Genomic DNA, 127,943 nt, shown 5'->3' on the forward strand with positions numbered 1-127,943 from the left:
CACCTTGGCAACCTTTCAAACCCCTTTCTCTGTCCACACCTTAGGGCAGGGTGGAAGTTCTCCTGCACTGGCAATGACCCTCAATGGTCCACTAAAAGGTAAAGGTAAAGGACTCCTGACAGTTAAGTCCAGTAAAAGGCAACTATGGGGTTGCGGCGCTCATCTCAATTTCAGGCCGAGGGAGCTGGCATTTGTCCACAGGCAGCTTTCCAGGTCATGTGGCCAGCATGACTAAACCGCTACTGGCACAACGGAACACCGTGATAGAAACCAGAGTGCACGGAAACACCATTTACCTACCCGCCACAGCAGTACCTATTTGTCTACTTGCACTGACATGCTTTCAAACTGCTAGGTTGGCAGGCACTGGGACAGAGCAATAGGAGCTCACCCCGTTGCACAGATTCGAACCACCAACCTTCTGATCAGCAAGCCCAAGAGGCTCAGTGGTTTAGACCACAGCACCACCCGTGTCCTCTATTGTTCCCTTAATGGCCCTGGCTTGGCCAGGCTGGTTTGCATAAGACAGCCCAGGAATTCCCTGTCTGGCACAGTTCTGCACTTGAATCCATATGCCAATTAATGATCAAAACCCTGGCATTTATTAATTTCTAGGGTTTACCCAAATCTATAACAATATTCATTCAAGGTTCCAAAGGGTCTTCTCAGTGGCAGTGCCCAATTTGTAGACCACAAATATAAAGTGTAGAATACAAATTGGTATTCTACAATGGAAAGACTTACTTAGTGCCGCGACTTTCCCATGCCCTCCAACATTTTTTCGTTGCATTTCTATGATTTTATGTCCCGCCCACAATCCCATCCCATTTCAGCTGTTTGAATGGTGTGCATCTTTGCCAGTGTTCTGCCAGTGGAGCGGCACAGTGCCAGTGGCTTGCCTTGAGATTTAGCAGTTCTGCCATATCCTGTAGCTCCTTGACTGGTAGGGTTTTAAGCGCTGGATCGCTCCCTCAATATCATTTCTATGCCAATATTAGAACATTTGTATTGCATTCACGAGACTCCCTCTGGTGGCTAATTGAACGTTCCAGAACACAAGGCAAGAGTTCCTGGAGGGTTGGCATTGTTTTGTTTTTGGCAGTCTGCGTAGTTTACTGGATGTTGTAAAAGACTATTCCAAAATATAATTGAAAAAATATATAAACTGGTTAAGAAGCAGAGATGTGCTATCTCCACTTTTTGGCAAGGTCCATGAAAATAAAAAAGGAATCCAACATTATAGGAGAGCTTTCAACAACCTTGTATCCTCCTATAATGTCGTTGGACACTTGACCCTTGGATGGGAATTGTAGTTCACAACATCTGGAGGGTGCCATATTGGTGAAGGCTGTTCTAAGGAACTCCATCGATACACTAGAGATGGAAAGCTGAAGAATATGTCTCTAAAGCAGGGGTCAGCAAACTTTTTCAGCAGGGGCTGGTCCACTGTCCCTCAGACCTTGTGGGGGTCCGAACTATATTTTGAAGGGGGGGGAATGAACAAATTCCTATGCCCCACAAATAACCCAGAGATACATTTTAAATAAAAGGACACATTCTACTCATGTAAAAACACACTAATTCCACGGGCTGGATTTAGAAGGCAATTGGGCCGGATCCGGCAATTGGGCCGGCAATTGGTCAATGTTTCCCTTTTTTAAAGGGAAATTCCCTTATTCCGTATAGGATTCCTCGCAAGAAAAGGGAAAAGTTGACAGCTATGAGATTCCAGCTTCCGGGCCTTAGTTTGCCTTCCCATGCTCTAAAACCTCTTACCAATATCCAAAATGGATGACTTTTCCAAATGTGGCATTCCACTCTGCATTCTGATTTAATCTTCCATCTCATTTCAGCAACAAAATTAACAGTCTCTGGGTTGGTTCTTTATACTAGGTCCCAGCTGGGAATCTGCAGGGTAGCTATTTAAAATTAAAACCTCTTTGTCAGCACCGGTCCTATCAGGCAGATCTCGCGAAACTTCAGCAAGATCTTGTGAGATCCCACCAAAAGTCAGTGCCGCCGCTGTTTCTTTGTAGGGCAGCCGTGCAACACAGGTGAGAGAAGTTCTTCGCAGTTGGGGGCACATACCTGTTTTGTGTCAAGTGGCGAAACAGGATGTGTTGCCCCTGTCTTTCCCAATACATTTTTTTCAAAGCGTTCCTTGTCCATCTCTTTCCCTGCAAAGAATCAGAGGTGTTATCAGTATGCATCTACTATCGGATGCTTTTCTGTATGTGGACACAGCAATTTTCTTCTCTGTTCAATTTCTGTGTGATTTAATGTAATCTCCACTTTGGTGATGCACTGAAAAACCTATACAGAAACACATTTCCTTTGAAGTTCAGCTTTTGCCGGGTGTTTGGCAAGACAAGTATTCTTACGTGCCACCATAATAGCTGCTTTTGAGAAGGGCATCTTAAACTTTGTGATGGCAGCAAACTATCTTGGCCACTGTTAATATAGCTCTGCTTAACACATCAAGACACTGCTTGCCAGGTTCTCTTGTCACTAAGAGATAATGAATAGCAGGTCCTATAGACATCCACTCAACTGCATGTAGTGTATACATGTTTTCACATCCCAAAAGGTTTTTTTGCAAACACACCAAACTGCCTTTAGAAAGGAATTTGAGCAGACTTTAAAAAAAGAAAAAGAAAAAAAGAAATAGTGGCAAGGCTCCCTTAACACATTAATTTATTTTCTCATTTTTATCCCACCTTTCCTCAGAACAGTGTACACATGGTTATCCCCTCTCCTGTTATTCCCTCTTTACAACAACCTTTCAAGGTAGCTTAGGCATAGAGAGTGACTGGGCGAAGGTCAAGTGACCTTGTGGTTGAATGGGTCTCTCTGGTCCCAGTCTATTACCCAAAGAACATCTGGAAAGCCACAGGTTCCCCACCCTGGCATCACACCAAGGGGTGTAGCATGGGTTGCTGACACCCGGGTCGGGGCAAGTGCTGATGGAGTGGGCAGCTAGGGTGGGGCACACACGAGAGGTGCACGCATGGAGGGTGAAGGAACCCCGACTCCAACAGGCTCCTCAGGATGGCTACAGGCAGATTCTGATACCAGGTGCGCATCCTGTCACTTTAGAAGCCCATGACAAAACACCCACCAGTTTTAAAGGAACAGTCATGTTTTTCCTCTGCTCAGTGATGCCTACAAATATATATATATATATATGCTGGCATGTTAACTCCTTTATATCTGTAACCAGAGACAGGCAGCAAACATGCATTTTAAACCCTGCAGTGGCCATGTATGTGTATGTGTATGTGTATGTGTTTGTGCAGACACTTGTGGGGCAATCTGGAGTGTTGAAACAAGGCAGGGAAAGGGTTAATCACACCCTTTCCCATCCCTCCCTCCCCCCATACAGGCAAACTTTTGGCATGCCAGATGTTGCTGAACTACAACGCCTATCATCCCTGGTCATTAAGCCATGCTTGCTGGGGCTGATGGGAATTGCAGTTCAGCAACATCTGGAGGACCGAAGGATCCCCACACCTGGCCGCCCTGATCTCTATTAACAACCTGCCATCTAAACACTCAGTGTTGCTTTATGTGACTCCTTGCTAGAAATAGTCGGAAGGGGAGAGCACCCGTTTCTTTACGTCAGTGTACAAAAACCATCATCATTACTCCAGTTTCCAGTATTGGTTTTCATAAGTGTGTCCTATTTAATTAGCCATGTGCATTTTGAGTTCCTACACAGGAAGCCGTCCAAGAGCGTCTAATTTTAGCATGATCTGATTTTTCTCTGGTTGCCGTTCCAAACACCTGGGGCCAGCCACATGAGTAAATTAGATTGTACTAAAATGTGTAGTAATGAGGCTCAAGCAATGGCTCCCCAAAGGGGAAGCAGAACTATATTTAGCTTTCTTCCCCTCCCCCTCTTGCAGCTAATGCTTTATTCTAATGTACAGAAATGTATGGGAGGGATGCTGTGCAGAACTCTGAAAGAAAACCACAGACAGCTGTTTAAAGGCAGAAGGTTTACTTCTGGGTAGCAAGTGCATGCCTGGTATCAGCCACTACTTTTTGGGTGGGTCACCTATCAAACTGAAATGCCTGGAAGCATCTCTACAAAGGGCCTCTTCTGAGATAACCTTTCGTGGAACTTGAGAAGATGCCTTAAACCGGGTCAGAGGACAGGTCCATTTCACCCAGCAAAATATACATCAGGAGGCTTCGTTTGCAGACCCTGTCCTTATTTTCCAGAAACAGTCCCACATTTACAGAAGCTGTCCCAGTTTCTGATTTGATCCCAGAATGTCCCACTTTTCCTTATTATTTTCATCTGAGTTATGTGACACCCTTGAGCCAAGGAGATAAGTAGCTATAAAACCAGTGCTTTTTTTCTGGGGGGTACACAGGGGTACACGTACCCCTATACATTTTGTGAATCAAATTTGGCCTCATTGAGGGGCAGTATTTCAATATAAGTAGGAAAATGAGAGTACCCCTAAACATTATTTTTTTTAGAAAAAAAAGCACTGTATACAGGTACAACATTTAAAAGACACCTGAAGGCAGCCCTGTATAAACAAGTTTTTGAATGTTGATTGTTTTATTATGTTTTTATATATCTCAGAAGCCACCAGAGTAGCTGGGCCAACCCAGTCAGATAGGCAAGGTATAAATAATAAAATTATTATTAATAATCATATGGAATAGGCTGTCCCTATTTTCACTGGAGAAATGTTGGAGGGTATGAGTTTGATCAGAATTGAGTATACACTTCCAGAGTTAATGCTAAATACTTTACTTCTGGTAAATGAGCCACCATAGCTGCTAGAGGGCCATGAAAATGTGTGTCCTGGGCTTTTTAGACTTGTCTACCCATGTACTACCTGAAACCAAAGGGACGCACTGGTTGCCAGATGTGATTTTTTTTTTCTAGCTCTCCTACCCCACTTCCAGGATGAGCTGCTGCTCTCTGTCAAGCATGCAAGTAGTTGCAAACCCACTTACACCAGGTGGGAAATGACCCGAAGGTACTGTTTGCAAAAAACAATAAGAAGAGCTTTAAATGGCATAGAGTCACGCGCCACCTTAAAAACTAACAAATATGGTGTAAGCCGCTTTTATGATAAGCTTTCAAGGATTCAAGCCTATTTCGTGAGATGCAGGAAGTGAAATCGTAGCTGGCAGGTATTTTAATGAGAAAACTTTAAAGCACGAGTTGAATGGCAAGAAGATGCAAAAAAATTAGAGCATAAATGTATGTTAAATAGGCACACAGTAGCAGATTCAAGGTGCCAAGTCCCTAGAGCCCTGGGTGCCTGAGAACCCACAAAATTTCCCATGAAGGGGCTGGGCACCCACAAATTTGGGTACCAGGGCCATGCACGCTGCATGGCACCCACGGCCCCGGGCTCCCAGGGTCATTGGCCAAGCTGGCACTCCTGAGCAGATCGGTGATATGCATTGTGGAGATGATTGCATCAACCTCTGTAGTGGAGCCAGGAACTATTCGCAAGAAACAAGTCACAGATAGCACAGATACCCTGGCATTGCTCAGTTGACTAACACACACAAGGTGATTAAAAAACAAACAAACCTTTGTCTTGATTTAGCCCACAAACGATAACACCGTATTTATTGAGAAATTGCAATCCATGATGCACTTTTCCTTTGCTCCAAAATGCCTGCCTTAAAGTCCGCCACAGAGGGTTCTGGGAAGTTAAATTGTTCTCCCATTGTTTTATGAATATTTGCATTGACTTTTTTATTTTATTTTTTGCATAAAGAAAATCAGCTAAATTCATACTGCTGGACTCTCCAACAGTAGATGCAGGGATCGTTTACAAAGGTCTCCCATCAGAAGCCGTGTAGGACATGGAACTCTAATGAGCTTTTATTTTTCGCATTCCTTTTTGTGCGAGTAACCTCAAAGATACTGGAAATAGAGCTGATATTTAAGTATGCAGAAGAACTGCTCTTTTTTCTTCAGTGCTTTAAGAAGCCCTGAGGAGAGAAGCAAATTAATCAGAAATAGAGGATGATGAGAATAGGTAACAAGGGACTGCCTCTTCATTTCTGTGTGCAGAAGCAATTAATGTGCACAGAATGCCTATTAATTGGAGCAGATTTTTATTGCTACTGGAGCACAGCTATATACACCAACCTGACTTCCCTGCCAAGTTGCTATTATTATTGTACGGCGCAATAAAAATGGCATAATATTATATAGGATACAAATTTAACAGCATGGGAAAAGAAGAGTGCCAGTCATCTATCGCACTAATAAATACTGCATCTTAGAAGAAAGAAATGTGACTGCAGCAACTCTGCAGTCAGATGTGGGAAAAGACACATTTTAAAAGATTTATATCCCACTTAAAAAAAACAATGGGAGAATGTGATGTTAACATTTGTCCCGACTGTCTAGTGTTCCTATTGCTGTCTTTTAAGAGGCCTATAAGGCTGCAATCTTGTGTACACTTACTTGGGAATAATTCTCTCCCCCCCATTGAACTCTATGGACTTACTTCTGAGTAAACATGCATAAGAACGGGTGGCATCGCTAAACTGCAGAAAAGACAAATCGTCCACATCTTTGACAATGCTGCTGTTGATATAACAAGCTGTAATCCAAATTAGATTGTGTACCGTAGTTTATGTTACACCAGTTAGAAATCCTGTTGACTTGCTAAATGTTTTTGTATATTTCTTACATTACTAACCTTCTGAACCAGTTTTAAGAGTGCATTTTAACTGGCTAACAGTGCAGTCAGACTACTCAAACTTACACCTGTCTGCTCAGAAGAAAGTCTCACTGAGTTCAATGGTACTTACTTCCAGGTAAGTGCAATAGGATTACAGCTTCAATCTACTTCTTCTTTGAAGCGATCCCAGCATTCATTGGTGTGATATGTGAAATGCACGGGGTGTGGAGTTTGAGAGCAGAATTATGACTAAACAGCAAATGATTGAAATTCATTGGTTCATTAACTTTCACAAGACTGCCAGCAATTAGTCAGACTGCGTTTTCGTGAATATGTCAATTATACAACATTGCTGCAGAATGTTACTATGATTAATAACCAGCAGAAATGTTCAAAAGGCTGTACAAATTAAAATAAATGTATACCACAGCTATGAGTATCATGTCAATTTTCAGTCCCTGCTCATTGAGGGCAGGAGGGGCAAGATGTCGTGAGAATGATCAGAGTCTATGTAAGGGTTTGTATACAAAGGGTAAACCAGGAATCCCTTGATGTGGCCGCCATATGCAAAATGACAGATATGGGCTGCAATGTTTAGTTCAACGATCACTTCGATTAAAAACATTGTGCTTGCTTAAAAGGGTAACCCCCTGATGAAACTGGCAGCAGATATTTCACACCAGAGAGAGTGGCTTCTTTTAAGATGAGTCACCCACATACATCACCTAATAACAAAGGAAGAGTGCTTTGGACTTAACAATTCTTGTTATCCATATGCAATTGTATGCAGATTATACGGTTAAATTAACCAATAAAACTCATAAATTGGTCAACGTGTTTAATTCAATGCCCAACCGAAATAATCCAACCAAACTTTCAGCACAATCCTATGCTTGTCTAAGTGAGTAAGTCTCATGGAATTCAACAGAAGTTACTCTCGTGGAAACATGTACAGAATTGCAGCCTTAAACATGGCTAAAGGGCCTCTTAGCTGTGACACTGAGACTGTGAAACTCCTGCCGCATCAAGGTTTGATCCTTTTCATCTTTATTGGCCTTTTGGTTCCAGGCAAAGGCAGTTTTATTCTAGAGACCATTTGAGATTATTTGTATTTTCTGCCATTTAATTACCTATGCTTGCTACAACTGTTTGTCCTGTTTAATTGTCTGATGGGTGCTTTCATGTATATTGTGGCTTGTCCATATATACACACACACACACACACACACACACACACAGAGAGAGAGAGAGAGAGAGAGAGAGAGAGAGAATGTGTATATATATATATATATATATATATATATATATATATGCATGCCACCTTAGGAATTTCTTTATCAAAAGACTGTAATAGAGACATTCTATTATATAAATTTGTCTGTTTCTTCCATTGAGAGAATTAACCATGTGCTTAATTTTCTCCCATTGAAATCAATGGCCACCTCCTCCTGGGTAAGTACATGTAGGAATGCATCATACATATCTGCTCAAAAGTACACACTCTCTAATTCAAGGAGACTTACTCCCAGGTAAGCATATATAAAACTGCATCTTACATCTGGCACTGAGCCCTAATTTCTAATCTGATGCACATTGTCTCATGCCTTCTTTTCCCTCAAGCGCCAATAATGGTCCACACATTGCCAATGCTTCTTTTACTTTATCCTCTGTGCTGTAATTCATCTTCCCCCTCAGCTATTACAGTTTATTTGGGAAGGTTTTTTATACTGTACAGTACATTGCACATAAGTCAAAACAATTTTCAATTTAATTTGCAGTCCCCATAGGACACTACAAGCATTTGCTTATTGCAGTCTATACAGTATAAACGAAGAGATAAAGTATACACTGAGGCTATACAGTTAGGCTGCTCAGTTGGTTTTATAAGATTATTTATAGAGCATTTTTCACTGTACATAGTGCAATATATAAAAAGTGGCTTGGATAATGTATTGTCTAATACAGATTGAATCACTGTTTCACAGCAATGAAGTTTTGGACATGCTGCCTCAAAAGAGATAAACAATCGAGCAATTCACAGGGTAGTATATAAAGGCAGATTGAAACTGCTTTGCTTCTTAAAGAAAGAAATCTTGGAATATTTCCCCCTAGTCCAGGAACCACAAGTGCATTTGGAATTTTGAGGTGGTGCTGTGGGTGCCGGCCACAAAATGGGTGCAGGGTATTTGTGACATACCACAAAATGGCTGTGACAGGGCAGCTGCATATCACAAAATGCCTGTTGGAAAAGAGAAAGGGATGCACAATGGTGCAGATGTGCCGGCCCATCCATAGGGGGGAAACACACCTATGTCAATCACTGCTACACTTGCTCCCAGAGAGAAGCTCTTTGCACCTCTCCTCTGTTCAGAATGAAACAGTTGTTCGCCAATCCTGGTGTCCAGTGAAATGTGGGTATATTTAAGGGGATATGTTCAATGTAGGAGAAGCCAAGCCAGTGCAAAAAGGAACTGAGCATGAACCAGAGACTAATTTCTTGTGCTTTATTTTTGAGGGAGTCTTTCTGAGGGAATACTTTTGAGGGAATATTTACTGAGACCCACAGACTCTGAACTGGTGTTGACTGCCCTAGTCTTCCTATTTTAGTCAACCATGCGTATATTATTTCAATGAGAATATAATCCAATGGCATATTTTTCCACTGAACAAATGGGAGCTCTTCAAAGAAATGATAAGTTTGTCGGCAGCTCCACAAGTTCCTATGGGTGATGAGGCCACCATATGTTTGACCACCATCTTCAACTGCTGATTCCAGAGCTGTTCTGCAGCAAACAACAGAACCAAATGCAGGCAGCTCTTTCCGTGTACAAGCTGCTCTAAAATAAACTTTGCCACAAAGCATCTGTCACCCCACAATAAACTCTTTATCACATGGAATGGGTTGCCTTTGCCCCTGCTACTGGAACTTTTGTTTTACAATGTTTGCAGCGGTGTACTAAAAAGCACGCAACTCACACAATAAACACAGACTCACCCACACTATTTACAAAGCGACACCACCTGTTACACAGAGCAATTTAAAAGAGCCTCCACGTAGAGGCCCACAATAATAATAAATAATAATAAATTTTTATTTATACACCGCCCTTCCTGGTTCAAAAACCAGGCTCAGGGCGGCTAACAACAAATCTGAAACACTTAATTGTAAAAGCAGCATAAAATACAGTATGAAAACATGAATAACAATAAAATTCAAAGTTCAGAAATCAACTTAGGGGAAATCCATCTAATAAGCGTTAGATAATCACCAGGGCTAGCTGGCTGAATTAGTCCTACTTGGGCCAGCGAGGAGGCCAGGGGAGAATTAGCTGTGGGGTCTCAGAGCGGGTAATCTTCATAAAAGTTAACAAGTTGGGAACAGGTACCAGAATCAGTTATGTATAAACTACAACCAGAATAAAGAACTGCCCTTGCAGACAGAACTGACTGGAATTAAAGATCTATACAGTAATGGGCACAAGTTCAATAAAAATGTATAGATCAGGGATCAGCAAACTTTTTCAGCAGGGGGCTGGTCAACTGTCTCTCAGACCTTGTGGGGGGCCGGACTATGGGGGGGGATGAATGAATTCCTATTCCCCACAAATAACCCAGAGATGCATTTTAAATAAAAGCACACATTCTACTCATGTAAAAAGACCCGGCAGGCCCCTATAATTTTCTGGGGAGAGTCAGTAGACAGGCTCCCTCCCAAACACATACTATAATTTCATCCATTCAGTCTCATCAGTCATGAAAGAGAAGTTTCTACTTCAAATCTGAAACTGTATCATGACCCACAGTGGGGACTTTCTATTACAGATAAAACTGAGGGTGGGTTTAATTTTATAACTAAACAGAGTGTGGCGGGGAGAACAAAACCCATCCTTTCCCCCCTCTTACTTTCCCAGGTTCTACTGCTTCACTTACTCTGCTTTCCTGTATCACATAACCTCCTCCAGAATGCAGCATTGCACACCTAAATACTAAACGGACAAGCATCTTAAGAAGATATTTGCACCTATCACAAAATGTAGACCAGCTACAGTGGTGTTTACTTTTTGAGGGAGAAGTTAAGCTGCTCAAGTCCATCTACAATAATGCATAAAAACATTTTTCTGTGGCTAGGGGTGTGTAGCACAGAGCCACCTCAAGACATTTTGCTGCCTGAGGCAAAGGACAAGACGGCGTCCCTCACCCAATGCCAGGTAAAGAGGCCAACTGGACTGAGAATTGAATCTTACCTCAGTACTGATGACAGGGCATCCTCCACCATACCTGAGGGCAACTGGCTAGCCCAGAGGGTGTATATGAAGGTGCTCCTTCATGTGTACATCGAGATGTGCATCTAATTTACACCCCACAGTTCCTAAACCAATACGTGATACAGATGCAGAAGACCAGTTTACACAATAGAGATCACCTGCACTAATTTGGGCTGAGCACCTTTACACCTTCTCCGTCTATCCATTTTTCTATTATATATACAAGCAGGAATTGTAATCATACACTTTCAATTGGGAAATTCAGGCTTGCAAGAGAAACTGCTCCCTGAAAGTTTCATTTGAGCGCTGCAGATGGTGCATACTTGCTATATTGCATTTTGCTTATAAAGGATAATTTGGAATATTTAAAAAAAAAGTAAGAATGACAATTAACACGACCTGCAGGCATGGATAAAAAGCACAGGAATGGTTCAAGTAACATAATTTGGTACTCCCGCTTCCTCACTTAAATGACTCCTTTCTTTTCAAATGCTCTTATACCTGAAGGGAATGAGTATCAAAAAATGACATCAGCTACAAAACCAGCTGCGAGACCAACTGGATTTCCTTCCCCAGGGTAAGTATTGCGACAAAATAGCTAGGCTTAGCTCTAAAGATATATTTTTATTTCCTTATAGGCATATGCAGCTTGCATTTGCAAAAGCACTTACTCTGAAAATTGCTTTTATTTCTAACAAAGCAAAATGCAAAATGCATTGCTAAAAGTATGGCTTGCAAATGGTAATGCCTCACAACAAGAGCCTTTTAGTCCCTTCCAATTTTAGGGGTCTTACACTGTGATGTTGTAATTTCTTTCTCTTGATACAATGCAAATAACACAACTATTGGGTGCTGTCTGTACACAGGAATGGCAGGACTTTATGACTATTTTGGCCCCAGGATCTATATCATCCAAAACCACAGAAAGAATCAGTTTCATCAAGGGTGACAGAATGGAAGTCCTATCTGTACTACAGATATATATCATTTTATACCAGTTTCGCTGCTTAAGAAATAACCCTCTGGTTTTACCTGTTGCCATGCTTTTACATTGTGACTATCATTTTTATATTTTTGTTGAATTGTGGACTGTTTTTTGCTGTTAGCCACCTTGATTACTTTAAAGGGTGAGATAGAAAAGGTGTTTTTAAGTCATTTTAAAGGAACAGAGGTAAAATAGCTCCTCTGCAAGACAACAATGGTTCAGAGACCATTTCCAAGGTAAATGTTGCCAGATTTTAAAAGACAGGATTTATCTCCAGAGCCTTTCTTCTCTGATTTATCTGCAGACAATTTAAGTCTTCAATTAGCTCCAGACTTTACTGGAGCAACATGCTAGCTCTTGGAATCCTGGAGCCATTAAATTCTGTCCCAGTGTGATTTGGAGCTGTCCGTGGTCTGTTTTGCCCTCTCAGTATGGTTCCAGAAGACCTGTTTACTGAGCATTCATCCTGATTTGTTTGTAGGAAGATTAGATGGCACGGGCTATTTAAGGAGCATTCACTCTGATTTGTTTGTGGAAAGGGTAGACCCACACCATATATTTACAGCGCCTATACTTATATACTTATATATTTACAGCGCCTATACAGCGCCTTAAGACTTATGGCTCCCCCCCAAAGAACCCTGGGAATGGAAGCTTGTTAAATGTGTTGATAGTTCTTAGGAGACCCCTGTTCTCCTCACTGAATTACAATTAGGTCCTTATGGCACAAAGAGCTGAACTAGCCTTATTTTCAGCACAGCCACGTGAAATGGAGCATGACATATGAATCTCTAAACTGGAAAAACATTTGCAAATAGCCTTCCCTGCCCAAAATATTCCTTATATTGATTGTATTTTTGGTTTCGGAACTGTACCAGAATTAAGTCAAAAGTTGTGTGCATATAGCAATAGCACCGCAATTAACTTTGTAATAGATCTTAAACCGTTGAGCTGTGAAAACTGCTCATATTTAGCATGGATCAGCAGTCACTGTCATAGATTGTGGACACTCATCTCTGGGGCCTAGTACATGTATGTGGATTCAGCAACAGCAAGCATCTTAAGAGCCAAGATTACATACATCTTAAAACATCTGCAAATGGCCTGCTGGCTTGACTCACCAGAAAAGCCAGCAAGGCTGGAGCCCTGAGCAATCCTAGAACCACACAAGTACATAAATGGCCAATAAGGTAACTTGCAAGGATTTCAGAACAGAATGCAAGATTACTACAGATTTCTAGGCACCAAACTGAAATGAATAGAGTAGTTCAATGAATGAATCAATAATACAAGACTGCTTCCTCCAGACAGTTCCAGTGACATCACCAGAGTGAGTATAGAGTGCAGAGGTTACAGACTCCGCTAACCCAGAAATAGTACCTCGGGTTAAGAACTTTGCTTCAGGATGAGAACAGAAATCGTGCTCCGGCAGCATGGCGGCAGCAGGAGGCCCCATTAGCTAAAGTGGTGCTTCAGGTTAAGAACAGTTTCAGGTTAAGAACGGACCTCCAGAATGAATTAAGTACTTAACCTGAGGTACCACTGTACACAGTTTGAACCAGTGAAGGGACAACAGAATAAAGAATTGCACAGACAACCAATCTGGGGAACAAAGGGAGCGCCTTCAGCTCAGCAGCCGAGAAACCGTGATGCTAGTTCAACTCTGACGATAGCGTGACCACTCTTCCAGCTTAGCATAAAGAATGGATCCTTCTGCAATGAAAGCAGTCTTGCAAACCAAGTGGAAAGCTGCTCGCTTTTTAAAAAAGACAGTAGCTGTGTTCACTAGTGCTACAGGGAGAAAAGTGCAAGCCCTTTGGGAGAAAACACATTAAAAATATAATGGCAGAATGACTGTAATGACTATAATCATTATCAACACCATCATTATCCGGTAGGTTAAAGAAGGCACAATATTTTTAAGAGCAGTCATGAGGTTCTTCACCCATAGCATTAACTTGCTTTTGCCTTGCATTACAGATCGACATTCCAGCAAGTCAAGTGCTGAATCGGCCCTCAATTCTACACCTCAATGCATCTTCAGAGCTGACAGATAGCTCTCAGCAATCTCCATGTGTTTCACTCTGCCTTGCTTTTCCAAACCGCAGGTTTCTCTACACATACCTATCGTAACCTCTTCCCTTTCACTGGGATGGCCTGGGGAGGAGAAAATGAATTCTTTCGTATCACATGGCACCCCCAAAATGGCACTTGTAGGTGCTTTGATACCTTCAGACACCTACCCCTTGGTGCCCCACAAAGCCCCTGCCCTTCCCTGTTGGTTCTGAGTAACACCAGTTTTTCCTTCTTTAAAGTGGGTATTTTGTGATGTCCACAACAGTTTTTTAGAGTTACCAATAGTGCCCCCCTGGGGTCCAAAAATGTTGGGGGTCCTGCCGTAGCCTCTGCTTACATCCCAAGGATTCCAGATATGATCTCTGTACATTTGCCGGCCATTAAAGGTAAAGGTAAAGGGACCCCTGACCATTAGGTCCAGTCGTGACCGACTCTGGGGTTGCAGCGCTCATCTTGCTTTATTGGCCGAGGGAGCTGGCAGGCAGCTTCTGGGTCATGTGGCCAGCATGACTAAGCTGCTTCTGGTGAACCAGAGCAGCGCACGAAAACGCCATTTACCTTCCCGCTGGAGCGGTACCTATTTATCTACTTGCACTTTGATGTGCTTTCGAACTGCTAGGTTGCCATTAGCTCCCATTAAAAAAAAACCTACTAGCTATTCTGGGCCATTGGCTAGCAACCTGCTTAACAAAAGAGACAAACAGTCCAATGGTCAGAACAATAAGTGTTATGTTACATTACTAAATTTCTCTCTCTGTCTGTCTCCTACTCCACCCTAACTTTTTTATATATTCTCTTAACATCTGCTACTTCATACTAAGACTGCAGTCCTAATCATACTTACCTGGGAGTAAGCCCCACAAAATATAATGGGACTTAATTCTGAGTAGATATGGTTAGGGTTGTGCTGAAAAGAATGTCTTAAAGGTACACAGTTGGGAAAAATATATATACAAGCTTAATTTAGTACTAATTAGTATTACACGAGTTCTTTGGATGCTGTTTCGGTAGCCTCTGTTTTCTTGGGTCTTGCCCTGGCTTCAGTAGACACAAATATTCCAGTTTTTAAATATTTATGATATCGCCAGCCTCTTTAGATTAGCCCAACTAACATCTCCTCCTCTGTCCTGTCATTTCCTGACATCAGTGTACTGTCCTCAGCACACTGCACATGAACTGACTAGTAAGCAAGATTATACATAGCAAGTGCTGACAAAATCATGAATCCATGCAAAAGACACAGGCCATTCTGAGTGACATCAAGACAGGAGAGCCTGTTGGACTGGCTGGCTGTTTTGACAACATTTGCTAAAGAAGAAAAGAAAGAAAGAAACTCGTGTGCCAACAAAAAGGTTGACACAAAAGAAGCAGCTTGAAAATCAGTAATAGCTCATGGTAGACAGGAACTGTAAGAAGAAAGGGAAGGGGGGAAATAGTCAACAGGACACAGGGGTCATTGCTGAGGGCTGGATAAGTCCTGCTAAACACTTAGCAAATGCTTAGATTATTATCCCATGGAGGCAATTCAGAAGCCTACTACACTGGTGTATTCATACTGACTGCAATAGGGGGTGTAAACATATACACTCAGAGAATCTAGCTATTGCTGTGAATGACTCAACAAAAGATTTCAACAGGGAGGCTTGCTAAAATAAATGAAGACATGATATGAGCAGGGACACTGTATATAAAATCCTTCAGATCCATTTGTGAGCATGAAGTGGGGGGAATTAAATATATGAATCCATGTGTGGGTAAACAACAAAAAGAAACGGCTGGGTGCCTGAATTCAAAACATGGGGCTAGCACACAGAGATCTCCAGCTGCAGGGTATTAAATTCACAAAATAAACAGCACAGTGAAGCATCAGGAATATAGGCTGTTAAACCTTTTTATCCAGCTTCAGCTACACACAGCAGCTAACCTCTTTCTACCCTCTCTTGCAACGAGCAGACCACACACTGTTAAGTAAGTTTAAAATGCTATACTTACAGATTCAAGGACTCAGTCATGCATTGTTCCATGCAACAGCAAGGATAAAACAATCAAAATGCTCTTCAAGATAGCTTCAGACATGTGCTCTAAGTTCTGAACTAGCTTATACACATCCGTCTTTGTTGGCTACATAATGCAGAGAGGGAGAGAGAGGAAGGAAGAGGAAAGAAACTTCACTTCCTCTCTGGAGGAGAGAGGGTGTGACTTAACTATCTAGCAATATGGGAAGCTTTTAGCATTATTTAATGATCAGCATACCAGAAAAGGCCCCACATTTCTGTACAGCAGAATGCTGTGGAAGGAACAGAATAGAGACAAGGTGCAGAGAGCATGGGATGGATGGGGGATAATCTAATAGTAATGGCGTTATTCTTTCCTTGAGCCACCTATTCTACCAACATGTCATATATGAATGAATATAACAAAGATTAAGGTAAAAAAAAAGAAAAGTGCACATTTAGATTCTGCAGTATTCTTAGCAGATCATTTTCAGGTCCACCCCACCATCTAATTGTCTGGCTATCAGATATCTGGCCAGCCCACCAATTGGGTAAAGGGATTATTTGGCACAGGTGTCATGTTTGAGAGGATTGCTGTAAGTGTATAGGGTACCTAGGGGCTTGAGTACAGCGGCTGTGCTACACACATCAAGAAAGCACACTTCAGGCCCTTCTAGCCTTACCTTGTTTAACATAATGATAAGGGGAAACAATGCATCAGGCGAGAGCAGCAGGAGTAAGTATGAATGCATTTTCTTTTTACTCACTTTTGGGCCTGCTTTGAGTTTTCTTGTGTGGCTTACAGTAATCAGTCACACAAATTGACAGAAATCAGGATTAAAATGTGGAACCTGAATCACAAATGAAAATTGTACTTAAAAACCTGGGTGCATAAAATGGGTTTTGCCCCATGCTGAAAAAGCAGAAGAACAGGTTGTGGGTCTGTGGCCTGGGGGGGGGGGGACCCTAGTCCTTGTCCACTTGCCTGTTAGTAGGTGAGTCACAAAGGGCCTCTGAAGAGGATGTACCTCATTGTTAAGGGAGGTTTATATGGGGAGGGGTGCTTTAAATAAGAGGAAAGGATGAGAACCAAAACACATAGGCCTTATATTCGGTTCCTTAGTGCTGAACACAGTAGTAAGGAAAAAGCTCACTTACTGTGCGTGTCTTCTCTGTTAGAATTCCTGCTCTGTGATCGCAGTCATGGGATTGTTGTCTATCACATGATGGTGTATGTTTTGACTCCACAGAGTGGGAAGTGTTGGAGACAGGATATTTGTGTTACTGTGTTCTGTGAAGTGGGACTATTGTCCTTTGTTCTTTCTCTTTGCTGTCTGATGCTAGAGAGAGGGGGAGCCATCTTGCAGTGTTCCATGTGTGTTTATATGTAAATAAAGTAGATTAGCCAAAATGCTGAGTTGCTGAGGTCTGTTATGCAAGCTGCGAAGACTCTGTGGATCCCTAAGTGTGCCGGTGTCTGTTGCCATCGGTCAATGTGATGTTCAGGCTGAAGAAAGCTTTTGAAGCTCCCGAAGGAACGACCAGGAGGGAGAGAACATTCCAGTCAAGCATGTGTCTCTACCAGGGTCCTACTCAACTGGCTGGGGATTCTTACCTTCTTATTCTATGCATTGTGTTTCTCAGGACTGTTTCTCTTGCCTTTTATCTTGTTTGTTGTTAGCTGCTTTGGCACCATTGTGTGGAAAGGTCGCTTATTGTTCTTGATAGCACAGAGTTGTTGATAATCCTGAACGGGCATCTATCTAGGTGTGCAAGTGCCTAGGTGTGATTTTGTTAGCGTCCTTCCTTATCCAGTACAATATACCCTCCAGATAGGCCTGGTTTTGAAAGAGTAACCTGACGTTTGTCTCCTAGAAATCATCCAAGCGTCTTGTATATTATATTTTAACATGTCCTCATGTTCCTGTTGTGCTTAGTATATCATTTTAGCATGATGGAGAATATTAAGAAGTACTTACAGCTCCCTACAGCTTTAAGAACAGATGTTTGAAACATAATTTCTGTGGTGCACCCAGCCTTTGGATTGAATCAAGACAAAGGCTGCAATCCTAGGCATGTTCACCTGTAAGTAGCTCCATTTAACTGAGTGGGATTTGTCTCCGAGTAAATGTGCAGAGGATTGGATTGCACTGTTACACAGGGCCCATTTTTAAAAAACTTGAAAAAGTTAGTGATGACTTGGGTCTCATTTATTTCGCTGGGAACTAAATGCAACTTACAGTGCAATTCTTTGTCTGTTCAGGAGTAACTTGTTGGGTTTAATCAAAATTACTTCCTCGTAAGCATACCTAGGATGGAAGACTTAGTCTGGCTCCCACCTGTTTGCTTAAAATTAATAATGCTTGGGTTGCGTTAGACATGCCAAAAGAACATAGGTGAAATCATAGAATTGTGCAGTTGGAAGGCACCTCATCTAGTCCGACCCCCTTGGAATAAGGAATAAATACAAGAAGTTACCTTTGATAACTTCAAAATATGCAATTGAAAGTGGCTCTGAATGCAGATCCTTATAAATGTACATATACACATACTGTACGTGTGTGTGTGTGTGTGTGTGCATGTGTGTCTGCTTCTGTATATTGCTTATGTTAACCAAAACTACCACCAAGAAATAATGACCTTTTAAACTTTTGTCAGCTCTCTTGACAGAAAAGGGATAATAACCCTAGATAAGTAGAAGGTTGGGGTGGTTGGAACCTAGGGTTAAGTAATTTTCAAATAGCCACTGCAGCTGTTCCTTTAAGAATACCCTGATGTGCAGACATTAGCAGGCTATAATGTTTATCAAAGTGGCCTGGCTTCATCTGCTGATGTTTGTACATCAAGCTGCTCTTAAAGTCATAGGAGCAGGCCAGCCCGGTTATCTTTCTGATTATGTAGCAACTCTTCAAGTTCAGAATAAAATATGAGACTTCTTTTATATTTGAACTGTAGTTTCAATTTTTCACTGTGACCCTATATCACAATTCTGTTTATGACATTTTAGTATTGGTTTCCCATCCTATGAACAACATGGCCTTTGTTTTGCAACTTTTCAAACTTTTCTATGTAGTTTCTCTCATTAAAAAAAGCTACATGCTTGAAGTTAAATATGAAATAGTATGGTACCGGTTAAAGATAGACAGGTAGAAGGAATTTGGCACGAGAGGTTGATTTGATGCATGCACTGCAAGATATGAATAGGAGTTGAACACTTAGTAATGCAGGGCTCAGCAAACTTTTTCAGCAGGGGGCCGGTCCACTGTCCCTCAGACCTTGTGGGGAGCCGGACTATATTTTGAAGGGGAAAAATGAACAAATTCCTATGCCCAACAAATAACCAAGATGCATTTTAAATAAAAGGGCACATTCTACTCATGTAAAAACATGCTGATTCCTGGACCGTCCTTGGGCCGGATTGAGAAGGCGATTGGGCCGGATCCGGCCCCTGGGCCTTAGTTTGCCTACCCATGCTCTAGACGAATGCCCAAATTCAGAGGTTGGCAGGGGTTGAAATTGGCATTTAGGAAATGTGGACAGGTTGAATAACACTATAAACGAGTGCGGAAAAGTTCAGGCTCCTTCAAATGATTAAAAAAATTGACTAACCTGTACAAAATCAAGAGCAAACGAATGACTGGCAAGAGAGAAAGCAGAAAGGATAAAAATGAAGCCAATGGATTTGTCCTTGAGGTGAACTGGGGGACACAGCAGGATAATCCCAAACCTTGCCAATCTCCCTTGTCCCTGGATTGAGTGGTTTTGTTAGGTTTTTTTTTACAAGTTTGTTTTTAATGTATTTTTAAACAAATGTATTACATTACTAGTGTTGACCAAACCAAGCCCTACAAGCATCTCATATTACAAAGAAGAGGGGGGGGGGCAGGGGTAGCAACGTGAATAAAATATTGGGTGGGAGGGCAAGTAAGCCCCGCTTTGCATAACTGATCACATGATGCAGTGCAGAGACAGTATTTGAATGACAATGCCCATCAACTTGGAGTTTGTGTGGTCCCCTCAAATATTTTATGAGTGGGCGGGGTATAAAGAATAAATTGTTGTTGTTGTTAGGCAAAGCCCCCGTGGCCCCTAGGAGTTGGCTCCTAGGAGTGGGGGGTGTAAAAACTGGACAATTTGTCTTCCTTGCATCATGTTACGAGCAGGAGGTGGATCTTCATGTCACTTGGACCGTATGGGTGGTTTATAATGCACGGTTCTGAGAACCTGCCTCCCCTTTACGCTTAGGCGTCGCCGCTGGTGCATATGCTTGCTTCCTAGAGCTGCCCGTGGCAGCAGAAGCGCTAGCAACATTCCAAAGGCCTAAGGACTACATTTCCCATCAAGCCACGGGGAGCGGGGTGGTGGTTGGGAAAAACAACAACGAAGCATCCGGAAACGGGCAGCGCTTCCGGCGGCTGCGCCTGAGAGGAAAGAAAGGCGCGAGACTACACTTCCCAGCAAGCCACGGGAGACGAGCCGGGCCACGTGACCTTCGCCAGACTTTTAATTCTGCCTGCCTGGCTTGCCGTGAGGCGCAGAAGAGTCTGGCGACGGCCGCCGCCCCCTTTTCCGCGGAGGGAGCGAGGCGGAGCGCAGGCGCCCTGCTGCCGCTACCACAGCTATGGAGCCGGAGCTGGAGCCCCCCTCGGGCGCCTCCGCCTCCTTCCCGTGCCCCCCGCCGCCGCCGCCCCGGGAGCAAGAGCGGAAGCTGCAGCAGGAGAAGCTCTCCGGGGTAGTGAAGAGCGTCCACCGGCGGCTGCGCAAGAAGTACCGCGAAGGTAAGGCGGGAGAAGCCCCGCCGCGCCTCTGCCCCTCTTCCCGGGGAGCCAAGGGACCGGGCGGAGGAAGCGGGGGGTCCCACCCGCACGGGGGTCCCTCTGTCGCCCGGGGGAAGCGAGGCCTTGGCCCGAGGCCTGGCAGGGAAGCTGAGCCCGGGCCCCACCCCCTTTCCCCGCCTGCCCTGTAGGCCTCTGGACCCGCCGGGCGAGGAGCAAGGCAGGAGGGCGGCTGTGGGGGGCTGGGGTCTCGGGCCTCTGAGGGGAGAGGGCGGCCGCCTTGGGGCTTCCTTTCATTCAAGAAACGGTTGTTGTTCCATCTTCATCGTTGTGCCAAAATGGGATCCGATGGCTTCTTTCTTTCTTTCTTTCTTTCTTCTCTCTCTTTCTCTTCCCCCCCCCACGCCCCCCAAAATATCAAGAGCCAGAAAAGTGGCCACAGGAACGATGTTAAGCGGTGGCTCGCAAAGGTTTAAGAGGGCGTGACATAAACCCCCAAAACACAATATCCTTTATAATTCAGAATATTATTGGCCATGAATCCAGAGTTTCAATCCTCTTTATTTCAGCTACTTGCTGGGAAGCACCGTGGCAGAGATTGGTTGGGAGGCCACGAAGCGATGTGTTCTTCTGTGATCATGGTCCCAGTGCTTCGCAGTGTTTCCACAGCCCCTGTTTTGAATGCTGCCATTTTGTTCCAGAATGTTATGAAGCTGTACAGCATAATGGGTGTTGCTTTTACTTGGGGGTGTTCCAGCCTTGCTGCTCCAGATTATTTTCCTGATTTCGCCTGGCAAGTCCAGGAATGATGTGAAAGAGTTGTGAAAGGCAGATGGGGAAAATGCTACCATATTCCTTTCCTGGCTTTGTGGGCAGTGAAAAGGATGTGGGCCTTTCCTGGACTCTCAGGGGTGGCTCATGGGCCGGTAAAATTGTCTTCGTGGGCCGCATCCAGCCCATGGGCCACACGTTGCCAACCCCTGGTCTTGGGGCTCTTATCTAAGGGCAACTGAATAAATCTCATCAAGGGGTCAGCTAAAACAATCTTGCATGTTATCGAATAGGTTTAACAAACTTGCAAAACAAGCTGTCTGATAAGGATATTGGATAACATGCAAGATTGTTTTAGCCCATCCTCTTGATGAGATTTATTCAGCTGCCCTTTGAAAGTCTTTGCAACTCAAACCTTTGTTGTTTCTAGCATACCTTGAGTTATCTTCTTTCATTGTCTTGTATTCTAATTTGTCTGGCATGTTTTAGGTGATTAGGGATAATATGTGTGTGGGGGGGGTTTGTTTTGTTTTGTTTTGTTTTTTGCATTTTGGTGGAATCTGTAACATAATCTGTAAGCCATGGGTAGGCAAACTAAGACCTGGGGGCCAGATCCCGCCCAATCGCCTTTTAAATCCGGCCCGCAGACAGTCTGGGAATCAGCGTGTTTTTACATGAATAGAATGTGTCCTTTTATTTGTGGGGCATAGGAATTTGTTCACCCCCCCAAAAAAAAATATAGTATGCCCCCCCCACAAGGTCTGAGGGACAGTGGACTGGCCCCCTGCTGTAAGTAAACAGGAGCCCTTAATATATTTAGTATGATTAATATGTCTTAAGCACAAGTGCAACCTAACTTGTCAGCCAAAATTCATGCATCTGTTATATGCTTTGTACTATAGCTATATTTATAGCATAGGTTTTCTTATCCTAGTAAGACACGTTTTAGTAAGATGTATCTGTACCACATTTGTAGAAAAGACATGTATTTATACTATGAGAAACCCTGCTGATAGAAAAAGGATTATAAGGCAGCCTTGGTCTTGAAATGACCTTAACCACTCCGCTAGTATCATTGTTTGTTTGTTTGTTTGCTTGTTTGCTTGTTTGTTTAGATTTATATACCACCCTTCATCAAAAGATTTCGGGTGGGTTCACAAGATCCCATTGTGTATGGGATCTAATATAATAATGAAATGGCATCCTGGTGCATTTCGTTGCCTCTTTGGTAGATTTAGTCCTGTAATTTTACTGCTGACCCTTAAATAAAAGTATTGTTTGAATGTGGTACAGATATCCCAAGTCCTCTTTGCATGTCAAAGAGGTGGAAATGTAAATTTCATACTGAGTAGCTAGTTTGACTAAAATGTTCATAACCATTTTCTGTGATGCAGAACAACTCTGGTAATTAAGCTTTTTGTGTCTCCTCATTTACAACTGAAGGAAGCAAATCTACGTGTAACTGCACTTTCTTGTAACCATGCACTGTGACCCTTGCCCTTCTGGATTGTATCTTCCTACTGCCCATCTAAAAATTTAGGCAGGGAACCTATCTCAGTTGCCATGTATAACACGATGGTACCATGTATATTGATGCTACACAACAATAATTTTACTTGTATATTATCATCAGCTATTTAAATAAGGTATGAGCCATTTCCTTAATGGCAATTACTTCCTCCCAGAGGTTGCAAGATTATCCTGTGGACTTGGCTTGATTACCTTAATAACTGCTGTGGATGAAGGAAATGCCATTCCTGATATGGTAGTTTCTACATATGTTGTGGCATGTTCCTGTCATCCTTGCTTCTAGATTGTCTATGACCTCTTCTAGCTGAAATCTTGGCACACAAGGAGCAAAGTGGGTGTACGGTAGCATTTCCAGTTAAACCATTTCACCTATTTTGAATGAAATAAATGCAATCTTGTGGTATTTCAGGGTTTTCTTGCAGAAGATCAAAGAAAGCAAGTACTTGAAATCAGTCCATCGCTGCTAGTATATCTCTTAAGTATATCCACTCTTCTTTAGAGCTCCAGGATCAGCAGTTGCTAATGGTCTCCCATATGCTTCATCATAGAAAAGTGGTGGGAGAACCTATATCTAAGAGATTCCATGGTTGCATATGCTGACCGGGCTCGACTCTCCTAGCCTGAGGCAGAACCAAAAAATGGAAATTTTCAGCCCATAGTTGCTGAAGGTAGGACCTTCTTGTAATGGAAAGATTTAAGGAGTAAAACTACAGATCTGCCTTTAATTTACTTGTTTGCGTAATAGGTGCAAAAAAGCAATAGACAAAGTACATTTACTGTTACCTCCTTGGAGTAAAAATGCACACATCAGAAGAAAACAGGCACTTTATATACACATAAAACCCATCAGTTGTCTCCCATTTGTTAAATGGGATGAGTATATAGTTTTCACAGAGGCTTAAGTTTCAATTTTCCATCGTGTCAGCTGTGTCTTGAAGTTAATAAGCTGATGTAGGTTTTCCAAAGAATGTACTGTGAAGAAGCCATTTTAATGGATGTGCTCCTTCTGTCACTTTGAAAGACGGTAGTGAAAGGAAATGTTGGTGATCCAACTTTGAACCCTAATCCTTAGTATATGTGGCATACTTGCTGGAATTATCGCAATTACGTTAGTGTTGTGGCAGTGTTACATGTTGTGGTATTTTCCAGGCATACTGTTGGAAAGTTCCCCCCACCCTCATAAAAGCATTACCACTGTTGAATCTTGAATGAACAAACTTTGATTCTTGTAGAAGACATTCTTTTCTTGAAATGTGCAGTGCTTGTAGCCCTGATTTGTGGATAAGATATAGTTTTCAAACACAGGCACGAATGAGAGCCAATATAGTTGTGCTGGGGTATGCACATTTTAGCATGATTTCGTCACCAACTAGTTTCACTTGCCATGCCAGCACTCTTCCTCCCCAAGTGCTCTGTTATGAGGACTTAGGGGGTGAGAAGGATCTTGGTATCTTAGTTTAGCCATTGGAACTTATAAATATTCCCACAGCTTTGTCCTTTCTCCAAACGTTGAGAGGTGAAGGGCTCCTCCCAATATTTCTGCATCAGAATTTAGGGAACTGGGATCTCAGTATTAACTTGTAAGGGGAGATGTGATTACTAGGCGAGGGGGTGGTTGCCCTTTGTAGTCACTCCTAATGATTGGCTTTATGGACCTTTTAGGTTGACAACTTACTTAAAATGCAAGTTACAAGTTCAACACTTAACAAAGCTGAGTTCTGCACAAGTCTTTCTCCATAGTTTTGTCTTATTTTATCAGTTCACATCTACATTGAATTGGATGTGCTTCAGCTGTGTAGTAAGGTTGTTATGGACTGTTAATATGTGACCCACACTTAAAACATATTCAACCAAATATTGAAGTAAAAATAGCTGAACAGTTTATCTAGTAGTTAGTTGAACTGAAATATTTGTTTTGGAGGTTAAATATGTAATAAGGTGCACAGTTTAATTGGAATGTGAGATGCAAAGCTTTCTAGTTGGAATCTTTTATGTATCTTTAGATGTGATGATTCGATGACGTATGGTTCCTTGAGTTACTTATATTGTAAGGGGGGGAAATGAATGTACTGTATGCAGGTGGGGGGAGGGAAAGGAGTATGAATGTCCAGTCACTGCTTTTCAACTGTGCCACTGTTCTCTACCAATATACAAATGTGATTCAAGTAATAAACATCTGTATATTGGTAGAGAACACCTTGCTGTATTTTTATGAAATGCAATCTATACATACTCCAATAAACAAAAATACATGAATATGGTTCCAAGCTAACTAATGTATTTGCCTGATACCCATTGAACACATGTTTGGGACACCAGATCTGAGCCTAACCTGGTCCCTAGGCTTGCTGTGAGGCTTTCCTGTGGTGGGGGGGGCAGGACTTGATTGGACAATCTTTCACTTATTCACACAGTATCAGATTCCTCTCCACAGAATACCCCAACACTCAAGGGTGTCTGCATGCACAGAAGTCTTTGACCCTTTGCATCCTTTCATTATGTTGAAGCTTTTTCCTGACATATTCATTATACTTATGAAAATATGAATAACTTTATAATTCAAAGCAATCTAAGCTACCTGTCAGCTCAGCTCTCCTTTAACCATTATGTCATCCTGATACCCAGTATGTGTACAGTACATGATTTATTAACTATATTAAGGTGGGGGCACAGATATAAAGCATGAATCGCTGCACAGATTATGAGAGATTTAATCTTACATCACAGAGGTGATGGTGTGGCCTTGCAGTTGGTTACAGCTACTGAGGCATTTGTGTATAACTAGATACATGTGTATTATTTATTTCTATTATTTACTAAATTTGTATAGCACCCCTTCATCCATAGATCTCAGGGTGATCCACAACATAAAAATACGAGATAAAAACACACAAAATACATAATAAAAACAAGAACAAAAACAAACCAATAGCCAACCCACCCCGGTTCACAGTAATACCATGATGAGATTGCAGCTGCATGCCAATCCCAGGTTGTTTACATGAAGGAAGGTATAATTTGAAGCATCCAAGTGGTGAATAACAGCTGTTTAAAATAATTATTAGGAAGTTGTATGCAACGTTGCTTCCTAGTCTTTTCTTAAGTGTTTTGTAAAATATTTTGGAATTCAAATTTTGCTTTTGAAAGAGCATAGTGAGCGAGAGGGTAAAATCTGTTAGCACCCATTTTATTTTGATTTATGGCATGCTGCTAATTTTCAGTTATCTACAAACGAGCCTTTTGGGTGTGTACAAGGAAATGCAAGAATCAAGCATGTCAATGCCTTTCATTCCAAGTTCTAACAACAACAACCACCTGATAGTAGCTTTTTGAGCATTCAGTCTAATTACCTTTTGACCACTTGGCTTACAGAGGATAACATTTTACTTGAGTACAGTGATACCTTGGGTTAAGAAATTAGTTCGTTCTGGAGGTCTGTTCTTAACCTGAAACTGTTCTTAACCTGAAGCACCACTTTCGCTAATGGGGCCTCCCGCTGCCGCCGTGCTGCCAGAGCACGATTTCTATTCTCATCCTGAAGCAAAGCTCTTAACCCGAGGTACTATTTCTGGGTTAGCGGAGTCTCTAACCTGAAGCGTATGTAACCTGAGGTACCACTGTATTTTGGCATTGTCTGGGTCAACTTTTCAAATAACCTACCCTGGTGTCCCTGAAGGGTGAACAAAATGATGCTGTACCTACTGTGATGAACAGGTTAAGGGAGTACAAGCAAAAAAACATTGGGTAATAGCTGAGAGTTGGGAATATATTTAAAATGGTGACTTTAATACAAGCTGAAAGTCTCCTAGAATCTAATGTCTCTTTGTAACATAAAAATAGGCTTTCCCTGCCAATATACTACAGAGTGGTAGCTTTCCATTTGGTGCAACACTGAATTGGTTACTAGTTGTGAACTGAACAGAGAACATCAGTCAGTTATTTAGAAGAGATTATACAGCTTTCCAGTGTCGGTTACATCAGCATAGTTTAGAAGGTTCAGGAAATGGTGGTTAGAGTAAATTCAATCTTGGATGGTAAACAGTTTGTCTTATTAGTAATCTGATATTGTAGTTTGTCTGCTGAGCCAGAAAAACAAGCAAAATTTTCCATTAGGGTAGTGAAGGCCCTTCATGGGACCTGGAAGAGAGGGGAGGGAAAGGAGGAATGACTTTTCTCCCTAGATCTCTTCGCTGCAGCACAATCAATGTTTGTGTGGCTTCTCCAATATGAGCTTGAAAGGGAAGTAGGATAGCAAAGGATAGGTTACTGTGCAGAGTAAACAAGGGAGAAAACCTGAAGTGTTGTAATCTAGTCATATGAGTAACTTCCTTAACGAAGTCAAACTAAATATGCCAGGTATATATTTTCAACAAAACAGCTTCAAAAACATTGTAGGCAAGGCTCTTGAGCTACTTTTGAAAATATCTTTTGCATTGGCGTGGTAATTGTAATCCAATTTTCTGTTCTGAATAATGAGTAATCCTTTCTGTGGGTAGTTGGGAGATGGGGCAATAGAATATCTCTTTTGCTCCATAGGGCTGTTTCCTTTCCAATTCAACAAACTTGATGCAATCCTCAAATGGGTTTGAGGGAAATATTTCATACCTTTTTTTCTATATGACTGAAGTGCCAAACTGTATTTTTATACCCAAACAGAAAACGAAGTTGCTAGTTGGTTTCTGCTATTTCTGTTTATTAAGTTTGCACAATTAGGTTTCTCTCTTCCCCTCATTGCAATGTTTCCACAATAAGCCGGACTCTGGGTTTGATGAACACTCGTCCATTATTCTCACCGGTCTCTTTTTGTGTGTGTTTTTAGTGGGGGACTTTGATAAAATCTGGCGTGAACATTGTGAAGATGAAGAAACACTCTGTGAATACGCTGAGGCAATGAAAAATCTGGCAGATAACCATTGGACTAAAACCTGTGAAGGAGAGGGCCGCATTGAATGGTGTTGCAGGTAAGTGGTCTAATGCAAACTATTGAGAAAGTTGTTTTTGGTCATAAGCTTGCAGGATTTCTACAGGAGAACAGATTGCAAAAATATGTTTCTGTATATAATTGCTTTCAGGGTTCTGTTTTTGTTTTCTTTATATTTGTAGCAGTCTTTGTATTTAACAAATAATGAATGGAAAACATCTTTCTATCAAATGTATACAAATGGAGACCTTTCCCAAACCCAATGTTTCATGATGTTTTCTGCTGCCAAGCTTTGTTTTCAAACCACATGCCTAGTGCTAAATTGATAGATTAAGACTGCATCACTAGACAGGTGGAGATTAAAAGGGATTTTAGTTGTTCGTTCCAGTTTCTAGAATAGATTTACCCAGTATTACTGGAATGTGAAGACCCACCTGTAGTGTAGAAATGGCAGTTCCTTGGACTCTACCCATGTAGTCAAATGAAAGCGCTTAGTTTTCAGATTAACAGTTTTAGTTGCTTGTTCTGGTTGAAATGGGGTGTGGGATACAGCTGAAGGGAAGCCCTGTAGATATATAAACACCAGCTTGGTGTGGAAAACACTTCTAATAAGACAAAAGATTCAGAAGAAGAAAGAAGGAAAGAAACTTTAATTGCTTGTGATCCTGAATAAACTGCATGGTCTTGAACAGATAGTTTGGGATACTATATCACATTACTTTAATTAACATTTGGTGCAAACCCATTTGTTTAATTTTATGTGTACAATCACTTCAAATCATTCTACCTAGATAAGGAATAATTATATTCTGTTCTTTGAAATATATAGATAAGAAAGTGCCTTTAGAAAATGATAGTGAAAACTATTTTGAATTGCCTTTCCCCCTCTTTTTTTTCTCCCCAAGTGTGTCACGGGAATATTTTCAAAATGGTGGAAAACGAAAAGCACTGGAAAAAGATGAGAAAAGAGCAGTTCTTGCTACTCAAAGTATTCAAACCATGAGTATTCACCCAGCTTCCAAAATAGAGGATTCTTCTGAAAATTCAAATCACAGTGCTATAATGGATGAGTAAGTGTTATCAGAGGGCAGATGTGGTGGTGGTGGAAGTTCATTTGTGTGTGTTTTGTGAATTAAGCATGCTAGACTAAGTAGGCATTTTAGAGTCCTATTTATTTTACTGAAGGGGGTTATGTATGTGATCTAATGTTTCTGTTAAGATCAGTGGGACTTAACAGAAGCTTACATTTGGCCTAATCATGCCAAACAAGAACTGTATTGCCGAAGAACACCAGAGGAACCCTGAAATGTATTGTCTAAACAATAGAAACTTAATTTCTTTACAAAAAAAAAACTGTAAGAGATGTGCAATTACTAAACTTATTGTGTGTTATAAGCAAAGTTCAGCAGAAGCAGGAAACCTCTATTTCCCCAAGAGACAACAGGACCCATTTATCTTTCACTAAATAAATTTATTATTATGTTGCTTTTTGGACCCATATGAAGTCTCCTTCCCTCCCTCCAAAAGAGGGTTCAGAACAAGGACCTCCTTTCCTCTCTCAGTAGCTGAAGTACAGTTTGGAGGGGACTAGGAAGAGGATTAGGAATTGCATATGTGGGGAGTTGTGGGCTTATGGAGACAGACAAGGTTTCTTGGGAAATGCCTTGGCTTATTTCCAACCAAGTATGACCAGGACATGTCACCATTCGCCAGTTATATAACTGCAGCTGTATGTTTCCTGTTCTAAAAGATTGCAATGCAATTTCTAAAAGATTCAGATTTTATTTCTTTAAAGGTTATTTCACAATTTGAATCCCCTTCTATTTAGATTGCTACATCCTTCAGGAAAGATCAGATTACTTGATGTTGGCAGCTGTTTTAATCCATTTTTGAAGTTTGAAGAATTTTTGACGGTTGGCATTGACATTGTCCCAGCTGTTGAGGTATGAAACATTTGTCAGTACAGATAATCAAGAGAAGATTATTAAATCCTTAACATGCAAAAAATTCAGTTGGATACTAGCAGCATGCACTTGGCTTGTATCCAGCTAAGCCACACTCAAAGCAGACCCATTGACTAAAGTCCATTGATTTTAGTGGCTCTAATCGTGACTTTCGTCAGATACAGTCATATATGTTTGGGTTTGTTTAAGCATTCTATCCACAAATCAGTGTGTCATAAAAAGTAAAACTTGTAATGGAACAAGTGCAATGGTCGTTGGATTTTTCACTAAGAACATGATCTATCCAAAGTTGAGCACTGCTGAACCCCTTGATTACATGCTGTAAAATTCAGGTAAAAATCAGTGGGGGAAATGTCAAAACATATTTTACTTCCTGAATTGTTTTAAAACCAATGTTTTGTATGAAAGACAGCTGCCAGGGTGTTCTTTATTTTTATGTGTACTTATTCATGCATTGAATAATCACTATGAATTTTGCAATATTCCCTTAAATTCCACAGTTCAGTGTTACATCAAAAGTATAATTCAATTCCTTTGTGCTTCAGAATCAGGACTGTAGTGGTTAGACTACTTAATTGGGGGGGGGAGAGCGCCTCCAATCATCCAACAGATTTCTTGTTAAAAATAATTAGCAATATTTAGTATTGGTGCAAATGCCTAGAAAAACAGCAGATGGCAAGCACCGTCTTATGTCATTTCCACTTTCTCTCTTCCATAGAAGGGAGTGATACCCTCTATGGAACAAGTACATTATCTAAGAACAAACTATGCTGTTTGCTTTTTTTTTTAATGCTTTACACATATGCCTGTTTAATTTATCAGTTAATTGACTTCTGTAACGCCCTATAAAGGGGGCGTTGTGATTGTGATTACGGCAGAATACTACTGCTAGAGTGTTATCACTTTTGGCATGTGGTCTCATGAGACTTCTGTCTTGGAGGATGGGCAGTGGCTGCCTATATGTTACTGGGCCCAATTTAAGGTGCTCTTGTTGACATAGAAAGCCATGAACAACTTGGTGGCTAGGTATTTGAGAGAACACTTTTGTTGATACCAACCTACCTCTGCCTTGATATCAGTGGAGGAAGTTCTGCTTGTTGTGTCTGCCCTCTGGTGAGTGTTGCTTAACTGTGGGGTATGTGAGATAGAGCTTTCTTGTAATGATCAAACTATCTTTCTCTAGTAGGGCAGACAGTTACACCTTTGAAACTTCATCACCAGCTACAATACTTTTTTATTCACCCAAGATGATGGTGGAGGCGGCTAACTGCTGTGATCTGCGGGATTGTTTTTATAGATATATATAGATATGCCGTCCAACTCAGTGTGCTTTGTGATGTTTGGCTGCTACGGAATTGTTTTATTATATCTATTTCAATTTCTTGCATTCTGTTTTTGTTTTGGAAAATGCTCTGTTTTTGTTTTGGAAAATGTTTAGATTAAAATACTGAAGCTCAAAAGATTTATCTGTTCATGGTGTAGCCATGCTTCAAATGCATAGTTTTAATGCACCTGGTTTGCACCATCCAAGTATATTGCTGCATCTGTGTTTCTTTCCGCAGAGCGTCTATAAATGTGACTTCTTGAACCTTCAGATTCAGCAACCTCTTCAGCTTGCACAAGATGCCATAGATGCTTTTTTGAAACAGCTAAAAAATCCTATTGATTCCCTGCCTGGAGAATTGTTCCACATTGTGGTCTTCTCCCTCCTCCTATCTTACTTCCCTTCCCCTTATCAACGATGGATATGTTGCAAAAAGGCCCACGAACTTCTTGTATTGAACGGATTGCTGCTTATTATCACTCCTGACTCTTCCCATCAGAATCGCCATGCTATGATGATGAAAAGCTGGAAAATTGCTATAGAATCCTTGGGCTTTAAACGTTTCAAGTACTCAAAATTTTCTCATATGCACCTGATGGCATTTAGGAAGATCTCACTTAAAACAACAAGTGACTTGGTGAGTAGGAACTACCCAGGGATGTTATACATCCCCCAGGATTTCAATAGTATAGAAGAAGAGGAATTTTCTAATAACTCCTGCTACATCCGATCTGATGCAGAAGATGAACAACTGGCATACAGCTTCATGGAGCTTCCAGACGCTCCTTATGACTCTGACTCTGGGGAAAGCCAGACCAGCTCCATTCCTTTTTATGAGCTAGAAGATCCTATATTGCTTCTAAGTTAATGTAACAATTAAAGTATGCGATGAAGTTCAAACTCCCTTTACTGTAAAACTAATTTTGCTATACTGACATCTGCTCTGCACATGAAAGCATTTACAAAAAGGAAATTCGAAAGGTTTTTGGGAGCCATCACTTTTTTCTACTTACGAATTTTAAAATTTATTCTTGTATTGAAAAGTTGAAGTGCATGTTTTATGCAGAATGGCTCATGTCCATAGCATAAACAGGGTTTACTTTAATATTTGTATCGGTAAAATACTCCGGAAAGGTACAATTTCCCCTCCGCCCTCCAGTGCTGTGAACTGTGATTTTGCAAATATGCTAATGTTTCTTGGTGTGATATTTTTAAATCTCAAGATAGGATTTTTGAGGTTCATGCTAGCATTTCTTAAGAGGTTTGGCGCAGAACATTTATAGTATGCACTGTTAGTGTTTGACTTGAACAAAAAACGGACCTAGAACAAAGTTTGGGTTGAGTCAATCTTGATAGGGTAAAATGAAAATCTCTGCAGATTGGTTTTACTTGTCTTTAATACTGCAATTAGAACATTTCAGCAAGAGATTAGATTCTCTTGCCCCTGATGCTGTTGGAATGATATATAACACATACATATATAATGGTAGATTTAAAATATGGGATTATTATTATTATTTGTTAACTTCCAAGGTACAATATCCTTGCCATTTTTTAATTACACTAACATCATTGCCCACACTACAGTTTTTCTTTGTATTTTGTGTTACAAAGTATTTTGCATTGAAGTAGTTCAGTACAAAGCTGCATAACAGTCCCTTCCAGAAGTCTCTGATGCATGAAATCAGCAAAGTATTGAATTGAGCCTCATTATAATCCTACATATTTTTATTAATGTAATTTGTAAGTTTTTTCCCACAGCTATGAATGAAAACAAATAAAGGCACTCTAGTGTTTTGGAGGGCTGGATAACTAATCTGCATAATAAATCTTTTTTTAAAATTCTGAAGTTCACAAGCTAAGAAACTGGTTTCTTTGGTGTCAGATAGAAAAATGAAGTATAACTTGTTTTCACAAATCTAATCCTGGGTGGAACTGTTTCCTTTTAAACAAAATCTGTTTTATTAACTGCACCGACATTTTTTAAACTGCACCAGAATTTTTGGACTCCTATATCTAGCTTCCATATCAGATTAAAGGCATTTGTATTCACATGTCCGAATGTGGGTTCAAGCTGATACAAGTTGAAATATATAAACCAGCAGCCAAAAGACCCAGTAGTTTCTGTAGTTTCATAAAATAAAAATCAATAAAATATATTTAAAAATAAATAAAATGGCAGTTTTAATAAATGTTGGCCTGGTGTTAAGCAATCAGCTGCCATTTTAGAAGTGCCACTACACAGCTTGAAAGGGATTTCTGTGTGTTTAAAAATGTGTACAAGTTTTACACTCCCACCAAAATGTCACACTAATGTTTCACAAAACGGACATCTCAACTTGCTTTTTGCATACTGTTATGCAGTTTTTATACACAACTTTCATACAGTGTGGTGTTGCTTTGTAAACATGTTTTTGTTTTTTTTACCTCTTGCATGTAAAATTTTTTAGAAAACAACTATGAATGTTCAGATTTGACTGCAAGTAACCATAGGGAATTTATGTTTAAAAGAAAACCTGATACCTTCTGAAAAGGGCATTGTGATCTCTCTGAAGGCTTTGTGGCACAGCCTCAGGCCCAGATTTGGCCGGCCATCACTTAATCCCACAGGCAAAAGTAGGGGATGGATGGGCTGCATCTGTGACAACAGGGTGATTGCCTGTCATCCTGCTTGTCATAACTGCTATCTTGTAGAGTGGCAGTTGGCACTCAGAAGCATCATGCCCCCGTTAGTTTGATTATCCATTGAACCAAGAACAGTTGCTGCATAGGCAGGTAGAGGTCTCCTACATCTAATGCTAAATGTTCCTTTTCATTTATTTAAAAGCTTCCTAGGGTGTTTTTGTGTGTGTTGGGAGTAGGTAAAGCTGCCATGCTGGTGCTACCTTTTCTCTCATTCCAAATATATACTTCTCAAATGTGCAAGTTGTGCAGTTTAATATTAGCAGACGGTCCCTAGGACTTCCTAAGCATAGGTGCATTTCTGTTATATAGTGCATGTTAATGTTTTCTCATTCATTCAGATCCTGAAATTCAAGTCATGATGTATGTAAGTGAAATGGTTTAAAACTTTTAATGGTAGAAGTTGGCCAGTAATATCTGATGGCTTGGTGAATGTGTTGTGGATCCTTCAGTAGAGGAATCACTTTATTATTTTCCCAATTGCCCTAATGTGAACAAATCTTTTGGAGCAATTAACCACCCCCAAGTAATATTTGCAGGCACATTTTATTTTAAATGGACTTGTTACTGGAATCTCACTAGAAAGATTCACAGAGAAAGCTGTGTAAATCTGGGGAGTTTTAGGGTTAACAATAATAAAGGAATCCAGGTCAACGCAAGGAAGAATGTGTAGCACAAAAAAATTGCATTTGTGTTTTCATTTCATTTAAGTTTTTTTGTGAACACATTAAAAGAAGGTACGCAAACAGCTTTTGAGTATTGCTTGGTGTGTGCTATATTGCCCAGTTTGCTCTTGGTGGTACAGTGGTGCCTCGCAAGACGAAATTAATCCGTTCCGCGAGTCTCTTCGTTTAGCGGTTTTTTCGTCTTGCGAAGCAACCCTATTAGCGGCTTAGCAGATAAGCTCTATTAGCTGTTTAGCGGCTATTAAAGGATTAGCGGCTAAAAGGCTATTAGCGGCTTAGCAGCTTAGAAAAAGGGGGGAGCGGGGAAAAATCGGAACACTCGCAAGACGTTTTCGTCTTGCAAAGCAAGCCCATAGGGAAAATCGTCTTGCAAAGCAGCTCAAAAACGGAAAACCCTTTCGTCTAGCGGGTTTTCCGTCTTGCGAGGCATTCGTCTTGCAGGGCACCACTGTATGAGGACACTACTGCAATGATTAACTTGTTGCAAAGTATACAGTGTGAGTGCAGCATTTTATCACAAACCATAATAATCCGTATATTTATACCAGATTTTATACATAATCTTCAGAAATGTTTTAGAGGTATTCAGAACTGGGGAAAAGGGCCTACTTCATCAATCCAATAATGCCTTGCTCTGGTCACACCAATTTATTTTTAATATACCTGATTTAAATAATGTTTAAACATCAACTGTAGGAAATTTTATAATTTTTAGTTTAGAATTAAAATAACATGTATATTACCCATATCAATCATTACACACTCACTTAGAGATTAAGGCTTATCCACTTGTAATATATTTTGGTTCATATATAGCAGATAAAAATATTTAGCACTCTTTGTGCATTCATTTATTTCCAAAAAAAAGTAGTAGAACATATGAATTCATCACTGACGCTTACCACTGAGTTTGCATTCCTATTTACAATGAATTGTTTAGAATGAAATATTTTGGGAATTGTTTTAACTTGCCACTTTCACAATCTTAATCATTTCCCCTTTTTAAAGCTCGCAATTACTAGCCTGTAACTTGTGCAACTTAAATAGCAACAACAGATATCAAACAACAAAGCAACTTCCGGCACCAATTTAACTAAGGCCCTTTGGTCTTTGATGCACCAAATTAAGGCCGCTACCACTTTGCAAAGGTATAGAATTAAACAGAGGTGTTCCTTCAGATATCTCACCTATAAATACTGTTCGCACCCAATGTAAATAAATCATCTTTTCCAAAATTAGTTGAGTTTTTAAGCATTTATACTGCCTATGCCCAGCATTGGCCATTGTTATGACAGCAGCAAACTTGTTCTCAAGGGAGACCTGTTAAGATAGAATGTGTGTACATGTGATAATACCGTTTTGGTTGGCTGGAACATGCCATAGATTATTTCGTTTGGATTGTGTGAGAGGTGGCCTCTTTTCCACCAGGGTGTGCAGACCAAGTGGCCCAAGGCTCTTGGTGCTCAGTTAAGTTAGATTCAAGCAATATCCACCCTTGGCTTCAAAATGTCTTGGGCCAGCCTGCCCACCTATATAGATCACGGTTTCCCAGACTCGGATCTCCAGCTGCTTCCGGACTACAATTCTCACCATCCCTATCCAGCAGGACCAGTGGTCATGGATGATGGGAACTGTAGTACGAAATCAGCTGGAGATCCCAGTTTGGGAAACCCTTCTCCAGATGAACTGGGGTGTACCTGCCTTGAGAAGCCCTTCTCTTCCTTTGACGGCAACCTTCTGAGCTTTGCAGCACCTCAGCAAGTTGGAGGCCACTCTGCCCATGCCCAGAGGCCAACGACGTCTTACCGAAAGCCCCTTTTTGACCAGGCTGGGGACCCTGCTGGGGGAGCCACTCCGCCCGCTGCCAGCCCAGGACAACGACGCCTCCCTTTGCAGCGGGAGAAGCCTGTGAAAAAGCAAACACAGCCAGGGCGTGTGTCCCCCCCCCAAAATGCAATCTTCTCGAGGGCTTGTAAGCGACGTCTGGAAAAGGGGCCCGCAGAGGCGAACTCCTCCGTTGGCTGCGGGTGGGGAAGCGACGCCGCTCAGCTCAGAAGCTACTCTGGCGTCCGGGATTCCTTCTCTGCCAGCAGCAGCCTCGCCCGCCCGAACGCCCTCCGGACGCGTCGCCTTTTTGAGCCCTCGCGCTCCCCGTACCCGCGGCAGCCAGGGGAGGAAGCGTCAAAATGGCGGCGGGAGGAGAACTTTTCGGAGTGAGCGGCGGCGGCGGCTGGTGAGTTAAGCTGTGAAGGGGCAGCCGGGGAGGGGTGGGGGGCACCCGGTTGTAGGAGGCGAGGCGGAGTAGGGTGTCATGGGCAAAGACAAAAGGTTTCGGCCTCCCCTCCCTCACACTTGGGTGGGGAGGGGGGGGCGTCCCCTCAGAAGTGAGCGGCGCCTTTGCCAGCCTCGGCTACAAGTGGCGGTTGGGCAGGTGGGGGGGCGGTTCTTCTCTCTCCCCCCCCCCTCGGCCGTTTGCTGAAAGGAAGGCGCTCCTCTTGTCTGTCTGTCTGTCTGTCTATCTATCCAGTCCGGGCCTTGTGATAGGCTTCTCCCCCCCAAGGTCCGCCCCCCGCCCCACAAGCGGTTCCTGAACTAGCGCAGACTTTTGGAAAGAGGCCTGCAAGGCATGGAAGGGAAAGAAAGTTGGGTGAATAGGGAGGAACTCGCCTTGCTCCTCCGGGGCAGCCAGGGAGCCAATCAGGCGCCGCGTAGCCGCGAACCAGGTTGCCGAGCATCCCAGCGCACCTGGCGCGACGTCACTAAAAGAAAAAAAAGAAAAAACCTCAGGAAGGAAGTATTCCCCTCTTCTTTTCAGGTTTGAAACGGGGGCTCTTCCCCAGGTCTTTCAGAACTCAGGAAGCAACAATAGCGAAGCTCCCTCTAGAAAATTTCCAAAAATGGAGCTGTCGAAGTCTTCGGAATTCTTTCTCAGGTTCGGTGTTCAACGAAGAAAGAGGAATTGGGGGGGGGGCGTGTTTGGCATGATATCAAAACTCCAAGGCAGGCATAGGCAAACTTCGGCCCTCCGGATGTTTTGGACTACAGTTCCCATCATAGAATCATAGAGTTGGAAGAGACCACAAGGGCCATCGAGTCCAACCCCCTGCCAAGCAGGAAACACCATCAGAGCACTCCTGACATGTGGTTGTCAAGCCTCTGCTTAAAGACCTCCAAAGACCACTGGTCCTGTTAGCGAGGGGTGATGGGAGTTGTAAGCGAAAACATCTGGAGAACCGAAGTTTGCCCCATGCCTGCCAAGGTGTGCACTTTTAACAGTAAAGGGGGAGTTACGCAGATTTACCTTATTTACCTTTTTAAAAAAAAAATCTGCCGCCCAGTTGAGCTCTTGAGTGATCCATGCATTTAAAAATTCAAAGGCAAACAAAAGGAGGGGAAATCAATATAAATCTCACCACAAAGGTGAGTCTAGCATCTTCATGATACTGCTTTCACTGCATGCTGGAGATTCACCTCTTTGAAGTTGACATATATTGTATGGTGGAACCACCTCTTTTGCTGAAAGCATATGCTTTCAGCAAAAGAGGTGTTTCCACCATACTGTATATCTTAACTTCAAAGAGTTCATTTGGAATGGTTTTACTTATTTTTATTGTGATGGTTTTGTTCATTTTTATAATAAATGTATATTGTATATTGTTGTAACTTGCCCTAGGATCTTATGGTGAAATCTGATAAATAAAACAAACACATAAACCTAATAGCAGGAAGGGGGGGTGTGGGTGTGGGTGTGGGTGCGCGCGCGCGCGTTGCACTCAACATTAAAATTAGGTGTAAAACATTAAAAGCCCATCCGACTGAAAGAGGCTTCAGTTTCTGGCAAAAGACACATTGGTTCATTCAGACCAACTGGGCTGTTCAACTTTATATTCCTGTAATGTTTAAAACATGGAATTTTGTATATTCAGAATCTAAAGCAGGTGCCACTTGTGAGCACATATTTTTAAACAAGATTTACATATGATCTGCGCTACTGTTAATGTATCATACCGAAATTAGAATATTAAGTACCAGTATTTGAATGCTGATAATAACTATATAAACATGCCTATTTGCTTTATCTGTAAACTTGTTTAAAATGTTAACTTGAAGTTAATGTGGTTTTTTTCTTTTTCTTTCAGTATGTCAGTAATCCCTGGCAATTATTGATGAAGCAACGCTACAGGAGGCTGCTTTTGCTTCACGGTTATTGGAGGAAATTCAAACAGTTATTTCCTGTGAACTGGATGCAATCACTACGAGTCAGCTTACATGTGTAGATCATTGCGTTACTGTGTTAGCCACTGTCTCTATGCAGCAATGACAAGACTAGATGAGGCGAACCGAGAAGTGAACATGCACTCATCTGTCCGGTATCTGGGCTATTTAGCCAGAATTAATTTATTGGTTGCAATATGTATGGGCCTTTATGTCAGGTGGGAGCAGACAGCAGATGCATTAATACTTGTAATTTTTATCCTGGGACTTTTTGTTCTTGGAATTGCCAGTATACTTTATTACTATTTTTCAATGGAAGCAGCAAGTTTAAGTCTCTCTAATCTTTGGTTTGGATTTTTACTTGGCCTTCTCTGTTTTCTTGATAATGATTCTTTTAAAAATGATGTGAAAGAAGCGGCAACCAAATATTTGCTGCTGTCTTCCATAATCATAAGAATATTGTTTGCTTTCGTGCAGAGGATATGTGGCTGTATTCATCATCGACCAACTTTGCTGACAACAGTTGAATTTCTTGAGCTGGTTGGATTTGCAATTGCCAGCACAACCATGCTGGTCAAAAAATCCATGAGTATTATCTTGTTGGTGGTGGCTTTGGCAATGCTGATTATTGACTTACGGATGAAGTCTTTCCTGGCAATTCCAAATTTGGTAATCTTTGGAGTCCTTTCCTCTTGGTTATTTTTTCCATCCCTACTCATACCAACGAACCCATTCGCCTTGGGATGCTTTTTCAGCTGTCTCATAACGGATCCTCTTCTTGACATTTACTTCAGTGGACTTTCAGTTACAGAACGTTGGAAACCCTATTTGTATCGTGGTAGAGTATGCCGGAGATTTTCAGTCATTTTTGTTGGCCTTATCGAACTTATTTATTTCATTCTTTCAGCCCTGAAACTAGGCGATTTGGATGTCTGGTATTTTGTGATACCTGGCTTTTCCATTTTTGGAATTTTCTGGATGGTCTGCCACATCATATTTCTTATAACTCTCTGGGGATTTCATACAAAATTAAATGACTGCCACAAAATATATTATACACACAGGACAGAGAACAACAGCCTTGACAGAGTTATGGCATCAAAAGGAATGCGTCATTTTTGTTTAATTTCAGAGCAACTTGTATTTTTTAGCCTTCTTTCAACAGCAGTTTTGGGTACTGTATGTTGGCAGGTATGTTATAATGGTTTTACATCCTCTTCTGTTGCTCTTAGAATGGGGGGATTTTGTATCAAAATTCATGACATGTAGCAAGTTGCTGCATCTGATGTGTAGTAGAGTCCCTGAACATACCAAACAAGCAACTCAATCAGATGGGTGGCATATAAATAACACAATTACTATTATTATTATTATCATCATCATTATTTTGTTCCACAGTGGCTTAGATTAACTGCAAAATATGGCCAGTTTACAGCAATGGAATGAAGACACCAGATGATGTTACTTTATGCTCAACATAAAATAAATGACAATTTGTATGATAGTTTGGAAGCTAGTTTTATTTTAGAGTGCATACACAAGAGCCCTTCATTTCTCCATATAGAAATTAATTGCAGCCTTGGTGGGGGAAGTTAAATATGTTCATTCTTAACTATCCCACAATAAGTTTGCAATGCTACCTTTTTTGCTACCATGAATATTTCATTTTAGACCTGGAAAGGTAGCATGTAAGTTTTCTAATAAGCAACAATAAATCAATATATTTTGCTATTTTCAAGGCTGTTTTCATGTTGCCTCATGCAATCCATTATATACTTCCACACATTAATCTTGTTAGCACTACAGTTTATATACTGAACTATTTACAGTAGGGTTGCTGAGGAAAATTTGTGAATTACAGATTTTTCATTTGTATGTGCTAATTGCTATAATATAGCTAATGATTGCATTTGCTTTTATTTTAGAAATTCAATGGAATCTTCATGAGTGTGTTTCTGATTGTCTTGCCACTAGAATCCATGGCTCATGGACTATTTCATGAACTGGGCAACTGTTTGGGAGGAACATGTGTTGGCTATGCAGTTGTGATTCCTACCAATTTCTGCAGGTATTATGCCTTACAAGTCAACAGTTAATGCAGGCATCTTATTAGGTGAAGTTATTAGACCAACTTCAGTCTCTCCCTCACCAACTAAATACAGTGGTACCTCGGGTTACATACACTTCAGGTTACATATGCTTCAGGTTACAGACTCCGCCAACCCAGAAATAGTACCTCGGGTTAATAACTTTGCTTCAGGATGAGAACAGAAATCGCACGGCGGTGGCGCAGTGGGAGGCCCCATTAGCTAAAGTGGTGCTTCAGGTTAAGAACAGTTTCAGGTTAAGAACGGACCTCCAGAACGAATTAAGTATGTAACCAGAGGTGCCACTGTACTAAATACTAATTTGTTGACTTAAATTTGGATTAACTTCACACACACACACCCGTCTTTTGTCCTAATGGTACTCTGAAAAGTTAAATATTTTGACTTGGCTCCTCATGTGCCCTCTGTGAAAAGAAGGGATTTAAATCCACTGGAGGGTCCACTGGCGGAAGGAATTTTTTGCAAGTACCCCCATCATGTTCTGGAAGTTCACCCAACCCTCTGGAGCAAATTTTCAGAGTGCATAGGAGCAGATTTCCAGAGGGCATGGGGAAACATAGGGTTCCTCATGCTTGCTGGCAGGAGTATAGTTAGGAGCCAAGCCACTATGTGTGTGGATGTAATGATTTGTCTGCCTTTCCTCCTTAACATTTGTTAATAAGAAAATACACTAAACATAATGAGAACAAAGAGAGAGGGTTTTTTGTAGGGCAGGGAGAAGAATAAATGGTGTAACGCCCCCGGGCAAATGACGAGGCCATGCTCTGTCCTGGAGACCCTGCTGAGGGACTTCAGTTCTGCATTTGTAGGGGAGACAGAAGGATAAAGCTGCATCCATCTGTGTGCGCTGTGCTGTGCAACCTCATCTTTGTGGAATGGGGGTTGCTGTTGGAGTGAACATGTGGAAGAAGAGGATGGGTAAAGCTCATCATGGTTGTGGAACACTGGGTGGGTGATCACCTCCCAAACTCTGTTTATAAGACCAGTTAAGCTAGTTAAGAATGTAACAGACAGCTAATTAAATTGGTAGGTGGTAATAGAGGATTATTTACCACCTAAACAAGAAGTGTTTAAGTACAGTGGTGCCTCGCAAGACGAAAATAATTCGTTCCGCGAGTCTTTTCGTCTTGCGATGTTTTTCGTCTTGCGAAGCACAGTCCGTCGCAACTGCGCCTCTTCAAGCGGCTTTAAGAAAAAAGCGCAAGACGTTTTCGTCTTGCGAAGCAAGCCCATAGGGAAATTCGTCTAGCGAAGCAACGCAAAACCGAAAAACCCTTTCATCTAGCGAGTTTTTCGTCTTGCGAGGCACTACTGTAGTACAGATCTTCTCAGTGATTTAGAGACCTGTTTTAAGACACTTGTAACTGAACATTCTAAATTAAACTAAGTAAGTCCGCACAGTGATGAAGTGGTTCAAAGCTCAGCTGTGGGTAGTGAACAACATAACACAGGAGTAACTTCCATTATTGCAACATAAGGACTACCTCCATTAATGACAAAAGCTAATTTCTCCCTTTTCCTTCTTCTCTCCCCTCTGTTTCTTCTAGTCCTGATGGCCAAGCAACACTGCTTCCACCTGAGCATGTACAAGAGCTAAATTTGAGATCCACTGGCATGCTTAATGCCATCCAAAGGTTCTTTGCATATCATATGATAGAGACTTACGGCTGTGATTATTCAACAAGTGGAATTTCTTTTGACACCCTTCATTCTAAGTTAAAATCTTTTCTTGAACTTCGGACCCCTGATGGACCCAGACATGATACCTATGTGTTATATTACAGTGGCCATTCTCACAGCACTGGAGAATGGGCGCTTGCAGGTATTCTACGTTTGAAGCTTTTCATAATTCTGATTTCTTTGTCTTTGAGAATATTTAAGTCTTAAGATTAGATAACCTGATATTTATGAAATTAATAATCCATTTGAATCATAAATACTATGAGTAGGTCAAAGGGAGAGGGAGTAGAAAAGGGTTTTAAAATCTCATTTGTGCATTTGATTTATAAAGTGTTAGAAATTTTCATATGCAATCTTATCTAATTATTACACCTTTTCAAAAGTTGCTGTGGAAGGTGCATATTCATTCAAAACACTACAATATTTTGAATTTTGCCCTTATTAGTTTCTTAGAAGAGTTTCCAGACTACAAAACCAGCACAAACAGCTTGGAGTGAGATGTTATTTGCTCTTCTTTCATGTTGTATTATTTCTGGGTTTTCCCCAATTTTATACTATTCCACCTTTGCAGATGCATTAATGGAAATGGGACTGCAGTAGTATAACTGAAGAATCTAAGCTAGTGTCTGTTATACAGTAGTCAAAACTGGAAATTGCAAAGGAGTGCAAGATTATTGTAGCTGACTAAAAGCACTCCATGCTGCTGCTGTTATCTAAAGAGGCTTAACACAAAGTTGGGAGCAGTTATAAACAAAATGTCAAGAGAAAGTGGTAACGGAGGAACAGGAAGAAGTTCCTTGACAGTCATATGTGAAGCTTGTATGTAGGCACTTCACAAAATTTGCATTAAAGAAAATATGGCATAATCAGAAGGAGGAAAGGGGCACTAGTGACAGATTGATTTTGATCAGTTTACTTAGCTCTCACAGTGAAAACCACAGCATACAGCCTATCCCTGCTTTTTGAATACAACCAGAATTCAGAACTGAAGTGTGGCTGATATTGTGTGCCACTTTTATCAGTCCTTGATATCCTGTGCTAGGTAGAACATGCAGTCATTAATGGCATGTATCCTGCAGGAGAGGGGAGGTAAGAGAATTTCAGCTCATGCCCAGTTCTTTGGATTCAAGACAGTGTATCGAGTCTCCTACCTCTGGAGAAGATTAAAAAAATTTGGTGAGAATGAAAATCTAAACATCCAGTTAGTAGTCAAATATGAACAGGATCCTCTGAGGAATAACTCTGTGTAGCAGAGCAGCATAGACTTAGGACTCTAATGACATCTTTAAGGAAGGTTTACTGTATTGGGCTTGTCTAATGATGTTATTTCATTGTTGGAGGCTTGGTAGTTTAACAGTGGTGTGTAAAATAAACTGCTAAGTAGTCATAAATAAACCATGAGCAGCAAAACAGCTTGGAAAGTTGAGTTCACTGACTGAACGCAGTGTCAAGGTTTGGGCAGTAAAGCTTTGTCTGTATTACTGGAACTGCCTGCTTAACTGCCACCTCTTCAAATGTGCATGTATTCTGCTTAGAATTACAGCATTTGTATGGAGCAAATAGAGAAAGCAGGAAGTAGCTATATTGTGTTAAGAGAAGTATGTGGACAGTTTGTTTTATTTAAAGATTCTGATCACAGCACGTGATTTTAGGGGGGGACATACGTGCTTTTCAAGTAGTGTTTCTTTACTTAGGCCCAGAAACTCTACTGAATATAATCAGCAGTGTTCTTTCTGGATTTTGAAACTATTATTGGAGAGACCCCAGAACATCTCTATTTTAGCAATATTACTCGATAGCATTCAGTCAGTTCCCGAAATGCACAAACAAAGGGAGATTTGCCATTTATTTTGTTCATTACAAATGAATTACTGGAATCCTTTTTTTAAAAAAATTAATTTTTATTACATATTTTCTTGGTTTACAAAAGTACATGCATTGTTTCTTAAACAATGTGGTAGCACTTTGTGAATTAATTAAATAAGAAAATGATACTGGAAGCTGACCATTTTTCTAGACTAGTGCAACCGAGGAGTTCAGAGTTTTGTTTTGTTTTTCTTCTTTTATCACCGTTCCTAAAAGAACTGATGAAAGTCCTAGGGCAACATCTCTCCTAATTAAAAGTCAGCTGCTCCCACGAGTGGCACTTCTGCTACTTAAGAGTTAGGGTGGCTGCTCCAGTTACTTCTGGTTATATATCATGCTTCTGCTTTTAGGATCAAAATGGAAATTCCTAGCAAGAGCATGGAAACCTGGTCATGCCGAAGGCATCTTGCTCATTTTAGATGCATGGACTTTTAGTGAAGGGTCACAGTTTTTAGACATTTGCAAGGGATTAAAAAGCTAAGCAGAAGTGAGTTTTTAAGTGGTTCCTGAATGCCTTTACTAAGTTAGTGCCAAAAGCATGAATTTCTCAGCTATGATCAGAATTAACCATAGGTGCAAGGATTGGAGGGATATTTTCAGTTTCTGGGCCCAAACAGGTAATTAATCTTTTAATTATTATTTTTGTCACAGTTGATAACTTGGGTCCTCTATTCACTAGCATTCACAGCTTCAATCCAGTGTGCACAGCACCCTTTTCATATGCAATCAGTCTAGAAATTGATCTGAATAGGAGAACATTGTGGAAATGTGTTCCGCAAGTATTTTACATCCCAACCTGCTGTGTTAGAAGCTAAGCTGCCATGTGAATGTTTCATTTTCAGTAACAATTAGATTTCTGGTTTCCCCACAGGTGGTGATGCATTACGGCTCGACACACTTATAGAATGGTGGCGAGAAAAGAATGGCTCTTTTTGTTCGCGGCTTATTATACTGTTGGACTGTGAGAACTCTCAGCCGTGGGTTAAAGAAGTAAGAAAAGTCAGCGACCAGTATGTTGCAGTTCAAGGAGCAGAACTGGCCAAAGTGGTAGACACAGAAGAGTCAGACCTCCCGCACCTTGGTGATTTTACTAGAGAATGGGTTGAATACAACTGTAATCCTGACAGCGACATCAGCTGGTTTGAAAAAGGGCGTACTGTGAAAGCCATGTATGGCGTGTCAAAGCGGTGGAGTGACTACACATTGCACTTGCCAAGTGAAAGTGATGTTGCCAAACACTGGATGATATATTTCCCACGCATCACTTACCCACTGATTCATCTGGCAAACTGGTTCTGTGGTCTTAATATCTTTTGGGTTTGCAAAGCTTGCTTTAGGTGTTTGAAAAGATTTAAGATGAATTGGTTTCTTCCCACAGTTTTGGACACAGGACAAGGCTTCAAACTCGTCAGATCTTAATTTAAGAACCAAAGATGATAAGAACTGGGAACTCATAGAAAATATGACTGATTTTTATTTTTAACAGTTTACTGTTTGAAGAAACTTTGCTACTTTTGTAGCTGTATTCCCTTTGCTCATTGTCACGAGCAACTAAAGTATTTGCAAAGGGTTTAGAAACCTCATTAGAAAACAAAAAGCAGCAAAAATGTTAGTTGTTATTGAGCTGAATCTGAATTCCATGAAAGTTATGAAACATGACCATGTCCTTGAGAGACTGGTTTGTCTGCACACTTGCACAAATTGATTTAAATTGGCACAGTTTCCATGCTTTTTACTGTTAAATTCCTGATGTGTTCTCAGCACACCACTTGGCACTCATATATAAAAGGAAGTAATTATGATCATACGTTGCTTTGATAAATTCCAGGCTTCCAGAAATAACAATGAACTGAAATTAAAACAAAGCAAAGAACTATGTCAGGAAGCTAGTAGCAGTCCAGGAATGCTTAAGTGAATGTAAGTTTGATAGCCTTTTTTATTGGAATTCCATGTACTTAGAACAGCAACCTTACAAGATGCATATATGGAAACAACTTTCATTGATGTCAGCAGTATTCTTCGATGGCAAGGCATGAGGTTGAACCCAAATCTTAGCCATCCATAAGCAGAAAGACTCCTTCCATCAGTGGAAGGCTTTTGATCCAGTTCAGAAGCTGTTCTCTCCAATAGATCATGGTATTACAGATTTAGAACTCCTTCCAATGCTCTGGCACAGGTTTTTTGAGGATGCAAAGGGCTACAGGAAAAGGAAGCTCAGCAAAAATATTCCCCACTTTCTACCAGTGGAACACCCCCTGTAGAACTCCACTTCCGCAGTAACAAAATCTGGATCCAAGCCATCATGTTTCATCTTGGATATCATAGTTAATATCTTCATCAGAGTTTGTAATGGCCTCACTTAAAAATGATACAAAGATAGGCAGGGCCTTGAATTCACTATTGTTGAATTCAACAAAGTTGGCTTGGTATCAGACCAGCTTTGTTGTCTTCACTTATATTAATCAGGTGGTAATGATCTCCTGAAATATATTTCTCTCCTCAGACTGAAGCACATTATCTTTCTTTATGTAAGGGAACACAAAAGGCTGTTTGTGGAAAAGAATATATGTTCTTGCCTCTTTGGGGCTTCAAAATCTGGCCTTAATCATTTTAAATTGCAAAACTGGAAGGGGTTGAAAAAGGTGCTCATATGAGAGAGATGATATGAGTACTGTAACTGCCTTTTGAATATTTCCAGCTGTTGGATTTTGGCTCATTCTATTCATTTAAATAAAAGCTATCATCCACAAATAATTTTATCACTTCGCTAGAACTGCCAGCTCTTAAAACTAAAATCCCTGTAAACTAGTATCACACCCCCACACGTTTACTTTCCATGTGGAAGTTCAAGTGTCAGGTTTCTCTGTCATCTATCAAATTATATCAAAACTCTGCTTCATGAAAGAACACATACTGAGACACACGGTGCCTTGAAAGCACATTTGAAACACATGTTCCACTTCAAAGAATTATAGGCCGCCATAGTTTAGTTCTCACAGAGTTACAATTTCAAGCAACCATTAACAAACTACAGTGCCTAGAATCTTTGAGGGGGGAAATGTGCTTCAAATGTGCTTTAAAGGTATAGCGTATATGCAGCCCAAGGCAAGGATGGTAGTGGGTATGTATAAACGTGACTACACATCCAAATTCTTACATTAACTTTTTAAAGGGAAAGTTATATTATTTTTAGCTACCTGTCAAGCACTGCAAAACAAGTATTCACTATTTAATGCATTAAGAGCAATTCACATATCCAGGCAATTTGCCATAGAACATTTGCTGAAAACAGCCATTTAATAATATTTCTGCACTAAACAAACCTTTCTCTCACATAGATCATGGTATTACAGATTCCTGAATTTATTGGTAGCAATTTCTTCTCTTGCATAGCCTATCCCAATGGCAGTAATAACCTGCAGATACCTGTGTTCCTAAACTGGATGTTTGCACAGAGAGATAATGAAGAGATGCTGGTGAGATCAACTGTAGGTTTGTTCGGCACAAATAGTAACAAATATCAGGGCCCCCTTCTCCCACGACTATTATTCTGGGATGGAAGTATGATCAAAAGTCAGGGAGTGCTGTTTATTCCAAAATGAAATGAAACGTGTGCACAGTTAACTGAGGGATGTCAGAATTTGAGGCAAAGGAAGACATTGAACAAGTTGAATGACTTGTCACCAATATATGACGTTTATTAGACATGTAAGCAGGCCCAGATGAATTCAAGGAGAATATTCCTACCCTGACAAAGTGTTACTGGGTTTCTATTTTCAAGTGCAGGTTCAGCTGAAATGTCATATTTGATTCCAGATTAATAGTTTCCAGCAACCTACATCACATTATGCTGAATGGAGTGAACAAACTAGAAAGTAAATGATTTACTGACACCCAACATTTTGTGTGATTCTTTTGATATTGTTTGAGAATGACATGGTTCTGTGCAGAGATTAGCTCGGCTCTTTACATTTCATTTTGCTTCCTTTTTATACTTCACATTTCCTAGAACGTGTAAATGTTCATGTCTCCAAATAGTTTTCATCTAATTGAAAAGCAGATAAATGATCTTGGCAAAAGGAGGAAGCCATTTCCTTTCTCATACAATTGCACTTTCATCTGTTCTAATTTCTTTAGCAGTGCTTTGAAACTTTCTCAGCATTGAAAATGAAACATTTCTGTTGGATACATTGTGCTTCCTTTGGATTAATCTCACTAACATTGAGCTAAACCAGAGTGCTAAAGGAGTTTATTGGCAGCAAATGGATAACATTACTCTTATTTTTTCCCCATTGTTACCACTCAGTTTTTTTTTTATTGAATTTGTTCTATAAAGGGATCGTTTAAATATATGTGGCTTTTTTGTATGCTTCTTTTTAAATTTTGATTTCTCAAGTTCTACGTTCAGTTACCTTTTCAGGTATTCAGTTTCATGGTCTTTTTGTTTGTTTTATTATTTTCTTATATTCAAAATAAAAACCACAATAAGATTGACTGAAAGTAACATTCATGAATGACCTTACCTTTATTTTCTACCTGGGAATGAGACAGCTAGAAAAAAGGCTGGTTTGCACTTACTGCTAAAACCATGGTTTTGCATTATGTGCACGACTGATCTGCTAGCTAGGGATGATGGGATTTGTAATCCAAAAACAGCTGGAGACCCAAGTTTAGGAAACCCTGCCTAGCTCATGGACTTTGCTAGCATTTAGTTTCACTTTCAATGAATCCTTGTTTGTAAACTGGTTTAAAATAAGCACCGGCTAATTAAACAAGCTAGCTTTGTTTGAAGTCGGTTTGCCTAGAAACTGACCAGAGCTAAGTTTTAAATCACACAATCCCTGGTTTGTATATGACAAACCAGGATCCTTTGAAAATGAAACTAAATCCTAGTACACAGAAGGGGGGGACCTCATGTGAATCTCATTTCAGCAGGTGCAGGTGAAAATGTTGATATACCACCCTTCATGATTAAATTCCACGGCAGCTTACAAAAATGTCAAAATACTATATTCAAATCATAAATGTGGAAATCCACAATAGAAAAAGTATCAAATCAGTGTATCACTAAAACCAAGGTATTAAGATCAGCAGAAGCATACTTAAATCATTAAGTATTTAACAGATGCCAAAACAGGTTTCTGCCTCTCATACCTGATCTTTAGTGCATTAGGCGCTCAGCTCTTCAGATGTCACACCTTAAGATCTATTGTTCTTTCATATTATTAGCATGTTTTCATAGAAAGGAAACCCATGTGACCAGTTAGAAGGAGTGCTTAAAAGATTGCTTCCTTCTATTTCAAGCAACATCTTTCAGCAGATAAAGCTATGCATGCAGCCCATAATGCAGCTTTGCATCGTACACTGCAATGCTGTGGCAGCCATGCATGCAACACTCTTGCACCAAACCTTAAAGGAGTAGCTGCCGTTCTGTCTGGTTCCGCAACACGGTGTTATACTAGCTGCACCTTGCAGCAAGGACATTTTGTTTTTTTTAAAGATATTGAGTTTTCACAAATTATAAAATACAAACAAACACACACAAAGACAAACAAGTATAATTTCAAGTCCTTATTCTCTTAAACCTTACTTCACCGACCTCCTCATACCTCCCTTTTCTGCATTCCAATTTCAAATATTTAGTTCAGCAAATCCTCACCCTTAATCTAATTGTAATCCTTTCTTTTCTTTTAACCGCAGCAAGGACATTCTGTAAGCTGGGGGCAATTGACCATCGTCTATGAAAATAATACTCTGCTTAAGATCATGGGTAGGCAAACTAAGGCCCGGGGGTCAAATCTGGCCCAATCACCTTCTAAATCCAGCCTGCGGATGGTCCGAAAATCAGCGTGTTTTTACATGAGTAGAATGTGTGCTTTTATTTAAAATGCATCTCTGGGTTATTTGTGGGCCATAGGAATTCGTTCATTTTCTTTTCCAAAATATAGTCCGGCCCCCCACAAGGTCTGAGGGACAGTGGACCGGCCCCCTGCTGAAAAAGTTTGCTGACCCCGGCTTAAGATCCATCAGCTTAGTTTACTCAAGTTTAGTGAAATAAGCTGCATTTGCTTCCAGTACCATTGTCTTTCCTCTGCAAATGTTTGATAGCCTAATAATAAATACGGATTCTGTATGATTTGTCTTAAGTGGATATTAAGACAGAGCAGCATTTAAGAAATGCTGCACTACTTGGGCTACTCAAGTTTTTTTGTTCTGTGTGGGAATAGCAACCTGCTTGCATTACAATCACCAGATGCAAAGGCTGCTTGAAAGCTTCTGTACAGTATTCCGGTCAAGCTATATTGACTGCACAGGGTAAAGGGATCTTTGCTTAGAAGTCTATCATTTGATAGTTACTAGTTTTCCGAGACATCTAAAACCTCTGCACCTTCAGTATTCATTTATTAGGGGACCAAAGCACATGTTACGTTAAAGGTATATTTACATATTTTAAGGGGCAGGGGCTTGCCAGAATTAGGGCAGCACCTTGTTTGCAGGGGTATTTAACCTTTTTCTCCACTTGGCAGTCCTGATAAAAATTGCCCCATACCCACACTATTGACTTTAGTATGTATGTATGTATGTAGTCATAGATAGATAGATAGATAGATAGATAGATAGATAGATAGATAGATAGATAGATACTCTGCCCATCTGGCTGGGTTTCCCTAGCCACTCTGGGCAGTTCCCAACAAAATATTAAAAACACAATAAAAGATCAAACGTTAAAAACTTCCCTAAACAGGGCTGCTCTCAGGTGTCTTCTAAAAATCAGATTGTTGTTTTTCCGTGACATCTGATGGGAGGGCGTTCCACAAGAAGGCCCTCAGAGCTGGACTTCAGTGTCCAGGCTAAATGATGGGGGTGCAGACACTCCTCCAGGTATACTGGACCGAGGCCCAGTAATGCCCCTAAGGCAAGGGTGGGGGAACCTTTTCTTTTTTTCCTTTGTTAAGACCCTTTTCCCCTAGGGGGCTGCATGCCAGGAGTGGGCAGGCCAGAGCAGAAAGTGGACAATGCATCCTTTTCTTTCAGCCACCCCTCACCCTCCCACATTATATTAGGCCAAGGGCTACATCAGACATAGGCAAACTCGGCCCTCCAGATGTTTTGGGACTACAACTCCCATCATCCCTGACCACTGGTCCTGTTAGCTAGGGATGATGGGAGTTGTAGTACCAAAACATCTGGAGGACCGAGTTTGCCTATGCCTGGGCTACATGTTGCCCTCCCCTGCCTTAGTGAAGGGAAGCCTGCTTGCGGCATGTGATTAACTTGTTCTAGTGTTCAACACTGTGCATTTTATGGTGCTCCTCTTAGCAGGCCATCAGATTGCATTGTTAGCCACTTTTCTTAAATGGGATGCCTCATTCATATTTAAGGTGTTGGGAGGCTCTGATCTAAACAGGAAAAAGCAGGTCTGTGCTGTTGCAGGTGCCTCCTTCCATTTGGATATTATGTGGACATAAATATTGCTCTGTGTTAATACATATATGCAGTTAGCACATTTCTATTTAAACATTTGAGGTGAAGAAGAATAGGTTTATGGTAGGAAATAGTTAATGTAAGCCATTTCTTGTGGCATAGTCCTAAAGCAGCCTGTCATCTCTCAGTGTTTCATATGCACATCTTTTGCATAATGCCTTGTGAAAAGTACCACAGCATAAACAGCATGCTAATGTGCCAAGAAATGTCTTCTGAAAGAATTTAATTGGAAAAATGTTTCTACTAGAAGCAATAAGCCAGCTGTTGATTAGGAACCAAATTCTCTTGGCAACATTAGTGGGATTTTGCAACACAAACTTTATTCAGCCATGATCATATTCACTAAGTGCACAATGAACAGAATTAAACCTGCATATTTGGCATATTATGTTCCCATGAATAGTCCAACATAAACAACTTGGGAAGTTAAATAATTTCAATGAACACATCTTTGTTCAACACATTCAATCATCTTCGACAACCCCCCTCCCCAAAACTGAAAATAAAACACTAGAATGCAGTGTGTTGAACAGTAACAACAAAAAAACAACAGTGTGAAGGCTCAAGAGAGCGCCAACTGAAAATGCAATAAATTATTTGTAATGTGGAGAGTTTCTGAATTTCTGATGCAAATATTCAGACAAGTGAAACTTGTGGCTACTATGGTTTGCACTCTTAGGACCTATTGTGAGCCACTCCTTTATTTAAAAATTCTAAAGAGATTTAGGCGAGGTTGAAAGCCAAATCTTCTTAGGTCTGAACAGGGAATATTGGTAGTAAAAGAAGAAAAAACACTGAGTTTTGTTTTGAGTATACAAGAACAGGAATTTAGGTACTGCAGCGTGTGGCAGCTGTGGAGGAGGGGGACAAAGAAACCCACTGCGGTGCATAAAAACATGCATTTCCCAGGTCTTTAAGACAAGGATAGAGAAAATGTTTCCCTGAATTTACTTGCAGATGGGCTAAAAATGAATATGATGAAATGGCTGGGAATGATGAGTAAAAGGCCATTGTTAAAATTCTACTAAGTTACTAGTGTTGACTCATTCAAATCTCCCCTTAGTGTGGTTTTTTTTATTCAGCAAACTTTTATTCAGTCGCGCCGGGCTCCGAAGGCTTGCGGATAGCTTCCTGAAGCCTGCATTCGCCCCATAGGACACACACACATTTCCCCTTCATTTTTGGAGGGGGGAAAGTGCATCCTATAGGGCGAAAAATAAGGTAACTCCCTTTCAGTGATGAGCCTAACACTGATCAGTGTCCCCAAATACTGTCACTAGATGATCATTTATCAGACACAAAATAGAGCATTCCTAGATTGTGCCTACCATGGTTATACAGTTTTTAAAAAATAAAGTTGCATAGTGTCATGAAGTGTCTTTTCTTTTAGAAGAATACCCTTATGCTGGAATTGCTATGTGGATAATAAATGGCAGCTCTTTTGAGCAGAATAGCTTCTGCAGAGGCTTCTGTTTTCTGCACCCCTTAAATTTGATGCTGGTAATTTCAAGTGACTGGCTCTCACCCCTTGCACCATCTACCGCCTATGCATTTAAACTGCACACATTACTGTTTTGTGTCTGACAACTCATAGAGCATCTCGGCTGTGCACTGAAAGGAGAGGAAACGTCTTTTAGATCAAGGATTCTGGGGCAGCCATGTGGCTTGTCATTTGATACTCAAAATATAATATAATATATAAATATAATATGGCTGAGTGAAGCCCCATAGTTTTATTGGGGTGCTTAACTCTTTTGCTGCAGTTACAGATAGGTAGCCGTGTTGGTCTGCCATAGTCAAAATAAAAAATTCCTTCCAGTAGCACCTTAAAGACCAACTAAGTTAGTTCTTGGTATGAGCTTTCGTGTGCATGCACACGAAAGCTCATACCAAGAACTAACTTAGTTGGTCTTTAAGGTGCTACTGGAAGGAATTTTTTTCTTTTGCTGCAATCAGTGGAACTTCCAACTTTAGTTTTGGCTACCTCATGCCCAATAACTTTACTTTAAAATATCGCCATGGGGCTAAACAGGCAATAAATGAATGGATAAGCTACAGGTTGGTTTGGCTGACCTTGAGTGATCTGGGGCTTTCAAGCCATCAGCAGGAAGAAAAGGCAGGCATCACGAAAGGAAAACCCATGAATAGGCCAAGACCTACTGGAATGCTGGCTGCAGCTTCCCAGGAGATGACTGGTGATCCAGACACCATCTGACTCTTCTTTGTGCCTGAAGCCTCCCACCCAGCATTGCTGCCTTCACTCCACAGCTGTTGCATGAAGTAATGGACCCTGCAGATGCTGCTTCATAAGTGGCTTTCCTGTAGTTACAATATAAGTATTTTCAAAATGCAGAGGTTTCATTTAGAAAGTCTGGTAAGCACGTATGCACCGGATGAATCTGTAATGCGGGATTAAACCAGTGCATAGGGGGTTATTTAACTACATTTTTACATCTACCTGCACATTATGATTACCTGGAACCTGGATTACCTGAAGGAGCGTATCCACGCCCATCGTTCTACCCAGACACTGAGGTCCAGCGCCGAGGGCCTTCTGGCGGTTCCCTCGCTGTGAGAAGCCAAGTTACAGGGAAACAGGCAGAGGGCCTTCTCGGTTGTGGCGCCCTCCCTGTGGAACGCCCTCCCACCAGATGTAAAAGAGAACAACAACTACCAGACTTTTAGAAGACATCTGAAGGCAGCCCTGTTTAGGGAAGCTTTTAAAGTTTGATGCATTACTGTATTTTAATATTTTATTGGAAGCCGCCCAGAGTGGCTGGGGAAGCCCAGCCAGATGTATAATAATAAATTATATAATAAATAAATAATAAATTATTATTATATTATTACTGGAACCTGGTGTCACCAGCACTTCTTTATTCGCCCCAGAATGCCTCTGGGTCCTGTGTAAAGCAGAGAGGCATTTTTACGAAATGAACACAGTGGCTGGCTGGAGCGTCACCTGGTAAATTGGAGGGGTGATGGAGGACATCAGGGAGTAATGGGGCGCTGGGGGGTGGGAGAGTGGGTGGAGAAGAGCAGGAGGAGGGCAGGGAAGTGAAATGGGATGTATGCGTGAGGGTCTTTTGAGAGAAAAGGCATGCATAGGTGTGTGGCTGGTGACTCACTGCTGAATTACTTCCGCTCTTTAGAATTTCAGGACTTCAACAATTTCAGGAACATCTGCCTTCGAAGAAATCAAGGCAAGGGATGTGGCACAGATACACTGATGGAAGCCCCCCGTCCCCGGAAATATTCGTGCCAACAATCTTAAAAATGGGTCACAGATTCCCTTGACATGATGCAAAGTAAATGCAGCTAACCGTAATAAAATGTTGCATCAGCAAGGCTGCTTAATTTTAAGGGAATGGAAGCGTCCCAGCTTTTGCATCCATAATTTAATGTAGCTTCTTCCTATTCTGCTACTAGAAGCACGCATGACTCCATGGCACCTCTAAATCGGTACGACTGGTCTTTTTCAGAATGCCAACCCCAAAGCCCCCTCTTTCCCCGCTGCTATTAAGATGCAGCACAACATACCTTTAGAGGGCAGACCTACATACAATCACCTTGAATTCCACAAGGCTTGCTTCTGGTAAATAGGTAAAAATAGGATTGTGCTGCTGGTGGGACTGCCTTGTTGGTGCTATCCTGTGACAGGGCCTTTTCAGTGGTTGCCCCCCATCTGTGGAATGCCTTCCCTAATGAGGTGCATGTGTCTCCATCCTTCTTAACTTTCAGGAGGAATTCAAGAATGCACCTGTTTGCCCAGGCATTTGGTGGATGAAGAATAAATTTCCTGGCAACTCTGACATCACAGGCTGAAATATATTGGTCCCATAGTAATTGCTTTTAGAATGTTTTTAACTGTAACTTTTTAATGTGGCTATGTTTGCGCGTGCACACCCACCCACACGCCCTGGGGCTATGCAGGATGGAAATTCAATCAATCAACGACATTCCTTAAGTTGTTGCAAGTATTTTGCTAAGACCAACTGTGAAGGCCTAATGTCATGAACTGCTACATTTGGCTTGCATTGAAATACCTATCTTTCTAGGCTTTGTTTAGATGGGCTGTTTGCATGGACTTGTGCATGTTATATGGGATCATAGCTGTGAACGTTTCCCTTTTTTAAAGGGAAATTCCCTTATTCCGAATAGGATTCCTCGCAAGAAAAGCGAAAAGTTGACAGTTATGTATGGGATGCATAGTTTCACCTGTTTATCCATCGGGGGTTATGGGTTTAACTCACTATACCCTGAGGCTCAGATATCATGATAGTAAAATTCCTTTGTATAGGTGTAGAATGACACATTCCTTATCTGAGGGCGGAGAAGTTAAAAGTTCCCAGTTACCTTGAACCTGTAACATGAGGAGAGGAGCTTATGATTAACAGCAGAGACCACATCAAGAAGTAGCCATTCTCCCAAGATTCTTTGGGGGAAGCCACACTGTTTAAGGTGCCATGCCACTGCTTTGAACGTATAGTGCAGATGGAGCCTGAGATTGTAAGACCACTAGCCCAACCTTTCTATTAATTAGCACCAGTAAATAGCTTCATGTACACCTGAATTAGGGACGCGGGTGGCACTGTGGGTTAAACCACAGAGCCTAGGGCTTGCTGATCAGAAGGTCAGCGGTTTGAATCCCCATGACGGGGTGAGCTCCCGTTGCTCGGTCCCTGCTCCTGCCAGCCTAGCAGTTTGAAAGCACGTCAAAGTGCAAGTAGATAAATAGGTACCGCTCCGGAGGGAAGGTAAACGGCGTTTCTGTGCGCTGCTCTGTTTTCTCCAGAAGTGGCTTAGTCATGCTGGCCACATGACCTGGAAGCTGTACGCCAGCTCCCTCGGCCAATAAAGCGAGATGAGTGCTGCAACCCCAGAGTCGGCCACGACTGGACCTAATGGTCAGGGGTCCCTTTACCTTTTACACCTGAATTAGCCCTTATCAGTGCATGGAAAGGGGATTCATGTATTTAAGCAGCACTGGAAATATTACCTTTACACATCAGCTCAGTGACAGCTACAAAACAAAACGTGTTACAATGTATTAATATTCTTAAAATACACATTGGTGGCTTGGCTTTGACTCTAACCTCCTTATGAAAGTAGTATTTGTCAGTGCCACACAAAAAGACAAGGGAACACTGTATTTTAAGGACAGGAAGCAGTACATTTCTGCCAGCAGATGGCAAGGAACATACAGTACACACCATATAGTAGCATTTAAGATTCTCAGCTGAAACGTATAAGGGCAGATAAAATTCACATTTCAATCCTTTTAATAAATCCAAGTATTCATACTTCTGCTTTGCTTCACACCTGACTTCTTGAAACATGTTTTCCCCCATTTTAGTGAATTAATCTTCCAAAATGTTTTCTAAAATTCACATTATGATACATCTGTTCTGCCTCCTAAAAGATAATTTAGTTTCCTGAGTGCGGTAGGGAAAAGAAAATAATGAAATCTCGGTCATTATTAACTTTGCCTTTTGCTTATGAGTCCTTCAGATCACTGATCAAGATGAACTTGCTGTATTAAGATTGGAGCATGACTACATAAGGGTTCAGCACCAGGAAACAAACTGAATTACAAAGGCACACACTGGCATATATTAGCAGTAAAGCTGAAAGCTACTTATCTTGCACATCACTTTCTTTTTCTTCGATAAAATGTTTCAAAAATGTTTCAAAAATGTTTTCAGTAAACTCTGAGCTGATACTCAAAAGCAACTACAGAAGGAAGGGCCAGATTAAGGGATCAATTATAAATTAAACTTGAAAATACTGTTTATTAATGTTCTAGCTCAAAATGAGCATGTACAAATGGAAGTTGCACCCAGACCCACATAAATTATGAGCCAGACAGCAGTATTTGGGCTAAAGATGGGCAACAATTATTTTAAATAACAATTAGGATCTGGGAAGGGTAAAAGCATTCATTAATTAATGTGCAGAGTCCTATGAATCTGAAACATATGATAATCAAACCCCACCCATAGGTGCTAACTCCCTGGGGCCCTGGGTGCCTGAGCACCCACAAATTTCAGTGCCAGGGCCATGCATGCTGCGTGGCACCCATGGCCCCAGCCACCCACAGTCGCAGGGCCAAGTTGGCAGTCCTGACCACATCTCTATTTTTTGAGTGAGCTCACAGCCCCAGAGTAGTTAACTTTTCATTCCTAGTCCTTCTGGCTTGCACAATAAGTGTGCTAAATGTGGAGTGCTGACAGGGTCCTATATTCTTTGTTCTGCATTACTGGTATATTTTCCTTTTACTAGGAGGATCCTAAGCTTGGTCTCATATTTGTTCCTGTGTAAGTGTATATAAGGGAGGCGGGTGGCGCTGTGGGTTAAACCACAGAGCCTAGGACTTGCCGATCAGAAGGTCGGTGGTTCGAATCCCCGCGACGGGGTGAGCTCCCGTTGCTCGGTCCCTGCTCCTGCCAACCTAGCAGTTCGAAAACACGTCAAAGTGCAAGTAAATAAATAGGTACCGCTCCGGTGGGAAGGTAAACGGCCTTTCTGTGTGCTACTCTGGTTTGCCAGAAGCGGCTTAGTCATGCTGGCCACATGACCCGGAGGCTGTACACCAGTTCCTTCGGCCAATAAAGCGAGATGAGCGCCACAACCCCAGAGTTGGTCACGACTGGACCTAATGGTCAGGGGTCCCTTTACCTTTACCTTTAAGTGTATATAAATATTGGTGCGTGTCCAAATATTCAGGAATGAACCCTATATTGTCTGAGTGACAGCTTAGAAATCATTAAGTGTCATGCAAACTGCACAGCACAGGTCTCTCTAGATATAGGGGCATGTTTTAGGGGCACGTTTCGCAAAGAGGACACTAGTGGACGGATTTAATCCCTTTCACAGTCAGTGAAGCTTTGTAATACACACAGGCATGCCCAATGCCTGAAAAAGCACTGCTGCACTTGCACTGGCCAACTGAGTAGTTTACATGGGCATTAACTACTAAATTATCCCCATTCACGTTCAAATTACCTTTTACAGCCCAATCTTATGTACGTTCACATATAAATAAGTCCTATTGTTGAGGGTTACTCCCAAACCAAATGTCTGTATGACTGCAGCCTTGTTCATGTCTGAACAGGTCATAGTGGGGCACAATAGTTAGAGAAAAAACATGAACATGGTGAGCTGCCTTAGACTGAGTCAGACCACTGTTTCATGAACAGTTTTGTACTGTCCACACGGACAGGCAGGGCTCTCTCCCGGTCCTACCTGAAGACGCCAAGGATTGAACCTAGGACCTTCTGCAGGCAAATCAGAAGCTCTTCTACTGAGCAGGCCTGTTATTGCTTTGGAAGCCTCACGGATTGTCGCCAATCCAAACGGCTATTGCTTAAAGTAGCTCGTTGGCTGAGCAGATCTGCCAGGAGCATGTCGTCCCTGAGATGTCATCGTGAGATGTCAAAAGCATTGGTGCTGATCTGCGCTAACTAGAAGACCGTATGAAAGGGATGTCATCTATTCAAGGAACAAGATGTAGTTAAACAGCAAAACAACAATAATTGCCCCTAATTTCCCAAGCAAGAAAGAAACAAGCCTGCAAATATCAGAAGAGTCTCAGCCCTGCGTTTCCATGCGATGCTTTATTTCAGTTCATGAATAATGGATACCATTCTTTCTGTGTCTCGTTGCTTCGCACAACGTAAAAAGGTGTGCATTATGCAAATATAATGTCTTAAAATGGTCTCCTGTCAAATACATATTGTTTTCTGTTTCTGTTTTTAATGTAATTGACAAAACACTTGATAGTACTGATTATGCCTCCCCCTGTAAACAAGTTGTTTTATGGGTAGCAGCAGCTGTGCTTATGCCTCTATGAATTTCTGACTTCCATATGAAGTTGTCATTGCACTGTGAAAGAGCACTGCACAAAATCCTAAGCGTGCTACACACCAGCTGGCAAATAAATAAACAAATCAATCCTTTCAGTAATAAAGACAGGTAAAACAGTATTGGTATACTCCAAAGCAGCATCAAAAAGTTTTATTGGATTTGCTCTTTTAGATTTTATGTACATGTTTGTACTTTAACTAGGAATACCAAGGAATGTAGAAAAAAACCTAGATGTTCATGCGAAATTTATGGCATGATTCAATCACCTTGGCTAAAGCAGAGCAAGGCATACTCACATTAGCAAAATCCCAGAGGTGTATTCAAGACTAGAACTACACTACTATTCTTGGTAATAAACAGAAAGACCGAGAAACAGTTATTATGCTCATAGGCATAATAACCCAACCCAGAAAGTTTCCAAGCCTGAGAAAACTTTGCTCCACTTGCTTTCATGTTATGCTATTTAGACAGAATATTGTTTTGAAACTTTTGTTAGATGCCTTTTGGGCACGTCAAGGGGACAAAAAGCGAGGTGTGCGTGGTAACACTAAGAGTACAGGTATTTCCCTTCCTCTTCAGAAACAATTTTATACACAGTGTTCTGAATTGATATAAATGAGTAATGTTCTAGCACTGCATAATGTGGTCAATGGGCAAGTTAAAGTCACTCACGTTTATTTTGAAAAATCTTATGGGCCCTCTCCAGTTATAATATCAAGCTGTGTTTTATCTTTATGACTTGTGTAAATGCACAATGCAAATAGATTTGGGGCCGGTGTAGGTTTTGGCATGCCACCCACAAACAACTGAGGATCCTGAGAGCGTCACCAAGGAGGTACAATACAAACACACTCAATATATGCATATATTAATAAAGCCCTTTACTAAGGAACGGAATACATTTTAAAGAATGCCAGTTTTAAAATATAGCATATTTTAAGCTCCATTGTCAAAAACATCACTTGATACCTTGCTATGTACCAGGCCACAATGATCCTGCTGAAAGCTGATTTCTTCATGCATTCCAGCCTGTAAATGAACTTGATCTTTTTGCCACAGTTTTCTTTAAATTTTCACTGCCTAAGGAACAGGGAGGGGAGGGTTACTGTATTCTCTCATCTATATTTTTGCATTAGTGTAACCATCACCAATTTTCAAATGGACTCCAGCCTAATTCATATAATATTTCTTACAAACAAAAAGCCATTGTTTAGGGAAAGTTAGACTACAGCAGCGTCCTTAACTAAGAAACTGCCATGGTAAATTGTGCAGCGGAAACATGCAAACCACTCTCAATGATCTGGTTGTTCCCCTATTGTGTGTGTGAGCTAGTCTGATTCACTCCTTGCTTACTAGAAGAGTACTTCACAGTAGCCATGGTGAATCTGTCAAGTTTATCTGTTTCTGATTTTTCAATCTTAAGTTCAGTTCTCCACAACAATTTTGGGTTGTTGTTGTTTTTACAAATCCTCATGAAAATTCATAAGCGCTTTAGTGTGAATTTCTCTTTATACAAACTTTTGTATGAAATTTTGCCTAATACACATGCTTTTTCTAAAACACATTTCCTTATTATAATGCGTTTTTGTAGGTTATTTGCACCTATAGGTGTGTTTCAATGCAAACTTGACCCTAGTATATGCATTTTCATACACAGTATCAAATTTTATTTCTGTCACAAACCAGCATAAGATGAAACATACGGATAAACTGAACGCATAAGACTTAAACAGGTAGGGGGATACACATTATTTGGCACTACAAAATTCAGAAAGGTGCAATTTTTTAAGGAAATGTTTCAGTCTGCATATTGCTTGGGAAAGTGCAAACTATGCAGGTTCACCTTTAAATGCAAACTGAATTGAATTTCTCCCCCATACCTAAATCATGGTAAGTCCAACTTTAAGTTGTCAGTCAATAGGGTTGCAGAATAGAGAGCAAAGGCATTGAAAAGAGCAATATCTCTAGAACATGGTGGGAGGAAAAAGCTTTATAGTACTCATTGCACGAGCCATTGCAGGATTCTTAAGAAGCAAACGTAATGATCTTTGAATGTCACATGAAGGTGGAGGGTGGACCTCCTGACTATCTTATGGAAGGTTACTGGTGAAGATTACTGGCCCAAGGAAGCTGCTCCATGCAGAGAAAGGGCTCCTATACCATTGCTGGGGAGGCAGTGAGCCTGGGCATAATAATCTAGGCAAGACACTCCGTAGCCCCTCTACTGTTCATGCTTCTAGGAAGTCATACTTGTGCACTATGAGAAATACTCCCAGGCAGATTAGGATTCTGGGGCCAAGAGTGCATCTAATCTTGACCCAAGGGTGCTCAGCAAACAGCCTTGTGTCATTCCTTATCGCTAGGTGAAGGTGGAGTTTATCTAGATTTGTAGAATTTATTTTTCTGCGCTACCAATGCAGGGTGCAACTGCAGCCTCTGTATGGTGGTGGACTTGAGAGTTACCTGTCTCTAGGTATTCCTTCTGAGGAAAAATCCAGGCCCAGTAAACCATAGAAAACTAAGCTGCCTTATTCATTGAAATGGCCAGGGCCTAGAGAAGCTAAGAAGACAGCAGGGGGTTTCAAGTTTCCAAGAATTGCTGGCCATATGGCACTGCATCTCACAGGTAGTACTCTGGCTAATGGCAGGCATGCCGCATTGGGGGGTGGGAAGAGATGGTTCAGTTGCTTGGCAAAAGGATTCCTGCCATGTGCTGAGGTTGCACTGCGTTCCCCGCAATGTACAAAGTGCATCATATTCTCAGGTTTCCTTTCTGCAGCTTCTGTTGAACGTTTTAACACCTTCAAATGCAACCTTTTTGAGATGGAAAGCAATGATCATGGTAAGAAAAACTAATTGCCAGATTCCTGTGTAGCTGGCAAATGTGAGTCTTTCTTCAATAAGAACACCAATTCAGTAGTCAGGCACAGTTTAAAAGGAAGGGGGGGCGCAAATGATAAAATTTATTAGGAGAACAATAGTAAATATAACAAGATAAGGCATTATATAAATCCAGTGTAGTCTTCGGGACTCTGCAGACATCATTTTTATTGTGCATTCCTGATGATTTGTGCTTATGCTGCTATCGGGGAAGTCACATGTGATTCTGCTTTATTTTTTTTTTATAATAATTTTTATTGCATTTTTTCCAAATTACAGAAAGAACAAAAGGATAGGCAGAATAGAAGAAAAAAAGAAAAAAGAACAGAAAATCACAAACCATTTCAGCAACTTATTTCCAATTTCCATTGGACTTCCCCACATCTCCCCCATGATGCATTCTTGATAATAAAGTTATCAGCAAATTATACCCTTATTTCGTGTGTTTCTTTATATTTTCAATTGCAATTTAAGTTTAAATCTCTTATTCTCTGTTTACTCTAAAGATATAACATAATGTCATTTTTACCCATTTAAACTTTGATTCTTTCATAAATGTTATCAATTTCATAGGTAATTAAATTTCATTGCTGGGGCTAACGTTCCAAATCATACGGCATCTTATGTTTCATACAACTTATAATACTTTTGCAAATAGTCTTTAAATTTTTTCCAGTCCTCCTCCATTGCCTCTTCTCCCAAGTCTCGGATCCTTGCAGTCATCTCGGCCAGTTCCATGTAGTTCATCAATTGCGTCTGCCAGTCCTCCAGTGTGGGCAAATCTTGGGTCTTCCAATGCTTAGCGATAAGGATTCTTGCTGCTGTTGTAGCATACATAAAAAAAGTTCTATCCTTTTTTAACACCTTCTGGCCGACAATGCCCAGAAGGAAGGCCTCTGGTTTCTTGGGGAAGGTGTACTTGAACACCTTTTTTAACTCGTTATAGATCATTTCCCAAAAGGCCTTCAATCTTGGACAAGTCCACCAGAGGTGAAAGAATGTCCCTTCAGCCTCCTTGCATTTCCAACATTTATTGTCAGACAAATGGTATATCTTAGCGAGCTTGACTGGGGTCATGTACCACCTGTATACCATTTTCATAATGTTTTCTTTCAAGGCATTACATGCCGTAAATTTCATACCGGTGGTCCATAACCTTTCCCAGTCCTCAGACATAATATTGTAACCAATGTCTTGAGCCCATTTTATCATGGCTGATTTAACTGTCTCATCCTGAGTATTCCATTTAAGCAGCAAGTTGTACATTCTCGATAATACCTTGGTCTTTGGTTCTAACAACTCTGTCTCAAGTTTCGATTTTTCCACCTGGAATCCTATTTTTTTATCTAGCTTAAAAACCTCATTAATTTGGGCATAGTGTAGCCAATTTTGCACCTTATCCTTTAATTTTTCAAAGCTCTGCAACCTCCAATTGCCTCCAATGTTTTCTATTATTTCCCAATATTTCGGCCAATATGCCTCCATATTGGATGTTTTCCGAGCTTTGGCCTCTATTGGTGAAATCCACCTCGGAGTTTTACTTTCCAATAAGTCTTTGTATTTTTTCCAGACCATATATATTGCTTTTCTGACAATATGGTTTTTGAACATTCCATGTGTTTTCCCCTTGTCATACCACAAATACGCATGCCAACCTAACGAATTATTGAAGCCTTCCAGATCAAGGACATCAGTGTTTTCCAATAAGATCCAATCTTTCATCCAGCAGAAGGCCGCAGCTTCATAATATAACCTTAAGTCCGGCAGGGCAAACCCCCCTCTCTCCTTTGCATCAGTTAATATTTTAAACTTTATTCGGGGCTTTTTGCCCTGCCAGACAAACCTAGAAATATCCCTCTGCCACTTTCCAAAACATTCCACTCTGTCCACGACCTGCAAGGCTTGAAACAAAAACAACATCTTTGGCAAAACGTTCATTTTTATAGCTGCAATTCGGCCTAACAAGGATAATTTCAATCTTGACCAAATTTCTAGATCTTTTTTGACTTCTGACCAACATTTTTCATAGTTATCTTTAAACAGATTCAAATTCTTAGAAGACAAGTTGACCCCCAGGTATTTCACTTTTTTAACAATGTTTAGTTCTGTTTCCTTCTGAAACCCCTCTGTTTCAGTAACCGTCAAGTTTTTCCCTAGCACCTTAGTTTTTTGTTTGTTCAGCTTAAAACCCGCCACCCGACCAAATTTCTGAATCAATTCCAAAACTCTTTTTGTACTAGGTTCTGGCTCCTGTAATGTTAAAACCAAGTCATCTGCAAATGCTTTCAGTTTATATTGTTTCGCTCCGACCCGTATTCCTTGTACCTGCCGATCCTCCCTTATCATATTCAGCAAAACCTCCAGGACTGAAATAAACAACAGAGGGGATAGGGGGCACCCCTGGCGTGTTCCTTTTTCAATATGAAGTTCTTCTGTCACCACATTGTTCACTATCAACTTAGCTTTTTGTTCTGAATAGATTGCCTCTATTCCATTCTCAAACCCCCTTCCCACTCCCATCCCTTCCAAGTTTTTCTTCATAAATTTCCAAGAAATGTTGTCAAAGGCCTTCTCCGCATCAATAAAAATTAACACTGCTTTGGTGTTAATATTTGTTTGTAAAAGTTCCAGAATATCGATAATATTCCTGGTGTTATCAAACAAGTGTCTACCTGGGAGAAAGCCTGCTTGGTCCTTATGAATTACTTCATTTAATACTTTTTTAAATCTGTTAGCCAACACATCCGCAAATATTTTGTAATCCACGTTTAGGAGTGAGATGGGGCGGTAGTTCTTAAGTTGAGTCTTTTCAGTTTCCACTTTAGGTATCAGTGTGATGAATGCTTCTTTCCACGTATCTGGTGCCCTCCCTCCCCCCATAATCTGGTTACAAACCTCCATTAATGGTTGTATCAAATAGTCTTTTAACATCCTGTAGTACTTGGAGGTGAGTCCATCAGGGCCTGGAGATTTGCCTAGTTGCATATTCTGAATGGCATCCTCGATTTCCTGTTTTGTTATTTTACAATTCAAGATTGATCTCTTCTCTTGAGATAATTTTGGTAGGCCGTTGTCTTTCAAAAATTGTTCTATCTCAGTTGCTTCCTCGGATTCTTGTGTGTACAATTTTTTAAAGTATTTCTGGAAACACTTTCTAATTTCTCCCGGTTTCTGAATGTTTTTCCCTTCAACTTCTAAGTTGGTGACATAATTTAATTTTTGTCTCTTTTTCAACTGCCAAGCTAGCAGTTTCCCACATTTGTTCGCAGATTCAAAAGATCTTTGTTTCATTTGTTTGATTTTCCATTCCACTTCTTGGTTAATCAATTTCGCATATTGTGACTGGTGAAATTTGATTTCTCTTAAAGTCTCTTTTGATTTTGGATTCACTCTTAATTTTTTCTCTCCATCTCTTATCTTCTCCAATATCTTGTCTTTTTTACCATTCCAAAGTTTTTTCTTGATCGTATTCTGTTGTATCAGAAACCCTCTCATAACAGCTTTGCTTGCGTCCCAGATTATTCTTTTTTCCACCGAGGTATTCAAGTTAATTTCAAAATAATCCTTTAAAGCTTTTTGGGCCTTCTTTACAATCTCTTGATCTCTTAGCAGGTTGTCATTCATTTTCCATCTGAAGGAGTCGGCAGTAGTAAATCTCATTTCCATTTTCAAAGCGTTATGGTCGGAGCAAGTCTTTGGGCAGATTTCTATTTTTGTAGTCTTAGGTGCCAGCCCTCTAGTTGCCCAGATTTGGTCGATTCTTGTCCATGACAGGTGGGCCTCAGAAAAGAAAGTTCCTTCTTTACCTAGGGGGTTTCTCGTCCTCCATAAATCAATTAGGTCCATATTGTCAGTTAGTTCAAAGAAAGTTTTTGGTAGTCTTCCATCTTTAGTCAGATTCTGATTCTGTGACTTATCCATAAAAGTAGAGACGACCCCATTCATATCTCCCATCATAATGATGTTGGAATAGTCCAGATAGTCCAGTAGTGTGTCATGCAGCTTCTTATAAAATTCTGATTTCCCCTCATTTGGTGCATATATTCCTAATATCAAAACTTTCTCTCCTTGAGTCGAAATTTCAATAGCCAGGATTCTTCCTTGTTCATCTTTAAACAAAAATTTTGGTGATAAATTCTCCTTGGCGTAGATCACCACGCCTCTCTTCTTAACTCTATCTGATGAAATAAATTCTTGGCCTAATCTTTTATTTATTAACACCTTCCTGTGTAACCTGGTCACGTGGGTTTCTTGCAAACAAATTATGTCCAAATTCTCTTTCTTTAGAATATGGAAGATCCTTTTGCGTTTTTCTGGGGAATTCGCGCCATTAATGTTCCAACTATACAGCTGCAGAGACATCCTGTAACAATCTGTTGTTACTCTTGTTAGGCGTCTTCTTTTTTGTCCAAATCCGAGGGTGGTAACTCTTTTCCAGACTCTGGTGGTGGCCAAATAGCTGCCACTCCTTTCTGCAAGTCTTCTCCGTGGTCGTGTAGGAACTTCTGGCTGTCCTCTTTCGTTTTGATTTTTGTCTTCTTTCCTTTGTATTTGAATGAGAGGCCTTGTGGGAACTCCCACCTGTATGGTATTCCGTTACCTCTCAAAAGTCCAGCTAGGTCAGTGTAGTTAGATCTGAGATCCAGTAATTGTTTAGGAATATCCTTGTAGATTTGTGCTCTTCTGTCCTGGATCTCAAGTGCTTTGTTAAAATGTAGGTCGAGTAGTGTCAGGGGTTCAGGAGCAGAGACGCAGAGAAGGGAGGAAGCAGAGAGCGAGGGGGAGGAATCCGAAGGGAAAATGAGTGATGATGACGACCCGAGATCTCCAAGCCTAAGCAGTGAGTCAGAGGACTCCCAAAAGGGAGCCCCAGTGAGCAGAGCAAGGGGGGGATCCGGGGGGACACCCCAGGAGGAAGGGAACAGAGGAGATTCAGAGAGCAGCAGCTGGAAGTCGGGACCCACGCTCATAACTGAGAGCGGCAGCAGCTGGAAGTCGGGACCCACGCTCAAGACTGAGAGCAGCAGGGAGGAAGGTAGCCAGGCATCGGGTTCCGGAGGCTGTCAGCAGGAGGGAGGGCACGAGTCAGGGGTGGTCACGCCCTCCTCAGAGAGCGAGGCAACGGTTAAGAGGAAGGCAGGGAGTTGGGCGCGCGCGCCAAGTTCAAATGCAGCGGAAGCTGGAGCAGTAAGCAGCCCGGAGAGTGAGCCAGGTCCTAAAGCCCGCCGCAAGGAGGCAGAAGGATCAGGGGGGTCAGCGTCAGAGGAGAGTAGAAGGGAGGAGGCCCAGGGGGGCAGAAGGACCCAGAGACGTAGGGAGAGGCGAAGGAGGTGGAGCAAGGCTAGGGTATTAAGCTGGTGTGCAAGAGGCGGGGACTCAGACGGGTCTTCGCCGACCTAGGGCAAAAGGTGTAGAGCTGCACGCTGCAGTTCGGAAATGAAACCTGTAACTTAATAAAGACTCTTATAAAGTGAACGCTGGCGGACTTGGTCCTATGTGAGCTGGGACTGGGTGGCAGCCCTGACAGTAAGACCCGTCTCTCAAAAGCTTCGGACACCTGATATCTCGCAGCGGAGAGAGAGGCAGCTGGAGGAGGGGATCGGTGTTTGGGAGCAAGCTCACGACGGTTAGCAGAGATGACGGAAGCAGAGACAGTTGCAGCGCTGCAACAGGCAGTTACCCAATTGAACGCGGAGGTACTGGCATCCAAGAAGAGGGAGGAGGATGCGGCAGCCGCCTACAGAGATCTCCACGCCAGGTTTGAAGCATGGGTTAAACACGGGCAGCCAGGACCCAGACCGGAGGGGGTTGGGTTGGCACGGAGAGCAGGAGGGCTTGTGGCTCACTTCGATGGGAATTTACAACAGTACCCCAATTTTCGAGCAGACGTAATGTGCGCACTGCAACTGCTGGCAAAAGACTTTAGAGATGAGGAAGAGAAAGTGGGGTTCATACTATCCCATTTGCATGGGGATGCTAAAGCGTGGCTACGCAATTTGTGGAGGGATAAAGATCCGGCGCTTCAGAATGCAGATGCCTTTATCAAAGCGATGGATGCGTGTTTTTTGTCTACTATTGATGTGGATCTTGCCCGACGGGAGATTCATGGACTAAAACAAGGGAGGGCAAGCGTCCGGCAGTACCACGCCCGCTTTTTTGCGCTGGTCAGTGCCTTAGAGTGGGACCGGGATTCGCCCCCTGTCAGAGACCTGTTCTGGGAGGGTCTAAGCTCTGCGGTCAAGGATGAAATTGCAAGGGGCGAGAGGCCCCGAAGCACGCAGGAGGTGGTCCAAAGGGCGCTGACTGTGGGGGTGAGGCTGGAAGAACGTCCATGGTGCAGAGATGAAGGACGTGGAGGGCGCGAAGCAGCGAGAAGTTTCTCTTTCGTTCCAAGAGAAGCAGCGCGTGCGCAATCCACACCTCCGCCTGGAGGGGGAGGGGAACCGATGGAGGTTGGAGGTGCAAGGGCTCAGTCAGCAGCCAGAGCCCAAGCACCGACAGCAGTGAAAGCGAAGCCTCCTAGAGGGAACAGGAAGTGTTACATCTGCGAGGATCCAGGCCATTTGGCGAAAGAGTGTCCCCGGAGGCTCCACAAGCACACTGCAGCCTCAGCAATGGTGACTGCAGCAACGCAGCAAGGAGAACCACAGCAGGGAAACGACGATGTCTGGCTGGAGACAGAGGCACTGGGGCCCAGCCAGACGCATCAGTGAAGCAGTCCCCAGCGATCTTGCAACCCACGGACCCCCTCCCACCCAAACCAGTAGTGCAGCTCACAGCATCTCTCCAGCTACCCGATGGCGTCACTATCGAAGTGCCGCTTTCTGTGGATTCTGGAAGCAACGCAGACTTTATAGCGCAGGATTTTGTGGAGCAGCACGCTATACAGCTACTGCCTGCCACTCTGCCCCTGCAAGTCGTCACAGTGGATGGCAGAGAGTTGCTAGGGGGGCAGGTGGTGAAGCAAACGCCACCGATGGTGATGCGCCTTGGCAACCACAGGGAAGTCATCAGTTTTAATGTCACCCGACTGTCGGACACGCCCATTGTGTTGGGCATGAGTTGGCTGGACAGGCACAGTCCGACACTGGCTTGGTACCAGAGACAGCTGATCTTCGGCTCCTCTTATTGCGCAGAACACTGCATCCTGCCCAGACAGGAGGGAGAGGAGGAGGAATCACAACTGCAGTTGGGAACGTTGCAAGCAGTCCCCCACAAATACGCAGACTTTCTGGAGGTCTTCTGCGAGAAAGAGGCTGACAAGCTACCACCGCACAGGCAATATGACTGCAAGATTGACCTCCTACCAGGGGCGACGCTGCCGAAAGGGAAGCTGTATTCCATGTCTGAGGACGAATTACAGGAACTCAAACAGTTCATAGATCACAATTTGCAGCGCGGTTTCATCCGGGAGTCCAGGGCAGTAGGGGGCAGTCCTGTTTTCTTCGTGAAGAAGAAAGACACGCCCCAAAAAAGACTGGTGGTGGATTTTCGCCTCTTAAACAAGATGACCAAGCCTTCTGATTTCCCCATGCCCAGGATTGACGACCTACTAGCGACGGTGCGCAAGGGACGCGTGTTCACCAAGTTGGACCTGCGAGGTGCGTACAATCTCATCCGCATGAGGGAGGGCGATGAGTGGAAGACAGCCATGTTCACGCCTCTGGGCACCTACGAATACAGAGTGATGCCGTTTGGATTGCAAAACGGTTCTCACTGTTTCCAAGCTTTCATGCATCATGTGTTGGCGGGACTCCTTTACAAGAAGTGCGTCTGCTTTCTGGATGACATCCTGATATTCTCCGAATCGCAGCAAGCCCATGACCAAGATGTTCGGGAGGTGCTGGAGAGGCTGCAGCAGCATAGACTGTACGCCAAACTGGAGAAGTGCCAGTTCGACACGACGGAGGTGGATTTCTTGGGTTACAAGTTGTCGGACAAGGGGCTAGCCATGGACAGCGCCAAGGTTCGTGCGGTGTTGGATTGGAAGAGCCCGCGCAACCGGAAGGAGGTCCAGCAGTTTGTCGGCTTCGCCAACTTCTATCGCAAGTTTATCAAGGGGTTCGCGATGCAGACGGCGGCCATTACGGACACGCTAAGCTCCAAGAAAAAGAAATTCATCTGGACGGAGCAGGCGGAGCAGTCCTTTCAGGCACTCAAGCGTCTCTTCGCGTCGGAAGAGCAACTGCTGCATATCGACCCCAGCAGGCCGATGCGGGTAGAGACAGACGCGTCCGATAGAGCAGTGGGAGCTGTCCTGCTGCAAAGGGACCCACAGGGGGTCTGGAGGCCGGGAGCGTTCTACTCCAGAAAGCTCAGCAAGTCGGAGCAGAACTACACCATCTGGGACAGGGAGTTGCTGGCCATTCATGCAGCTTTCAAGGCGTGGAGGCACTTCCTGATCGGCGCCAAGCACACGGTGCAGGTCTGCACGGATCACAAGAATCTGGAGCACTGGCGCACGGCTCAGTTCCTGAACCAGAGGCAGATACGTTGGGCGGAGTTCTTTGCTGACTTCAATTTCCGAATAGAGTACGTCCCAGGCGACACCAACGTCATGGCGGATGCACTGTCCCGCAAACCGCAATACCTCGAAGAGGCGACGCCAGCGGCAGCCATGCACATCTTCGCGCCAACAGCGTGGGCGTGCGCTTCAGCCACAGTAGACCTGGATGCGGTGCGGCGGGCGTTGCAGGACGACTCCTTCGCGCAGGCGAAGATGGCAGAGGTGCACAAGGGCACGGCGAAGGGCGACGAGTTCCAGATACGAGACGGCTTGCTCTTACGTAAAGGGGCCATCTACGTGCCGGGAGACGAACTTCGCGCCAGGGTACTGCAGCAGCTGCACGACGCACCCACGGCCGGGCACTTTGGCACGGAAAAAACGGTGGAATTAGTCGCAAGGGACTTTTGGTGGCCCAGACTGAGAGGGGAAGTCGCGGACTACGTTGCGAGGTGCGACACCTGCCAGAGGGCCAAACCGGTGCACAAACCACCGGCGGGACTGCTGGAACCGCTGCAAACGCCGTTTGAACCGTGGGAGAGAGTGGCCCTGGACTTTGTTACGGATCTACCCAGCTCGAGAGGCAAGACAGCTGTACTAGTGGTGGTGGACTTGTTCACCAAGATGGCACATTTCATTCCGTGTGCGAAGGTGGCCACGGCGGAACAAACCGCCAAACTGTTCATAGATCACGTGTTCAAAGTGCATGGTCTGCCGCGGTCTATCCTGTCCGACCGCGGGCGCCAGTTCGTCTCGAATTTCTGGCAGAAGCTGATGAGTTTTCTAAATGTCAAGGTCGATCTGGCATCAGCAAGACACCCGCAGACCAACGGGCAAGCAGAGAGGGTCAATGCCATCATGCAGCAGTACCTGAGATGCTATGCCAATCAACAACCTGCGACCTGGGTGGATTACCTGCCGCTCGCCGAGTTCGCTTACAACAACACGAAGCACGTGTCCACAGGGGTGACGCCGTTCTTCGCCAACAATGGGAGGAATCCCAGAACCTTCCCGGGACGGGAGAGAGTGGGGGACGGAGAACCACAGACGGCGGACGCGTTCGCGTCAGAGTTGCAGGCGGTACACGATCAACTCAGACGGCAGCTGGAGCTAGCTAAGCACGCCTACAAGGTGCAAGCTGACAAGCACAGGCGGGTTGGCGAAGAGATCCAAGTGGGAGACTGGGTCTGGTTGGCAGCCCACGCAGTGCCGACCAGGTCACTAGCCAAGAAGAAGTTGGGGCACAAGCAAATTGGTCCGTACCAAGTCGAAGCACAGATCAACCCGGTAGCCTTCCGACTGGCGCTGCCGGAGGGTTCCAGAATGCATCCGGTGTTCCACAGGTCGGTGCTCACTCCCTACAAGGCACCTCACAGATTCCAGGAGCCAGGGACGGCACCGAGTCCGTTCCGGGAGCGGACGGAGACGCGAGGGGTGACGCAGCAAGACCCCATCAACGAGGTCACGGAGATTTTGGACTCCAGATGGGGGGAAGAGGGAGTCGAATACCTCCTAGCCAGAGAGGGCACCCGGGCCAGCGCCAATAGCTGGGTGCCAGACTACGCTTTGGAGGAACCCCTGCTCAAGGACGAGTTTCATGCCCTTTTCCCACACAGACCCATGCCAGCGAGCTTCTTCGACGACTGGCTGTTCACGCCCACACTTTCTTCCAGCACGTTCCATGGATTCGACTCGGACGGGGAACCCGCACTGAGCACCCGTTCCCCAGAAGGATCGCCGGCGGGTTCGGCGTCAGACACCTCGTATTGGTGGGACGATCGACCGGAGGAGCAATGGCGCCGGAAGTGGCTGGAGATGCCAGGTCGAGCGACCGACGCAGAGACTGACATGGACGTGTTCGGGGAGGACCTTGGGTTCGAGCACGGCGGTACAGAGATGGAAGCGGAACAGGTCAACGTCGGCGACCGCGAGGAGGAAGACTCGGAGGTCTTCAGTTGGCGGCCAACCACGGGGAGCGAACTGTATCCGGCATTCCCTCCCGTGATGATGGAGCACCCAGCACCCACACCTGAAAGCGGGGAGGGGGGAAAGGGGGGCTTCGAGGGGGGGATGGATGTCAGGGGTTCAGGAGCAGAGACGCAGAGAAGGGAGGAAGCAGAGAGCGAGGGGGAGGAATCCGAAGGGAAAATGAGTGATGATGACGACCCGAGATCTCCAAGCCTAAGCAGTGAGTCAGAGGACTCCCAAAAGGGAGCCCCAGTGAGCAGAGCAAGGGGGGGATCCGGGGGGACACCCCAGGAGGAAGGGAACAGAGGAGATTCAGAGAGCAGCAGCTGGAAGTCGGGACCCACGCTCATAACTGAGAGCGGCAGCAGCTGGAAGTCGGGACCCACGCTCAAGACTGAGAGCAGCAGGGAGGAAGGTAGCCAGGCATCGGGTTCCGGAGGCTGTCAGCAGGAGGGAGGGCACGAGTCAGGGGTGGTCACGCCCTCCTCAGAGAGCGAGGCAACGGTTAAGAGGAAGGCAGGGAGTTGGGCGCGCGCGCCAAGTTCAAATGCAGCGGAAGCTGGAGCAGTAAGCAGCCCGGAGAGTGAGCCAGGTCCTAAAGCCCGCCGCAAGGAGGCAGAAGGATCAGGGGGGTCAGCGTCAGAGGAGAGTAGAAGGGAGGAGGCCCAGGGGGGCAGAAGGACCCAGAGACGTAGGGAGAGGCGAAGGAGGTGGAGCAAGGCTAGGGTATTAAGCTGGTGTGCAAGAGGCGGGGACTCAGACGGGTCTTCGCCGACCTAGGGCAAAAGGTGTAGAGCTGCACGCTGCAGTTCGGAAATGAAACCTGTAACTTAGTAAAGACTCTTATAAAGTGAACGCTGGCGGACTTGGTCCTATGTGAGCTGGGACTGGGTGGCAGCCCTGACAAGTAGCTTGTCTCTCTCCTGCTTAGTCCTTAAGATAATCAAACAGTCTCTAGGTCTGTCCTTCCCAGCAGCTCTTCCCAATCTGAATGCAGTTGTTATTTTAAAGTCTGTATCTTCGTTTATACCCCAGAATTTAGAAAATTCTGTTGTTAAAAAGCCAATCAAGTCCTCTTTCTCAATCTCTGGGATAGAGCGTAATCTCAAATTATTTTCCCTGTTTCGCAGTTCCACCAAAGACAGATAGGCCTGTTGGTCAGTAATATATTTATGGAGCGGCCTTACCTCTCCTTTCAATTCCTCCACTTCTTTAGTTGCTGCTTCTGCTTTTTCATTCGCAGCCTCGGCCAATTTTCGATTTTCATATACAACGTCCTTTAGATTTCCAATATCTTGTGAATGCTTAGCCACCTGTTCAGAGAGTTTGGTAATTGAAGATGTGGCTAAGTCAATTTTTGCAGTTTGATCATCCACTTTTTTGTTCAAAATTGCAAATTGTTGTAACATTTCCTCTAGGAGAATGTTAGATCCCCCAGCTGCCATATCTTCACTTGTTAACTGTTCAGGTTCTTCAGCTGGGGTTGTTGGTGATGGTACAGCCTGTAGAACCGCAGGGACTGAAGATCTGCGAGCCTGGGAAACCAGAGTTGATTGTACCAATTTGCCTTTGCCTGCTTTCGACGCAGCTCTTGTTTTTACTCGGTTGCTCATTCCACACCTGTCTTTGGATTCAAGGTCAAGCTGTCAAAAGTTCCATGGGAAAGACAGGCCTCAGAGTGAATAACCAGACCACAGAGAGACAAAACAAAGTTGGTTCTCAGGAAATTGTAAATCCCAAACTCCACTAGAGGGAGTATTGTTCAGTTCATGAAAGAAGAAACAAAGTTTCAGTCGCCATTAAAGTTCCTACAGTTAAATAAGTAAGCCATAGTCTTTAGAGAAGACCTTTTCCCTCTGGCAGAGCCCTCTCAATTTTGCCACAATAGTTTCTTAAAAGGTGCAAAATACAGTTGCTTAATTGTATCCACCAGTAATGCCTCTAAGTATCAGTTTCAGCTTTGTAAGTGTATCCGCAAAACAGCCTTTTGCCCACTGCAAGTCCGGGACTAGGGGTTTTCAAGTCTTTAAAGTTTTTAAAAAGTCTAGCAGAGGAGAAGAACCCCAAACAGAATAAACACAGTAGCAGGAAAAAAAAGATAACTTGCCTTTCCCTTCGGTTTCCAACTTCTCCAGACGTGTGCTGTCTCTCATTTAAAAACTCTTTTGTACTGCTTCCAGCTTGTCAGTTCCTTTGCCTTTGATCACTAAGCACCACCGGGAGACGGACTTCCTTTTTCTCGTCTCCCGCTTTCAGCCGAATTCACGAATTTATAATCCAATCTCAGATAAGTCTTACTCACGAGTAGTTAATTTGTAATCCAATGTAAAGGAAGAAAGGTCGGCGCTCATCCGTAACAGCCGCGCGGCTTCACTCCCGCAGAAAGAGCGATGAATCCACAGCACCGCTTCCCCTCCGCGCTTCCGGAGCCCCTTACGGGGTCCCTTCTTCGTTTTGGGGGTCGCTCTGGGTGCCCGCCGGATCCCACGGCCACGAGCTCACTCTGCTCGTGGTTTAACTTAATGGGTCGTCGCTTTGCCGTAGCGAACGACCCTTTCCTGCGGAGCCCCTCTTCGCTGCGCAAAGAGGACCGCCATTACTCGTTTCGCGCCGCCTCCGGAAGTCCATGTGATTCTGCTTTAAATACTGTTTGCACCTGCAAAGGCTGTGGGCTTTTACACAGCTTCATTTCTAATCAGCTTCCTGCCTGAAATCCTGTAATATTTTATACCACCAGTCTGCAGAAGCCGGTTGATTTATTTTGTGGCAGGTTGATTATATTACTACAGACTGATCTAAGAGAAAGGTAGAGTATGGCAGCAGGGGAAACCACACAACTCACAAGCCAATATGGCTTTAAATATATGTGGCTCCAGCTGCTTGGAACATAGATTCCTGCCAGGGGATAAGATGGATTACATTGCCTGTATTATAATATACAAAGTAGATCATGTTTTCAAGTTTTCTTTCTGAAGCTTCTGTTGAAGCTTCCAGGGCTTGATGAGCACTTTAATATTTCGAAAGTGTTTATATAAAAACAATTCTGGTACAAATTCTAACAATATGAAAAAAATAAAATGATTACCAGATGCTGATGATAAACTGGAGCGATTCTTCCCTGAGAGCACCAATCCAGTATTCAAGCATAATAATAATATAGAAAAGCAAATGTTAGGATGTATTTAAAAAGCAACTGCACACACCTAACAGCAAATATAATATTATCAATGTGTTTTATAAATCTGCAGTGTAGTATTTGGTTGATTTTGTGACTATTTAAGGAAATTACTGCGGACTTCTCTTTTCACAGGTTTTAATATACGGAGCCTAGGGCTTGCCAATCAGAAGGTCGGCGGTTCGAATCCCTGCGACGGGGTGAGCTCCCATTGCTCGGTCGCTGCTCCTGCCAAGCTAGCAGTTCGAAAGCACGTCAAAGTGCAAGTAGATAAATAGGTACCGCTGTGTGCGGGAAGGTAAACAGCGTTTCCGTGCACTGCTCTGGTTCGCCAGAAGCAGCTTAGTCATGCTGGCCACATGACCTAGAAGCTGTACGCCAGCTCCCTTGGCCTGTAAAGCAAGATGAGCGCCGCAACCCCAGAGACATCTGTGACTGGACCTTATGGTCAGGGGGTACCTTTACCTATATTGTTTTAAGGACTTTATTCCTATTCTTCAACTTCCTTGAACCACCCTCACATAGCAGAAGGGCTGTTTATAAGGGTGGAAGGGGGAATATGCAACACTGTTTCTTGAGCACAGAATCATATGAGTTGGAAGGGAGTATGCAGCTGCCCTTACGGGGATCGAACCTGCAGCCTTGGCGTTATGAGCGCCACGCTCTAAACCAGGCTTCCTCAACCTCGGCCCTCCAGATGTTTTGAGACTACAATTCCCATCATCCTTGACCACTGGTCCTGCTAGCTAGGGATTATGAGAGTTGTAGGCCAAAAACATCTGGAGGGGCGAGGTTGAGGAAGGCTGCTTTAAACCAACTGAGCTATTCTGTTCTGCCCCAGTTTATCCTCCACCCAAAACACTGTCTTGCTGCCTGCTGTGATAAAATTATATAATTTACACCGTTTACAAAATCAATAATGTGAATTATGTGGCCATTGCCTTATTCCACCCCATTCATTTTGATGCAAATGTGGGGGGGGGGGAGAGAGAAACCTAATCAATTACGTATCAATCCTGGACTCAAAGCAATAACAGTGAATAGCAATTATATTCACTGGACTGATAAGCAAACACCAGCAATTTCTACTCGTGTTTTCATCAAAATACTCAGACATCCCTAGGTACATGCATATGTTTGTGTGTGCAAGATTCAGTCTGTGCAAATGCAAGCACCTTAACAATCATAACTACATTTCCAAGCTTGAAGCAAGAAAGCGTCCTATTATTTTTTATGTTTAAGTATCTTTTAAGTATCTATTTAATTATTACCATTAATTCCTGTGACTGATGCCATGCTTTGCCGTGAGTACATCTTTCGCCTTAATAAGGAAATGTTGTTGGAATACGTTGTCAGAGAGCCACATTTAAATGGTCTCCGGAGGTTTTGTTCTTTGTTTTTGCTAATGGCTAATTCAAAAACATGAGAAATTATGTTATGCAAGATATATATATATATTTATAAGAAAAAGTATTTCTGAATTAAAGGATTAAAACAAACTCTAAAGCAAAAGCAGCCATGAAATATTTAGCCAAGGCAGAACAGAAATCAGAATGTAAGTAAACAAGTATCATATGTACAGCTTTCACTTCTAGAATAGCAGTCGCTTTAAAAATTCTGCTGACTTGAGGCGGCATATTTTTCTACATAACCCAATTTAAGGCACACGTAGCACAGTCGTGTGTCGTATCCAACACTGCTGTTCCACTTGTCCAACAGATTTCTTCTTATGCAGTGGAACTACTCCTTCCTTTCGCCTGCAGTCCCACACCCTCCAAATCTGCTGATGAAGGCTAGAGGACCCTCGAGAGCAATTTCAGGGGCATGAAGGGAGAAGAGAAGAAGAAGTCCTGTTGCTCAAGTGGAATGCTGCTTGCACAGCACCGAAGACAACCTTTAGTCTTTCCAGTAAAACATAGGGAGCACTCAGGAACAAAAAAATGAAAAAACTGGCATAAGGGTTCATCTTTCCCATAAAACCTGCTTTAAAATTTTCTTCCCCTAGGATCTGCTTGAGATGGGTTGAAAATTACTGAGGCTCACTGGTCACAAAATGGTGGTGCAGTGGCAGAGCCTGCCACAAAATGGTGGCAGATAAAGGCAGCAGACATCATGTTCTGTTGCTATCACTGCATTCTTTGCCATGGTGTTTTCCTTGTGGCGGGGACTTGCATTGCTCAGCTTTCCGGAAGCTAAAAACAGATGTTTGTTCTAATAGACTGCATTTCAACCTCCCAATTTTAAGGAGAATTTACTGATCTAGAGGCTCTAGATACACTTTTAAAAACGTATATTTTCCTTCCAACCAAAGCATGACTCTCAAAGTATTTTTAATAATCTCCTGTAATTTCTTCTCCAATCCTATTTTCACAATCAACTTGTATTTATTTATATTTATCACATTTTTATCTATCTATCTATCTATCTATCTATCTATCTATCTATCTATCACATTTATATGCCAACATGGTTCTCCTCCTCCCCATTTCATCCTCACAACATACCTGTGAGGTGAAGAAATGTTGACTGGCCCAAGGTCACCCAGTGAGCTTCACAGCTGAGTGGGGATTCAAACCCTGCTCTCCCAAGTCCTAGTCCAACACTCTAACCATTACGCCACACTGGCTTGTACCTTTTTCTCCCCTCCAAACTCCCAGTTTCTTTCATCCCTGTTTCCTGGTCATTCTACGTTCACTTTTCCTGCAACCTCTTTTCCCTCTCACCCCCTTCTTTTCTACTCCCAGTTTAATTATTATTAATAATAAAATTTTAACCCTTCATCTCGCTTTCCAATTCCCTTCAACATCTCTTTTGGCCCTTTCCCCTCAGAGGAGGGAGACCTTCCTTCCTTCCTTCCCTCCCTCCAAACACCCACCAAACATCTGTCTCCCACCCACTCCTGCTCAGAATGCAAGGACCTTCTGCTGACAGCACAATCGAAAGGCTATGGCAGGGCCAGATGACAGGGCAAGCAAATGATGAGAGACAGGACAGGTTGTGGCACTGAGGCCCACCTCCGCTGTTCGAGAATCAGTGCCATGAAACACTGTGTTGAATAACAGACACACTATGCAAGACTCTTAACTGAGTAGCTTGGCCCTTGAGTGCATTTTCTTGAACGGGACCTTTGTGCAAGATTTTCTGAAAGCTTAGTAGGCAAAGGAGACAGGTATTTGACAGGCTTCTTAAATACCACACAGAGAAATACAAAAATAGACCCCCAACGCTTTGCAGGTGAAAGCCAGATGTGAGAGGATTCTGTAGGTTTATAGCCCAAGGGCAGGAAGTGTTCTGGGGAGGGGGAGCATGGAGGAAAGTGCCTTTTTACTTGGAATTTTCTGCAGAATGACAACTGGAGAGGAAAGAAGCATTCCTTAGAACAATGCAAAGCAGACTGTGTGGCTTGCACAGGCTCTCCAGCCATGCTAATAAGCACTGAATGGATTCTCCACTCGTCTCTGCTCAAGGAATAAGTTAACTATGAAATTCCCATAAAGTACTGTTTAGTTAATGTATCTTAGTCTACAGTTGTTGGTGCTGCTGCTGCTGCTGCTGCTGGATTTATGGTCACATAGAATCATAGAATTGTAGAGTGTAAGGGATGACAATGATCACCGTCCTAGTCCAATTCCCTGCAATGCAGAAATCTTTCACCCAGCGTAGAGCTCGAACCCACAACCTAGAGATTAAGAGTCTCATGCTCTACCGACTGATCTAAGGGTGAATACACTTTACAAATTAGCAGCCTGTCACCATCTGCCTTTTTTTTGGGGGGGGAGAACCAAAATGTTTAAGTTACTCTAGAGTTCTGATGTATGGGGTAAACAAAAACAAAAAAATTAAGTATCCTGAACAATCTACTTGCACAGATTCCAGACAACCAGATTCCTGCCACGCAGCAGGACAGAGCATCTTTCAGGCAGCACCAGAAAAGATGAAGGCAGGAACTGGGAGCCTGAATGGTGCTGCAAGGCTTTTAACCTATTGGCCCTAGCAGGGTGACATTGGGGCTCTGCTTCAAGCATCTTGCACCAGCACTTCAGAGAGCATTCCATCAAGCATGAAAATTGGTGGCAGCTGAAGAAGAGGCTGTGTTTTCTGCTGGACAATATAGTGCAGGCATAGACAAACTCCAGCCCTCCAGAGGTTTGGGACTACAACTCCCATCATCCCTGACCACTGGTCCTGTTAGCTAGGGATGATGGGAACTGTAGTCCCAAACATCTGGAGGGCCGGAGTTTGCCTATGCCTGATATAGTGAATTGGGCTCGTATGCAACTAAGTCCATGGAAATTAATGAACCTAAATGAGCTGTGTCCATTAACGTCAATGGATCTGCGTCTGCGGGTTATTAAATGAGTTTCCTAATATATCTAAGCCTACAGGCAGCAACAGCCTCCCGGCAGAAGCATCGCTGCTGTGTACACGGAAGGGGAGGGGAAAGGTGGCAGGTGAGGTTGGGGATCCTTGACGCACCAGTGGAGCTATTCTGGCATCTCCACCAGAGCAGCCATGCAGCCATGGCCTTGCCCTCTCCCTCTTAGTAAAGTAGCAGTGACACTGCTGCCAGGAGGACATAGCTGAGGGTCACCCCACTGAGGGAGGTGCTCATGTAGGTCTGTAACCAAAGGACATTTTCGAGGAATCCAACTAACTGAAAGGCAAGGCAAAGCAGGCATTTGTAGCATAATCATTTCAAGTACATTTACTGGCTCTTACAGTTGGAGAGGAATCTAGCTCCATCAAACAGGTCTATTTCAGTCACGGTATGAAAAACATTTAGAGACCAGAGGTATCTATAAATAAAAAAATCATCAGAAGATAAGGAACTTGGTTTTATTAACATTTATGCATTGTAATATATTTATGCACTATTGCCTTCATTTCATGGTTTATTCAACATCACAAAACGTGAGAACAAAGGAAACTGCTTTTTACTGAGACAGGCCATTGGCTGGCCGGGATTAATACAGTCTACAATGGCTGAATGAAGCTCTCTGAGGTTTCATGCATGAGTATACTTCCCTCATGCTGTAATCCTGTGCCTGATTTACCTGGGAGTAAAGTCCCATTGAGCTCCTTCAGACTTACTTCTGAATAGACATGTCTAAGATCGCTCTGCTAATATATAATTTTAGAAGCCTTTCTGCCCAGATGCAGATTTTTTTTAAAAAAAAATCAAGGTATGTCTAGGATGGATTGATTTAAATCATCAAGAAAGGAATCTGAAATCATTAATCAAATTATTTAAAGATCTAGTTACTTATTTAAATATTTCCTAAAATGAAGTGCACGCTAATTGCTTAAGGTAACCACATTGTTTGATACCTGGAGTACTAACTGAGCAAATTGCAGCGATCAGTTAATTTCCGGGCGGCATCAAATAGGATTCCAATGTCAATAAGATAGATTGGAGGATAACACCTGTGGTGATGTGCCCCACAATTCTTTCTTGAAAACAGCATTTCAAAAGACGGCTATTCATTCATTTTTATGAAGGTTATATATAAAAGGTCAGATTTAATTTTCAAACATGCTTTTTTAAAAAAAGAAAAAAGAATATTATAGCAGGAATTTTAAAAATCCAAATTACATGTTAATAAATGATGATGATGATGATGATGTGTCTGTGTATTATTTATTCCCTAAGAACACAGGTGGCACTGTGGTCTAAACCACTGAGCCTAGGGCTTGTCGATTGGAAGGTCGCAGTTTGAATCCCCGCGACGGAGTGAGCTCCCGTTGCTTGGTCCTAGCTCCTGCCCACCTAGCAGTTCGAAAGCACATCAAAGTGCAAGTAGATAAATGGGTACCACTCTGGCGGGAAGGTAAACGGCGTTTCCGTGCGCTGCTCTGGTTTCGCCAGAAGCGGCTTAGTCATGCTGGCCACATGACCCGGAAAATCTGTCTGCGGACAAACGTCGGCTCCCTCAGCCAGTAAAGCAAGATGCGCACCACAACCCCAGAGCTGTTCGTGACTGGACTTAACTGTCCCTTTACCTTTACCTTTAATCAACTGTATATGTTATTTAAAAGTACATTCATTCTGTGCATTTCTGGTAGTGAAGGAATGATTCTGCAGTTGGTTCATTCTGACCCTATATCACTGTGGATGCACACACTTAATGCACTTCACATGAGTATGTTGTGAAATCCTGGAACTGCTCTTAATACACAAACACACACCAATCATCCTTTGTGTATAGCAAGAAAAGCCACTTCAGGAGAGGGCAAATGGGAACCCGTTGTTATTTCCTCACTCCAAATTATCTCCCAAATTATTTGAAAATCCCATGTCAGTGGGGATGAATGTTGCCAGCAAAGGGATTTGGAATGAAGAATGGTTAAATATATCCCAGCAACACTTCAAGTCACCCATTCCCCAAATGGCTTTTCCTGGTTGTTGTTGTTTTTAATTGCCCTGAAGGAGAAATCCAGCTTCTCAGTGAAGTACAGTGCTGCTGCAACTACAGTGGAAGATACAAACTGAAATCGAATAAGTGCAAAGAGATTACTTCGCTACTTCAAGCCCTTTTCAAAAGCACAGCGTCCCCTCCAATGGTTTGCATTTGCTATCATGCAATTTTATACTGCACTCAGCAGCTGCTTGCATTCCTACTCACTTATCATAGAATGAAGGAATTTTTGGACTATAAAAATCTTCCACATCAAAGAAATTCCTGCTTTCCCAGGAAATATCAGATGCCTATTGGGAAACAAAAACAATTAAATAATCTTCAGAGACAGGTACCGGTGTGTTCAGAAAAATCAGTACTACTAGACATTTAAATATAAGGGTTGATTAAGAGCACGTGAAGGATTTCTAAATTGACTTATTTATTTGGAATCTGGATAACTCAGAATTTGATACTGGAGCAGAGGATCTTGGTTTTCGTTTTCATTGTGAGGGATGAAAATAAGTGGAAAGACTATTTTAGGCTGTGCCTATAGCAGATGATTTGGTCCTTTTTAGTATTGCAATGCCAGCGCTACTAGCCATTCTACAGTTGGGCAGTTGGGCAAACACAATGGAGGCTTTCCTTCAAGGATGTAACATATACTGTAGACATATAGAGTCATTTAAAAGTGGGGATGTATCTATTGTAGTGCTAGATATAGAGGATAATGCTTTTGTAAAGAATACTGTATAAAAATGCTGTTCAAATCATGTCATCGTGGGGAAAAGTCTGCATTCGACTTTCCTATGTCAGAGGATAACATTGGACTTAATTAAAAAGCATGCAAGTGGGTGGGTGATGTCACACTTCCTTAAGAATTTCAGAGTTAACCAGAACAGAAACACTAGAAATGTAATAATATCTGTAGAAGTCAAGAGATGGCTTCTTCAACGATCGTGTGAACCACTGAAATCCTGAAAAGAAACATGAGTGGGTTCCAGTAATAATGCATAGATTTCACAGCCACTGTCTTATTAATATTACACACAGAGAGAAAAGATTTTCAATATCTGACAAGGAAACAGAACCAGGCTACATAACATTCTATCCACAGTAAATACAGTTATCACATGATAACCTGAATGTATTAAATTGCTACTGCTGGCTATAGCCTTACTAGTCTGCCATGTCACAGTAATCATACACAATCACAAATAGTGCTTGTTTCTTCACCATCAATGAGGAGCTGTGTGGTGAAGAACATGAAATTGATAGGGATGGAAACAAGAGGTGTGCGCCGAGCACGAGATTTGGTTCCGACTCCCACTCAACATTCTGAAAAAAAAACAGCCTGAGACAGTAGAAACCAATTTTTGAGTCCCCAATTTGGCTCAGGGTCACAAAACAAATCCCAATTCAGAAAAACAAAGCTTTGTGGCCCTCCAATTCACTATTATCATTATTATAATTATTATTTTAATAGGACTATAACTTCCCCAGCTTACTGACAGTAATGAGTGAGATCTATAGCTGAATAGACCCTAGCAAGTAACTAAAGCCTGTCAAATTACATACTAATAGGTCCAGTGGTTTGTTTTTTGTGCAAGACCTTTTTTCAGAATTGGATAAAATCTGGTAGCCCCTTCGGAGGCAATTATGAGGCAAACCAATGAAAACCATAAGTTCCAGGAGAATGCCATTTACCTTTTCATGATCTTTATTTTTCTTCGGAGGAGGCAGTTTCCCAAGGGAGTTTAAAATTGCTCCCCTTAAGATCATAGTGCAAATATGAGATGAATTCAGCTTGAAACTAAAGTTCAAATCAGTAAGGGCTCTCATTTTTTCTTTTGCTGAGCTCCATGCAAGAGCTCTGATACAGTACACATCCTAGGAAATAAAAAGTGTAGCAGTCAGCAAAAACTGGAAAAAGGTGTTTTGCCTAAATCACAGCTTAAATCCACAGGAAGCTTAAACTACCAGGTTCAAATCCCCACTCAGGGATGGAGCTCACCTTAGGAAAGTCAACACAGGAAGCTGTCTTATAATCAGTCAGATCATTGGTCTGTCTAGCTGTCTAGCTCAGTATTGAGTATCTAGGTTTTCAGGGGGAATGCCCAGCTCTACCTGGGATTCAACCTGGGATCTTCAGCATATTACTACTGCCCCTCACCAGAAGTCACTACTTTTCAGCTCCTAACTTACTTCACAGGCCTCCCACAAAGATGAAATGGCTAAGAGAACTGCGTAGATCACAGACAGGCTACAAGGGCAGCATTACTCCAAACTGTACAGTTCGAAACAGCTTACAATAAAACAATTATTTATATATAAGTTCTACAAACACAAATCACACAATGATTAAGATAAGAAATAAACAGAGAAAACAGCTGAACTGGTCTACTTTAAAGGAACACTTCAATGAAAGGCACAAGAGAACAGCAGCCTTCCTTCTACCAGCACCCATCACAGTAGGAAGACATACCTAGAGAAGATCTTCTCCAGGCATCCCATGGCCACAGAAATGGTCCTCTATGCTTCTCTACATTCCTCACCTCCAAATAGAGGAGGAAACAGAGAAGAGCCTCTGCCACTGATTTAAGGGGATGAGCAGGTCCAATATTTTTGATAGCTAAGACGCAGCCAACTGAAGAGTGTTAGAGGTTAAAACTAGCACTTTGGAATGTACCCAGAAACTAACTGAGAGCCAGTGTGGATGCAAACTGTGGTGAGATTATGACTGAAGCCACACCACTGCATTTTAAACCTTTCTCAAACTGTGGTCTGTGAGCTCCAGATGATCCACGTTAAGGCTGCATAACTACCAAGAATATCAAGACTTCATCCTGGCATGGACCAATTGCAATGATAGCGATAGAGAGTGCTTTGACAAGGGGCAAATCATCACATAGGGCAAAGACGCCCCAGTCTTTATTGATTTCTGTAATATGGTGCTGGTACAGACTGCTACTTTTTCCTTTAAAAAATCACCAGTTGAAAGGGCGCTTCTCAGCAGCTTGGCCTCAGGTCTATGGCGATGCCAGCATGGGGGGATTATTCATCCATTGCACTAAAAAGGCAAGCGGTTATTAAAATATGAATTATGTATGTGCTTTGATAAGTAGAACACCAAAAAAATTATTAAGAGGTTCACCCAGAGCCTCAGGAATTTCCAAGTGGTCTGCAGGGGGGCGAGGAGTTTGGGAACCACATATTTAGGAAGTATTATTAATCCAGTGTAAGCTCTGCATATGGTTTTACATTGTTATACATCTTGCTGTTAGATTTCTGAGAACAGGGCAATCCATGTGGATTAAGGCAACTCCGCGCCAGAATCCTGAAGGTAATAAAGGAGTGTTAACAGTCAAGAATGATGTATTGTAGGCCTCTGTGTGAAAAGAAACAAAAGAAGCTTCAGATTTGACTAAGACAGACAGAGAAACATACACAGAGAAAGAGGAGTTTGTAATTCCTTTATAAGCTAACAGCATCAGGAGATTCAGAGCTGCTTCTCTCTGGAGATCAGATGAAGGGTGGTAGATTTGGTTGGCTGATAGGAATGTTAAAGATGTACCTCCTCCTATACCCAACCTGTATATCTGTAAATAAACTAAAACATTACAAAACACTGTAAGCATCCAGTGTCCTTCTTCCAAAGGAAACCAAATTCAGCTACGTGCTGAGCCCTGGAATTTTTCATCACTCAAGATAAACAGGGAAAGTGCAACTATATGTTTGTGCTTAAGTAACAGCAAGTTCTACTAGATTCAGCTTGTGTTTATATACTCAGTTTTATGGTGCAGCAGCCTAATTTTTATCAAATCATGAAATGGCTTTGTGCAACTGAGCCCTTGGACATGGATGCTTGCTTCAACTCTTCATGAGTCTGCAAAGAAATTCGTGTATTTATTTGGGCTTACCTCTTAGTGCCAAATCTAGAAAATATGGCACAATTTTCCCGACCAAAAATCTTAAAATTCTACAAGAGTATAAAGTGTACATACAGTGAATCCTATAGTTACTTGAACCACATTACTACTCACAGGATTCATGGGGTCTAAATCCACAGCTCTTGTAGCATCACATATTGCTTTTTTGATTTTGCCTAGGAACAGAGCAGAGAGAGTTTCTTCTATGACTAGCAACCACCACAAAATATTATATCAGGCTTCCTCAACCTCGGCCCTCCAGATGTTTTTGGCCTACAACTCCCATGATCCCTAGCTAGCAGGACCAGTGGTCAGGGATGATGAGAATTGTAGTCTCAAAACATCTGGAGGGCCAAGGTTGAGGAAGCCTGTATCAACTTGCTGCTTTTCATTAGCGCACATACAGGCCTGGTTTCTACATCACATTTAATTATAATTAAAAACAAGCTATAATTTAGTATGAATGAACTATGTACTTGGGCATGCTAGTGAAAAGTTCTTGCTTTTTTCTTCCTCTGCTCCTGCTAAACTGCCACATCTGAACCTGGTTCAAGGTTTGTTTCTTTCCAAACAAACCATAAGCAGTAAGCCAAGAACCAACCTGAGTTACCACTAGTAGTTTGTTTGGAAAGAAACAAACCATGAACGAGGAGCAGAGTGCGAACTTTTCGGCAGCATGCACAAGAATCCTGAACATTTGCATTAAATTATGGTTTGTTTTTAACTACTGTTTAATGTGGCATGTGAAACGGGCCACAGCCTTACTAATATAACTCAGCATGAAGGCCAACTGATAACTTTAGCAAGCAACCAATCTCTATCATTGCAAACTACATTTTGTTACTAAACCCAAAGACAAGGCTACCTGTAGGGCCAGAAAATGTTGAGTTGCCATCCACCTGGTTGGCATGTACTGTAATGCTAAAATCAATGGTTTAGTGTTATGTAAACAAGCTGGAACAAGCCCAACAAAACCTGTCTCACCTACCTATCTTCCTCCTGCTCAGAGAATGACTTCATTATTTAATTATTATTAATTATTATTAATTATTATTAATTATTATTAATTATTATTAATTATTATTAATTATTATATTTGTATACCACTTTTCTGAGCCATAATTCAGCATCTTTTGCAAAACACAAAAAAGGCTTCCCACTTACTTGTAAATGTACCTGCGTAAATCTAGCAAAATGCTGGTAATGCAGTTACTTGATCCATTTAAGAATGCACATGTGTAAATCTGCCTCTGTTGTCTGTCTCCATGTAAACCATTCCAATGCAAATTCTATCAACGCTGCTAGATGTTTTGGTTCTTTCAGCTCATTGGGTTGTTTGAAGCAAGCAAAAAATGCAGAAAACCTGCCATCTTGCTTTGTTGCTGCTCAGGTAAACTATCAATTACATGCCTAAATGGGCACATAATTGGATTTCCATGCACAGTAATCTAGTCAACAGGCGGTGCTGAAGGAAAGATTTTCAACTTATTTTCCTAAATAAATACAAACACGTCTTAGTTTTGGATTTGATATCCCGCTTTATCACTAACCGATGGAGTCTCAAAGCGGCTAACATTCTCCTTTCCCTTCCTCCCCCACAACAAACACTCTGTGAGGTGAGTGGGGCTGAGGGACTTCAGAGAAGTGTGACTAGCAACAAGGTCACCCAGCAGCTGCATGTGGAGGAACGGGGAATCGAACCTGGTTCACCAGATTACGAGTCCAGTGCTCTTAACCGCTACACCACACTGGCCTACAGGCATTTGCTTTAACTTAAACAGGCAAGAATGTTTTTCTCTATGACTAGGTTGAACTGGGCACAGTTTAACTTAAGCTTGGCATAAGGGTGAAAGTGAAGCCTCATTTTTAAGGGAATCCAAGATCTGCAAAATATGGCATCTTAACAGAGCTGGATTGGTTTCGGACTAATTGCAAAGCAAGCTTCAACTCTGAAGTAAGTGGTTGAAATAGCCAGGTAGAGGGTTTTTTAGAGAGAGAGGGATCCCACCTCCTTAATGATTCTGAACTTACATTACAAAAATATCAGCCGGTTGCGGTAAGTTGGCAATTGAAAAAAAGAGGATTGATTTGAATTGATTGATTTCAGATTGATTGATTGATTGATTGATTTCAGAAACAAAACCCAAAGTATCTGCCCAGGATTCAGTGCGCAGATGTCAAATCCCAGAGACACTAGGAACACTGATGATTCACAACAGAACACAGGATGCATCATAGCAAGATACAGAACATGTATGCAACTCTGTGAAGACCTTCAGATGAATGTATACAGCCTTGGGGAGGTAGGGTCACAGATGGTGTGATCCCAATCCGCACACTACCTGTTGATTTTCACTGAATTTAGAAGAACATCTGCCTTTGGCATGTAAGAGAGACTCTTAACACTGAAGAATCTAAACTCAGATCTTATCACGCTGTTCCATAGTGATGCCAAGGCGGGTAGAATATATTTCAATTTGACTTATTACTTTTCCTACACAAGCATGTTTATTGAGCTTGGCTACAGAAGCAATATGTCTTACCGCATTTTACATATGCATAAGCTCTCCTCGCAAACGCAGGTGTCTGGTAGTAAGATCCAGAAACACAGCCAACATGACAGACACTCTGGAGAAAAGAGGATACTCTTGTGAGCTGCAATATTATTATATTTAATACAGCCCTGCAATGTGATCTACACAGCTATGCCACATAAACACTGCCATTGTGAATCTAATGGAATTCTTGAGCCATTCACATTAGCTCCATTGCTCTTTTATTTATTTCAAATTACTGGTCTTATTTACCTCAGCAGGGTTCTATGAGATTACTCCCCAGACTGTTCAGACTCCTATGGGGATGATTTATGTCATCATTCCAGTGCAGTGTTTCCCATAATTGTACTGAGTTTAAAAAACATTAGAACCCAAGGGGCTAGACAAGGAACTATAACATTAGCAGCATGCTCATATAAATCAATTTATTCCCTTGCAGAGAAAAAGGAACGGAGACAGAATTTAATGAGATTGTATGGGAACTACAAAGGCACCAACAACACTTATAATAACTTATGTTTAATCTGAAGTATAAATAGATCACAGAAATAAAATTTGAAGGCAAAACAATACACACTCTCATTTTTCCATAACTAAAAGTGCAATGCTAGATGCAGAAGCATGTCTGAGAGTATATTAAGTTCAACAGTAGTTACCTGGGTGTTCCGCTTAATGCAATGGGACTTACCTCCAGATAAGTATGAACAGGACTACAGTGGTATCTCGGGTTACAAACACCTCAGGTTACAAACACTTCGGGTTACAACCTCCGCTAACCCGGAAGTAGTACCTCGGGTTAAGAACTTTATCTCAGGATGAGAACAGAAATCGCACGGCAGACCCCATTAGCTAAAGTGGTACCTCAGGTTAAGAACGGTTTCAGGTTAAGAACGGATCTCCGGAGCGAATTAAGTTTGTAACCGGCAGTACCACTGTACAGCCTTTGGACAACAAGAGAGTTAAAGGGGTGCTAAAGGAGGAAAATGAGATTGCAGAGAAGCTGAATTAATTATTTGCATTTGTCTTGACTAAAGAAGACGTACAGAAGATCCCTGAGCAAGTCTGAAGAACTGAAGCAAATAGTGGTGAAAAAATAAAGTTTTAGGTATCACTGACAAATTCAATATAAACAAATGATCACGTTCCGCTGTTATCCATCCAAGAGTTCTTAAAGAACTCACATGTGAAACTGCTGATCTTCTAACAAAATCTGTAATTCATTCTGATTACTTCCCTTTGTACCTGAGAACTGGAGAGTGGCCAATGTAGCACATTTTTTTTAAAAAAGGATCTTGTGGGGGAATAGCTGCCATTTGTCAGGAAGCTTCCCCTATCACTGCATCTCTAGAAAAAGATTACCTTGTTGAGTTTCCACCATACAGCTGTTAAAGTCACAATAAAAAAAATTCCCACAATGCCATCTCTAAACCAAAGCCTAGGCTGCTATCATGCATCCGATTATTTGGGAGCGAAGCCCCATTAAACACAAAGAGACTTACTTCTAAGTGGGCATGTATATACCATTGTACTGTGAGTTAATTATGAAATGAATTCTTAATGAAAGCCTGGTCTTTGGCACAGCAGGAAACATGCCTAAGCTCTTTGCAAAGTTTGCACATTTTCCTTTTTGAAGGAAGAGGATTTCTAAACATCCACCCACACTTTCTGTGTAATATCTGCAGAAGATAACTTCTATGGACCACCTGATCTCAGATTAAGATGCATTTTGGTTGCTAGAGGGACAGGGAAGGCAAACTATCATGGCCTGGAAAATAAGACAGAAGTAGGAGAAGGGCACTAAAGGGGAGGAGAAAACAATAAGGATTTCTATTGCCTGGTGTTCACTTATCAATCACAGCTCTCACATCACTCATTGGCTAGAAACACTGACAGGTGGGAGTAGCCAGAATGGCTCATTTCACAGAAATTGCTTAGAAGGGTATCTGCACATTTTGCTGCATAACTTTCTTTCTAGGACAGCTAGACATTTACTTTAAAAAACCAAAAAAAAACTAAAGCCCCAATGCCTACATAATGTCTAATCAACATACTAAATAACATTATCAACACTATTTAAGTGACTCTACAGCAGTGGTTCTCAAACTTTTTTTCTCTGTACCATGCTTTCAAAATAAAAATGTGCTCACACAATGGTGTTATATTGTGCTTTGTTGCATTACAATTTGTATTCTATGGAATTCAAATTGAAATATGATAAAATATATACTAAATAAAAGAAGCAATAAAGATACAATTACAATTCATATAGTTTCTAGCATAGCACATTACAATTGGTACAACAAGCAGATAAAATTGAGCAATTTGCCAAAACTCTGAGCAATTTTTGATTTGTCAGTGGGGGGGGGGGTGAGTTTGGGAATAACTACGGCATAAAATATCCAAATATTTTGAGAAATTAGTTCTTGCTAAGAGTCACCAATGCCAAAATACTCATTTAGGTGTTAGTTCTCATGTGATGTACAGTAATTGTTAAATGTTACCACAACAGTAGCTTGTTAACCTAATTCCTCCTAATCATGGGGTGAATAGTATGCTATTTAAAAATTAAGTATGTGAACAATACATCTAAAAATGCATTCCTTTGATTCCTTTAAACTTCTCAAAAGGTAACAATTAAATGAAAACAATATGTTTCTCTCCCTACAATACAGAACCGCTGTACAAATTGTACACATAATACAAATGTTACGGAAGTTCCATACCTTGGGGACATTTGCAGCTTCTATTGCATTAGTAAATGCTTCCACAGCATCACGGTGCAAATCTAATTTTTGGAGAGCAACACCTAGATGATAATATGTTTCAAACACCTAAAATAAAAGAACCAGGATAGCACATTATTTATAATACCCACTATAAGAAGATTTTGTGCTATGAAATAAGAATGCAACCAGGACTATTGGGACTAATAATCAAGAATGACTATTCCCCCAATGTTTAAAAGACAATTTAAATAGATTACAGGCACACACACCCATTTACACGGGGGTTACATTTCAAGGTGGTGAACGTTTCATGTTGGTGAAATCACGTATAATGGAAACCCATTGAAAAAGCCTGCAAACACCGTTCTGCTTCACCCCGTTCCATACGTTTAGTGATGTTTCAGTGACATCCTTATGACGTTTCTGGGTCACTTCCAGGTTCATCACAATGCACATATACACGGTCGCTCACATATTGAACACATGTAAGCTGGGGGCTGCCTGGATACCATAAAGACAAAACAACCGCCAGAACAGCCATAGGAAGCTTTGGTACCATACTAATTATAAAAATATCAGTCAATCAAAAACCAACCCATGCTTTACAGCCAAACCCACAAGTGTGTGCTTAACAGTGTGTGCTTTGGTCCTATTTTCTTTTAAATGCTAAACTGAAATTACCAGCCGTATACAGCTATGACCAGGAACATATTCTGCAGGAAACTTCATCTTGTTCAAGGAAGATAGCAGCTTTCTATAGTATTCAATTGCCTGAAAACAAAAGAAAAATAGCATAAGGACCTCAAGCTGGGGTGAAAACGCCCAAGCTTCTGCAAGTAACAAAATTTCTGTTTCAAAAACAAAAAGCAGGTCAGAGCAGTTGCTCCTTTTTGTTGTTGCAAGATTCATACGGATGAAATATAATTGTGTGTATATTTGTGTATATGTATGCATATGTATCCCCTTCATGGATCACTGCCTTGCCGTGGCGAAGGGGCTTGAAGAACTCAGAGAAGCTATGAACTATGCCGAGCAGGGCACCCAAGATGAACAGGTCATAGTGGAGAGTTTTGACCAAACGTGATCCACCTGGAGTAGGAATCGGCAAGCCACTCCAGTATCCCTGCCAAGAAAACTCCATGGACAAAGACAACAGGCATATAAAAGTTATGACGCTGGAAGATGAGCCCCTCAGGTCGGAAGGTGTCCAACATGCTACTGGGGAAGAGCGGAGGACAAGTACAAGTAGATCCAGAGCTGATGAAGCGGCTGGGCCAAAGCCGAAAGGACGCTCAGTTGCGGATATGCCTGGTAGCGAAAGGAAAGTCCAATGCTGTAAAGAAAAATATTGCATAGGAACCTGGAATGTATGAACCATGAACCTGGGTAAGTTGGATGTGGTCAAAAATGAGATGGCAAGAATAAATATTGACATCCTGGGCATCAGTGAGCTAAAATGGACGGGAATGGGCGAATTCAGTTCGGATGACTATCATATCTACTACTGTGGGCAAGAAACCCGTAAAAGAAATGGAGTGGCCCTCATAGTCAACAAAAGAGTGGCGAAAGCTGTACTGGGATGCAGTCTCAAAAATGATAGAATGATCTCGATACGAATCCAAGGCAGACCTTTTAACATCACAGTAATCCAAGTTTATGCACCAACTACTGGTGCTGAAGAAACTGAAATTGACCAATTCTATGAAGACTTACAAGACCTTATAGAAGTGACACCAAAGAAGGATGTTCTGCTCATTATAGGGGATTGGAATGCTAAAGTAGGGAGTCAAGAGATAAAAGGAACAACTGGCAAGTTTGGCCTTGGAGATCAAAACGAAGCAGGGCAAAGGCTAATAGAGTTCTGCCAAGAGAACAAGCTGGTCATCACAAACACGCTTTTCCAACAACACAAGAGACGACTCTACACATGGACATCCCCAGATGGGCAACATCGAAATCAGATTGATTATATTCTCTGCAGCCAAAGATGGAGAAGCTCTATACAGTCAGCAAAAACAGGACCTGGAGCTGACTGTGGCTCAGATCATCAGCTTCTTATAGCAAAATTCAAGCTTAAACTGAAGAAAGTAGGAAAAACCACTGGACAGGTAAGATACAATCTAAACCAAATCCCTTATGAATACACAGTGGAAGTGAGGAACAGGTTTAAGGATTTAGATTTGCTGGACAGAGTGCCTGAAGAACTATGAGTGGAGGCTCACAACATTATACAGGAGGCAGCAACAAAAACCTTCCCAATGAAAAAGAAATGCAAGAAAGCAAAGTGGCTGTCCAACGAGGCCTTACAAATAGCGGGGGAGAGAAGGCAAGCAAAATGCGAGGGAGATAATGAAAGATACAAGAAATTGAATGCAGACTTCCAAAGAATAGCAAGGAGAGACAAGAAGGCCTTCTTAAACGAGCAATGCAAAGAAATAGAGGAAAGCAACAGAATGGGAAGAACCAGAGATCTGTTCAAGAAAATCGGAAATATGAAAGGAACATTTCGTACAAAGATTACCATAATAAAGGACAAAAGTGGTAAAGACCTAACTGACGCAGAAGACATCAAGAAGAGGTGGCAAGAATACACAGAGGAATTATACCAGAAAGATATGGATGTCTCATACACCCCAGGTAGTGTGGTTGCTGACCTTGAGCCAGACATCCTGGAGAGTGAAGTCAAATGGGCCTTAGAAAGCACTGCAAATAACAAGGCCAGTGGAAGTGATGGTATTCCAGCTGAACTGTTTAAAATTTTAAAAGATGATGCTGTTAAGGTGCTACACTCAATATGCCAGCAAGTTTGGAAAACTCAGCAGTGGCCAGAGGATTGGAGAAGATCAGTCTACATCCCAATCCCAAAGAAAGGCAGTGCCAAAGAATGCTCCAACTACCGCACAATTGCACTCATTTCACACGCTAGCAAGGTTATGCTTAAAATTCTACAAGGAAGGCTCAAGCAGTATGTGGACCGAGAACTCCCAGAAGTGCAAGCTGGATTTAGAAGAGGCAGAGGAACCAGAGACCAAATTGCAAACATGCACTGGATAATGGAGAAAGCTAGAGAGTTCCAGAAAGACATCTACTTCTGCTTCATTGACTATGCAAAAGCCTTTGACTGTGTTGACCACAGCAAACTATGGCAAGTTCTTAAAGAAATGGGAGTGCCTGATCACCTCATCTGTCTCCTGAGAAATCTCTATGTGGGACAAGAAGCTACAGTTAGAACTGGATATGGAACAACTGATTGGTTCCAAATTGGGAAAGGAGTACGGCAAGGCTGTATATTGTCTCCCTGCTTATTTAACTTATATGCAGAATTCATCATGCGAAAGGCTGGGCTGGATGAATCCCAAGCCGGAATTAAGATTGCCGGAAGAAATATCAACAACCTCAGATATGCAGATGACACAACCTTGATGGCAGAAAGTGAAGAGGAATTAAAGAACCTTTTAATGAGGGTGAAAGAGGAGAGCGCAAAATATGGTCTGAAGCTCAACATCAAAAAACGAAGATCATGGCCACTGGGCCCATCACCTCCTGGCAAATAGAAGGGGAAGAAATGGAGGCAGTGAGAGATTTTACTTTCTTGGGCTCCATGATCAGTGCAGATGGTGACAGCAGTCACGAAATTAAAAGACGCCTGCTCCTTGGGAGAAAGGCGATGGCAAACCTAGACAACATCTTAAAAAGCAGAGACATCATCTTGCCAACAAAGGTCCGTATAGTAAAAGCCATGGTTTTCCCAGTAGTGATGTATGGAAGTGAGAGCTGGACCATAAAGAAGGCTGATCACCGAAGAATTGATGCTTTTGAATTATGGTGCTGGAGGAGACTTCCGGGGTTGACGCGATCTGGGAATGGCGGATTCCCTCCGAGCTCCGGAGGGAATCGGCTCAGCAGGGGACGGGTCTTTGCCGTGCCGGCGACACGGGGACCCTTAAAACCGCAGGCGCGGAATGCCTGCGGACTGAAGACTCGGCGGGTGCCTTAAGTGCCCCCCCTGATTCGCGAAGAGCCTTTTTAAAGGCTGCGGAGGGGATACGGGGGGTGGCGCGGCACTGAGAGTCCATCGCTACCTCTGCTGAGCGAAGCCGCGAGCCATGACCGGAGAGCGCTGACTTCCTTCCTTGAAATTCGGCTGAAAAAACAACCCGTGAGTAATTTGGACTTGGCTTTTAAGAAATTTATCCACTGAATTTGAGACGATCGGGGGATGTGCTAAAAGGAAGTCCGCACCCCCTACCTTGCAGACGATCTAGAGCAACGAAAAAAGAACTAAGCTGGAGTGCCTACCCTGTAAAGGGTGAGTTTTAAAAAAAGACAGTAACTTCCAAGATTTGGAAATTTTGAGCAGGAGAGAGGAGTGTTGGATGTTTTATGTTCTGCTGTAAACAACCCCCCTCCCGGGCCCGGGAGCGTCCTGCTTTGGAGCTGGTTTAAGAAGCGCAGAGTTTGACAGCTGTCAAAGCTGTCAAACGGACTGTTAATAGTGGAAAATTGTTACCTAAGTTACCTCTGGATTAAAAAGAGTTACAATTGATCTAAAATTGTTGGAAATAAAGAAACAATAACAAGACAGAGGACTGTTGGGGAAAAGAATACTAAGTAACCAGATTCCCTCTAGAGGGAATTCTGTGGAATTACAATGGCTGTGGATGGAAAGATACTGGGAGAAATCGAAAGGATGTTTTATTTGGTTGGAATCTTACAAGAGCAGACTACGGCTATGAGTGAACAATTGATGACCTTGACTTCTGAAACAAGTAGTCCTGCTGAATTTAAAGAGGACCTCAATGAGAAAGAATCCACAGCTGAACCAGAAATGATAATAAAAGCAGAGGAGAAGACAAAACAAGAAAAAGAAGAAGTGACGTGGGAAAATACTGAGCAGAAGCTGACGCCTGTGGAATACAAACAAGGAGACTATTGGAGTAAATCTACTATAAATCCACGAAAGATGCAGAAGACGAAAGTGGAGGCCCTGGGAGTTTATGAAATTAAGGAATTTAAAATAAAGAAATATAATTGGGGCCTCCACATAGACTCTGACTTTGATTACCTTCAAGATTCATGCCTTGTGGAAACTCTTCAGCAGCTGTTTGCAAATATGGGAAGAGACTTTGGACTGATGGTGAAAGAACTCTTTCGAGATGTGACGACTGGCATAAAGGGTTACCAACAAGACCGGCGGAGAGGGACTGAAAGAGACTGGAGGGCCTCGGACGTGAGGAACCCGGGCTAAGAACTGTTATTTTGGACATGCTTTGGGAAGGGACGCAAACCGGGGATGGGAGGGAGGGAAAAATTAAGTTCTAACAACACTCATGATTATGGGATTTGGTTAAAAAGATCATTATTCAAGACAAAATGGGAAATCGTTGGAAGGGAATTGAGGTCCAACTTAGAAAAAATTAATTTTGTTTGTTTTTATAAAAGGACTAATATTAGGACAGGGAAATGCCAATTTGCTGACATAAATTTGGAAATGGGGATGCAAGGGAGGGGGTAGGGGGAAGTCAATGACCAGGGTTAGGAAATAATATTTTCGGGAAAGTATATATGTTTGTTGTTGTTTTCTTTTATTTTTTTTTCTTTCTTTGTTTATGTGTTTATTTGTTTCTTGTGTTTTTGTTTTTGTCTATATAAAATGTGAAAACCCAATAAAAATTTTATAAAAAAAAAAAAATGAATTATGGTGCTGGAGGAGACTCTTGAGAGTCCCATGGACTGCAAGAAGATCAAACCTCTCCATTCTGAAGGAAATCAGCCCTGAGCGCTCACTGGAAGGACAGATCGTGAAGCTGAGGCTCCAATACTTTGGCCACCTCATGAGAAGAGAAGACTCCCTGGAAAAGACCCTGATGTTGGGAAAGATGGAGGGCACAAGGAGAAGGGGACAACAGAGAATGAGATGGTTGGATGGTGTTCTTGAAGCTACCAGCATGAGTTTGATCAAACTGCGGGAGGCAGTGGAGGACAGAAGTGCCTGGCGTGCTCTGGTCCATGGGGTCACGAAGAGTCGACTAAACAACAACAACAACAATGCATACGTATACACACAACAGTGTGTATTTGTATCCAATATGACTCATGTATTTAAAAAGAGTACTATTAGAAAAGAAAAGGAAAATCACAATAGGCATCCGATTTCTCTCAAGCTCTGCCACACGCATTGGCGGAGGAACAGGGGTGCGGAGAGAGCCATCACAGCGGCCCCACCAGACACGCGCTGTGCACTACCCCCCCCCCCGGGCGCTGGGCGCCACGCCCCCAGAACTCACACCACGCCCGTGGGTGTGCCACGCCCCCGTGGGTGGCGTGCCCCCCCGGGATGCATGCCATGCTCCCGGGGGGCGACAGCCGCACCCCCGCCTGCTCTCTGCCCCTGGTAGCTGAGCATGCAGCTTCGCCACTGGCCATACCATTGTGTCAAAGGAAGAAAACAAATGACTGTAATTCTAAAAGGAATGCAAAAGTTTAGTGCAGTGTTTCCCAACCGGTGTTCCGCGGCACACTAGTGTGCCGTGAGACACCGGCTGGTGTGCCGTGGGAGGGAGGCGGGCGAGTCGGGCGGCGAGAGGCGGCGGCGGCGAGGATCCGCGTCGAGCCGGGGGCGGCTCCGCGGTGGTGGTGCCGAGCGGCGGGGCAGCGCGCGCAAAAGGGAGGAGCGCGAGACAGCGGAGGAGGAGGAGGCCGGCATGTCCGGGCAGCAGCAGCAACAGCAGCAGCAGCAACTCCCGGCGACGGCTCCTCCTCCGCCCGCTATCGCCGCCACCACCACAACAGCCGCCGCCGCCTCAGCTGCCGCCGTCCCTCAGTCCCTCGCTCTGCTGCCTCCTCCCACCCCGGCAAGGGGAAGGGAAAAAACGTTCACTTTTGTGCGTCCCTCCCGGCGTGACGCTGCGCGCTGACGTCACGGGGCGGGGCTTTAATGGTGGTGTGCCGCGAGATTTTTTTCCGGTAAACAGGTGTGCCGTTGCCCAAAAACGTTTGGGAAACACTGGTTTAGTGTCTCAGAATGGTGTGGTGGTTAGTGTTGAACTAGGACCTGGGAGACCAGGGTTCAAATCCCTGCTCAGCCATGAAGCTCACTGGTGGTGACCTTGGGCCAGTCACAATCTCTCAGCCTAACCAACCTCATAGGGCTGTTGTTGTCCGTTTTCATCAGATTTAGGAGTTGTGCGACCCCAGAGCCATCTGAAGACTGCCATCTACAGGGAATTTTTTTTTTTAATGTTTAACATTTTATTATGGTTTTTTTAAAAATATATATATGTTGGAAGCTGCCCAGAGTGGCCAGGCAACCCAGTCAGATGTGTGAGGTAGTAGTAGTAATAATAATAATAATAATAATAATAATAATAATAATAATAATAGATTAAATGGGACGCGGGTGGCGCTGTGGGTAAAACCTCAGCACCTAGGACTTGCCGATTGCATGGTCCATGGTTCGAATCCCCGCGGCGGGGTGAGCTCCCGTCGTTCGGTCCCAGCTCCTGCCCACCTAGCAGTTCGAAAGCACCCCTAAGTGCAAGTAGATAAATAGATACCGCTTTATAGCGGGAAGGTAAACGGCGTTTCCGTGTGCTGCGCTGGTGCTGGCTCGCCAGAGCAGCTTCGTCACGCTGGCCACGTGACCTGGAAGTGTCTCCGGACAGCGCTGGCTCCCGGCCTCTTAAGTGAGATGGGCACACAACCCTAGAGTCGGACACGACTGGCCAGTACGGGCAGGGGTACCTTTACCTTTAATAGATTAAAAGCGGTTCACAACAGAAAAAGGTAAAAACATGCAGTAAAAACGTACTAAAAAGTTCAAAATAGGCATCAGTTAACCAGTGTGGAAAGATGTATTCTTACTTATGCTCTTTTAAAATGTGGGGTGTGGGGTTTATTTTTTGGGGGGGAGAGGGGGTCTTCGTGTTGTTTTTACTTTGGTTATGTATTTTGTGGTTTTATATTTTGGTTTTATTCTGCAAGCCGCCCTGACACCTCCGGGTATAGGGCAGCATATAAATTCAATAAGTGATCAAGATTAGGACGTCCCTCTTTAAAATGGAGAAATGACGTTGCAACCCTACGTCACACACAAACGAACGTGCAGCCCATCCAGCATGGAAACTAAGGTGAAACTTCTTCGAGGGGGTCAAGCCAGATGATTATATCCGGAACATAAATCCCCCCCCCCCAGGTTTCCACAGCCACATTCCAGCGGTGGAGCCCGAAGGGTTCACCACGCGCAGCTTTGAGAGGCGCGCCATTACGCGCAGCTTTGAGAGGCACGCGCGCTCTCGCGCCCCCCTAGCGAGCGGGGAGGAGGCAGAGGCGCCCGTTACCTCCCGCCAGCGCCTGGCCCGCTCGCAGCCTATGGCCGAGTGCAGATACGTGCGCGCCTCCGCCTGGACGCGCCCCACTCTGCAGACGAGCTTGGAGACGGCGGCTTCGAGGTCGGCCTCGGCCACGTCCTCCGCCCCGGCGCTCTTGGCGAAGGCGGCGGGCTTCGTGCCGGCCGAGGGAGGCGCCGGGCTCCCGCTTTGCCGCCGGCTTTGCCGAGAGAGGCGCCCTTGCTCCATTGCGGTGGGCGAGGCGCGCGAAACAGGCGAGCCCGGCGCGGCGCGGTCGCCATGGCAGCCTCCCCCCACGCGCTTCGGAGCCGCAGCCATGGAAACGGGCCGGAGTAACGCACGACACCCCAGCCCACTTTCTGGGGTTCATGTTTGATGGGGGGGGGTGTCTTCGTTTTGCACCGTCAGGAATTGAAAGAACCCTGTAAAAATCCTCATGGCGTCTCCGCCAGACGCCTGCATTCAGTAGGGAGAGTTTGGCCCGCTTAGCAGGCAATGCAATTTTAAAAAAAAATTAAAACAATGGGAATACTTTTGCCTTTGCTGCAACGCAGATGGACGTGTTTTGCACGTGGGGGAATGTCTTGCAACTGCCTGTGTTATGTACTGAGTTGAATAGGATCCAAAAGGCAGCAGTCTGATTGGTCTTAGAACAATAGGATTCAGAATGCAGCAGTATGATTGGTCCTAGAACAATAGGATTCAGAATGCAGCAGTATGATTAGTCCTAGAACAATAGGGCCCAGAATGCAGCAGTCTGATTGGTCCTAGAACAATAGGGCCCAGAATGCAGCAGTCTGATTTGTCCTAGAACAATAGGACCCAGAATGCAGCAGTCTGATTTGTCCTAGAACAATAGGATTCAGAATGCAGCAGTATGATTGGTCCTAGAACAATAGGATTCAGAATGCAGCAGTCTGATTGGTCCTAGAACAATAGGGTCCAGAATGCAGCAGTCTGATTGCTCCTAGAACAATAGGATTCAGAATGCAGCAGTCTGATTTGTCCTAGAACAATAGGATTCAGAATGCAGCAGTATGATTGGTCCTAGAACAATAGGATTCAGAATGCAGCAGTATGATTGGTCCTAGAACAATAGGATTCAGAATGCAGCAGTATGATTGGTCCTAGAACAATAGGGTCCAGAATGCAGCAGTCTGATTTGTCCTAGAACAATAGGATTCAGAATGCAGCAGTCTGATTAGTCCTAGAACAATAGGATTCAGAATGCAGCAGTCTGATTAGTCCTAGAACAATAGAATTCAGAATGCAGCAGTCTGATTTGTCCTAGAACAATAGGGTCCAGAATGCAGCAGTCTGATTGGTCCTAGAACAATAGGATTCAGAATGCAGCAGTCTGATTGGTCCACAGGAGACACCCAATCCAGCTCCAGGTGGAAGTGAATCCACAACCTGATTGGCCTACAGGAGAATCCCAGAATTAGCCAATCACATGGGGCCCATTGTGTAAATAATGTATATAAAGCAGACTTAATGGGGGAACTTCCATTCCTCACTACTATGAGCTGAATAAAGAACATGAAATCCACTCGACTCCGAGAATGTTTCAGCCTGCTTCTGACGTCCCTGTTGCCGCTGTTGGGGCAGGCGACTTGGGCGCAGCTACGCCTCTATGGGAGGGGGAAACACGCAGATGTAACACATTAATATTCTTTTAATTTCTGCCGCCCATCTGACTGCATGTCTTACAACTTTTGCGTGCCTTATTTCTGAGTAAATGCGCCCAAGGCCACGCTGCTCCTCGGTGGATGATAATTCCATGTATGGCTATGTTGTCTCTCGTGGACCGCAACTGCAGAGTTACCAATGAAGAGGCCGGGGGAATTCATTTAATTCAAATTATCCTTTTCTGAAACAATGAGAAACCTTTTAAGTGACTTTTTGCCTTTGCATCGCAAGGCAGGCTTAGGAATAATTCACTCTGACGTTCTCTCTTGCAATAAAGTAACTGATTTTAATCAATACATACTAAGTTGTTATTCCAACTATATTTATTCAGACTGCCCTTTGTAATAAAAGTGATCCCCCCCCCGCCCCATTTCTCTGCTGATGGCAGATTTCTGCCACCTAGTGGGTGAACTGTATGCTCTCCACTGGAATTCCGTGCAAACACTGGGTTTTCTGCAGACCTGTTTGTTCAGCATTCATTCTGATTTATGCAGCGGTTGACTGTTTACATATCACTCTGCAGCCATTGCGCTTTCGCCACTGGGTTTTGAAGCTGTGCATGCACAATATTAGCCACAAGCCACAGCTAGCCTGTGATTTCTGGAGAAATACTGCTGCTAGATAAGTTTCCCCAATAATCAGCCTCTAAATAAATAACTTAAGTCACATTCACTTCACAGTCAAGTTGAGGTTCATACATTTGAAACAGGTGTTGTGCATTATATGCAGAAGACAGCTTCAGGAATAGGAGGTTCAGGCGGAGGGGGTTGCACGGTTAAGAAAACCAAATCCCACCCCTTCTCTGATGTGTACAAAACATGCAGGTGTGACTTGAAACATCAAAAGGATGAGATCTGCATTTTAAGGTGCTAATGTGTACATAGCAGTAGTCTGAACGTTAGTTCTCATTTGTTTACCACAGGCATAGGCAAACTCTGACCCTCCAGATGTTTGGGACTACAATTCCCATCATCCCTAGCTAACAGGACCAGTGGTCAGGGATGATGGGAACTGTAGTCCCAAACTTCTGGAGGGCCAGAGTTTGCCTATGCCTGGTTTACCAGGTGGTATGACAATGAGCATTCATCCTGATTTACTTACAAGGAGTTTACACATCTTCTCAATTCTCATCTGTTTCAATGGATTTTTCCATCACTTTCCAAACTGCAAAGAGTCCTGTTTGTGTTTCTTTGCTTTTGTTTTAAATTTTTTGCACATAGGTCCCTCCCCCAAACCTTGACAGGTTCAGGCACCCATTCAGTTTTCTGGAGACCAGCTGGTAAATGTCCTCATGTGACTCTGCTCATGCAAATTTTCCAGTATGAGAATAGGAAGAGCCACTTCCATACAGTGAGTGACTGCAAGGAAAGCCATTAACTTGAATGGCTTGTAAAGGCAACACTAAAAGTAGAAGCATTTGTGTTGAGCTCAGGTTAATATCAGAGCATTAGGAGAGAGTTGAAGGGCACATTTTCATGCTACTTTGGTACTCAAGTGCAGAATGCAAACAATGTCTACTGGGCGTAAAGGTAAAGGTACCCCTGCCCGTACGGGCCAGTCGTGTCCGACTCTGGGGTTGCGTGCTCCTCTCGCTCTAGAGGCCGTGAGTCGGCACCATCCGAAGACACTTCCGGGTAATGTGGCCAGCGTGACGAAGCTGCAGCTGGCGAGCCAGCATCAGCACAGCACACGGAAATGCCGTTTACCTTCCCGCTGTAAAGCGGTTCCTATTAATCTACTTGCACTTAAGAGTGCTTTCAAACTGCTAGGTGGGCAGGAGCTGGAACCGAACGACGGGAGCTCACCCCACTGCGGGGATTCGAACCGCCGACCATACGACAGTCAAGTCCTAGGCACTGAGGCTTTACCCACAGTGCCACCCGCGTCCCCCTACTGGGCATACATGTGCATAAATTGCTACATTTACCCTTCAAAATATATGGCACTGGGAGGCATTTATTTTCTGTTTATTTTTTTCATAGATTCCATGCAGCGCGCCTTCCTGCTGTTCCCCGACCTGGTTTGGAGGCTGCCAGCCCCACAGACTCGGGGGACAGATATCCGCAAGCCTGGGGAGACCGGCGGAACTTCCCACCGGGCTCCCTAGGCTTGCAGATAGCAGCCTGTTCTGGGGGCTGGGGTCAGGGGAAGCTCCCCTTTATTTCCCCCCCAAAAAACTAGGTGTGTCCTATGGGCCGGTGCGTCCTATAGGGCAAAAAATACGGGAGTTTCAGACACTTAAGGGGCACCATGTCTTCTTCCTGAAAAGCAACCAGCAACAAACACAACATAACAATTTGGTTTTGAAACAGGATATAGTCCAAAGCTGCTGCTTATATGGCAAAGCAGCCTGCTGTTCAATTTTTTTTTTTACACAAGCAAAATAGGAAAAAAATACAGTTCCACTGGGCATTGCCAAGCTTCTTTATATGCCTGAAGTCGCTCCTTGGATTCCACCCAGTGTTAACATTTATAAACTATGCATCTCAATTAAATAATAATAAAAAATCACATGTGAAAACGCCCTAAATGTTTGTGTGCTTGCTTTTAAATAACTCATGACCACCAGGGGTCCCTCTTCCCTTAAAGTGCACAATACAATATATTCAGCAATATTGCCTCACATTACAGGACAGTTTGCCACCAGGAGAAAAAAAAACTTTGCATAGTGGTTTTGCTTTGGTTTTACTTTTAACAGAAACTAGATACAGGACATTCACAACCTTCAAACACCAAGTTGACAGCAAAACACTTACTGTACAATATTAGGCACTTTAAAATGGATGGCCTGTCCCATTTTGTCACTAGAGGCAAAACAAGGTACTTTCCCTTCCCCGCCTCCATCTCTTGCCACCCCCTCAGTGAAGTCTTGCTTACGGGGTCACAGGTGTGTGGCTTCCAGGTTCCCGCAAAAGGTCTGCAAGGTCTTGCCAGAAGCCACAACAGCTTTTCCTTCTTTGATGGTGGCAGTACAAGGGGGTGGGTGGCATCCATGGCGGCGCCAGATAAGTATGGAGAAGCGGTGGCGAGCTCTCATGAGAACTGTGATATTTCATGATATCTTACCAGAAGCCACCCCCGCTTTTCACTTCTCTGGCGGTGGCAGAGGTGGGCTGAGCGCCCTTGTGGTGCCACCCCTTGGAATTTTGCCACCCGAGGCGGCTGCCTCAATCTGCCTGATTGGTGGGACGGTATGTTCAGCATATTTTTCTGAGTATACTTGGAACAAAGGCCCAAATCAAAACATCAGTGCTCAGAGTTTCCTGGGGTGAGGGAAAGCAAATGAAGTACAGTGGTACCTCAGGTTACATACGCTTCAGGTTACAGACTACGCTAACCCAGAAATAGTGCTTCAGGTTAAGAACTTTGCTTCAGGATGAGAACAGAAATTGTGCTCCGGCGGCGCGGCGGCAGCAGGAGGCCCCATTAGCTAAAGTGGTGCTTCAGGTTAAGAACAGTTTCAGGTTAAGTATGAACCTCCGGAACAAATTAAGTACTTAACTTGAGGTACCACTGTACATCATAATTCCCAACAGCACTCCATGATGCAAAATCAGCATTATTTAGGCATTTACGGGCACTTAAACTGCCAATAAGTAATCCTGTCTTTGTTTCAGCGGCAGGATTAACTTGTGGCATAACTTCTTTGCTTGAACTATTAAGATTGCTTTTACATAACCTATATTTGCTCAGTCCTGCACCTCAACTTGGCAAGGTATTCATTAACTTATATTTACAAATTGCTTTTCTGGATCGGATTCTGCCCATGTAAAAGCATGCTGTAGGGAGAAAAGAGAAACATCCAGCTCTCTGGTGAATGTGTTTGGTGTCCTTTGCAACAGTTATACAGTACCTGAATATACCTGAAGGAGTGTCTCCACCCCCATCATTCTGCCCGGACACTGAGGTCCAGCACCAAGGGCCTTCTGGCGGCTCCCTTGCTGCGAGAAGCCAAGTTACAGGGAACCAGGCAGAGGGCCTTCTTGGTGGTGGCACCCGCCCTGTAGAACACGCTCCCACCAGATGTCAAAGAGAGGAACAACTACCAGACTTTTAAAAGACATCTGAAGGCAGCCCTGTTTAGGGAAGCTTTTAATGTTTAACAGACTATTGTATTTTAATCTTTTGTTGGAAGCCGCCCAGAGTGGCTGGGGAAGCTCAGCCAGATGGGTGGGGTATAAATAATAAATTCTTATTCTTATTCTTGTTCTTGTTCTTATATTACTATCTGAACTGACAGCCCTGGAAGCATTGACAATCTGTTCAGCAGCAGATATTCTTGCCCACACCCATCAATGCACATAAATATTTTTAGGCTGGGGCCCTGTTCTTTCTTTTATGGCACACTATACTCCAGATTGTATGTGCTGTTCTCTAGATGGCTATTTTTTACAGCTGATAGTCGGCTGCTCTTTGCAGAGTTGATTGTTACGTACAGGATGTATCAGTTGGTTTTTCAACAGTGGGCACTAAAGATCAAAGAAAATCTCCTGATAGCTGGGTATTGCTCTCCAGCTTTTGAAATGACATCCCCATCGGAACTGAGGAAAGGGAGCAAAGAGGCTGGGTGGGAGGGAGAAATTTGCAGTTTCAATTGTCATAGAGAAGCACAAGGAAAAGGGATGAGAGTTTCTAGCTCACCTTAGCCAGATCTGGGGATACAGCCTACAGGCAAGTTGCACAACATGTTTTGCTTCCTGGGGACAATCTGATGCCACATCGGTGGCGCTGCTACTTGCTGAAAGAGCACTTATTTGCTGCCAGAATGCTCTGTTCACATGAAGCAAATATTGAAAAGATACCATAAATCTCCAGAGTATTCTTTCATCCCAAGAAAATTAACTCCTGTAGTTCTGCCCCAGAAACCATTTATCCCCACTTGGACAAGGATAGAGAGCTTATAACAATATGAAAATTCTTACTGTAGGAAATTGGACAAGATGACCTTCGGATTCATCTTGGTCCTTCAGTGTAGTGGTTATGTGGTGTAATTTGCTCTCTTTTCGGCATAATCCCAAACTTCAGCTGATTCAGTGTTTTGTGCTTTAAGCTTATTAATGGTGCCTTGTCACTTTGCGGGTAAGCTATACTGTATTCCTCAGCCTGGATAAAAGTGGAGTGAAGGGTTGCTAAGGAGAGGATACAACTGGGAAACAAAAGAAAGCATAATTATTGATAAATGTTGAATGTGCCTTTCCACTCATCTGCAACATTGTAGGTTCTTCGGAATTATAAATGGGCTGCATGGATGTGAGTCTCATTCCTTTGGAACAAGCTCATTGCTATTCAGGACTTTAAATCAGTGCACCGTGAAGTGCATTGCAAACAGTGGCAAACCAGTCTAGAAGACAGCAAATAGTCAGGAAATGCAGTTTTATAAATCCATTCCTGAATTGAAAACACTGGAGCTGGTTCTGATAAGCAAATGTAGTTGTTTACGATTCATCTCTGTATGTGAATCCTTTGTTATAAAGCTCAAACTGGCTGCAGACTGTAAACTGCTTGGATGTTTTTCCTCCCCTTTTGGCAGGAAGCACTAACTGTAATGATGCCAGAGCTGGACTCTTAGCTAAGCACCTGATTTTTACAACGTTGAGTTGTCACGATTTCAGAAATACAGTATTTGATTCTGTACCTTCTGACAATGACTTTTGCTTTCTTTGGGATTGCATTTTCCTGGTGCTTTAGTTAAATCCTAGTTATACAAGAGATATTCCCCATATACATGTCTGGTTGTCACTCATTTTGTGTAGTGTTAGTATACCCGTGGTGCAGCCAGGGGAGTCCCTGATTGCTGGCATGCAAACATAAAAAGCAAACACACACAAGAACACTTCTGCGTTTCTGGAAAATTACCACAGCAAGAGCCATGCACAAAAAGAGTCAATAGCGTCAATGAGGGCCAAGCTACATGTTACAATAAACATGATTTTTATAAAATAAAAGAGTGCTTAAAGTGTCCACTTTCATTTTGAAGAAAAAACAGGCACAGGACTTCATCTGGAACATGTTCTGAACCCAGAATGGGGACTGTTATGTATTCTGTGGTCTGTGTTTGCCTGTGCTTGAGTCTGGATTAAGGAGTCTGAGCTCCTGTGTTCTGATTTGATACATGATGTCCAATCACAGAACATTTCAGGATTTGGGCCTCTGCCATTGGCCCTTGAACTCTGAGTCAGGATTCGCAGCTTGGGAGTTTAGACACCCAATCAAGGTGGGAGTGGGAGTGGCCCAGGTTTTCAGAAATGTATATTAGCAGTTGCTTTGCCTCTGTTTCCTGGTTATGTGGTTCAATAAAGGTTCTTGCTGTTATCACTGGGTCTTGCCTCGTGGGAACTCACCTACACTTCGTTGGGATATGCAATTGGTTCCTGCCAATTTTTTCTACTCCCAAATGCTGTTTACTGCAAGTAGCACATTTAGCGGGCAATAACATCTGGGAGGGGCTTTCAAAAGGATCTACCCAGTGCTATGTCTGGGATCAAGCAGCCTTCATTGAACAGACTAATCACTATAGATAGAACTTTCATATCACCAGATGTCATCTCAAAGAATGCTTTTCAACAGAGATAATTCACACATTTGGCTGAGAGTCTTAAAGTGTTGAGAAAGCATGTGATGTATACACATGTATGAAACCAGCCAAACATTTGCACTGATGCAAATCAAGGCTTGCCTTAATTGTATAATAGTAAAAAAACCTAAAAGTGTGCTTTGCAAAGGAGTAAATCCCATCTACCTTCACTTGCAAATTTTATAACACAAGACAAAGCAGACACTTTATGATGTGCCACTATAAACATATGCAACTTTAGAGAAAGCAGATGCTAATTTCTATGTTTATACTGAACAAGAAACGGGAACCACAATACAGGATGTTGCGCCATCTGCAAGTGTCTGTAGGTGTGGGATCTAGATGCATCACCTCAAAATCAGACGTATTTTAACTAAGTTCATCCATATAAATAACCAAAGGAATGAGCAGGAACCTATGCACCATAGTTCTAGAAACAAATGCTTAGCAGGCTTTTTAAAGTTCACTATTAAGAGTTATGGAGCCTACAGAATGATTGATAAAAAGCTTTGTTGCACAGATGTCAGGAATTAGGTAAGTATAATGAGAGTGGATTTTATTGCAAAAATGACACACTCTCCTGATCCTTCCAGCTGCTCAGTATTCCCTTAGTCAATAGCCTATTGCTTTGTGCTGAAGTTTCCTATACTCCCCATCCATTCTGTCTGATTAAGGTATTGCAAAATCATGTTGTTTAATTCCTTAAGGTCATCAATGCTCTTCTTTTCTAGCACTATTTTTCTTGAAACTTCATCCATCTTGTCTCCAGTGTGAACTATGGAAGAAAAGGCAATGTTTAAACCAGCACTCAGATTGTCAGGTTAAATATGGTTCATAATATAGGGAATTGCATAATCAGGAAATTGCACCCTTCTCCTCAGCAGGGTGAGGCAACCTGCTTCCAGGCACAATGAGCCGAGGCATAGGTGAAGGCTGAAATTAATGTATGAATGGTGAAGTAAGGTTTTAAGAACATTTACGTTTGCAAGACTGCTGCATTTATGACTTTGCCATGTCCCAAGCAAAGTTAACTGTGCTTAAGAGTGGGGGACAGCAGCAAATATACATTTTTATCATAAAATCATGACTAATAGTTTTTTTGGCATCCACACGAACCCTGATCCATTGAGCCAAAGACTGTGTTCTTCTGCATTTATTTGGTGTTCATCTCTGCCTTCCTGGAGTAACATTTCAGCAGTTCTCCATATTAGGTAAAGGTAAAGGGACCCCTGACCATTAGGTCCAGTCGTGACTGACTCTGGGGTTGCGGCACTCATCTCGCTTTATTGGCTGAGGGAGCCGGCATACAGCTTCCAGGTCATGTGGCCAGCATGACTAAGCCGACTCTGGCAAACCAGAGCAATGCACGGAAACGCTGTTTGCCTTCCTGCCGGAGCGGTACCTATTTATCTACTTGCACTTTGACGTGTTTTCGAACTGCTAGGTTGGCAGGAGCAGGGACCAAGGAACGGGAGCTCACCATGTCGCGGGGATTCGAACCACCAACCTTCTGATCGGCAAGTCCTAGGCTCTGTGGTTTAACCCACAGCGCCACCTGCGTCCCTTATTAAATGACTTTAAAACCCCCCATATTAAATGACTTAAAAAAACCCCCACAATATTATACATTTTATTATATCATGTGATTTATAATTTCAAAACATTGTCTTTGTATTACCGTTTGTTCCCAAATTCCTCCCTTTTCATGTACAGAATTTAGCCCACCTCAAACAAACTTCCAGCCAAAATCGCACCAACTGTACAATTTACACGCCCACATACTCCCATTCTCATTCTTTCCCATGCCTATCCTAGGAAAGTACAAAGGAGAGAGAGAAGGGGGTTGGAGAGGAACAGGAGAATCACATAGCATTTCTAAAACACCATATGAAGGGAGATCAAATTGCATTACCCAAGTTTCTTTTAATATAAACCACCTGTTCCCTCCCTGACAGTTGCAAAACAAGGCAATGTTGACTGGATGGTGGGTTTTAGATTTCCATTCACATAAGATCAGCTTCTTAGCTATTCACACAGCTTTATACTAAAATACTTTTTTATTGCCGCTGTGAGCATTGTTCGTTCATTCATTCATCTATTCATTTATCCATTGTGCCACATATCAAAGTTGAGAGCATGCTACAAAACATATAGAGTCTAGGCCATTAAATTCCATCCTATCCTCCCCTTGCAATCGATATCGTAAGAACGAAGGCATGCTTACTTACCTATTAAGATTATTACAAAAGAAACTAGTGCCAAGCTGACAATTAAAGTAATGATCAATGTGACAAAGAACCAGCTTTGGCATCTCATGCTGTTTTGAATTGTCAAACACCTCCGACTGTGTAAGTTCTCTTCCCAGACTGCTGTAAAACAAAGACAAAATTCTAAGAGGAAAACATGCAATGGCCTTTGTGAATAAACATAGCAAGTTGGCTCTGGTTTTAAGTAGACAATAGTGGGAAATGCTAATAATTTCTGAACTGGAGCCATGTATTCCCCCTGCTAAGTAATGCACCACCATCATGCCATTCAAGAAACTCTTAATTTCAGTGTGATAAGCAATTATTCACTTAAAAGGTGACTTAAATGCATCACATGCTTACTCAATAGACTGTTACTTCAGATGTGTCCATGTGTGTGATTGGCCCATGTGGGGAGCCAACCAATCCAAATAACTTTATTGTACTAGCCATTGACCATGACAAATCTGAATCAAAAATAAATACAAGCAAAAGGGGTGCCGTGCCACAAATAATAGTCTCCATTTAGGTCTCTGTGTCTCCCTTACAGTTCACTGCTAAATTGTCCAGAGCATGCTTCCTCAAACTTGGCCCTCCAGTTGTTTTTGGCCTACAACTCCCATGATCCCTAGCTAGCAGGACCAGTGGTCAGGGGTGATGGGAATTGTAGTCTCAAAACATTTGGAGGGCCAAGTTTGAGAGAGCCTGGCCCAGAGTCTTCTTTCTGATCTGTTTGGCTGCCAAAGCAAAAAGGGTGTCTTTATGAGTCACTGAAGCGTTTACATTGCTAAGAAGCTGTAGGACCTTCTCCGCTGGGTAGAGACATCTTTCCTGTGTGGACGGTCGGGTGAGAAATCGCCTCCTGGGTCCAGTGCATAGTGAGCAATATAGTAAAAGGTGCAAGATGTCTTCCACCTGTGTTTGCCCATGTGAAGAGCAATTCTGGCCCTGGATTGATTCCAGGTTGGTCACTGGACAGGAAAGGCTATAAGAGGCTGCTTGTTTGAGGTCCTTGGCTGAATGATAACATATTTCTGACTTTGCTGTGTTTTCTTCTGCCTTCCTTTGAATCTGACTTCTTGGCTCACTCTTGACTGGACATGAGGCACAGAGGAAATTGTGACAACATAATAAGTAGCTGACTTTTAACAACCTCCTAGGACAGGTGTGGGGAACCTTTGACCTTCCAGTTGTTATTGAACTACAATTCCCATCAGCCCCAGCAAACATGGCTAGGCATGGAAGCTAAACCGGTGGGTCAAAGTTTCCCCACAACTGTCCTGGTTCTTCTCTGCCAGGCATGAACAGAACCATTTTTAAAGTATCTGTCACAGAAAGCCCTCAGAGAATCAACAGAGTGGACTAGCATAAATCCCTACTTGAAGAGTTGGCTATACTGGACAAATTTTGAGAGCAAGTCTAATTTTTCTAACACAAATCTTCCTGCCTGAGGGGAAACCAAAGTTTAAAGACTTTTAACAGTTGTCCCCCTCTTTCCCCCATTTCCTCCATTTCATAACAAACCTACTATGTGTTAAGTTTATTGAGTTCCATCACAATGGAGGCAGCTTCCCAGTCACAGGAATGAAATGTGGAATACCCTTAGGGTGAGCTTTCAAGCACAGTAAGCTATCTTTAACAAATGTCTCTTGTCCGCTCTGCTTAATGGGCAGTCCTTAGAAAGTGAGCTGGCCAAGAGAATTTAGATTAAAGTATTGAAAACCATCCGTGAGCAAGAAACCCTGCCAAGCTGCTAACAGTGTGGCGCTGCTGTGTTCTTGGCCAAAAGAGAAATGCAGCCTTGCGTCTCTACCCAGGCTAAACTGAAGGGACCTATTTCAGAAGCTCATTTAAAATGGTTCCAGGCTTGCTGCGTTATATATCACCCATGTTGAGATCCAATATAAATAAATGAGCACCTGATAATGCACTTCACCATAAATATGGTGGGGAGCCAATGTGGTATAGTGGTTAGCATGCTGGACTAAGACCTGGGAGATCAGGGTTCAAATCCCTGCTCAGCCATGAAGCTCACTGGGTGATGTGGGGCCAGTCACTGTCTCTTAGCCTCATAGGGTTGTTGTGAGGATAAAAATGAAGAGGAAGAAAGCAGTGTATGCCACCTTGGACTTCTCAGAGGAAAAGTGGGATATAAATGCAAGAAACAAAACAAAATAATGTAGAAATTTCAGTTTTCATATTTATCTTACCATACACAAAGGCACTGCATTAATTGGGGCATTTAAAAAATCTCATAAAACCATTACTTGAAAACATAATAATAAAATTCCCAAGGATGTTTGCAATTTAGAAAGCTGATCACAGATTCCTGCGTAAAAACAGCTGACAGCCATAAAGAGGGCATCTGTCTGAAAGTTAGAGGGCAAGAGCAGACATCTCCAAGGCTGCATTCCCAAACCGCATACTGGAGAGCAGCCCACTGAAGTCAAAAGAAGGGAAAACAAATGACTCTGAGAAGCAGTCCTTTAAAAACTCAAAGTCTGCATTGATCTGCAAACTAGTGCTAAGATGAATTCACCATACTGGAAGCCCATAGTAACCCTTAACAGTGCTGAGCGGCACCACATAATATGGGTTATCAGGACACACACACCCCTCCCCCTCTCATGTTTTATAATATTGTTGTGAGTTTCTGGGTGTGATACCTGTATAATCCTAGCAAGCCTTAAAAGCTGATCAAGCCAGGCTAGCTTCCTGGTGAGATAACAGCCGGGAACAAAAGAAAGGCAATGGGCCATTAAGACAACAAAGGAAAGGGGGCTCCGTGCCAGATGAAAAACGGGTGGAGCCCCTCCTCCAGCTCTTAGTAAGATTGAGAAGGACAAAGCCTGTGTTTGGAGGGCAGAGTTGGTTGCCACGTGACCTAGAGGAAAAAGCTGCAGGCTGGCAAAGGGCACCACGCTGAGGGACCCAGGACACTTAGAGATAGTCCTGGCATGCCTGTCCATTTGATCAGAAACAAACCATTCTACAGCACACATTTTACCGAGAACTTTCAGACAAATTGTATATAGGCACGCTTTCTAAGTTTTAAGGACAAGCCACAGGATTCTGTATCTGTTCCAGCATCAAAATGTGGAATGCTGCCAAGAGACAATAACTTCCAAAGAACTTTCAGAACACTGCAAGGGAGTTGAGCACAGAGAGCTAAAAATAATATTTGTTACCATGTGTACAGTAGAGACAAATACACATGAGAATAAAATTAGGGTGGAGCAACTGAAAAACGACTATTGGATGTGGCTATATGGAGCGGGGAAACTTATCTGTCTTGTCAAGGGAATATCACGGTCAGCTGAACCCCTGCTGAAGAAACGATGATCCCAGAAAGGGTTGCATTTCCTCCTCTTCAAAACAAGGAGAGGGAAGCACTGGCCCTTCAGATGCGGTTGAACTCTCATCAGTTCCCCCCAGCGAGGCCAATGGTAAGAGATGATGGGAGCTGGAGTCTAACAATATCTGGAGGGCCACACAAAACCCTAAAATGTATTTTAAATAATTGACTTTTTATTTCTATTCTTTGTATAACGCATTGTTGTTTTATTGTTACGGCCGATGGCTGATGCAAATAAAGATTCATTCATTCACTCTGAAGGGCCACAGGCTCCCCATCTCTGAAATAGTGAAGTTCAGAGTCCAATGATTCAGATCGAAATAGAACAATCAGACAAAATGAAAATCTCATATCCTTCTGACAAGCTGGTTAAGGGCACAGTCTGAAGACAAAGGACATAGCCAACTCGATGAAGCTAAGGAGATCTGGGTCTGGGTCAGTGCCTGGATGGAGGACAATCTGGGAAGAATGGTGAAATATAAGATCTATCAAATAAATAAATACGGCGTATTAAGGCAGTCCTCCCCTTCATGGATCACTGCCTTGCCGTGGCGAAGGGGCTTGAAGAACTCAGGGAAGCTATGAACTACGCCGAGCAGGGCACACAAGATGAACAGGTCATAGTGGAGAGTTTTGACCAAACGTGATCCACCTGGAGTAGGAATCGGCAAGCCACTCCAGTATCCCTGCCAAGAAAACTCCATGGACAAAGACAACAGGCATATAAAAGTTATGACACTGGAAGATGAGCCCCTCAGGTCGGAAGGTGTCCAACATGCTACTGGGGAAGAGCGGAGGACAAGTACAAGTAGATCCAGAGCTGATGAAGCGGCTGGGCCAAAGCCGAAAGGACGCTCAGTTGTGGATATGCATGGAAGCGAAAGGAAAGTCCAATGCTGTAAAGAAAAATATTGCATAGGAACCTGGAATGTAAGAACCATGAACCTGGGTAAGTTGGATGTGGTCAAAAATGAGATGGCAAGAATAAATATTGACATCCTGGGCATCAGTGAGCTAAAATGGACGGGAATGGGCGAATTCAGTTCGGATGACTACCATATCTACTACTGTGGGCAAGAAACCCGTAAGAGAAATGGAGTGGCCCTCATAGTCAACAAAAGAGTGGCGAAAGCTGTACTGGGATGCAGTCTCAAAAATGATAGAATGATCTCGATACGAATCCAAGGCAGACCTTTTAACATCACAGTAATCCAAGTTTATGCACCAACTACTGGTGCTGAAGAAACTGAAATTGACCAGTTCTATGAAGACTTACAAAACCTTATCGAAGTGACACCAAAGAAGGATGTTCTGCTCATTATAGGGGATTGGAATGCTAAAGTAGGGAATCAAGAGATAAAAGGAACAACTGGCAAGTTTGGCCTTGGAGATCAAAACGAAGCAGGGCAAAGGCTAATAGAGTTCTGTCAAGAGAACAAGCTGGTCATCACAAACACGCTTTTCCAACAACACAAGAGTCGACTCTACACATGGACATCCCCAGATGGGCAACATCGAAATCAGATTGATTATATTCTCTGCAGCCAAAGATGGAGAAGCTCTATACAGTCAGCAAAAACAAGACCTGGAGCTGACTGTGGCTCAGATCATCAGCTCCTTATAGCAAAATTCAAGCTTAAACTGAAGAAAGTAGGAAAAACCACTGGACAGGTAAGATACAATCTAAACCAAATCCCTTATGAATACACAGTGGAAGTGAGGAACAGGTTTAAGGATTTAGATTTGCTGGACAGAGTGCCTGAAGAACTATGGATGGAGGCTCGCAACATTATACAGGAGGCAGCAACTAAAACCATCCCAATGAAAAAGAAATGCAAGAAAGCAAAGTGGCTGTCCAACGAGGCCTTACAAATAGCGGAGGAGAGAAGGCAAGCAAAATGCGAGGGAGATAGTGAAAGATACAGGAAATTGAATGCAGATTTCCAAAGAACAGCAAGGAGAGACAAGAAGGCCTTCTTAAACGAGCAATGCAAAGAAATAGAGGAAAGCAACAGAATGGGAAGAACCAGAGATCTGTTCAAGAAAATTGGAAATATGAAAGGAACATTTCGTACAAAGATTACCATAATAAAGGACAAAAGTGGTAAAGATCTAACTGAAGCAGAAGACATCAAGAAGAGGTGGCAAGAATACACAGAGGAATTATACCAGAAAGATATGGATGTCTCATACACCCCAGGTAGTGTGGTTGCTGACCTTGAGCCAGACATCCTGGAGAGTGAAGTCAAATGGGCCTTAGAAAGCACTGCAAATAACAAGGCCAGTGGAAGTGATGGTATTCCAGCTGAACTGTTTAAAATTTTAAAAGATGATGCTGTTAAGGTGCTACACTCAATATGCCAGCAAGTTTGGAAAACTCAGCAGTGGCCAGAGGATTGGAGAAGATCAGTCTACATTCCAATCCCAAAGAAAGGCAGTGCCAAAGAATGCTCCAACTACCGCACAATTTCACTCATTTCACATGCTAGCAAGGTTATGCTTAAAATTCTACAAGGAAGGCTCAAGCAGTATGTGGACCGAGAACTCCCAGAAGTGCAAGCTGGATTTAGAAGAGGCAGAGGAACCAGAGACCAAATTGCAAACATGCGCTGGATTATGGAGAAAGCCAGAGAGTTCCAGAAAGACATCTACTTCTGCTTCATTGACTATGCAAAAGCCTTTGACTGTGTTGACCACAGCAAACTATGGCAAGTTCTTAAAGAAATGGGAGTGCCTGATCACCTCATCTGTCTCCTGCGAAATCTCTATGTGGGACAAGAAGCTACAGTTAGAACTGGATATGGAACAACTGATTGGTTCCAAATTGGGAAAGGAGTACGGCAAGGCTGTATATTGTCTCCCTGCTTATTTAACTTATATGCAGAATTCATCATGCGAAAGGCTGGGCTGGATGAATCCCAAGCCGGAATTAAGATTGCCGGAAGAAATATCAACAACCTCAGATATGCAGATGACACAACCTTGATGGCAGAAAGTGAAGAGGAATTAAAGAACCTTTTAATGAGGGTGAAAGAGGAGAGCGCAAAATATGGTCTGAAGCTCAACATCAAAAAAACGAAGATCATGGCCACTGGGCCCATCACCTCCTGGCAAATAGATGGGGAAGAAATGGAGGCAGTGAGAGATTTTACTTTCTTGGGCTCCATGATCAGTGCAGATGGTGACAGCAGTCACGAAATTAAAAGACGCCTGCTCCTTGGGAGAAAGGCGATGGCAAACCTAGACAACATCTTAAAAAGCAGAGACATCACCTTGCCAACAAAGGTCCGTATAGTAAAAGCCATGGTTTTCCCAGTAGTGATGTATGGAAGTGAGAGCTGGACCATAAAGAAGGCTGATCGCCGAAGAATTGATGCTTTTGAATTATGGTGCTGGAGGAGACTCTTGAGAGTCCCATGGACTGCAAGAAGATCAAACCTCTCCATTCTGAAGGAAATCAGCCCTGAGTGCTCACTGGAAGGACAGATCGTGAAGCTGAGGCTCCAATACTTTGGCCACCTCATGAGAAGAGAGGACTCCCTGGAAAAGACCCTGATGTTGGGAAAGATGGAGGGCACAAGGAGAAGGGGACGACAGAGAATGAGATGGTTGGATGGTGTTCTTGAAGCTACTAGCATGAGTTTGATCAAACTGCGGGAGGCAGTGGAGGACAGAAGTGCCTGGCGTGCTCTGGTCCATGGGGTCACGAAGAGTCGGACACGACTAAACGACTAAACAACAACAACAAGGCAGTCCTAAATGTATTGATTTGGCAGCAAGCACAGTGGGACTGACTTCTCTAGGAACATGCGTGGGATTGTGCTGCACATGCAGCTAATTAATTCAGCAGGGAAATATACAGCAGCTAAAAAGTTCTAGAGAAAGAAAGAGGTACACATTGAAAGCAGCTAATGGACGAAGCACATTGCTCATAGTCTGAAAAGCAGTGAACAACTAGGCAATTAACAATTTTTTAACAGCCTCAGCATATTGTTCTATTTATAATAAAAAAAACAAAACCCTGTTTTATTTTCAGAGCAACTCAAAGCAGCTTAGTAGAATGCAATCACTACCAGTTCAGTGTTTATTCATAAATCAGTCATATTATTATATAACAGAAAAATGAAAGGAAACAGAAGACAGTCTCTGTACCATTCTTTAACTGTTGTGCAGAACGGATTTTTTTGGCTGCTGCAGTTTTTCTTACCCCTAGAGCTCTTTGGCACAACAAATGGCAGCTGCCAAAATTCACTCTTTGGAAGAAAATATATATCACCACTAAGCCCCATCTTTAAAGAAAATCATAGTTTTGCACAGTTGCGTAAATGAACCTATAGTCATATATTTTGAACTATTATCTTTAGAATGTGCACAGAAGACAGATAGATTTAAGCTACGTCTCTCACAGAAACCACGCTGTCAACCTATTGTGAATGCCAACTTGTTAATTTAACCTTTCAAGGTGCAGACTCAAGTTGGAGTCTACATAGACTACCCATGGTTTAGATGCACAGTTAAGACCTGGTCTCTTCTTACTAAACCACCCTGAGAACACATTTATCTAGACAAATAAGCCACAAAACGAGTAGTGTTAATCTGATATCCCGAAAGGTGGTTGACAAATGGTCTGCAGCATACATACCGGCGTGCCGATATCGATCTGCACAAAGATTTTGTTCATTTAAGTTGTTCAAAGAATCAACTGCATAAAGCTTCCTTTCTTTATGAAAGTTTTGCAAGTCACTTTCCACGAAAGAACTCTCCATCACACCTATGAAGAAGAAGAAAGAAGAAAGAAGAAAGAAGAAAGAAGAAGAAGAAGAAGAAGAGGAGGAGGAGGAGGAGGAGGAGGAGGAGGAGGAGGAGGAGGAGAGTTTGGACTTGATATCCCACCTTTCACTCCCCTTAAGGAGTCTCAAAGCGGCTAACAATCTCTTTTCCCTTCCTCCCTCACAACAAACACTCTGTGAGGTGAGTGAGGCTGAGAGACTTCAGAGAAGTGTGACTAGCCCAAGGTCACCCAGCAGCAGCTGCATGTGGAGGAGCAGAGACGCGAACCCGGTTCACCAGATTACGAGTCCACCGCTCTTAACCACTACACCATGCTGGCTTCTTCTTTTTTTATTGAAACTTGGCAACATGTCTCTAATCAATATATTTGCTCTTCTAGGCAACAAACACCTATGATGGCAACTTCCAAAAAGGAAGCTGTTGTTGATGCTGATGCTGATGATGTTTAAATCTAACTTAGGGGCATTGATTTTATCACCGAGGTTTTCCGTATGACCTTGATGGCTGCTGGTATGGAGTTCAGTACCTCCTATGTCACCTGCTTAGTAAATATGTCCTCAAAAAATCCAGAATGCACGAGGCACGGTTTGCTTTTCCTGCTCAGCTCCTGTTTGCAGTGACTCAGCTTCTCCTACTTTGAACACACATGCTTACACTTTTGCTAGGACCTCTGAACAAAGGAGAGGTGCCAAGAACTTCTCTCTGTGAGCGATCATGGTGATGGTGGCTGACACAGGCACCTTCCTGCCCCCCATTCACGGGGCAGCTAATGGGGGGACATGAGAAGTCTTGATCCTGTTTGCCGCAGGGCCTCATTTGAAGAATGTGGAATGAAGAAGAAGACATGTAAACTAACAGCAGAAACGGAGGAAAATACTGAAGCCAGTGTGCACCACCCCCCTAGAGTTGTGTTTTGCCACAGCCCCCTACCCCCAGATTTGTTGTAGTAAAATTATCTTTTTAATTTGTTACAGGAGCAATTTAAGAATAGGATACTCTGAAAAATTCGGTGAATAAGGCAGGGAAAGTGCACAAGATAAGCATCATCCCCAAGTCTGCTCAATCAAGACTTTCCCTAAGAATGGATTTTTCATTATCACAACCACCCTATAATTACTTAATTGATCCTGACCAAAAAACAACAACCCCAGACTATATAGTACCATGACCTTTGACAAGTTAAATATTAGAACTTTGTATTATGGGCTAGCATTAAGACTCCACCCCTTGAATTTTCCTTTGTTCTGCTTTCCAGTTTCATTCTTAACGCAGCCAGTAATGAAGAGGCATGTTTGTATGCCTGCAGTGAGTAGTAAGAGTTTGTTTATTCCGCAGTTATTAAGATGAGTAGAGCAGGACTGGATGCTTATTGCTAAAGTGTGAGATAAAGAGATAACTGAAAGCAATCTGGAAAAAATATCTACCCTAACTTACCCTTTACTCGTTTAAAGCAGTCTCTATACTCACACAATCAGGGTGGCTATTTTGTCTTCTTTTTCTTGTGTACCTGATGGCAAAGAATGAAACAGCCCTAGAGGAATGAAAACATGGCTGTGTACACTCTACAGTTAACTGACTGGTCACTCAGGCCTAATTTCCCCAATGTGTGAAGCTCAGTATGAGGGTTTTTCAGTGTCTCTGGGCAGAAAAATGAATGCAGCAACCAGTTTTTAAAAATTCCATTTGCATTCCACAATTAGTTTCCAGTTGTTTTAGTTAGTACTTTGTATAACATCCAGTCAACAGGAACAGTGGCGTAGCGTGGGTTGTCAGCACCTGGGGCAAGGCAAGTAATTTGCACCCCCTAACTCGTGGATTTGCGCCCCCTAACCCGTGGATTTGCACCCCCTAACCCTAACCCCCAGATGTTGCGCCCGGTGCGGCCGGGCCCCCCCTGCACCCCCCACACTACGCCACTGAACAGGAAGGAAAATCTGAAGGTCAGGAACAAGATTAGATTGAATTTTTGAAAAAACAAACTGCACACAAGTCTTTAACTTTGCAAAGAGCATAACTATTTTGTTTGTTTTATACCTTTCAGTGTTACCTTGTTCACTGTATCATTAACATCCCTTTTTCTTATAAAGCAAAAAAATATGCCAGTCATTTAATGCCTGGTGCTCAAACTAAATTTTCTGTTAACCTACATAATGGGCTATGTAAATATGAATTTTACTCTGCATGGAAGAGAAGGAGTAAGGGGAAAGATCACTACCTTTTCCTCCTCCTGGCTTTCCCACATCCTCTCCCACAAGTGAGTAGAGCGGGAAATGGGCTGAGGCCAAAAAACGCTGCACTCAGAAATGTGGTCATCCCACCCAATAAGGACATCTGGCTACAGGGCTGCTGCAAAGGAGGTTCTGAAACCTTGTGAGAAGTTTCTTGTTTCCAACTTGTTCTGATGCAGTGCACAAATGTCTGCTCTGCTTCACCTTTTACCCTTTTGGCAGTTCACCAAGGACAAGCTGAATGGCATTAAAAATATCTGTCCAACTTTCTTCCATGTGCCTTGGTTTCTGTGCCACAAGTCTCCTGAGTCATCTTTTCTTCAGTATTGACTGTAAGGGGCCCTTAGGCTTTTATATCAAACTGAAAAATTAGACTGCTTCTTAGCAACGTGGAAGTATTACAGTGGTACCTCGGGTTACAGACACTTCAGGTTACAGACTCCTCTAACTCGGAAATAGTACCTCAGGTTAAGAACTTTGCTTCAGGATGAGAACAGAAATCACGCATCAGCGGCACGGCGGCAGCAGGAGGCCCCACTAGGTAAAGTGGTACCTTATGTTAAGAACAGTTTCAGGTTAAGAACAGACCTCCAGAAGTAATTAAGTTCTTAACCCAAGGTACCACTGTATTCACTTATACTGCTGAAATCTATCACTGTACCTCAGTCTACCTAAGTGAGGTGTTGGAGCAGGAGTGAGCAGCCCCACGACTTATTTTCCTGCAGGATTGGCGACGGCATTTCCTGGGTCTCTATTTGCCCGTCTTCCATATGCCAAATAAATAGTAAGCCTTTCTCAGTGGAAACAGAGGAAGAAATAGGTTCCATTGGCAGGGCTAAGGGTAAAATTAAATTAAATTTGGAAAAGTCCAAAATCCATTAATTAAGACCAGCCAAAATGTCATACACCAAGCTACTGAGTCCACCAAAACTCTTCATCAGGCGAGGTGTCCTACTTACACTGTTGGAGGCAGCAAGCCTCTGAATGCTAGTTGCTGTGAACAAGGCCGGCCCAAGACATTTGGACCCTTGAGGCAAACCACAAAATGGCAGCCTCCTCCCTGCTAGGGAAGAAGAGGAACGTGAAGCTCTACATTGGGAACGAGGGGAGAATAAAGATCAACATTGGGATCTGCTGCCCCTGTGGATTCTGCTGCCCAAGGCCTTGTCTCATGTGCTGTGAAGGCCTTGGCTATGAATCACAACTGGGGAAAGTGCTTTTGAATTCACCTCCAGCTTGCTGCCTTCCTATAGGCATCTAGTTGGTCACTGTCAGAAGAAAATACCGGACTAGATAGGCCATTGGACTGCTTCTGCAGGTTCGTCTTATGAATTTCAAGCAAAGTGGGGAAAAGCTGGCTTGGTATTACAGCCATAATAGGTTGGTTAATTCCCCCTCCCCCCTTGTATAATAGTTTTAGAATGGACGTGGCTATGGAGATGTGGCCGTAGGGGCTGTCATGAAGAATGTCTGCACATCAGAAAGTTCCACTGTACCACTGGTGTACATTTGAACTGCCATAGATAAGCTCTGTGGTAGGTAGAACGTCTGTAGGATTACATAACTTCTTCATGCAGCGTATTGGCACTTGCTCCCACGGGAAGCAGTGATGACCTATTTAAAGATGGCTTTAAATAGAGGATTAGGCAAATTTGTGGAAGACAAAGCTATCAAGGGCTACTCGCCATGACCTCCCCTGTCAGAGACCTCATGCATCTGAGTATCAGTTTCTGGGAAACTGGGCAGATGAGCAGAACACTATTGCACTCATGTCCAGGTATCCAGTTGGCCACTGTGAGAACAGGATGCTGGGATAGATACTGAGTCATTGGTCTGATCTAGCAGGCTCATCTTATGTTATCTCTTACTCATACTTCATCTCTTATTGTCAGAGCTGCTTCAAGATCCTAGCTCACAGAGGATCACGCTAGCCAGCGGTCACTTTGTAAAAGTCTTTATTGAGTTACAGTTTCCATTCTCAAGCAGCTGCATGCAGCTCTACGTCTTATGGGTTAGACCGGCGAAGCTGTGTCTGAGTCCCTGCCTCCTGTACACCAACTTAATATCCTAGCCTTACTCCACCTTTTCCGCCTGACCGTTCTTCTCTGGGTCCCTCTGCCCCCCGTGGTCTCTTCCTTCCGGGACTCTTCTGACGCTGACCCCCCGGGCCCTTCTGTCTCCTTGCGGCGGGCTTTAGGACCTGGCTCCCTTACCGGGCAGCTTACTGTGCCGCCTTCCTGTGCATTTGAACTTGGCGCGCGCACCCAACCTTCCACTTTCCGCTTGACCGTTGCTTCGCTCTCCGATGGAGGTGTGGCCACTCCTGACTCATGCCCTCCCCCCTGCGGCGAGCCGCCGGATCCCAATGCCTGGCGCCCTTCCTCCCCACTGCGCTCTGTTGGGGACGTTGGCCCTGATTTCCAACTGCTGCTCTCTGAACCCCCTTTTGTCCCTTCCTCCTGGGGTGTCCCCCTAAGCTCCCCCCTTGCTCTGGTCACTGGCGCTCCTTTCTGTGAATCTTCCGATTCACTGGAAAGACTCGGAGATCTCAGGTCGTCGTCATCGCTCATCTTTCCTTCGGACTCCTCCCCCTCGCTCTCTGTTTCCTCCCTTGCCCTCGCCTCTGCTCCTGAACCCCTGACACTTATGCACAGCACTGCAGTGTTGAAATGAGCTGGTTGGCTGTGTACTAACAGCCAATCTTGAGGCACAAATATGAAAGATGAAATCCCTGACAGCTGCATCAGCTTTCATCACATGTGCCTGCACCATTCTGCATGCTTATTTGCTGTCAATCTCTCTCAGAACCGAGCGTCAGGGTACTATATATTCAAATACAAGGAAGCTAAGCAAAAGGTTCCTATTAGTAAAGAGATGGAGGAAAAAATACTGATAAGTGATAAAAAAAAAAGGTTTGCAGAACCTTTCTTTCTGAACTAGTGAGGATTGCAAGGAGAGCTCTGGTTACAATGAACATGCCCATTCTGATCGAAAATGGTATATATGCAATACTGAGTTCAGGACGGAGGGATTATTGCTCCCATGGGAAACTGTGACACAGGGAAGGGAGCCATATCAAACACAGCCATATAATGATTCATTATTTCTATTTTTGGTTTCCCTCAACAAAGGACCAGACACAGTGCTTTAACCCAAGTTGCACAGAATTCTAAAGGTTCACCTCCAGTATTCACAGCGTTTTTTGAAATCCCTGAGGGAGATGTTTTCCTCAACGTTTCCTGTTAAGGGAATCAACAAGCAAGAACTATGGAAGAATCTTCTAATTAACTCTGCTCTAGTCAATGTAATTTGCTTTGACTGACTGGTTTTAAGTATAGTTTGAAAAAGCCAGCTGTCCTGCTATGCACTTAAGTCTAATGAAAAATTAAAACCAAGAAGTTGCATGTGATTTGTGTTTTCTTTCCCTTGAGTGTGGCTGGAAGCAGAAGCTAACAGCATGAGCACTCAAAACTCAGCCGCTCTTAACACGGTAACTATAACCTTTCGTGCATTTGAGTGAGTTGGTGTCAGTATTGATTTGGTCTTTGACTCATCACTTGTTCCCCCCCCCCCCCCGTTTAATTTATTCAGGTTGAAGAGAGAAGTTAGCAGAAAAAGTAACTGCAGTCAACCAAAGATCTGAAAATAAACCCAACTAACTAAAGAATAAATATTAGCAGATTTAAAACCATAAAAACTGAAGGTTACTTACATCTTTAACCATGTCCAGAATTTAGAATAATTCTCCAGAGTCTAATTCTAAATCATTTCAGAAGAATTCTTGTATTTTGTTCAAGTAGAAAACATACTGTATGCTATTCCTCTTGTCCTTTGGAACACCATTGGAGTGTCTCAACTAAACCCACAAGCTTAGCTCTGAAACACAGTGTGCTTTCCATCTATATTTAGTATTCATTTGAGCCAAGTTGTCAGGTTTCAAATACTTCGTTAGAAGACAGTATAATTTTTAAACACACTTATAGAGAGAAGAATATATAGACAGGGTAAAGTTTATAACATTCGTGAATAGATATGAACCCACCACGTCAATAAAATATGCTGATGATGTGCAATGTTGTTCTCTGGTATATACAAGTTGCAAACATGTATGTATTCACTATCCATTGGAGAGAACTGAACGCCTCAAGAGTTGAAGCTGATATAGCTGGTTTTCTCATCTAGTGGCACCATACCCTCCTGGGTGGACTGAGGCAGGAGCCTCATTGTTATGGTAGACAAAACCCATTCAACATAGCCAAGGCTTTTAACTGAATTATGGTCCTGCACCTCTCCACTGGTTTCCTTCTCTGCTGTCGCATTGATCTTAAGTCTTCTTTATTTATTTAGTATTCTAAAATATTTATAGGATGCTTTTCTGAACAAAAAAACCCAGCTTACATAGAGGGGTTGCTAACCTTTTTGGGCCAGTGGGCAAATTTGCAGACTGCAGAAACTGTGCCTGGTGCCAAACACACACAACTACAAGTGCATGTCACAACCTATACTGTTGACTACAATAGAATGCTTCCTTTAAGTCTAATTTCAGTGGAGAGAAGGGACTGTGCAGATGCCCCCTGGCTTACAATAATTAAAAATATTAAGTATTTTTAAAAATATAAAAAATCAGTATTATTAAAACATAAAACTAACTCACCAAAACAGACTCAGAACTTGAGTAGCAATGCTATTCCGGCTTCCATCCAGTTAGCAGGACAAAAATTACTCAGTCTACTACGTTTGCTCTTTTTTTTTTTTTACTATTTAAAAAATAGATTTAGCACTACAAAGTTGTTTAATGGACAGACACTCTGGGCACTTTTAATAGGAAAGTGACTCAGCTATTTAAAATAAATGGAGTACTAGCCAATTGCCAGTAGTCAGTTTTCTCAGTGCATATGCAAATTCGTTTGTTGTCCTTTCATTTTCATATTTACATAGAAATATTTAATATTGCCACGTAAAAAAAATCGTATTGGTTTGTTTTACTTCCAGCAAGGAGGTTCAGGAGCAAGATACCTGAAGTTTCACACATTTTGAGGGCTTGCTCTTGGATGCAGCTGCTGAGGAAAGAAGCCTCATTTTAAAGCTATATATGCAAGTAGATAAATAGGTACCGCCCCGGCGGGAAGGGAAACGGCGTTTCCGTGCGCTGCTCTGGTTCTCCAGAAGCAGCTCAGTCATGCTGGCCAAATGACCCGGAAGCTGTATGCCAGCTCCCTCGGCCAATAAAGCGAGATGAGCGCCGCAACCCCAGAGTCGGCCACGACTGGACCTAATGGTCAGGGGTCCCTTTACCTCTACTTTATGCTGCATTGAGAGAAGTTACCGCAGAAAATACGGCTGACATTGGGGCAGTTTTTGAGATAAAGGGAGGAAAACCCACTGAGTCAATGAGATAGGGTCTGAAAGGTGAAGCTGCTGGGAAATGAGTTATAATGAATTGGGGAAAAAAGTAAAATAACTTTTTCTAAAAACCCCGAAGTTTTTCTTTAGGAATTTTAGGTGCCGAAATCCCAAGGGAGCAGAAAATGCTATTTACGAATGCGACCACAGATGTTATTGGCCCAGAAACGGAAAGAACATAGAGTCCCCACCAGAGAAGAATGGCAGATCAAGTTGATGGATTATGCCAAAATGGCTAAAATGACCAGAAGCGTCAGAAGTCAGCAAGAGCAGAATTTTAATAAGAAATGGGGGGACATTTATTATTTATCTTAAAAACCATTGTAAATAACACTTGTAGTTTAATGGTGACTTTTGGACATAACGGAGATGTAAAAGATTTGGATCAGGTATGGGCAAACTCGGCCCTCCAGATGTTTGGGACTACAACTCCCATCGTCCCTAGCTAACAGGACCAGTGGTCAGGGATGATGGGAGTTGTAGTCCCAAAAATATCTGGAGGGCCGAGTTTGCCTATGCCTGATTTGGATTATCATAAAAGATGCAGGAGGAAATGATTTAACAACGGGACCCACAAAAGGGAGGAGGGAAATCCAGGAGATTCTTTGGAATCTTGTTTTTATGTTGTGTATTGGATATGTGATTGTAAAACTTTGATCTGAAAACCAAATAAACAAATCTTTAAAAAAAAGGAAAGGCAAAACTGCTGTGATCTATTCTAAAAGCAATCCTTAGGAACTGCTAAACCTTAGTAAGATTGTACCCAGCATGTGTATCAATGTCCTAAGGCTGTCAGAGGGGTTGTGGGTATCAACAGGTCACTTGTCCCTGACCATTTGCCATCCTGGCTGGTGCTGTTGGGAATCCAACACCTAGAGGCCCACCCCTGGTGGACCAATGGTCTGACTCCCTGCATTTCAGGGGGTTGGACTACATGACCCTCAAGTTCCCTTCCAACTCAACAAGTCAGTGCTTCTACGGCAGCTTCCTGTACAAGGTTCCAACCTTTGTAACAATTTTTAAATTAAATGATAGCATATTTAAACCTAATTTTGGGAAGACACAAGATCTACCCACCCTGGAAGAATGGCAGATGAAGGTGATAGAGTACATGGAATTGGCAGAAATGACTGGCAGAATCCGAGATCAGGGAGAAGAGGTGGTGGAACAAGAATGGAAAAAATTTAAAGACTACTTGCAGAAATACTGTAAAATTAATGAATGTTAAAGGGATGTTGGATTGAAAATAAGCGGTGTTGGTAAAAAGATTAACAAGAATATGTAAATATGGATTGATAATGGTGGAAAATA

At 42.8% G+C, this 127,943-nt stretch overlaps 4 protein-coding genes across 6 annotated transcripts; 2 read left to right on the forward strand and 2 right to left on the reverse strand.

Annotated features, from left to right (window-relative positions):
• Positions 1 to 20,516: 20,516 nt before the first annotated feature.
• On the forward strand, positions 20,517 to 33,723 carry SAMTOR (S-adenosylmethionine sensor upstream of mTORC1). Its single transcript, XM_082239827.1, has 5 exons — positions 20,517 to 20,772; positions 27,890 to 28,031; positions 28,897 to 29,061; positions 29,820 to 29,934; positions 31,518 to 33,723. The coding sequence occupies exons 1-5, from the start codon at positions 20,616 to 20,618 to the stop codon at positions 32,145 to 32,147; spliced, it is 1,209 nt and encodes a 402-aa protein (XP_082095953.1). The 5' UTR covers positions 20,517 to 20,615; the 3' UTR covers positions 32,148 to 33,723.
• A 1,378-nt stretch (positions 33,724 to 35,101) lies between these two features.
• Positions 35,102 to 48,868, forward strand: TMEM168 (transmembrane protein 168). Of its 2 annotated transcripts, none has more exons than XM_082239671.1 (5): positions 35,102 to 36,880; positions 38,787 to 40,053; positions 40,788 to 40,930; positions 42,518 to 42,792; positions 45,388 to 48,868. In XM_082239671.1, the coding sequence occupies exons 2-5, from the start codon at positions 38,917 to 38,919 to the stop codon at positions 45,933 to 45,935; spliced, it is 2,103 nt and encodes a 700-aa protein (XP_082095797.1). In that variant the 5' UTR covers positions 35,102 to 36,880; positions 38,787 to 38,916; the 3' UTR covers positions 45,936 to 48,868. The 2 variants fall into 2 exon arrangements, with proteins under 2 accessions (XP_082095797.1, XP_082095796.1); XM_082239670.1 differs by lacking the exon at positions 35,102 to 36,880 and adding an exon at positions 37,390 to 37,579.
• Positions 48,869 to 60,719: 11,851 nt separating this feature from the next.
• LOC309541682 (uncharacterized protein) lies at positions 60,720 to 100,579 on the reverse strand. Its single transcript, XM_082239829.1, has 11 exons — positions 100,338 to 100,579; positions 92,680 to 92,769; positions 91,996 to 92,103; positions 89,261 to 89,345; positions 86,832 to 86,893; positions 84,496 to 84,678; positions 83,017 to 83,099; positions 81,113 to 81,189; positions 77,665 to 77,802; positions 76,304 to 76,336; positions 60,720 to 60,947 (listed from the first exon to the last, which is right to left on the reverse strand). The coding sequence occupies exons 1-11, from the start codon at positions 100,572 to 100,574 to the stop codon at positions 60,883 to 60,885; spliced, it is 1,161 nt and encodes a 386-aa protein (XP_082095955.1). The 5' UTR covers positions 100,575 to 100,579; the 3' UTR covers positions 60,720 to 60,882.
• An 8,266-nt stretch (positions 100,580 to 108,845) lies between these two features.
• Positions 108,846 to 125,249, reverse strand: LSMEM1 (leucine rich single-pass membrane protein 1). 2 transcript variants are annotated; one of them, XM_082239918.1, is made up of 4 exons: positions 124,942 to 125,249; positions 118,853 to 118,981; positions 110,838 to 110,975; positions 108,846 to 109,384 (listed from the first exon to the last, which is right to left on the reverse strand). In XM_082239918.1, exons 2-4 carry the CDS (start codon positions 118,974 to 118,976, stop codon positions 109,230 to 109,232), a joined length of 417 nt encoding a protein of 138 aa, XP_082096044.1. In that variant the 5' UTR covers positions 118,977 to 118,981; positions 124,942 to 125,249; the 3' UTR covers positions 108,846 to 109,229. The 2 variants fall into 2 exon arrangements, with proteins under 2 accessions (XP_082096044.1, XP_082096043.1); XM_082239917.1 differs by having other exon boundaries at positions 110,838 to 110,978; positions 124,942 to 125,128.
• Positions 125,250 to 127,943: the final 2,694 nt, after the last annotated feature.

Source organism: Podarcis vaucheri (genome assembly GCF_965113315.1).
Source record: "Podarcis vaucheri genome assembly, chromosome: 10".
Taxonomy (NCBI): domain Eukaryota; kingdom Metazoa; phylum Chordata; class Lepidosauria; order Squamata; family Lacertidae; genus Podarcis; species Podarcis vaucheri.

What these genes read in the sequence shown, in the direction of transcription:
- SAMTOR (XM_082239827.1), top strand. Translation starts at nt 20,616, where the DNA reads ATGGAGCCGGAGCTGGAGCCCCCCTCGGGCGCCTCCGCCTCCTTCCCG. An exon ending in CGCATTGAATGGTGTTGCAG is followed by an intron (nt 28,032 to 28,896) that starts GTAAGTGGTCTA and finishes TTTCTCCCCAAG; the next exon opens with TGTGTCACGGGAATATTTTC. An exon ending in CACAGTGCTATAATGGATGA is followed by an intron (nt 29,062 to 29,819) that starts GTAAGTGTTATC and finishes CCTTCTATTTAG; the next exon opens with ATTGCTACATCCTTCAGGAA.
- TMEM168 (XM_082239671.1), top strand. Translation starts at nt 38,917, where the DNA reads ATGTGTAGATCATTGCGTTACTGTGTTAGCCACTGTCTCTATGCAGCA. An exon ending in ATTCCTACCAATTTCTGCAG is followed by an intron (nt 40,931 to 42,517) that starts GTATTATGCCTT and finishes TGTTTCTTCTAG; the next exon opens with TCCTGATGGCCAAGCAACAC. An exon ending in TGGAGAATGGGCGCTTGCAG is followed by an intron (nt 42,793 to 45,387) that starts GTATTCTACGTT and finishes GTTTCCCCACAG; the next exon opens with GTGGTGATGCATTACGGCTC.
- LOC309541682 (XM_082239829.1), bottom strand. Translation starts at nt 100,574, where the DNA reads ATGGAGCAAGGGCGCCTCTCTCGGCAAAGCCGGCGGCAAAGCGGGAGC. An exon ending in GTCATAGCTGTATACGGCTG is followed by an intron (nt 92,104 to 92,679) that starts GTAATTTCAGTT and finishes CTTTTATTTTAG; the next exon opens with GTGTTTGAAACATATTATCA. An exon ending in AGCTAGATTCCTCTCCAACT is followed by an intron (nt 77,803 to 81,112) that starts GTAAGAGCCAGT and finishes TTTTTGAATTAG; the next exon opens with CCATTAGCAAAAACAAAGAA.
- LSMEM1 (XM_082239917.1), bottom strand. Translation starts at nt 118,976, where the DNA reads ATGGAGAGTTCTTTCGTGGAAAGTGACTTGCAAAACTTTCATAAAGAA. An exon ending in AGATCGATATCGGCACGCCG is followed by an intron (nt 110,979 to 118,852) that starts GTATGTATGCTG and finishes TTTGTTTTACAG; the next exon opens with CAGTCTGGGAAGAGAACTTA. An exon ending in TTTTGTAATAATCTTAATAG is followed by an intron (nt 109,385 to 110,837) that starts GTAAGTAAGCAT and finishes TTTCTTCCATAG; the next exon opens with TTCACACTGGAGACAAGATG.